The following is a 144,179-nucleotide window of genomic DNA, read 5'->3' on the forward strand; positions in this document are numbered from 1 at the left end:
TAACATCCACAATTCACACAATTACATAGTAGTTACTCTACAATAAAATATGCTAGAATATTAAAGTGGGGAGGTGTGCTGTATTTAAGTATTTTATGCTGTTAACTCTTTTACAAATAAATATATTATAAATATATCCCAAGACTCATTACTGAGGGTAAAAAGTAACATTTGGAGTTGCAGGAGAAGTCTGCTGTCCATTGTGCTGAATGTTGTCCCTGATGACCACACATGGCAAGAAGAACATTCTTCTGTTCTCTGAATGGATTAATTTTAATTGATTTCCTTCACAAATAAGACAACTAATACTTGTCAAATAATAAAAAATAAATCAAAGAATTGGATAAAGGTGACTATGTTAGTGATGCCCAGAAACTGATAATTTTCTAATTAATATGTGCATTTTTAAACATGTGCTTTTATTCTGAATTGGGTGTTAGAGTTTCTTGTTGGATTCCAACAACCAAGTGGAACAAGAAATTACTGAGGTAGGATATGTAATAAGACTGATTTGCAGACCATGCACCCTCCTAAATTTCAATATTCAATTCTGTTTCAGTTGTCCTAAAAGTAAAGTTCTTGGTTTTATTCCCGTATTTATCCAGGATGGAGGCAGAATTAATTACTGAAACAAATCTTCTTTGTATGAAAAAATGAATAAGAGAGACCAACAATGCAGACAGATTTGGGGAGAAAGAGAGGTCAGAAACGGACCTCAGTTCCTCCAATCGGGAGAGAGGATGTGTCCAGAGACTCCGCCCCTTTGCGGAAGTTCTGTCTGCAGCACTGTGTGATCTTTAAGTGCCATTACTATGACGCTCACATGAATTCTTTCATACAATTTAAACAGGGAAAACCTCCGAATAAGGGTGCTTTCTTCAAAAGTGAGGAATCTGGTTGCCAAAGAACAACAATATTTAGAGCATTCTACCAGTTGCCGTGGCAACTGTATTTATTAGGTTAGCCAGACCATGTTCGCAATTTTGATTGATAAATTGTTACAGATTTTATTATGTCCTTCTCTTATTGTCACACACTGCTATGGGAACAATAGTTTGAGTATAACCATTACCTAATCGTTCCTAGTGAATTATACATTGGAATTGCAGCTGCTCCTTTGTTGAAGTGGGAGAATGATTACCATAGTGCAAGACTGGATTGGTTTTGTCATATTACCGAAGTGAAAGATTGTTTTCGTCTGATGCATGAAAATTCATAATTATTATAATTAATTTATACTCTTATTGATATATACATTCTCTGACAGATAGTAATTTGATTTTGTTGTAAACACACTCACTGGCCACTTTATTAGGTACACCTTGCTAGTACCGGGTTGGACCCGATTTTGCCTTCAGAACTGTCTTCATTCTTCGTGGTATACTTTCTACAAGGTGCTGGAAACATTCCTCAGAGATTTTGGTCCACATGGACATGATGGCATCACGCAGCTGCTGCAGATTTGTCGGCTGCACATCCATGATGTGAATCTCCCGTTCCACCATATCCCAAAGGTGCTCTATTGGATTGAGATCTGGTGACTGTGGAGGCCATTGGAGTTCAGTGAACTCATTGTCATGTTCAAGAAACCAGTTTGAGGTGATGTGAGCTTTGTGACATGGTGCATTATCCTGCTGGAAGTAGCCATCAGAAGATGGGTACACTGTGGTCATGAAGGGATGGACATGGTCAGCAACAATACTCAGGTAGACTGTCGCTCAGTTGGTACAAAGGGGCCCAAAGTGTGCCAAGAAAATGTCCCCCACACCATTACACCACCAGCCTGAACCGTTGAGACTCCGCTCTTTTGTGGACATTCACTGGGAGGCCAAAATAATGAAGCTTTCGGCTGAAAAAGAGAAGGGTTTCCGCATCTTTTTCTGAGAATCTGTTATTCCTGGAATGTAGGACATTGCCCTCTCACTTACCTCTCACTTAAACCCCTGTAATGATTTACACACAGGTCGGGGAGCTCAGCATGCTTTCTTAAGTTAGTCGGTGTGTAGCAGTAATGCTGCAGAGGATGTATTCTCCTGTATTCAATGATACTCCTGTAAGTCAGTGATAATAAACCTGCTTATTCAGTAAGAGTTCAGGTAAAATTAAAGTTGCATCTAAATTCAGGCCTCAGATCTGAAGCACACAATAACTATAATATAATCTATCTGTACAGCGCTACAGAATTTAATGGCGCTATAAAAAATAAATAATAATAATAATTCACCTTAATCTAGCCTCTCTGTGCATTTCTGAAAAACGGGTGGAGCCACAGGGACAGCCTCTCTCCAAGTTCCGCCCAGAAGCTCACCGGGAGCACATGTCCACAGAGAAGAGGCCAATAAAGAAGTCACGATGAGCAGTGGACAAAAGAAGACAGAAGACAGCAGAACAAGAAGATGCAAGAGAAGCACGGTGCTGCGAGGCAAGGAGACAGGAGCACAGACACTGTTGGCGGAAAAGGTAAGGAGACGTTCAAAGAGAGCATGAGAGAGAAAGAATGAGAGTGTGTGAAGAGATTGTGTGGTTGAGAGCGTGGGAGAGAGTGAAAGAGGATTAGAGAGTGAATGAGGGAGAGACACTTCTTTTCCGAACCAAAAGAGCAAAAAGAAACAAAAAATAATTCAGAATCCTTTTTGGTCCATTTACACAAGTCTAATGCTTATTTTGAACGAAAAAAAGTGATACAATCCCACCATTGTACAGGGCACAGCGGCCTAACATTTATGTGCATACAAACATGCTGTATGTAAGTATTTTAAACACTAGAGGGCAGTAGAAATCAATACAAACTCATCCAACAGTAATCTAGTTAGTTTCTAAGTAGCAGTTTGTGAGGTCTTCAGATGCATTTAAAAAGTAGAAGTCAAATTAAAGTCAATTATACTAAAAGTTGCTTTAAATTCACTGCATTTGCCTAATACATGCAATAGTGTTAAATTCTGCTGAGAAGGGGAGTATAAAGGCCTTTGTGTCTGAAGAGCCTCCACTATACATGTATAAAATATCCCAGGGAAACTGGTGCCACACAATGATCAGTGTAATCCTTGAACCAATATTGTAACAGTTATAAAAGTAAATAAATGACTTTTTTGCTGTATTAATTGCAAGATGGAGCACCTTTTACAAAAAGAGAGTGACTTGTCCAAGGAAGTAAGTTTTAGTATCCATCTGATCCTGATGGCATAATAAAGCACTAGTAGATCATTAAAATTCTGGACACTTCAGGTATCCTATTGGTAAAGGGATACTGCTCAATTCTGCTTTAATCATTTAATATGGATCTATCAATATCTCCTTTTTCCATTTAATGTTTTGTTACACATTCACAACAATTTCACAACCTTCACCATTGACAACAGGAGCGAGGCAGTGGTATATGGTTGGAGGGCAATTGATCTGTCAGTTGAAAGGTTTCCATAAAGATGTGGGTCTTAAGGGAGTTATTGGAAAACTGGAGACAGGGGGAGAAACTAATCCTTTTTATTTTCTGGAAATAAATTGAATGTAAGGTCTGATTAAGAAGTAGGTGTCAAGGGTGACACTGGGGCAGCAGGCATGTGGAGTAGAGATGTTGACATTGAGGTTGGGAAGTAGTTCAGTTTTAGAGAGATTTGGATTGTAGGAATTTTGCAGATATCCAGATACAAAGAGAGGTGAGGGCACAATCAAAGAAGGAAGGGGGTGACACCAGGAGAGGAAGGAAGATCTGTGTGTCCTAAAGACTCTATTTTTATTAAAAGCATCTATTAAAGCACTAGCGGCATCTAGAACGCATGCCAGCAGCCCAGTCTGCTAGCACAAAAGTGAATACAAATAGGATTAATTATCACAAGCCTACAAAAAGCGGATTCACACATTGTACTTCAATTCTACTTTGTAGCAAGGGTGTAAAGAAAGTACTACATCCAGTGCAGAAACATACAAACGTAGAACTCGTCAGCAGATAGGAACCATTCAGCTCATCTGATATAAAATCCTTAAACCTTAGTGACAAACTGGGGCAGAGATGGCACAGGCAAGCTGCTTGGGGCAAAGATGGGTCATGCAAGCTGTTTGGTGATAAACACCACAGACACGTTGTTTGAGGGCAAATATGGCACAGACAAACTGTTTGAGGACAAAAATGGCACAAGCAAACTGCTGTCCTGTTTCTGTATTTACAGTTGCAGTTTAAGTGGAGCTTTATTTGGTACAATATCACTTGAGAACTAATTCCTAAAATATTATTTGTGATTGAATCCAATAATACCGTGCAGTGCAATCACTCGTAGCGATAAATTGTACACCCAACTTTAATGCCTATGGTATTTTCCTTTACAGTTACAGGGAAAATGTAAGCACAGTCAAGGATGCTCCAGTCTCCAATAAAAGTGAAAGGTTAACTATTAGTATAATGCACATTATTCAGAGCCGTTTTCCCATGCATAAGAATAAGCATACTCTTTGTATGGTGTTTTCCTAATAAGCAATTCCTTGTACTAAGTAGCCAGCTATTATCCTTATCGTGGAGAATGGGTCACAAAGCCCATGGGAACAAATGTCATTTTTTTGATGGCGATTCCTCCCACACTTTTTTTAAATTGTAGGTAACAAGTCAGATTTTATCAAAGCCATTGTATGAGGTTAAATAACAATAAATACATGAACTTAAATTCACTAAATCAGTTCCACCATTATATATATATATATAAATATATATATATATATATATATTATATTAAATTTTGAACACAAATAAGATAACGCAAGTACAATGTCTACATTTGTATTGCTGGGTTTATTTTTCTGTCATCTATAATATTCAAAGTTTATTCTTGCAGTAAATAACAAAAAAAATAAAATAAACAAGCATAAGAATATAAAAACGTTAGAAAAAACATATTGCTAATAAACATTTGTTTGATCTGATGACCCAACATGAATATTTAAGAACAAATTAACAGTAAAAAGTCTGCTTTATTATTATATTCTAGTTATATAGCAACTATTTATGTAGTGATTCTAATTGTGCATACAGACTGACACAAAACAATACATTTGGTAAAGAGGTCCCTGCCCGCAAGCTTACAATCCATTGGCAGGAAATACATATTAACTACTCTCAAAAAAGGTAATTAAATCAGCAAGCAAAAAATGTGTCAAGAATTTGTTTACTTCAACTGGAGACAACTGGAGTACCTGCTTTACTAACCTTTCATCATTTCCTCTTCTTAATACTCCCTGCAGATACTCCAAAATATTTGATACTATTCAGGTATACGCTTTATGATGTCACTTCACTTAAACATCTTTGCAATGGTATTTCTGTTACATTACATTACATTTATTTATAAAGCGCCGGCCGATTTCTATTGACTTAACCCCCAAAACCCAGCTATCTGTATAATAAAGTCAGCAATGAATGGAGTGGTATTCTATATGTGTAGCAGTTGCAGGGTTTGTGGGGCTCTGTATGTATATAACCACTTTCCCCGTATACATACCCCTTTCAGTTTCCATTATTACAGCCAGTCACCAGGCAACTGTGTCACCCCCCCCACTCAGGTCTAGTGCCATTTTATGCACTTTTAACCCTTCCTTCTTCACTCACCATGGCCCTTCTGAGATCCCCTATGGACCAGCAAGGGGACCCTCAAGGTCTGCATTGAGGGCTGCAAGCTGACGTTTGACCATTTATTGAATCAGATTGAGATGTTAAGATTTATCACTGCTACGCAAACCAGATCATTTAATGTATTTATTTATAGAAATGTTTATCACCGTGCGGATTCTTCTTATAACTTTCATTAGAAGCAGTTCTTCCAGAATTTTACACAAGTTCAGGTTTTGCGCATCATCAACAGGAGCTTTATGGATCACTCATAAAAGAACGTGTCTTTCCTCAACATTAAAACTTATGTAGCTTTTAGAAATCCGCTGATAAGCGCTGAATAATTTGTGCAATAAACACTCATTAAGGACGAAGGTAATGCGCACTTAATGTAGCTATCATTAAACAAACGATTTCCCACCAGGCCAAGCATTCATTAGGACACGCTGAAAAGTAAATACACTTAACACTTTACAAACCGATGATTTAAATAAAGGAAAGAAATGATTCGGAATGTTTCCTCTTCTTTTATTGATGGAGGATGGGTAGCTTTTTATTGTTTGTTGAATTATAGCTCCTGCGAAAAGAAGCCATTCCATACCTCCTGTCATTTCTAATAGACAAAGATTGGGTGCAGGGCTTTAGCAAGACCTTTTAATTGTGACCTCTAAATAGTTATTTATGTAAGTATTTACCTAAAAGGAAGGAATTTAGAAGCAGAATGTATTTTATTCTATAAACATGTATTCTGTTGCTGTGTGCGTCACTGGAACTCAGGGGTCGGCACCAACATTGCTCATGGTGGACTTACTGGGGTCTGTGGTGGACAATTTAATGATCACGACCCTTGCCATGGACGCTTTGTCTATCCCTGCGGTAGCTTTTAGGGCCGCGGAACACCGGGGTACACTGATACCCACCAAAGATTTTGAGGTCGTAGAAAAGATGGACAAGTTGGTGTAAAAAAGTAATGGGGCAAAAAGCGAGACACTTGGGAGTTATGATGTGACTTGACTGATCCCTCTCTTAAATTCACACTCCTCCCATCACATTAACTTAAATGCATATGATAGCTAAGACAACCCTTTAAATTCCCATTTCAATCAGCCAATCAGTGGCCAGAATCATCGAACCATCGAGGAGGAGGGCAGCTGCAGCTTCTACCTCGGGTAGGTTTTTAGTTTTTTTCCCGTACTTATGTTTTATTCTTTAATGGGGCTGTCATGGTCCCTGCAATGATGAAGAAGCAGCGTTTCGTTTCCTGCCTCCATACAAGCAGCAGCGCCATTTCTTCCCTGCATGCACATTGGGTCCTGTATGGCACTTGTCGGCGACTAATATAAATCAGACTAATAAGTCATCGCAATAGCAGGGATGGGGATAAGGCTCACAGAGGGAGGCTGTTGATTTCCTGCAAATAGAACCTATTTCTTGTTTGAATTCTTCTTTCAGTTGGAAGAAAGTTTATTATAAATGATTAGCGCAAAAAGAGCGATTAGTCGCAGAGAGAAATTCCGATTCTAAACATCACATTATAGAGAATAACCAAACAGGCATGTATGCTGATTATAAAATATTAACCCTATAATGCCCACACGCATGTGAAACATGATCAGGACATAACTATATTTATTTTTTAATTCTTGGTGGAATTATAATTCCGCTCTCGCTCTAAGTAAAGCCTTCTTCCTTCCAGGGGAGCTGTCACTCTACCAACGGCTACATTTTATTGTTCAGGAATAAACTCGGAAGGCTCTTGTCTATCAAACATGTCAAAGCGCCTGTCGAGACTTTAAAATATACAGTGGAGAGAATGCGATCTCCAATGAAAAGGCAGATTTGCAATGCAAAAATATCTGTTTAGAAGGAAGACAATGCACACTTGACCTTCATTAATGTGACCTCCTGGCCCTGAATGAAAATAGTTTGGCTTAATTAGCTCAGGTCCTGTAGCTCTCAAACCCACAGAAAAGAAATGTGCTGACAGTTATTCCTCCCCCTGCTCCAAAAAAAAAATATTTATCAAAAAATCTATGGGAATGATGAGCATTAAATCCATCCTGGCAGGACCCCTGCTTATAATCCGGCACCAGGTGGTCGCCCAGACATTAATACCTTCCTGGTATAAATTATTTATCGGCACCGTGATCTTGCGTTTAGTTTACTAATATGCATAATAAATCTATTTGGGTTTTTAGTAAATATCCATAACATCGCTGCATTTATGTGATGTACAGTTAGAATTGTGCATGAATTCTGCAGCATATTGGAGGAATGCTGCTGATCTGGAGGAATGAGATTGTGGGGTTTTTTTCTGGGAAAAATCCACTTCAAATTAGTCTGCATTTAAAAGTAAATTGTCAGCTCTGGGGGTTGTGTTGGGCTTCATTGTGTGGCGGCTCCCGGTGGGAGGCTGGTGACAATGGGAAGCAGTGAGTGGCAGGGAGCTGCTCTCATTAGTTGCCTTGTGACCCCAGGGGGGCTGGGAGTGACAGCGGGGGGGGAGGCGGGGGTCTCACAGGCTGCCAGACATGGACAGAGGGAGACCACCAGAGGCTGTCTGCGGTGAGTGAAAGCAGCACCGGAGCTCTGATAAACTCCAGGACTCGGCTGCCAGGGAAGTGTTTGCATCGCAGCTGCAGCCCGGACGCATCCAGAAGATCGGACTGCGGGCACCACGCGAGAAAATGACCCACTCCGTGCCATAACGCTCTTTATCCCTTTCGGAAGCGATCTCCCTGGGTGGCACCGGGACCCCCACAGTATGCTGCTGTTTGGAAGTAGAGAGGAGAGGCAGCTGGTCCCCGCTGTGTAGGTGCCGTCCGCCCGTGTGCCCCACACTCTGCCCGCCCGACACTTTTAGAGTCCCGATGGCCGGATCGGAGTCCGGGGCGTTCTGAGGACACCGGAGCCTCGCCAGGCGAACCGCGGTGACCGCCCCGTCCCCTGCCAGACGCGCTCAGGACTCTCGTTATGGGCTCGTTAGGCTGCTTCCTGATGTGGGGCTTTCTGACCTGGGGCGCAGCGTGGGCGCAGGGCGAGTACTGTCACGGCTGGCTGGACTCTGCGGGCAATTACCAGGCCGGCTTCCAGTGCCCGGAGGATTTTGACACCGTGGACGCTACGATCTGCTGCGGCTCCTGCTCCCTGCGCTATTGCTGCGCCGCGGCGGACGCTCGGCTGGACCAGGGCAGATGCACTAACGACCGGGAGCTGCGGGACCCCGGAGTCACAGCGCGTAAGTGCCGGCCAGCAGGGGGCAGCCTGGCCGCGGAGGTGCACTGAGCACCGGGCTCGGGTTAGGGGACAGTCGCTTCGTTATGTATTAAGGCTTTTTCGTATCGGTTTAACCGACAGGCAGCGACACAGCACATGCAGGCTTTTCCTTTTTGGGTCTGAAGTCTTCCCCCCAATCATTTGCTGGACAATCCAGAAAAAAGATGCAGTCAGTAAAGCTTTCAAAACCTCAGAGGTCTCTTATTCAGATGAAATCAATATATTGGGAGGTGTTAGCAGAGTCAGCCAAACTACAGAAGTGGCAGGTCATCGAGATTAGTATCTTCCAAGTTCAATGTTTCTAATACCAAACAGACACTCAGGTGGCAGTGCTGGTTGTAGATTATTAATATTATTATTATTATTATTATTTATTGTTTTATATAGTGCCATCACAAATGAAAAAAGGAATGAAACACCACATAACTTGTTGGCACTATCTAAAGAAATGATAATAATGATAATAATCATAATATAATAAATGAGAATATTGCTGTATTAGCCCAAGAGAAAAGTCAGTGCACCTGCTTTTTTTTTTTTTACAAATCAATATAACAATTTTTCTATCACAGGGATATTCAAAACACAAAAAAGGAAAAGGCACATAAGAGTGTTTAGTATCAAAACATTTTTTCCCCATCGATAATTTGGTAGCCAGAACTAGGGCCAATTAGTCAGATTTAAGTGGAAGACGTTACATTTTGTCTAATATCGCACATGGTGGATGTATGGATTATGACTCTTTATTTCCGTCTGCTGTATATAATATGTAGAAAGGCATCTGAATAGACTACACACAGAAGTGTAAAAATAAGAAAAGATTGAGATTGTGATTTTAATCATATTTGGTGAAAAATACACTCTTTAAGGGTTGTGTCCGGTGCAGCAAAATGTTTTTGGTAGATTGGTTTTGTGACAAAGGACCGAGTTTACTTTGAGACGTTGATAAAGCTGTTGCAGTGCTTCTGTTTCCCGTTATGGATTAGAATGGAAACAATTTATTAGAGTTTCAGTGTTTTTGTTGGTGGAACGTACTCATACATCTTTCCCAGGGGCTTCCGCACTGCGTCTGGCTACTATATTTTGTGCAAAGCCTTAACATCAAGTTCTCGATTTCAATCTGTCATCATTATTATAATCAATAAGGACAGGAACATGGAATATTAACATTTAGGACATGTCAAGATATCACAATGTGCATCGGAAGAGAGACACTTATTTAACCTGGAGAGAACTCTATTCTAGTATTTCTTAAATATACTATGAGAACCTATTAGCCAGTGTGCACCGTGAAACAGTTAATGTATCCTTTAATCCAATGGAAAAACATGATTTTCCAGGATGAAGGCCCAGGAAATTAAGAAATACGATATGTGATAATTTTCCAGTAATGTGCATGACTTAATATTACAGAGAAAAGCACTTAATTGGCTTCTAATTAAAATCTGGGACATGCTTATTGTGCGGATTCACCAGTCTATGACATACGCGGGCACAGACTGTTCTGATTTTCAGCAGGGTCATACCAGGGACAGGGTTGGAAGAATAACATGTAGAGCAAATAATTAATTGACTTTCATACACATTGTGATAACCTCACATGGAGTGAAATCACAGTTACCATAATTGTTGAAGACACCTGTCACAACATCGCAACTGATGGAACCAACAGAGCTTTGTCTGGATTAAACCTACATATCATTTCTCATTGGGTAAATCTAGTCAGAATCTAATAGACAATATTTCTCATTTTTTCATTTAATAAAAATAATAATTTGCAATATTGGGCGCAATTTATTATTATTTATTGATTTATATAACGCCATCATATTCTCCGGCACTGAAAATGGAATAGTGGGCAAATATCAAACAGTCCAGACTTCCATTGCAAATACTGCGTAATGTGTAGACACCACAGAGAAGACGATTAATTAGTCTACTGTATGTCCTCAAACATCTACAAACGTCAAAATATTTGGTCATACAGAATAAGAAAATTGGTCTGATCATCTAATTGGTACAATTATAATGAAGATCTTGACTCGGTCTTATCAAATAAATTCTAAATTCCATGCAATTGCAAAAAATGAGTTTCATATTCTGATTAAATTCCTTGGGCGCAGGTCACAACATGAATGGTACCTTTGAGCGATTAAGTCTATTTTTTTTTACAGAGCATGGCTTAGCGGGCTAAACCTCTTCATTTAAAGCTATAATAGTTTTCACACTGACCATATTAATAGTCAGCAAGTGGTGTAATAGTACACCCCGAACCGCCTTTGCAGCAATAAAATCCCAGCGGAGGGTGGATTTTGTATCCTGATTGAATTTTATTTTGATATTTACAGTAAAGGGGTCATTTAAGAGTCATTCTTTTTTGTGGGCTCCATGACAGAAGTGGTCCTTTTGTCAAAATTGAAAATATACTCCCCATCCTACTTTCTATCACAAATATTCTTTTTTTTTCTTTGGATGATTACATGCGAGGATCTTGAAGTGCTAAATGGGAATTTAGTTTTTTTTTTCATAGGTTTAATGTGTTTTTTTTTTATTATTCCAAGCAAATCCCACCAGCGCTAAGCTATAACATTATATATAGACAATCTCAGAATGGATCTTGGCTTCAACTAGCTCCTCTGTTCTTATCAGGAATTTGCCATGTAATGGAGAATAAAAATATACAAATAACTTGGATTATGTCCACAATCAACTAATACTAAAAGTGCACAGTTCAGTCAATCAAAAATGTGCGTTACTTTTAAAGAGACAACAACATTTAAATAACAAGCCTTAACTTTGAGAAACTTTCTAGTTTTGGTTCAGAAGTGCCATTACTGTGTGCTGGTAATTAACTAAGCCCACACAAAAAAGTAAAATTCATCTGACGCTTAAAAATATGGGTTTTATAATTGCATAATGTATTTTAGAATAGCTCTTTGTGTTATAAAAATGACTGTTGCTTTAAGAGGGCTCTGTTAAAATCAGTTTAAAGGATAACTATTCCCAGTGCGTGGCATTTCTTTACCCTATAACATCATTTTATAAAGAACACATGGAAAAAAACAAACTTCTCAGTTCAGGAATATGTGGGTTATTTGGCAGCTTCAACATTTTGCAACTAATTTTGTGATCCGATGGCAGAATTATTCCCCAGAATTCTTGACTTGTGTTTATTACTGGGATTTCATTAAGTGGTAGTTTTCATTTCAGTGGGTGGCTTTGCTTAAACCCCTCGCCTCTTATACAGAACCCAGATCAGCGCTGGAGATGTTTAAAATACGCCATTTTACACCTGTGATAATATAGCGCTCTGTACCGGCAGACTTTGTGCCACTATGAATTACGCTTCTACATTTAAGACAGACATCTGGTAAAAAGCAACACTGTGTGCTCATGGTGGACATACAGATAACTCAGCTATTTTGTAATAGTTATTAAGGGAATTTCAGGGAATTTAAACGTGCATAAAAATATCTTTAATCTAAGATGAGACCAAGAACCGATTAAGGTTTGAGTCTTTACATCAGCACAATGGGCAGATGGATGCGCTGAATGGATCTTACCTGCTGTCAAATTCTGCGTTTCTATTTTGCTACATTCTGCTTACTCGGTAAAAAAAGAACAGTCCTGTTACGCTAGTCCTTCCATACAGAATGATATAGAAATGGTAACATACTTCTGAAGATACACACGTTTTATATAGTTGTGCAAGTTTTTTTTTTCTCACAACGGACATTAAGTAAACACAACACCACAAAAAGTATAAATACCCACAGTATATAACATGAACACTTTGTAGCGGATCCTTTGCAAATCACATACAATCAGAATAATGTGTATTTTTAGGGAAGATAGGACTGAGTGTAATTTAGGTGGGTGAGTTTCTCCCTATACATTATCCATGTGTTTCCTCCGGTGCTTGTGGTGTACAGTGTTGATGTTTGAAGGCAGTGATACCTCATTATTTATTGTGTGAAAGTTCCCTTCCTGCTCAGAGGCTCACTCAGATTAGCAGCTTGCAATGATAAATTTGAGTCAAGAAGTCTACAATAAGCAGACAAATGGGAGCATTGAAGCCAGCGTGTTCTAAAGCCTGGGATCAGTTATATATTCTGAATACAGGGACAAACAGCAAGGAACTATTTAGTTCTTCTTCAGCTACACTTTTGGATGATGGAAATGGTAGTTAGGATCTGGTATCGTCATTTAAACACATTCACTTTATTTTATATCAGCCCTAGTGAGCCTTTTCAATGCGAAGGATTAAGATGGCCATGGATAATGCATAGTTAAATTGGGGAAACCCTTGAAAGAATGTCCCCTTATTAAATATGCATTATGTATGTTCTTCCTGCAGGAGAAGCTCTTTGGTTTATTCTTAACCCAAAGTTTAGTCTGTGCATTGAAATATTCATCTCACATGCAATAGTTTATGGAGTACAGCCAAACTTTGATTTTTATTTCTGTGTGAGATAATCACTTACATATTCCCTTAATCTCTCAACTGATCCAGGTTTAGACTTTCACCAGGACTGTCAAAAAGCATCATGTTAATCAACAGCGAGCTGGATTTATTACTTGGAAGCGGGTACAATTTTAAGAAAATTGATCGAGGCTAAGGGCAGTTTTTGCTTCTAGAAAAGATAAAAATGTAACACTTAATGGTCAGCAGTCTTGTAAAGGGGAACTGAAAATGAATTATGTGGATATTTGTTTCATATCTGTGTAGCGTAATGAAAATAAGAATATTGTACATGCTGCAGATTACAGTTGGCTAAAAATGTTTTCTCTCTCTTTTTGTCATGCAGAACCTGTGTATGTTCCATTTCTCATTGTCGGCTCCATATTTATCGCCTTTATCATTGTGGGATCCTTGGTGGCAGTCTATTGTTGCACATGTTTGAGACCCAAGCAGACATCTCAGCAGTCCATGAGGTTCATGTTGCGCAGCTACCCACCAGAGACTCTGCCTATGATCCTTACCAGCAGTAATGTAAGAACGCCTTCCAGACAGTCTAGTACTGCAACTAGCTCCACCTCGACTGGAGGTTCTGTGCATAGACTGTCCTCCTCCAGGGGAGATCCAGGCTCTCTGGTGCCATCCCCACCACCACCCTACTCATCTGCACATTCAATCCACTTAAATCCATCTACTACGTTCCTGGTGTCCACCCAGTATTTCTCATACCCGATTCAAGCCGATGCGGTCACCAATAAGAGTTGTCCAGATTTCAGACACAGTTAACACAGAGCTAACAAGATTAAGGAAACCAGTGACTCCTTCATTTTTAACTATTGTCAAGATTTATATTGAGGACAAAAGACTACACAAGAGTATTTCAAGGCAATACAAGGTGTGAGAATGACTGCATTGAAAATGTATTCTGCAACGTAAAATTGTTTAAATGCTCTAATACACAATATGGAGTAACAAGGACTGGTCCATGGATATTATAACATGTATTTCCTGGTTAAGAATATCTAATACTGTAAATGGTATAGACATTTCTGGTGCATGACTCATCAAATCAGAGAGTTTAGGTGGCCATTTCTGTAGATCTAGGGGCCCAGTGGAACTTTACAGCTGATTATGGGTGGTGGGGTGTCCAGGTAGCAGGGTTTCTTAGTTACCCCCAGCTTAGTAGGTTGGGGTGCAGCACGAGAAGCCCTGTAGTGGTTGATGGACTCCCTTGACCCCTAGTTAGGAACTGCATCCTCAGATGGCATCTGGGGATCTTGGGCTTGCAGGTTAGCACTAGTTGGGCAGCTGGCATCTCCTGCATTACCTTGGTCAGTCCTGTCACTTGTCTGAAATCAATGTCAAAAGAACTGGAAAGGCCAAACATCATGCAAGGAGAAAACACACCAAGTGAGTGACAGAACAATGGCCACCAACTCCTCCAACACTGAATACAATGATCTGGCACTCAAGTAATGTCACAACCGTGCTTATTAGCCTTTTACATGACAAGAGGTTTGCAAGGGTAACATTCTATATCACAAGTGCTTATAAAATATGGGTTTAGTGAATATGATGTAATGTAACCTAATATAGTGTGTAATACACAACAGTAAGTTGACTTGTTAAAAAAGATGACATCACACAAGAAAACAGTATAATTTGATTTTCAGGGTGCCTTTGAGGTTCAAATTGGATCAAACAGTATTACAGACTGACAATCTTAATTATGTAAGTAACTAAAACAGTTCAATATAAAACAAACATCCATTTTATGGTGCAGATATTATATTCCTTTTAACAGCTGTGTTTTCGCTACATATTACCATTGGATATTGTTAAATCACCTTTAAGCCACAATAGATGTCTCTAACTAAATTTTACATTGTACCGCACATATCTTGTAAAATATTTACCCAATTGTAAAATCTGATTGATATGTTATGTGGGGCCACATAATTCTCCAACTTGTGTTTCTGTAAGGGACATAAAGTTCAGGTTCACTCAACCTAAGTCCTCATTTAAGTTTATGTGGACTATTCTCCACATAGGTGGTTCAATCTCCCAAGTTCTAATTTACTCCAAAGGGGCACTCAAAATCGACTATAAAACCAATCAGCATCAAGGAAGAAGGTATGAATATCTTATTATCAGAAGAATACAGAGCCGGACACGTGTAACGCATCTCGCACATAAGTGCTTAATCATAAGCTAAGTTGTCCGATCCAGGAAACACGTTTAAGTTTCAGACTATTAATTAATTAGAGTATGTATGCACTCAACGATTAAAGTACATAAATATATCACTGAAAGCACAACTATGTAATTAAATATAAAATAAAGTTAATTATATTGTGCTATAAATATTAGCAAAGCTATAATCAAATGAGGGAAATAAAAAAAATATCTTGTAGATAAACTAAATCATGTAAATGTGAACAAAAATAAAAAAAAAATAAAAATAATAAATTTAATAAATTCAACCCCTTTTAAAGATTAAATATACATGTAATTAAAGAGGCAAACAATGTGGAAACTGAATATTTATATCACAGTATCATTCACTTTATACAGAATTTTCACATTATAACTATTTCATTACACATTTGTCTTTTTATTGATATATTTTGTACACATTATTTATACTATTTTATTTGCACACATTCCTTTTTTTTACACTTCCTAATATCAGATAACATAGCTTATGATTAAGCACATATGTGCGAAATGCGTTAAGCTCGTCCGGCTCGCTGTCCTTTTGTATTTAATAAAAGCGTTTTATACCTTCTTCATTGGTGCTGACTTGTTTTATAGTCCACATAGAGCAGCTTGTCTCTTTGGAGTGTGTGCCTTTCTGGCGGGGAGTGGATTTCTCACCTGATTTGGATAAGCCTGCGGTTTGTAACTCAAACAGCATGGCTGATACAGCACCAACTAAGCTAGCAGTGTTGTCCCTTATTTTCATGTGAGGTTGGCAGTCCTTACTCACCTACTTAGGGGATAGAGCCACGTCCCATTACCTAGTTACACCTCATTAGCCACACAGAAACAGAACAAGAAAGATCATTTGCTTAACTTCACGTATTACTTGATATCCAGCATGAAACACTGCAAAACTAAGGAAATTATTGTTATGTGCACGATCATGTACTTATGAGTACCAAGACCCTAAGCACAAACAACCTAGTTGCCGCTGACTTACGGCATTGAATGTCATTATGAAATTAAAGGTACTGAACTTCCATTCAACCTCATAGTTTCCTCATTAAAGTATTTTAATTTTTATTGTAAATGGACTGCTCTTCATTTTATATAAATCATTGGCAGAATGGTTTTAATTCAGCCACATAAGAGGGTTTCTGTACACGAACTGCCTTTTTAAGGTCATGCCACAACATCTCGATTGGATTTAAGTCAGGACTTTGGGCCACTCCAAAATCTTCAATTTGTTTCTTTTGAGCCATTCAGAGGTGAACTTGCTTGTGAGCTTCAGATCATTGACCTGCTGCATAACCCAACCGCGCTGGAGCTTTAGGTCAAGAACGGACAGCTAGACGTTCTCCTTTAAGATTTTCTGAGAGAAGAATTTGTGGTTCCATCAATAATGGAGAATCATCAAGGTCCTGAAGCAGCAAAGCAGCCCCAGACCAACGCACTACCACCACCATGTTTGTGCTTATTGTGGAATGCTGTGTTAGCTTTACACCAGATATAATGGGACCTATAAATTAGGAAGGATAGCCATTTAGCTATTTATACAACGTTATCGTTGTATCATGTGCTGCTTTTTGAGACCTTTTAGTTTACGTCACTTTGCAAAACAGATTAGATTATATTGATGTTTAAATTCAGCAGGGTTGGGAGAAAATTGAACCCAATTATCAATTAAATTTGGTTAATTTAGTAACTAAATTACCTTTTCACATAGGGCTAGATAGGGTTTGATAACTTTTTTTTCTTTCTATACGTGAAATAATCATTTAAAAACCATTGTGTTTACTCAGGTTATCTTTGTCTAATATTAAAATTAGTTCGATGATCTGAAACATTAAGCGTGACAAATATGCTAAAATAGAAAAAATCAGGAAGGGCCAAATACTTCTTACAACTGTGATGGTCTCTGCCTTAGCTAATGGGGTTAATTCACTAAACAGAAAGTTACAGGTGTGACGAGGCTAGTTGAAAGAAGCCAGTAGAAAAAGCACAGATTAAGGTGTGAAGTAGGAGGGGGCAGCTCTTCTTCCCATCATAATGCGTGGGGAAATCAGTGAGAAGACGCGTCATGTGATCGTTTGAACTCCCACGTTTCCAGGCATAAATGATGGTGGGTACATTGAAGAACAATTTGATTAAGACTGCACAGAATACTTACTTTTTTGCAATACTTACAGTTTTGCTCATCTGATTCCTCAACCACTTCCAAAGGGTTTTGACTGGAGGTAAACATGGATTGAGAAGAACAACTCTGCCTACTTGATCTCCAGTCTGCAGTAACCTTGGTGTTGAAGGAGCCTGCTGAGTTCCACAGGGTCTGAATAACTAGTAATAAACGCTCAAGAAGACAAGCCCCGTATTACCAAGTGTGATTTATGGGTTTTCTTTTTCTGGTCAATCAACAAAATACCCGGTAACAAGATATTTACAAGGATGTGATATGATATTTAAATACTGTATATACACACCTGTTGCAAATAATTGTTACAGAACTTACATGCATGCATGTTATTACTAGCGTGAAGCAAGAAACTTGTTGGATACACTGATTTATCTACTTGTAAGATTATGTAAAGAAAATGTAATTAAAAATATATATCTATTGATATTGCTAAGATTTTGTAATGTAGTATTAATGTTTTAATAAAAATGATGAAACATTCTTGGGAGAGGTTAACTGTGTCTAGTAAACATCTAGTAAAAGGACTATCACTTTTTCCACCAAATTCCATCCAGCAGGGTTTATTCAGTAACAAATACTGTTACAATTTCAACGCACTGACTTCACGATGCATCATGAAGGGACAACTCCCTGAGCCGACCTACATCATTTATATTTCAAGTTCTTCTCACTGGAGAAATTAACTAGGTTGGCCCTACATCATGCATAATCAGATTGGAAAGATAATACTGCAACCTCATGCTTTGTTGGATGAACCCAATTCTATTGATTGATCTCCACCAATGATCTCCACCAATGAATCTAGCCCCTTATTTCTGCTTTTGGGCCTCAAGCATTAAACGCTTTACTATATACAGTTATTCGAAAAGTGTCCCTTAAAGTAAAATTAGGTCACTATAAACCGTGAACTGATGGTGGGCTTTAAAGGTATAGATAGAATCACGTTTGAAATGATAAGGGTTGGAGCGCAGTTTCACTCTTCTCTGCCCTACAATACTACAGTAGTTACTCTACATTACTCCAAGAAGCAATAACGACCTTGAAACAAACCCCTTAGGTATTTTATATAACGTGTGTACGCATTGTAATTATGGGGCAAAGTTCTATATGGGGTACGGTAACCATGGACCGCCAAAGGAATGTCCCTAATCACATTTTTTCACCAGAAATGCAAATATACATTCCCTAAATATAACATTAGAAGCAGAGATCCTGATGCATTTGAATGTACCAAAACAAGTAAAAACAATACATATTGGATGTGGAACAAAAGACGAATTCAAAATTTTTAAACTAAAACTTTTATTCATTTTAAACTGAGACAAAACATTGAAAAAGTACAATGTAAAACATGCACATTCACAGAATCTAAAACAAGACAAAAAACACTGCATTAAACCATGTTAAAGATCCAAAAACATTAAATAAAAAAAATACAGTGCAGTGGACTTTATTACAGACTTCAGGAACATAGATTAGTAAAACCAAAACCTGAGGGCTTGGATACCACAGACACATTCGGGAAATTCTCCACTCATGCAGCATCACAATTCCTAGTAACAGCAGCAACACGTCAGTGGCTTAAGGATATTGAGGCATCCCACTACTGACTACACATATGGATGTCTGTGTAATATATATATATATTATATATATAATAAAATGATACATATGCTCTCGTATGGCTTTCAGTGTGACAAGAACACACTGTCTATTAACTAACAATAACAAACAATACTCAAGAAGAACAAGGAAACATCTAGTATCCTCAAATTCTGTGCAAAGACAAATAAAGTAAGACAGGTGGAACAGAACACCATAGCCCTTATCTATAAAGCAAAAATCCTAGGGCAGTTCTAAGTATGGAATAATCTCCACTGAAACCAAAGGAATGTTACCGATGACTGATCCGCTTCGACCCACTCAGCCGCATTCATTTTCCTTTATAAATAAGGCCTGATGTACAAAAAAAAGTTTCAAACCTTTTTACTATTGAACCTGACGTTTCCAAAAGCATACAGTAGTAATAAAAGCATAGTGCAAGCTTGTAAATCAAGAGAGGGATGGGGATTTCATATATCAAATGTGAAATATTAACTCATGCAGACTAAACAAGTACGTTCACTGGAACCACAATTGCTTTCACGTAACCACAAATTCGAAACAACTTTAATTTAAAATAAAAAAAAAATCTTTGCATCAAGATCTGAATGGGAAGTTACAATGCTCAAAGTAAAAAGCCAACTTTCTTTGATTTGTTATACTACATTCTGGGTATTTTTCTGCAGAGGTTTCAGTAATATACAATATAGAAAAATAAGAAAATAAGAAAACAAATGGCAAAACATTCCACGAAAATGTTCAATAGATCTGTGGAAATGTTTATGATTACATTTACTATAGACAGTTAATGTTTAACCTTTAATCTCTTAAAATGTATTTTGGTTAAGTTTAAAGCTATATTTTATATATATATTTTGTATAAAACATGTACAATGTTTGTATCAGACTAATTCACGAATTTTTGCTTTAAACGTCTTTAAAGTACATGATGGTAGAAATTTGCAAAAAATGTATTAAAACTACATTAAAAAGCACATGAACTGTGTATTCACATCCTTACAGGCATTTAATAGATCACATTTTGCGTTGTCTGTATTTTCTAGAACTCAATTATCCTCATAACTTTTATATGCTTGTAGTACACAGCGATTCAAAAATCACTTTTCTCTCTCTCCAAAAAAATGGCATGAAATGCTACCCAGGAAGCAATGCTTACACAAGGTACCCTTTTTGTGTAAATTGTCTGTTTTGTGTAAAACTATAGTATATAGGGGATTGTTGCCATAAGAAATATTTGTTCAGACAACAAACCATATTAGTCAAAGTGTACAATGACATCTATAGTTAGGGTCTGACTGAATTAGAAATTGTTAAATATCACACTTCATGGTGGACCCTTTTTTTTTTTTATATCTGGACAAAATTCATTAAAATTAAAAAAAAAAAAAAAAAAAAAACCCCAAAAACAGAGAAGTGTTTTTGTAATTTCTATGCAGGCACTTAATGGAATTCTGTATTATATCAGTATAAGCTACATTGTGATTTATTTTTAATTACAGACTCTAAATAGATTCTACAACTGGATAGAACTTTATATAGATTTACTATAGTTACTAACAATAACAAATGGAGGACACTTTAATTATAAAAAAGTCTGGTTTCAGTTTTTTTTTTCCAACAGGTTGAAATGCAGAGAGGGAATTTAGTGTAACTAATTAAATATGAACATGTGAAGTCCATTGAATGAGTTGAAAAGTAAAATTATTTTACACATTTTGGGAAAAGCAATTTAGATAATGTGGAATGTTCAACCTATTGATAAAGTATGTAGCATTTAATTCTAGTTTGAAAAAATTATTTCTGGGAAAAAATAAATTATTGCAAACCAACGAAAAGCTTAAGAACTATCCATAAAAAACAAAACAAAAAAAACTTCTAAAAAAAAAAAAAATACAAAAAAACCCCAACTTTAAAATTGCCTTAGAAATCTAGTTGCTTGTTTAAATTCATTTTTTTTTAATAAATAGTAAATTGGCAAAACTTTAATACAATGTTAAGGTATGAACACAAAAACAGTTTAGCTGCAAAAAGAAATTTTTGTGTAAAAAAAATAAATAAAAATTGACGTTTGTGAAATCCACCTTTTAGACTGCATTCACATTTTTTTTTTAAATACAGGGAAGGTAAAAGGGGAAGTATTAGTAAGGCTGAAGGTGTACAACAGACAATAAGAGCAAGTGCCATTAAGGCAAGCAGACAAGGCGTCACATATCGCAGTGTACTCCCTTCCGATTTTTTTCTTCTACATTTTGTGAGCATAGAAGTAAGTGATATGGGAAAACACCTTCTTCGTTGGCAAACATTTTTATTCAAATAATTGGATACTTTATCCCCTTGGTGGCGAGGCAAGCTAATCCTAATATGAATGAGATATTTTGGCAGATCTTCTTACCTTACCTTTCAGCACTCTGTTTGGGCAGCACATCACGAGCATTATTTACAGTGGTAAAGGTTTAAGAGTCTCCCTGTTGCGACGAATCTTCGCTCTCATTAGTAATACTGCACTAGTTATTGTTAAAAACTAGCGGCAAAAGTATGTTTGAAGTGTATCGTCACGACTGAAATCTACACATTTGCCTCAGTTGCACAAACTGTCGTCTTTTAAGCATTTTTTGTATTATTAAAAGGATGTTTTGACCACAGACTTTTTATTTTTTTTAAAGCTCTATGGAGGAGCTCTGAGAAGACAGCGTTTTATCTCACACACGTCTTGTGGTTTAGTACTGAAGCATATCGCACAGTCGAACCCACATCAGCTTCGTTTTACCATTCTTCTGGTTTTTGCTTCGTGGTGTCATAAGCTCTGATCACTTCAGACTGTGAGACTATTCCGTTTTCATCTTGAGAGAAGGCATATCCATCTATAGAACAAAATGACATTTGGTAAGCATGTGGTCAAGAATTTTAAGTACACCGATATTTAATAAAACAGCAGCGATAAAACAAAAAGTTACAAGACAGCATGGTAAAAAAAAGAAGGTATGGTAATACTGAAAGCACTTAATTAAAATACATACTTTTACCTCCACACTTATTCTGTACTGTAGTATATATGTAAACTTTTTAAAACATTAAAAAAAAAAGCTGTGGAGAACCCCTGCATAGGGAAAAAATATGCACTAACATAAATAAAAATGAAGGACTAACTTACGTAGCAGATTTTGCTGTACGGATTCTGAGCGGTACATGCTCGTGGTGTTTTTCTTAAAGACGTTTTTCAGTAATTGAGCTCTCTCGGTTAAGCTGTGTGAGGGGAAAAAGGGCATTTTATACACACATTTGCATGGGTTCAAATACACTTTGAATAAAGTGGAATGTACACATTTTCAGATTCATTACATGAGACTGAAGACAATTCTGACAATTTTTCTACTAGGTCACAGTTTACAAGTAGTGGAAGTAGAGCAGCTTTCCAGCAGAAGTGTTAGGAGTTAATATAGTGAGTGGATTTAAAAACCCACGGGATGGACAAGACCAGGGACCAGCATTGGTAAGGTTTGAGGATTTAGCGCAGGTAGAAAATGATGCATCCAAATATTCAACCAAATAATCCATCAGTCGGTGATAAAGACAGCACTGCACATTGTAGAAGCTTTTTGTAGCAGAGATGTGCCGTGCTGCTAAACATTTTATCGCCTACTGTTGGATTATTTTGTTGAATAAAGGAAAGTGCGAGTGCCAGAGCCATTTGTTTATTTGACGGTACGGAGCAGACACCAGCTTCCCACTGAGGGGATAGTCTTTTACTTTACAACCCAATGAATCAAATATACTCAAAGGTTTATATGGCAAACCATATAATGGAGGATTCATTTGCACAACTAGGTATATACAATCTGGTCCTGTTGGAAAGTATAGTTATAACTATGGAAACAGATTCTGAATCCCTGCAACGAATTTTCATGAATAAAACCGAGAAATTTAAATGCATCAATTCCTTTATCCCACAAATTACATTTAAAGCCCAAAAAGTATTGCAAAAGTATTACAATCAGAATTCAAGGTTAGTTGACTCAATAATACTACTAAATAATACTACCAACTATACCGCTGGAGGTCCTAAATAGTATAAAAAAAACCCTGGTGAAGGGAGCATAAACCCTAGAAAAACAAATAATAAAAAACTGGAGAAATGCTCTCAAAAGATCTAAAACATAACTTTATTGATACATTGAACACCCCAAATAATGAAGATTATGCAAATAAATGTAATAGTGAATGGAAAAAAAAACACAAAAATTGAAAGAAAGAATGACAGGTGATAAACAATATAAAAAAAACTTAAACTAGTGACTCAAATAAATAAATAGAGATTGGGATTCCTACATTCTAATTAGCATATCATGGTGGAAACCTATAAGCCAATAGCAAATAACTCAAGTTTGTTACTTATTTAAGTCACTCGTTTGCGGTGGAGACCTTTTTTGTTAAGTTTTTTTATTTTGTTTTTCGATTTGTGTTCAGCAACCTGTCTATTTTTTCATTCACTATTCCGCTATTTTGGGTGTTTCATAACTTTAACTGATAGATGTTCTAGATCAGTTGAGAGCATTTTCTCCAGTTTTTCAAATACCTATAACACTACTGCTACTACTAATACTAAATTATTACACTGCAAATCTTTAGCCAATATTTAAAAGATTGAAGCAGAACTATACCTTTTTCCATGAACAACAGCACCTGGATCCTGAGACTTTGCTTCGAGGTCCTGAACTTCATCAACTAAAGTCTTGAAACTGGTTCTTTTCACACTTAAATATATGCAAATAAAAAAAATGACAGATAATGAATACTTAGAATAAACAATGTATGTGTACGCATAGTTCATTTTTCAATTCTAAGAACTGCGTTTTCCCAAAACTGCAATATCTCACGCTAAATAAAAATCAACATAATAAAGAAATAAAAATGTTCATACTCACGTTTTATAAAAAACATCAAGAAGTAAGGATGCTATAGGGATGAAGATGAGACCCATCCAGAAAAATCCAGATTGGAACATCATATCTGCCTGTAAGAGATTTATCATGCAGAGTTAAAATGCTTTTTATTCTCTTCATATACATATTGCTTAATTTCCATATATGAAAAGAACGCTCAGATTACAGCGACACTTTCTTCTTTATACTTATGTGGTCAATATCATGAACGGTGCATGCCGACAATGTGTGAAAACACCTGTCACACTGCTGGAGCTAAAGGCTTTGCAAAACTCTATGGAACACCATATATCTACATCAAAAACTAAAATAAACACGTGCAGTCATGCAGAAATTGCTCATATGCTCCAATAATAACAGAAAAATGCATTTACACGTTTAAGCAAAAGCTTGTTTTTAACCGCTTGAATGTTTAAAACACTTGATTAGCATCTACTGACTTCTGTATAACCTGGTTATTGAATAAAGCACATAAAATGGACAAACAATATCATTACAATTATTATTTAGAATAACTGCCAAGCAATAAACCATCGCAAGACAACACAAGATTCAAAATGCTTCTTCTGTTCCTCAATGTTTACCAACGAGGTCACCACCGACTCCATAACTCCGACAGCTAATTTACAAGGAGACTACTATGGAAACGATATAAACAATGCTAGAAATATTTAGGAATGCCTTTGAAGGAAATATTTATTGATCAAAATAAAGAGTTTCTCTAACTGTAGCTACACCGCGTTTCAAGCGTTTGCCAGCATAATGGAGAAGCGGCTATAATGTAGGCCTTAGGATGTTAATGCTGACCATTGTAATGCTAACTATGAATAATGGGGTTCCTATTCAGTTCACCCAGCCTTTGGCTTAGCAAATGAACATCAACTAAGAGGGAGGTGTGAAGTTTTTCTCCGCGTCATATCTGAAAGCCTGTCAGATTTTGTTTTTCTTCAATTGCTGAGTTAATCCAAACCTAAAAGATTTAAAGCTGACATTCGCATTAAAGACAGAAGGCTTCTTTGTATATTTTGGATCAAGAAAGGGGAAAAGTAAAATCCCACAGAAGCATTTCCTTCCTTTTTTGTTCCAAAAAAAAAGGCTACCCCTCAACTCTGTAGAAACCATTTTTGTTTCTAACTTTTCACATTTCTCCACACACAAGCTGGTCAGCTGGGAAATGACAAACCAATCCCTCAGACAATGGCAGAAACAGGGGCAGCCTGTTCTAAGGATGGGCTCCGTCTGACTAGGACTGCCGTTTACAAACTGCTCCTAATGCGTGAGATTTGCAGCCAATGCCAAGATTCCTCTTTCTTATGAAACCAAATGGAATCTGCCACAAAAGTGGCTCTCGTGGGAATTCATAAGGGCTCAGAAATTAGGCTTGAAAAGCCCAGAATAATGAAGGGCTAGCAGCCTCGAGGTACAAAGAAAGAATAGCGCGTACTACATGGAGTTAGATACTGTGTTCATTAAATAGAACGTGGCGCCAGTGACGAAGGTTATGCTGAGGCAGCCGACGTTCGGTACCATAACTGCAACATAGAGGTCAACGCCAGGCAAAACGGACCCTTAATTAAGATCCAACTGTTTTAGGCTGAACCGGTACATAAGGTGGAACATTTTTTCTACCGTGTCATATTCAGGTAACAGTCGTAGTGATTTCAGATGTTTAAACTTGCTTATGATTATGCTACGCTCCAACTTAGTATTAAGGCGATTACGCCATGAATCTCTGAACTCCATCACTGTGAACTCACAATCACGACCCAGAGTGATGGTTGTTGGGTATAACAAATCACATAATCACCCATCACATATTTACTAACTAGATGCAGCGCGGGTGGGCTCGGCGCTTCAAATCCACCCGATCTCATGGCAGCGTGAATCATGTCAAACTCGACAGTAGAATATGAGCTGTACTGTGTGCAGCTTTGGTCAGAGGAACATGATGCCATCGAGTGTATAGTGAGTTCAAACGCAAAGTCACCAACAAAAAACCCGTAAGATTCACAGGTGTTTTTTCAACATTTATAACACATTAATACACAAAACCAACCAAATGAAAGTTTCTGTTACAAGTAGAACCCATTAGACATCTCGGGGAAAGAGTTTAAACCACACTACATTCTGGTATGAAAACTTCTGAAAAGAAAAAAAAAAAAAAAAGAAAAACAGGGAATTATATTTATATAATAAATCTGATTTATATGTTTGCTGGCATTGCTGTAACATAACGCATATCAAACAAAATTAAAAGAAATTCTATTTTTCAATTTGCTGTTTTTCCGGTGGATTTTATTTCAAACTAAAAATGAGCTGTATTCCACTGTTTTCCAGAGAGGGTATGCTGCTGGGACAGAGGCAGAGATGCACAGTACAGGATAAAAGAACACACAATATTACTTTAACAGAAACCTTTCAGGTTTGGTAGTCAACAGAAAAGCAACCTATGCATCTCACCCCATGCCTCCTACGTTGCTCTGTAAGCTTTTTGTTCTATTCTACACATCGGAGGACGCTTAATAGCTTTCCAAGATGCAGGTGTAGTGGTGGCTCGAAAGAGCTCATTCCCAACTCACACAGAAAGCGCTATGTGCTCGTCACCGGTGCTTTTCTCTGCGTTAATCACGATGACATCACATCTAGTTATAAGCTGTACAAGCTTATACAGGGTATAAATCCTCTGGAGGGTTCTACCGATTAAGGCATAAATATACATGTTTATAAAGTCAAGCTGAGTGGAAGCTATAAAAATTATAGTTCCACACACAGTGCGATATGTGGAGCGATTAAAGAGAAACTGCGGGTCAAGTACCAGCTGGTTCTATATAAGGGGCAGACTAATCACGGCTGTCAATCATTTGGTAAACTACGGCTCCCCAGAAAACACCATACTGCTTTGTAAAAGTATTTTGTATGTTTTACAGAAATCAGTTACACCTAATTCAGGACAATAATCTTACACATGGCCTGCAGCATGGATATGGCACAGCAAAGTACTAAGCACATAATACTAGACTTGTGCATCCCGATTCGTACAAATTTCATTTTTAACCCCTTAAGGACCGGGCTCATTTTTCGTTTTCTACCCTGTGGGACCGAGGCTGTTTTGACACTTTTGTGGTGCTTGTGTTCAGGTGTAATTTTCTCCTCACCCATTTAGTGTACCCACATAAGTTATATATTGTTTTGTTTTTTTCAGGACAAGATGGGCTTTCTTCAGATACCATTATTTTGATCGTATCATCTTATTTACTATAAAAAAAATAAAAAAAACATGGTGAAAAATTGAAAAAAAAGACATTTTATGACTTTTATTTGAAAAATCTTTTACTCACCTAAAAAAGCAAGTAAAAAAACTAGCTAAATAGATTCTACTACTTGTCCTGAGTTTAGAGATACCCAATGTTTTTTTGCTGTTTTTTGTACGTTATAGGGCAATAAGTACAAGCAGCGTTTTATGATTTCCAAATCTTTTTTAACAAATCTGGTCAGTCTGCCTACATCTCCTCTTTGGAACATCTTTGAAGCCGGTTAACTCAATTTAACCCATTCAAACCATATATTTTTGAAAACTAGACACCCCAGGGTATTCCAAATGCTGTTATTTTAACCCTTTCCATGCACCAATTATACAACTACACTTTGTCAAACTTTGTAATAGTAATTTTTTTTATTTTTTTTTCCACACAAATTGTACTTTGGTTATAGATATACAGGTTCTGGTATATGTGACTGTCAAACAACCCCCCAATATGTGTTCAGCAACATCTCCTGAGTACAGCGATACCCCACATGCATGGGTTTGTCAGATTGTTTGGCTGGTAAAAGGCTACTTTTGGGGCATGCGTAATTCAGGTGGTCATTTGGTCATTCTGCCTCCATCTCCTCTTTGGAATATCTTTGAAGCCGGTTAACTCAATTTAACCCATTCAAACCATATATTTTGGAAAACTAGACACCCCAGGGTATTCCGAATGCTGTTATTTTAACCCTTTCCATGCACCAATTATAGAACTACACTTTGTCAAACTTTGTAATAGTAATTTTTTTCACACAAATTGTACTTTAGTTATAGATATACAGGTCCTGGTATATGTCACTGTCAAACAACCCCCCAATATGTGTTCAGGAACATCTCCTGAGTGCAGTGATACCCGACATGCATGGGTTTGTCGGGTTGTTTCAGATTTAAAATGCCACATTTGGGAAGTGCGCTTTTTTTCTCCATTTTGGTCAGTCTGTACCTATGCCCTATCTGTGAGCTAGGCCACTCCAATTTACCCCATCAGCCATTTTTTTTATATATTAGACACCCCTTGGGTATTTGAAGTGCTTTTATTTTAACTCTTTGAGATTTTTGAGAAATGTTAGCACTTGCTCAAAATAAACTTTATTTTTTTATTTTTTTTATTTTTTTAATACTTTTTTTATATTTTTTTTTTTACACATTTTGCTGGTACTGGATGGTTCATCTAGTGACATCACTGCATAATTATTTTTAAATGTTAGCACATTTTTTTTTTTTTTTCCATTTTTTTTTTTTATTTTTTTTTGAATATTTTACTGATCACATAGTGATTAGAAAGCTGGGCTCCATTGACTTGCATGGTTGAATGCAGTACCTGTATTCAACCAGCAAGTGGAGCCAGTTCTCTAGAGGGTCTGGAGACCATCTAGCAAACTTTTTCTTGTTTGTTTTTTTTACAGAGCGGCGGCCATCTTACTTGATGGCGAAGATCACCGGCAGCTGCGGCTGTGACCGCTCTCCGGAGCGGTCACAGCCCACCTAAAGGTAAGTGTTTGGTGTCGCTGGATGCCTCCTGATGGAGGCATTCCAGCGACACCATTTAAGTTTAGGAGGCGATCGTTGATCGCCTCCTAAACGCTTTTAAAACGGGCGTCCGCCGCCATACAATGTATGGCGGCTGTTGACGCCCCGGGGAGGGGCCAGACATGGCCCCCGATGCCGATCTCGGCCTTGCTGAATGCCTCGACATCGAGGCATTGCAGCAAGGCCGTTTAAGCGAAGAAAGTGATCCTTGATCACTTTCTAAGCTTATTTAACTTTTTGACGGTTCAGGACCGTCAAAGGTCATTTAGTGACCTTCTTGTCATGACGGTCCTGAACCGGCAAAGGTCGCGAAGGGGTTAACTAAATGTGTCAAGTTTTGTGCATTTCTATGAATCTCCGATAACTAAAAGTGTCTTCAACGAAACAAACGAAAACAAACAAAACCTCCAAAGTATCTTTAAGGCTCGTTCATCTGTTTGGCCTTTTTTGGCACCATAACAATTAGTTTTAGCTCTCTTTCAGGATGGGAAAGGACTGCATGTGAAGGGTTAATAATAAACTGATAGGTAGAAGTAGGTTATTGAATCAGCTTCACGGGTAAACTAGACACCAACAAATCCACAACTGCCCCAGCAAAGGGTGTGAGGCCGCAGCCTTCTGTAAGAGTGAGACTACTTCCCAGAGACAGGTGGGGCAAAGACACCCACAGCACCAGCATACCCTAGAAGACGGGCATTCAAGGGGCAAGCAGCAAATAAACTGACATGATTGTATCATTGTAGCTTATCGTTGTCAGAAGTGCAAATTTTTCCATGATTGAGGGAGAGCCCTTTAGGCAGCTGATAGAGGCCCACTACTTCCCACTACTGCCTCCCGTCGCACCACCTTCAGCAGCACCGTAGTGCTCTCCCTTTGCTGGTCTCGTGTCTCATTGTTAGGAGGAATGGTCCAAAGATGCGCCCCAAGTGCACAGCATGCCTTTCTTTCACTGACGGCTGCCCAAATATTTGGAAGGCAGTACTATTGCAAGCTGGTGTAGGCACACGGGTGACATCCGAGGGCAGGGCAGCAGGGTTACAGATCCTTTCTACTCCACGCTGAGGTTATGGATGAGCAGCACACTTCAGCTCACATTTTGGCAGCTCTTAGGAACTGACCAACTGCATTCACCATGTTTACTGCCACATCAAAGATGAGTACTATATGGGCTTGTGTTGCACGGCACATACAGCATCTGGCGGTAACAGCAGCTATTCCAACTGTGGGGCAGAGTAGGCTGTCAAAACTAATCGCAAAGTGCCGTAAAATTGCCAGGCACTTTCACCATAGCATAAAGCCAAGCCAGCAGCGGAGGGAGAAGTAGGAGAAGGTGTGTCTAGTCCAGTACATCTACGTTACAATGTAGTCACCCACTGGAACTCTACTGGGGACATGATGGAACAGATCCCTACAGCAACATCTTCATACGTGTCCAATCCCTTGCACCCATGCAGAGCAGCGCTAAATACACCGAAGAAGAAGCCATTTGGACGGAGGCTCTAGATTATTTGATGGGTACCACTCAAGTTCCCCAAAGATTAGTGCTTCTAAAATGGTTAAAGCCTACCTTGAACTACCACTATCACCTACTACTGACCCCCTACATTATTGGGACCAAAAAGTGGTTATCTATCCAGTCTTTCCTTAGAGACCCAACCGCTGCTTTCATGTCCAACCACCAGTGTCCAAAGTAGGTTACCCAGCACTTAATATTGCTTAATATTGCATATTGCATATTTTTTTTTTAAATCTAATATTGTGGAAATTTAGTCCTGTACAATCTGGATGTGTCTCTGTCCTGTCTCTGTGCCTGTCCTATGCCCTGTCTCTGCAGCTCAACCGCCTTCATTACTCTGGGGGAAAACAAAATTTGTCTGAGCACTAAAGGAAATCTTCATCCAAATAGATTTTGCTGTGACACATTTCATGGTAAAAATCCTTATTCATTATTATTGTATTTACATTTTCATGCAATGTGTTTCATGTAATTGGAATAAAGGTTGTTACCATTTGAACAAATCAAAAGAATGAAATTGTGGTCTCATTGAACTACTGATCAGAGTTACAAAATATGGATATTTAAAACATGGGAAATACAATCCTGCAAATATGAACATCTGTACGTTTATATATTCTATTATCTAAGCATGTTTACCCTGCAAATCTCTATTATGTTTCAAAAGTGTATGAAATACATAGACATTGTTTCACTTCATTTGCCTGTGTTTTATTGATCCCTAAAGATACAGCATGAAACAGATGGAGCCCTTTCAAAGCTTTCCATTATATGATGGCAAGCCTCATTTACTACAGTTGGTTCACAGATATTGAGCTCCTCATATAAATAACATCTTGAAACATTTTATTTCATTACTTGCTGCATAATTTATATTGCCGATATGCCATAATGAAATCATTCAATCTACAGCTAAGGTTGGCTTACTAGGGTCAGATCGCAAAATATGTGTTCCCATCACTCGAGTAAGCACACCCACTGACAGAACTATGGCCCAAAATGAAAAAAGACATCCATTAAAAAGGACCTCACACAAATCACATCCCAAATATACTCAAAGGTGCAATCAGGACCTCTTCAAATGAGTTCAAGTGGATTAGTGGCTGAGTGATTGTGTGCCGATTACTCAATATAAAATGTACTAGTGCATGTTTCCATTAAGGCTGCAGTAAGATTTTATGCTAATAAAATAGTTAATTTCTCTTTAGGGAAAGACAGACCTTTAGACACTTCCTAGCAGAATAATAAGACTAAAAGAGGTAAGAGTAATATTTAAATCCTACAGAGCAGGCACTAATAACCATTTCCCTATGTCCATCCGACACAAAACGTTTAGGCTCAACTTACAAATATATGATAGGGAAGAATTCAAACTAATTTTGGAATCATTTTAGAATGGGGAAGGACAGGTAGGGTTGGTTTAGTAACCATCATCTCCATAATAAGACAGACTTGGGTAACTGAGTGAGTAACGCAGAATGCCATTGTACTGTTTTCCAACAGAAGAGCTCAGTAACACTTTTAAAAAGTAAATTTTCTTCAAAGTAAAATACACTGTTAGATATAATTGATAACCAGTGTCACGCCCTAGAGGCAATTTTACTGCCATTTTACCCTTATGCCCTTGAGCTAATTTTACTGACATCAAACAGAGAATTACCATTTAGACTAAAAAAACCCCCAAACATTACATACCATAGATTGTTACAAGTGTCGGGTAATGTAAACGATACATAACCAGTAGCCGGCGACATTGTTGTTTACAGTAGTATGGATACGGTGTGGATTTGGCCCCTCGCAAAGTGATTTTCCTTTCATTTTGAAACAAAGGCAATTTCCGGAATATTTAAGTTTTGCAATAAGCATAAACAAAAGTCAGGGTCAGACTTTAGGTAAGGTTAAAATATATTTGTCCCGACCTGTATATATTTGTCCCGGGACAAACTTATGTCAGTTTTTCTGGAGCTACAGCTGAAAAGTCAGTCAAGGTGAAAATTCTTCATACTCTCACTCAGGGTCACTCGGGATCCTCATCTAAAACAGTTTATACCCCAAATGTTGTTTACAAAGACATTTCTGATATGTAAGAATTATCATCCCATCCATTGTGTCTGCATTACCCCTGACTTTAATATCTAGTATCTTCTAGACGCTAGGCTTATTGAATGTGGAGCAGGAGTAATAACACAACACGATCTCTCCATCATAGCTGTTGCAGTGGGCTAGAAGGGCATAGGGGCTATAAATCAAAAATACACACCACGTGTGTACTCTCGAGTAATTACGGTGATGGTTGCCACAGGCACCTATCCTCAAATCAGTGTTACACACAAAACATCCCAAGACGCCTAACTGGATATTATATAATCAAATGAACTTTTATACCGGGCTAACATTTGGATACCTACGGCATAGGGGTGAAGGGGCAAGTCATATAACTGCTTTTTTTGTTATAGTAGTCTATAAAAATCAATGTGACTTAAAAAGATGGTTTTTTTGTAGTGTAACGTCACTGTTTTACTTTTTTTTTTTTTTTTTTTTTACATCAAATATATTTAAATTTCCTATTAAATAGCATTGTGTTTCTAGAAGAAAAAAGAAAAGGTAATATTACCATTTATCACTGAGAATTAAAAGTTCTACTCAAAACGTCGTGGGTTAATTATAGCTTTAATTCTGCCTGAAGCTAAGCCTGTGACCAGTACAAAGCATGTGGGGCACTGGGAGCCAGCGAGTGCAGGAAGAGGAAGTTAAGGCATCTGCCATCTTGCAATTTATGAAAGAAAAACAGGGGCTAGTAAAGAAATAGTAAATCATGTTGGAACCACATTGTCGAGGAGAGATGGTGATTAAATCATGTGTCACAAACACGTCTGGAGTACATTCAACATAATCACATTACCACAGAGGGCAAATTCACTACACCAAGGGGTTCTCAAGGTTAGACTACTATAGCCAACATTCACCATGCCTCTGGCACTCAAACGGTTAAACAGAAAACACAATACTGCTTTTGGTCCAGAATATGAAACCTCAAGCTCTGCAGATGTGATTTACAGTAATCTGAATATATACTGAATGTCGCACAAAACTGTCACTTTAATGAAATGTGACTTGGAATAATAAATATGAACGCTGCTAACAATATTTAACTGTTTTACGATTGTGAAAATACTACAGGAAGCAGCGGGAACCATTTCTGCACTTAGTCTGGCTCAATGACAGGCAAGATGACTTTTATAGCTCGGAGAACAAACAGTTATTTATTCCAGGTGGGGAGACATTATGTCATCTGTGCTGGATCCGAGTGTATAATATCAAGCGCAAAGATGTTAAGTCTACATATATCACCAGCACGAAACTGCTAAGCTAGAAACATGAATGGGGAGTTGTTACAAAAGTGTTAAATCGGAGACAGATATTTGACTAGTTCTGGGTATACTGAAAAGGTGTCTAATTTCATCGGGAGAATAGTTGATATACTTTTATCTTAATTACAAATGGCTATGTCATGGTCTGTCCTTCAGCAACTAATTAACTATTATTTCAATACCGAAACAAATATTTATACTCTTCACGTGTCCTTTACATAGGGCTGTTTCTCAGCTGCTCACGCCAGGTCGACAACCACTTTCCTTTGGAGGCAACCTGGTTCATTTTCTGGGACTATATGGTAAGGGCTGCATAAGTAAATGAATTTCTTTCACCCAGCTGCAATTGAATGCGTGATCCTCAGAACGGAACATAAATGAGCATCCTTATAAAAATGTTTTCCTACTACTAAAAATAAAAAATCTAATGAAACATACAAATGACTTTGGGTATGACGTTCTCCATGGAGTATGTGTGTGGTATGTTATTCAATACGTATTGAAGTAATGTATTTTAGCAAAGAAAAATTGCAGGTAGATAAGTTTAGCACTTTGGGTCACACTTGGCTGCTACAGAAAGCAAATAGACACTACAGGAAAGAGCGACGCTGTATGATACACACTGTGAAACAAAGAAAGCAGAAGACACGTAACGCACAGTGACCAGGGCATAAAAAGGAACCTGGATAGAAATCCTAGCAAAGGAGGATAGATTAGGACACTTTTGCCTTGATTTTTACATGTTACTTTCCCAGGGTCGGGTGTCCAGAGCAATCCATTTTCTGAAGAGGGGTATAGCTAGCTATAGTTATATTTTTTAAAGGGGTAAAAATATGCAGAGTAGGCAGTGGGTGGGCAGCAAGTGAGCGTGACCAAATACCACTCCGCTGCCGGAGATTACAGATAGACTCTGGTTGGGTTTCCTAGTATACTAATGGTGAATCTGGGACGTTTTGGGGTTTTACACAAAACACACGGCATTTTACTGGAAGGAGACTGAAAATCTAGAAGCACAAATGTTATCCTAACGTAACATAAAAAATAAAAAACACCATACCTCTCCAGACATATCGGGTGCTATAGGAAACACAGGCCACAAGGAAGAGTAGACACCAAAGAAGACAATCCACAGCATAATGCTTCCCCAGATAGCAATATGGCTGAACTGTTGACAAAAATATAAAAATAAGAAACTTTAATGGTTAAATTTATTACAAAACAATAAAAAGTTCGTGTTTACTATTACTTGGGCATCTCTTACAGAACAGTATAGTTTCTTGTGTAAAATAAAACAATTGAAAACGAATAAATATTTTAAATCAGCTATCCTCATCCAAATATACCCAAACTATGCTGTGTTTTGAGGACCTAAATTGCTTTAATAAAATAGAGGATCCATTTTCTGTATTATTAATGACCGCTTAAATCATCTTAAAATGTTTTTACAAACAGCTGAAAATGTCTGGAGACTCCCAAGGTCATTTATTTAATTTTTTTTTGGTTGAACTTGCCCCTTATCAGTTCTCACAAAGGCCATGGATTCTCAGTTAGTTCTCTGAAACATTTCAAAACATTTTACGTTTTGATAAGTAACACAGATACAAAATCTTACCTACACATGGGGTTTAAACTTGTCTCCAAAATATTAATAGCCATGATGAAGAGCATTGGCTCCTCTGAGAAGACTTTTTTCCCTTTTATTTATACGAAATTATGAGATGAACTAAAAAAGCAAACGCTTGTCATTCACTATATCCCACCTATGTGTATCTCCTCATCCAGATACAAGATAGAGTTTACTGTGGTACTAAACGTGATTTTTACCAGCCCACTCACTTACTCCACTTTTCGGGACAAGTGATATGGAATCCAGCTACATCCCCATGGATTAGCCAAAAACATGGGAAATAGCTGACCTCTTGTCACCTAATTAGCACCATGTACCTAGACACAACATTCACGAGCGTGGCTATGATGAATGCATTACAAATTGCATTGTTTGGGTAAGTGGACAATGAGAAATTCTACAGCCCCACTAAGGAGAGGAAATGTTTAGAAATGATTATGTTAAAAGCATTCTGAGTGGGACAGGTGAACACATAAGTTAGATAAAACTGAAACTAAACAGCGAGTACGAAAAGAAAAAAAACACGTACCCATAATTTTAGAAAGACCATAACCGTGAAACCAAGCTGTGGTATTTATCTTAATCTCTCATAGATGGGTTTAAGCACCCTAAATGATGGGGCATTTTTGCTATTTTGACTATATGTTTATTTAACCCCAATTCCCCTAATATTTTGTTTAGTGCACCCACACAAATAATATCTTGTTTTTTTTTTGTTTTTTTTAAGGACAACTAAAGAATATTCACATTTTTCAGCACTAAAAGATAGAAATACAGGTAAAAAATGAACAATGATTTAGGATTTTTTTTTCTTTTTCCTCACTTTTTTTTTTTTAATAAAAAAATAATTTGGTTTAATTATTCAAGAGACCTCAGGAATCTTATAACAAGATGTCAGAAAATGAATTTCATCTCTACCTATTGAAATAGACTTTCTTTTTAAAAATTCTGTTCTGATTTATGTTAAAACAAAAATCTTTTGTAAACGTACCAAGGATGGAAGGAAGGAACTCCCAAATACAAGGATTGAATTGAAATCAAATCCACTAAAGGTCTAATAAGTGACGATGAGCGGAGAATCATTTCTTCTAAGAAAGAGGTTTAACTCACCATTGTCCAGTGTGAAGTTTCTAGCCCAGCTTTCAAACATACAGTAATAACTACAAACTGGAAAAAAGAAACATCATTGTTATCGGCACATAAGGATTACAAGCACTCAATTGTGAAACCAAAGAAAAAAAAAATCTGATTTAAAACTGTAAAAAGCAACCTATTTAAAATCATAGTAATCCATAGCCTCCTCAGTGCTGCTCTGGGGTGTAAAACGGACACTTTAGACTGAAAGATCTTAAAGCGTGAAAGATAAAAGTTATATGTTCCTCTTGTTTCTATTCAATTAAAACAATATTGAGGTAACTTGCAGATACACTAATGAAACCTGTTGAACCAAAAAGCAGGTGTGTGAATGATATGTTGTGAAGTTAGCCTATGGGAACCTTTCCTTCCATCTGTATACAAGTCTACAAAGCAGTCAAAGTGCTAAATTACAGACATTATACAAGAATATTAAGGAGAAAGCTGCTGTGTTCTGTGTATTCCTGTCTGAGAACACATGCAACTTGCTGTACAATATACTGAATAATATGAAACTGCACATACTGGTGATGGCTATTGAAATTTAGTAGCCCCGGGGATTTGTCCAGCCGTGCTTGAAGGTGTTTCACAGATTTTTCGCCCAACTTCCTCAGATTTTTATATTATTATGTACTACTATGGTGCCTCATCTTAAATAAGCTTGTTCCTTTTTTACAACACACTGTTTTGCTATATTTTCTTGTTGTCCTAGCTTGTAAGCTTGTTTGAGCCAGACACCCTTCAACCTGTTGTTCGGTAAATCAAATTTACTAATATTTAACAACAAAATCTACATTCGTATGTGTGTGTGTTTGTGTAATATTATAGACACACACACACACAGACACACACACACACACACTACCGTTCAGAAGTTTGGGTTTTACATAAAAAAAACAAAGAATTTGTAGCTGTGCTAACAAATTGCATTTTTTTTCTAATGATCAATTAGCCTTTTAAACTCAAACATGTATTAGCAAACACAATGTGCCATTGGAACACAGGAGTGATGGCTGCTAATAAAGGGCCTCCGCATGTCAATGAAGATATCCCTTTTAAAATCAGCCGTTCCCAGCTAAAATAGTCATTTTAAATATTAACAATACATTTTGTAATTGTATTGACAGGTTCTTGAGTGTTTGGAAGGTATAGAACAAAACAAACAATCACATTTGTGTTATTCCAAATAACCCAAATTAAAATTCTTACAGTGTAAACAATGTTTCCCAATAAAAGATAATCTGACGTCTTTCCGTTTCCAAAGACAGTATCTAAAAAAGAAAACAGAATACAATGTAGCACTTAAATGTGTGTGTGTGTCACATAGCAACATACACAATGTGGAAACAAACAATATAAAAAATGGCTTTCTGGCAACCTAACTCTTCAAATGTAATGAGCCAAATGTCTGACCTGATCTGTAGTCAGCACACATTGAACTTTTTAGGGCCTAATTAAATCTTAAATTGGGGTATTTGTAAGATTGAAAGTTCTTAATCAAGTTCTTTGAAACAAGCATAACAACAACGAGACCCCCCTGGCACCAGAACTGACTGCAGCAGTTGGACTATTGACATTTCTGAATGAGGCAAGTTCAAATCAAATCTTCATTTGATTTTGTTATTATTTGAAATCCAATGCATCTCAGGGGCCTAAAGTGACTTCTTCCTCTACTGATATGTTCTAAGCGAGGAAGCTACAAAGAAAAAGAAAATAAAGTTCCAAATGTTCTCATTCACTCCAACTTTAGAGAAAGTGTGTCGGGAGAATAAAGACAAATACTGTACTATGCAGATCATATTTAAAAACCACGCCGGGTCAATTCATCAACTCAAAACCTAAATGGTTTTGCATATGTGAAGCGCAAACAAGGATTTGAATATGGTCATTTTTGAGTGGAAATGTTTATAAGGCATTTCCGCAGTGCTATTCTTCTCATCCGGCAAACCACATGTGCATTTGGTAGAAAAGTCAAAGCCGCGTTTCATATAAACCTAAATCGTGCTGCATGATTAAGAATAGATACAAGGTAGCCCCGTCTCCTTCAATTTAGTTTTACCAAAAGGAGGAGAATGCTTACCATGCTGCAGGGCTTTTAACGGAAACCAAAACAGGATGACACTGTGAAAAAGGCCATTCAGGCAATGAACCCAAAAAACCTGGGAGAATAGAGAGACAGAAGAAATTAGTTTGATAGGAGCGAGGTCAGCGAACCGTGGCACATCTTTATCTGTGCTCAAGCAGCGGAACTGTACGAAGAGCGGCATGCAGCAGCGCTGCAGCCAGACAAAAGGACTATGACGGCCGAGAGGAAAACAGACGGCCTGATTCATAGTACAAAACCCCCCCAAAACACAGAAATGTAAAATACCAAAAACACCACAGAGTACTGAATTCCATATTCGGCGATATCATTTCATTTGGTTAACTCCTTACTGCCCAAATGGCTCCCACCACACACTTACTGCCTCATTGCCTTCGGACTGGATGTGACAGAAAGCACAGGTGGGGGCATGATAAATGAGCTAAGCTCTTCCATTTTCCCGGCCCCTACTTGTCACATACTAATCTTATAACCCTGTGGGGCCCTTTTAACCTTTCACCCTCCTTACCATAATAAGCCTCTCAAATACCGCACACTGGAAACGAAATGCAAATATTCCCCAACCTATTCCAATCGGTATTAATATAAAATATAAATAATGATCTTGAAAAGGATTGCTGAATATGAAACTTCGAGACTTAATCCAGAAAAAACAGTTCTAATATCGCAGAGTGGTTTGCTGTATATTTGATTAATTGCATCATTTCCCATTTGTCAGGTCGCCTGCCTCAAATCACATGCACATTAACGGCCTTTTCTTTTTATTTAACCAAGTATTTCTCTCTGGAAACGGCTCTGGAATAAAGGCCAAGATAAGCAATGGAATCCTCTAATTTTGTCAGCGTTAAACCAGAGAGGAATGTTTGTATTCTTTTATTGCCAGTCGATTGTCATTCGGGAGGTAATTAGCTTTAGCACAATAAAAAGCTACTCAGATGTAGAAAAATAAGTTTTGTTCCTACAAAATGATTTAAAAAGAAACAAGATGTTTTTGGTAAAAAAAAAAAAATAAAAAAAAAACAAAACAAAAAACTATTAACTACATTATGTATAATTAATTCCTCAATTTCCTTCCAGGTAGGTGTCAGCGCTGACACCCACCGGTCCAACTGAGGACGGTTTCAAGACCCTGCTGGGCTCTCTCATTGCACCCCATGCTGGCTAATTGTACGTATTATGATAAGCAATGCAGGGCTACAGAGCCCTGCTTGATGATAGCACAGTGATCCAGCACAGTCAGATCAGGAGATGAAGAAAAATAGAAGTTTCTCCCCCTTCCAAAAAAAATGAAAAAAAAAAAAAATTAGGGCACAAAACAAAATAATTATTGGGAGCCCAGGGACATCAAAAACATCAAGGATCTTAAACCATACTGCACTGGGACCAATGCAAAACCAAAAAAAAAAAAAAATTATATTTTTAAAACGTGCCCCCCTTAGGCCCATTAGTAAACAATTATTACAAAAAGGTATCCCCACAGCCCGTAAATCAATCGCATTAAAAATGTAATATAGGGCAATATGTAAAGAAAAAAATATATTCAAAAAATTCGATTTTTTATGTTAGAATATTTTTTTTAATCTATTATGACAAATATGGAAAAGGGGAATCATGGTTTAAGATTAAGAAGTGGCATACAATAAGAATTTTTTTTTTTTTTTTTTTTAGTTCTTTTTTTATAGTTGCTTCTGCATTCACAGAATACCGGCACAAAGCCGTTTAACCGATAATAGATTGTTATTTAGTGTGACTCTCGCCATTTTAAGGGATGTGTATTTCAGCTGGAATAAATGTTATATGAAACTTTTTACCGGAGTAAATTAAGTTTACTATTCTAATTCTAGTACAACAGCCAGATGTTACCTTTGTATTGAAGTCGAGGGCTTTCTGTGATGTCTTGTATAACTCTGGATACTTCAACATGTTCTCTTTCCGACAAGAACGCTCAAATATTCCAAGAGTTAAAGGAGGAAGAGCCGTAAACATCTTAAAATGCAAAATTTGAAAGAAAACAAAAGTTATTATTCTGTTTGCATATCTATACCACCTGATTTCTCTTTACTCAATATTTTAGCACTAAGAATTAAGATTACAAAAAATAACCTTATATAACACTTCATTCTGAAACTTGTGTCATATAGTTTATGCAACACAGTGGCAAAAAGTAATTGCCCCTTAAAATAAAACCTGATTATTGCACTTCTGGCAGCACTAACTGGAGTCCAATGTTTCCCACAGTTATTGATCAGTCTCAGAGCACTGTGGAGTAATTCAGACCCACGATTCCACGTACAATCACTTGAAGTTAACTATATATAATTATATATACTCACTACTGACCCATTGGGTCACTAAGGCTCTGGTACCGGATGGTGGAGCACTAGAGCCTGGTTGTGTAACCCTTTCCAGACTGAGATGTTCTAGTGTGTGTATATTATATCTTGTGTCTGTGGAACCTTTCATGGTGACAAGTTTGGCCTGATGGCAAGCCAGATTAGCATTGTGCACCCGACCCGTAAAATCCCTTTTCGAGGGACTATAGCTTTCTCCTACCCAAAGACTACATATTTGACCTAGCACATCGAATAAATAAAGCAAGTCCCCTTGTGGTGTTTGCTCTCACACTCACTCTCTACATTGCAACAACACACAAAATGAACTGATCGAAATCAATGTAAAAATAAATGAACAATTTAAATTTAAATGTTTATATGTGCAGAAAAAAATATACTTGCCACATTGTAAAGGCCAATACACCATCTTTCAAAGAGTATTTGTCCAGAGAAACCATTCATAAATGCAAACCAGATCTGAAAATGAAACACAAATACCTTATAGCTACCGAATAAAAATGGCCCCTCTGCTACTCCTTTTGTTGCCAGAAGTGAAATTCACATTGGTATAAAGTGTGTTGCTCACCACTGTAATCATCACCACAATTTATTCTACATTAAATGTACAATTTATTCTAATTAACAATGACACTTTGACTTGTAATTCAAGTTACAGGTTAAAGTGACTCTGAAAAATAACCATGGTATTATATTTGAGGTCATCTTCCAATCAGACCTCAAATAGAGGTCTGACTACAAGACTAAGATCCAGATCCCCCCTCAGCGCTGCAGGAGACCTGGATCCTCGTCTCCGGCAGAGGTCTGTGTGATGCGCGCAGACAACCTCAGTTGGTGCTGGCACTTCCTCTGGGGCTTCTATGATGGAGCGCCGGCGTCACATGACCTTCCGGTGCTCCTCCATAGAAACCCCGGCGGAAGTGCCGGCAGCAGCAACGGAGGTTGTTTGCCCACATCGCACAGACCTCCACCGACTGGCACCACTACACCAAGGAATCTGAAGCACGGGGGACAAGTCTAGGGAAGCACTGGTAAGTCGGGGGAGGGTAGGAGTGGCACATAGGGGGTTAAAAAGAATATCAGGGAGGAAGAGTGGAATATAGGGGTATAAGGCATTTCTGGGGGGGGAAGAGGCATATAAGGCATATCTGGGGGGCAGATGTGCATAACTGGGTGAAGGTTGGCAAATAAAAAGGAAATAAAAACAAAAAAAAAATTTTGGAATCAGTTTTTATTTCATATGAAAAAATAGTTTACATGTGAGTTAATATTTACTAGTAAAACTTTTTTATAGGGTAGTGTTATATTCAGGCCTTTTCTTTTTTTCCTAAATTAATATTAAAATTTTGGGGGTCATTTTATAATCAGGCAAATATGGTAATATCAATTCTCAATGACCATACGGCTGTAGTAATACTTTTTTTTTTTAAACCATAAAATTCTGTAGTTTCAGTGTATGAAGTGTGCAAGCTGGTCAAGATTACCCAGAACTGAAAGAAAAAGAAACCCTCCCCACACCAAGAAACCAAAAGTGCATGACATGTAGTACAAATGAATTTTAGGGACAACGTAGCAGGTTTTGTCCCACTGAATGCTTCATTTAACCATATTACAGAAGCATGAATTCCTACAAATTCACCATTTATCAATATGTACTCAAGCTGCCTTCCAAAAGAGCAGCCCCCTAAGGACAAAACCGCTCTTTCACTTCTAGGAGAAAAACAAAACCGATTGGCTACAAATGGAGGAAAGAAAAGAAAAACGGCATTCCTTCTAATTTGCAGATCACAAACAATGTGTTGTTATTCATGCAAATGGACTTTTTTTTAGTATAAACTGGCAGCATGAGAAAGGTTACTGGGAGAGGTTAGGGCAGTATTACTAAACAATCACTTTTCAGGGTTTTCTCATAAAACTGAATCACACAGAAAGGCAATCATTTTATATGCAGTTTTCAAAAGCATAGTTTTTCGTATCTAACTACAGTTTTATTTTACCCTTACATTTGAATTAGTTTTAAAACAATAGTTACGCAAATTTAAATCGTATTTTTTATTTATTTATTTTTTAGTAGGACATTGGGACTGGACTAACACTCCGAACTCGGCTCCAAGAGGAAAACATACGGCAAAGTCCACTCCTTATTGACAGGGTTCTGACAGCAGCTTTTTGCTTCATGAATAACGCAGAGAAAAATAAAGTAACCCCCATTTTTTTACCATCACTTGCTGTAGCACTAGTCCAGGAACCGGAAGCATTAACACGCAGAGAGCTGAACAGCTCGGGTTAATAGTTGCACTAAGGTTACTGTGTATAATAATAATAATAATAATAATAATAATATCAATTATTGCCATTGAGACCATTTTAGGAGACTGGAATGTATGTGCATAGTAAGCGGCTTCGATGATTTTAATGCAGCAACATACAATGGCATAGTATTGGTAAATAATATACAATAAAGAATGGCTATACTGTCCCTTTAAATGAATGTCCCAGAGAGCCTCGCAAAAAATACAACGCGTAAAGAAGTACCCTGATATGCATTCTATAATAATGAAAAAGTAAATACATTCCGTGCGTTAATTCGAAGCTTCCGCATGGAACAAAGGTGGGGAGGGACAAATGCATACAAAGGAATTAGGCATTTGCAAGGGGGGGGCAAACCATGATGATTTAAAAACAAGCTCTCACCTATCATATACACTAAAGTGATGGAAATATTTAAGAAATAAGTGTTACTGTGAAAGAGACTCAAATCACTACATTAAATAGTATTCCCGCCATTCTATCACTTGGTTATATTTCTACGTTGCATTAGGAAAGGAACTATATAACTCTGTTGGTTCAAACATGCACCCCCAATTTATGAAATAAGTCAACTAAATAAAAGAAAGTTATTATTTTCTTTATTACCGTATTTGCTCGATTATAAGACGACCCCCCAAAATCAAAATATTAATTTAGGAAAAAAACAAAAAGCCTGAATATAAGACTACCCTATAGGAAAAAAGTTTTACTAGTAAATATTAATTCATGTAAACTAATTTTCATATTTAATAAAAGCTATGATTGAGAAAAATATATTTTTTATTTCCTTTTATTTACCAACCTGCCCCCCCCAGTTATGCAAGTCTGCCCCCAGGCTTGCCACTCTGCCCCCAGAAATGCCTTATACCCCCCTATTTGCCACTCTGCCCCATGATGTGCCTCTTAACCCTCTATATGCCACTCTGCCTCCAGAAATGTCTTATACCCTGCTATATGCCACTGTGCCCCATGATATGCCTTTTAACTCCCTATATGCCCCTCTGCCCCATGATATGCCTTATACCCCTATATGCCACTCGCTCAAACCCCCCACCCCCTTACCTGAACTTCAGATCTCCCACTCGCAGACTTCTGCAGGGGCCCGGCTGTGCGAGCAACTTCTCTGGCCCCGCCCCCAGAGGAAGGAGGGGGGAGGTAGAGTTATGCGAGGAGTGTGCTAGCTTCCTGTTCTCCTGCTGCTAATAGCAGAGACGCTGCTCGCAATCAAAGCCCGGTAAGCAGCAAGGCCGAAGCAGAATGAGGTCTGATTAGAAGACGACCTCGATTATAAGACGAGGGGTATTTTTCAGAGCATTTGCTCTGGAAAAAATCTTGTCTTATAATCGAGCAAATACGGTATATAGTGCAGAAACAATGCCTTAAGAGTGATTTCATGAGAAAAAATAAATAAATAAATAAATAAAAAAAAATCAACAAATGTTTCTGGATATAAATTTTATTTCTTGCTGTATAGCAGATCTATACAGATACTTTCTAAAATGCATTCATTTGGGACCTAATAACCTTGGAGGAGATTAATAAACAGAAAAGTGTTTCATGTATTTGTCCTATTCATTTTAGGTAGATGTCTGATATTAGCTATTTACATTAACTTATTTTTTTATTTTTTTCTATTTTTTTATATAGTCTTTTTTTATATATATATATAAGAATCATTAATGTAAGCCAAGCAACAGAACACTGGTTACTATGTAGATATTATTTAGATTGTAAGATTGTGAGCAGGGCTCTCTCCACCTAATGTATCGGTCTGTCTTAGTCTGTCAATTCTCGTCTTGTCATACCCCTTGAATATATGTATTGTATTAAGAGCTTCGTAAATTGTTGCCGCTATATAAATAAAAGATAATAATAATAAGTAGTCTGGAAGACCCACAATAGAGCTGGGTGCAGTTTGTGGTGGTTAGTTAAGAATGTAATGAATTTACTACTATTCTACAGGCAGTTTGTTTTTCCACTGGACTGAGTTTTATTAAAGTTCAGATTTCTAAATATTTAACAAATTATACTTTTGGCTGTCAATTGTAAACTACTTTTCAGTGTCTCTTTGGAACATTAAAGAAAACAGATTTAACGATTCCAAGACATTTTGATAATTTCCCGGGTAGGCAACTTGTGCCAAGTAAAACACGTTCTGCAGATGTTAAAAGCACCATGGGTGTGATTGAAAAGGCAGAAAGCCCATCTACGGCAACTGCTAGTTTTGAACCGCTCCTTTAAAACCTGTGGTGGTCAAGCGTGGCAGTAAGGTCCAGGCAATTACTGGCTATTACCGGCTGCTGGTAAATATGAGACTAAAGGGGGTGTACAGTCTCTAATTTCAAACTATAGCCATGTGAAACAAATAATCCAACAAGTCTATTTGCGGAGAATATAGCTGGAAACGGTGTGATTACGGAGGAGCAACCGCAGTGTTTCTGTACAGTAATCAAAGACACAACTCATTCAAGAAGTCGATGTGGAAAGGGTTGTGCTCAGCCAGTGATTTATTACCACATGTATGTATATATTTATAATCAGTTCAGATTATTTAAGAACGTCAAATATTGGAGAAGTCAACAAGATATTTTTAATGTAGTAAAAATAATAATAATAATAATAAAATATATATATATATATTATACATACATATACACAAATGTACATACCACGTACATTTAGTATTCCCATTGAAGTATTACTGCTGAATACGTTGTAATAAAAAATACAAAATACATTCTATGAACACTTACCTCAATGATATACAGCACAATGTTCTTATAGAAACAATACAAGATACACTTTGCCACTCTGTTATAATTCCACGCACCATGGACAAGTAGTAGGTTTTTCAAGTACTTAAACTATATTGGGGGAAAAAAAACACAATTATCACAAATGTGAATGACGATCACTGGTACCGAATGGTGAATATTCCGTCTGAAAACGGACACACACCTACCTGTGCAATAGAGTAATCTGAAGAATTTGCTGCTTGCAGCCCTTCATTTCCACTTATACCAACACCAACGTGTGCAGTTTGAATCATGCTGACATCATTTGCCCCATCGCCAATAGCCAGGGTGATGACTTTAACTTGCTTTTTCACCATATCTACAACTTCAGATTTCTGGAGCGGCGAGACCCTTCATTTAAGAATGAACAAAAAAAGGATCAGTTATACCAATTTAACCAGAGCGCGGCATCGGTAGAAAACCAACGGTCACGTCTTAGAATAAAAAGGTGCACATATTATTCTGTATGGCTTTTATAAACTTATTTGAGTGCTACGGAGAAAGGAGGAGAGATGGTGTGAGGTTGTATTAGTGATTGGGTAATTTCTAGCTGAAAATATTGTATGCTTCTCTGAAGTGGGTTTTGAGAGTGTTCTTGAATATTGAGAGGGATGGGGAAAGCGAGTTCCAGAGGAATGGGACAGTTGTGTTAATGGAGAAATAGAATTCAGGTACTGAATGGAGAGGGTAGGAGGGAAGATGGGAAGCTCAGTTTTAGATATATTAAGTTTCAAGTAGCCTTGTGTCATCCAGGAAGATATAGCATGTAATACAGGACATCAGAGAAGGAGAAAGATCAGTGAAGGACAGGTAGATTTGATTAAATATAAATATTAAATAAAATGAGTTGATTAGTTTCCCAAGAGATGAAACGTAGAGAGAGAAAAGCAGTGCGCCAAGGACTGATGCTTGGGGGGCACCAAGAGAAAGTGGAAGAGTTGAAGATGTCTTGCCAGAGCAGGTGACAGAGAAAGAACAATTAGATAGATGGAGATCCACGAGAAAGCTGTATCGCGTATACCTATAAAGAAAGCAAATAAAAAAAAAAATAACAAAAAAGTGGTGATCGACAGTCTCATAAGCAATGAGGTCAATGGCACAGGTTGTTAGGTGACGGAAGAATGAATCGTGGCTAGTTCTTTTGTAGGGGGAAAAGCAGTTTGTATATGAAGGTGGATGGTGTAGATGGCTGTTGCACAAAAGAGAAGAACCATTTGATAGTTTTAATCTTGTCTTTGAAGTCGGTGGCAAGGGCTTGGGCAACGATAGAGGTTGGTGGTGTGGGGAGAAAGAGAAGGAAGTTAAAAGGTGGAAAAAAGGTGTTGTGAGTTGGAAGGATGGGAGTGTCACATCGGCCATCACTGGCTCCAAGGAGGCTCAGGAGTAGGCAGATAGGGTTCGGTACTGAGTGTCGTAGGCAAAGCACAGCCAGATCCAGATACCTGTACTGGTAAACTGCAGGCTGAAGTCAAGACGTGTGGACACAGGATGGCAGGGGATAACGCAGAATGAATGTTCAGACACAGCTGGGTTCAGTACACAGAGCAGGTAGTCATACACGCAAGGTACAGGTAGGGCAATACAGAACCAGAATCACTAGACAGAAGACTAGTCAGGCAAATCCAACAGGCAGTCGCTTGTCTGCCGTCAATGGGTCCCAGCCACCTGACAGGGAAGCTATAAGAGTGGAGAGTTGTAGAGCCCAGTATAAATTTGTAGCAAATTAAATTTTTGCTGGATTTAAAGGAAGCATTTTTAGTATGCCACGGTTGGCATCTACATTGCTGGGGGTAGCGTACGGTAACAAGGGCAATGCTTTTAAGAGATGAGCAAAGTGCGCTAAAGAGAGGCTGCTGTGCACGGACAGAATAGGGTTAACATGGAAGGTATGAGAGTGTAGGGTGAGGCTGAGAGTAGGTAAGGGTATTTACCTGGCAGTGGCCTATGAATATGACGTGAGCACTGCAATGTTGTGTTAGGGGTTAATATTTCAGAAAAGGTAAGGTCAGAGAGGGAATGTGAGAGGGAGCATGATTTGGAGAAAACATAATAAAAAAATAAGCAATTCTGCAACCTTGCAAACACATTTAACAGTATCAATATACAATCGAATAAAACAGATTTGATTTAATTTGCATTCAACAATATTCTAAAGATAATGAAAATACAATTCTTATCTGTGAACGCTATTTATAGAAACAGACACCCGAGTGTCAGGTCCGGTTTCAGTTCAAAACAGAGTGTGTGTGACGTATAACTAAAATCTTAACAAATGCGTTTGAAATGGCATATACTCAAAAAAGATGGAAATATATAGTATACACTTGGTACTAAAATTTGGAGCTTTGACCACCTATTGATGCCTTAAATAAAATAAATATCCTACAATTTAACTAGGACAAAATACCAGAAACACAACAGGATAAAACCTCCTAGGATGAACAGATTAATATGTTATTAAAGTCTTGCAAGAAAACACAGCTACAATCCATAAGACACGGGGAGATGCTTTAAGATTTATAAGCATGTTTTTTTTAATCCTCTGAGACTGGAAGGGTAATTCGGACAGTGGCATCTTGGTCTTTTACCATAAAAAAATCACCCAGGCAAAAGCAGTGGTAGGTGTGAGGTATGGCAAACACAGAACCGCAGGCACCTGTTCAATATTTTTATTTTAGGTGCTAATACCCATTTAAAAAGAATTACAGTTCGAATATTTGGTACATGACACATGATAAACTTGGAAAAAGATCAGAAAAGAAGGAACAAAAATAAATATTAAAAAGGCAGATATTTTACAAATTTTTAATCATACAGATTACATTTTCTATAAAAAAAGATTAAACACACACGGTGCCAAGAACATATTTTGTATATTTTCAGCTGTGATTTCAAGGCAAGGATTAGAATGTACAGACTTTGCAACTATGATAGCTAAGGGTGCATGCAAAATATTTTCTGTTTGTAAATAGCTATAATAAAACTCTAGCCCATCGTGTTTTTTTTTCCTTTTTAACAGAATGAAAGAAACCTTAACCAGCCAGCAACCAATTACAATCTGTTTATATGATATTTACTGCGTCATTTATTGTGTAGGGATTAGAAAATAGCAGAAATTGTTCACTGTATTAACATAAAAGGATGCAAGCTAATATTTGCTAGTATCTTTCATTTGGAGTTTGATGTTATATAGCTGTATATAACAGGGAGGGAAAACTGTATAGCAGAGCATAGAGCTGTCTGCCTGCGATCTAAAGGGGCTTACAAACGGGGAACGAATTTCCTTACTTGATGTCTGCAAGGTAGACAGTTACCATGAGTGTGAGAGGTGAGATAAAAACTCTTAGTACACAACACTCGCTTTCCCTGCACTTCCAACCAGAGATGCATTTACCTTCTGCGCTGCCCTGTGAATTCTGGAGGTGAAAATTAATGTGGGATTACATTTCTAAAATGTGCTGGTTATCAAATGTTGCTGGTAACTGTGTATCACATGTACATATATTGTAAACCAAATGAGTCTGGAAATAGTTGTACTGGCAGCATGTAATGAAAAAATGGAAAAACAGAATGAAGAGCTCAAATACACTCTGTATTACTCAATAATCATCATAAAACGAGGGGAAAAATAAAAGTAACATAGAAGTTATCGCTGATTATCATAGCTGCTAATTGTGACATACACTCACTGGCCACTTTATTAGGTACACCTTGCTAGCACCGGGTTGGACCCTCTTTTGTCTTCAGAAGTGCCTCATTCTTCGTGGTATACTTTCTACAAGGTGCTGGAAACATTCCTCAGAGATTTTGGTCCATATGGACATGATGGCATCACGCAGTTGCTGCAGATTTGTCGGCTACACATCCATGAAGTGAATCTCCCGTTCCACCATATCCCAAAGGTGCTCTATTGGATTGAGATCTGGTGACTGTGGAGGCCATTGGAGTTCAGTGAACTCATTGTCATGCTCAAGAAACCAGTTTGAGATGATATGAGCTTGGTGCATGGTGCATTATCCTGCTGGAAGTAGCCATCAGAAGATGGGTACACTGTGGTCAAAGGGATGGACATGGTCAGCAACAATACTCAGGTAGGCTGCCGTGTTTAAACAATGCTCAGATGGTACTAAGGGGCCCAAAGTGTGCCAAGAAAATGTCCCCACACCATTATACCAACACCAGCCTGAACCGTTGATACAAGGCAGGATGGATCCATGCTTTCATGTTGTTTAAGCGAAATTCGGACCCTGCCATCTGAACGTCGCAGCTGGAATCGAGACTCATCAGACCAGGCAACGTTCTTCCAGTCTTCCTTGCCACTTGCCACTGAGCCTGTGTGAATTGTAGCCTCAGTTTCCTGTTCTCAGCTGACAGGAGTGGCACCCGGTATGGTTTTCTGCTGCTGTAGGCCATCTGCTTCAAGGTTCGACATGTTGTGTGTTCAGAGATGGTATTCTGCATACCTTGGCTGTAATGAGTGGTTATTTGAGTTACTGTTGCCGTTCTGTCATCTCGAACCAGTCTACCATTTCTCCTCCGACATCAACAAGGTATTTTCATCCACACAACTGCCGCTCACAGGATATTTTTTCTTTTTCGAACCATTCTCTGTAAACCCTGGAGATGGTTGTGCGTGAAAACCCCAGTTTCTAAAACACTCAGACCAGCCCGTCTGGCACCAACAACCATGCCACGTTCAAAGTCACTTCTTCCCCATTCTGATGCTTGGTTTGAACTTCAGTAAGTCGTCTTGACCACGTCTACATGCCTAAGTGCATTGAGTTGCTGACAGGTGATTGGCTGATGAACAGGTGTACCTAATAAAGTGGCCAGTGAGTATATAAATACATAAATGCGCTTTCAGAAGTCTGCTTTGTATTTTAATCTTAAAGTGGCCATGTAACATGTAAAAACTTACAGAGATGAAACAAATCTAAGCTATTGAACTGTGGCTATCATTTGTTACTCAGATATAACTAGGGTATTTTTTCTCTATGAACAAAGCTCCTAATTAGAAAAAACCCTAATCTTCGTATTTCAAATACAGGAAAACAGCAGAATCTTACAGTTACATGCAAACAATGTACATGAAATGCATTTTAGTGCTCTATAGTTACCTGCAACAGATGACTGCTTTACACGACAAGGCCAGGTCTAGGAAGTACTGCCGAACTCCAAACGTCAAGGCGTACTTTAGGGATTTGCCATCAATAATGAGAGCAAAGTCATTTTCCTTTCTCAAAGAGTCTCCAAGATTACTGCAGTGATGGCTTAAAACTTCTCGTGTACTCTGTCAAAGAAAGAGGTACACAATTCAGTACTTCGCTGCAAAAATATTACTATATACGCAAAATTAACTGGAAACATGCAGGAATATTGTGACAGAAAAGCAAAAACAGAATCCTGGTCAATAATCATAAATATATTACCTGACTTCATATTAAGCTGCCCAGAGTTCTAAAACAACCTAGTTGTAAAGTGAATTTTATATATTTTTACACTAATAAGTGGTATTTTATTAAAAATGGAAAAATATTGCCATGTGGTTTCTATGTTGGTTCCACAAAAGGTTGAAGTGTGCTCAAAATTCAATAAATGTGACATACTGAGGAAATACATTTGCCAAAACCACATTTTATTAAAACTTGTGAGCATTCTAGGTTTTTTTTCTTCCAACAGCAGAACAAAGCGGTTCAGGACTTGAGCTCGGATTCGGTTTGGTGTCCTGTGGCCCCGCTTACCCTATCTCTACGCTAGGTAAACTGGCATGAAGTGATATCTCAGCCTTGGAAGACGACGTAGCTATAGGATATGCCAGGGTAAGGGCACGAGGGATTAGAGGCATGAAGGATTAATGGCATGAGGGATCGTCATACTTCCTCACACTAGACTTTCCACAAGCAGCCATGTTGAAGTGCGTTTGTTAAAATGATGTTGCCCCTGTGAAACCCTCAAAGCTAAGTTAATAGCCATTATTTAAATCCTGTGAAGTAAGGACTAAATACAGCTATAAAATACAGAAACAAGGATGCGTACATGTATTCACAGAGGATAGACCTTTTTCAGGGCACACCATTTTTTGTAGTACAAAAAGTAGTACTTACATCAAGGGAGCCTTCATTTATAACAATCAGTCCCATATTTTTGGTCAACAATTTACATGAATGTCCTGTTAAAAAGAAACATTTGCAATCAAACCCTGCTGTAATGGGGTAGAAGTTGGTTAGAAGGACGGATAATTTAAAGCGTAGGTTCATGGCAGGCTAGCCTACCTTTGGGAAATTACGAAGGGAATGGTGAGATCACCATAGATAAGGAAATCGGAAAACCACAACATGGTAAAAATGTCTTAACAGAAAGAAAAATAACAGACTGCCAACCTGACATGTCTGCCAGCAAACTCATAAAGCAAAATGGTGGAACTGGCAAGTGAAGAACAGTATGGCATAATTGGCATCATGGAAACGTGGTTAAAATAGTTATTACATTTTAAACTGTTATACGCTTTTTAGGAAGTAAATATAAAGTTAAGGCCAAGTATTAAAGAAATAATATATGCTAATACTGGTAATATTATAAAAGCGTTATGGGTAGAAATCTGCACAGATGAGAAAAGGATCTGGCGATATCAATGTAGGGTTTTGTCAAATTGAGTGAGGGAGCATTTGGGGAACAGTGACCATAACCTGGCGACAACTGAAATGAATTGACCAAAGTAGAGGTTCCATCAAAACACTGAATTTTAAGAAGGCCAACTTCAACAGGTTAAGGGCATCACTGGAGTTAATTGACTGGAATGGATTGTTTGCAGGAAGCAACACAGAATATCTTCAAAGTAACATTAATGAAACAAGCTTATAAGCATGTCCCTTTGGGGAAAAATACAAGAGATGAATGAACTAGACGTTCTTTGCCTACAAGGAGATTTGGTCAAATCGGAGGACTGGGCAACCAAGCGGCAGATAAGATTTCATGGTGTCACATACAAAGTCATACACTTTGGGAAAAGAAATGGGTAAAATACCTTTAATGGGGTTGTGTTAGGGAAATCTTTGCATTAAAACTGATACACAGTAAACATTTTTAATGTCAGCTGCTGCTGGGGCCAGTGAGATATTGACTCACAGGTGGAAAATATAATGCTGTCTCTGTATAAGTCAAGGTAATAAGAGCCCACCAAGAATATGCAGTGCAAGTCCTGGCACCTGTTCTTAAAAACGTTTTACGTTTGGAGACAATACCAGACACTTTATAACTGGTTTATTAATAGGACTGTGCAAAGAACAAGAGATCACCCATTCAGAAGTGAAGAAATTAAGTTTCACTTACGGCAGTGAGAAGGGTTCTTTAAGGGTTTTTTTTTTTTAAAGGGTTGTTCTGAACGAATGGCAAGGTCGAACGTAATGGACTTGTATCTTTTTCAACGTAAATTACAATGTAATGTACATATTCTATTTGTGTGTATATATATATATATATATATATATATATATATATATATATATATACACACACATATATATATATTTACATTACATACCACAATAACGAATTTGAGTATACCGTATACTATAATTGTCTGTAAATACACAACTTAATTATCAGCAGCAGAACACTAGCCTAAAATGAACGACTGCGAACTAATACCGCCACCTGCTGGACAACCTGCTGGACAACTTTCTAATTATTAAACTAATAGAATTGACAAAATGTTATTTAATTAACACCAATAACATCTTTACATTTTATTTAAAAGGTATGACTATTGTATAAAGGACTGGTGCTGTAGTTTAGCAAAATAGTTGGGCACTTTAGGGCATCATCTATAGTTTTATGTATTATTACAGTTTTGTGTCAGCCGTTGGCACATTCTTTTTATAGGATTTCCGTTTAAACTGATATTTAAAAGTAGTTTTGTTCCAGAGATTGTAAAATAGCACAAATCTGCTTAAATAATAAAAGTAGTTTTGTTCATCAGAAGTTAACATACATATTTCTGCAAAACTGCATTAAGAAATAGGAAAGCCTCGTTTTAAAGCAATTTCAAAACACACAGCGCAAGACTTGATAAGGTTACTACTGTACCAATATTTATAGCAGTTTCTTGTTTATCGCCTGTTAAAATCCAAATCCGGATGTCAGCCTTCATCAGGGTTTCGATGGTTTCTGGCACGTTGTCTTGTAGTCTGTCTTCAATGGCAGTGGCTCCAAGCAAATGGAGGTTCTGGAAATTATAAAAATCAACAAGACTTTTGTTTATTCACATTTTATTGGTTTTCATAACAGAAGGAAAAAAAAAAGTTGGTGGGGAATCGGGAAACCTAAATCCACTCCAACTCAAACCCAACCCCATCACAGACACAGAAGGCTTTTTAGCCCCAGCAAAGTAAGTGAACCCTCACTTCTCATCAACCCATTGCCCTAGTCAGCGACCAACAGCATTTCACCATACCCTAAGCTATCATTGCAAAAGCCAGGAAAGAAAACGGAACTCCCAGCCAGGACAACCTAAGTGTTCATTTACTTGGAGTGACTGCCTGTGGCAGAGTTCAGTTTGTTGAATCTGTTCAACCCTTCGCACCAACTCCCTGAGTGAGAGTGCACATTATTGGAAACGCTTAATTAATGTTAAAGTAAATTAAATAACTTTTTATGATGAGAAACCATGCAAAATCAATTTCAACCAATGGGCTACGATATATGTCCAATACAGCCCCATCAACAAGAACTGATATTAAATATATTTTTTAGGCCAGGAAAGTTAACAGGTGGAAATGATGCATCTCTGGAGCCGCAGCGGAACACCCTCTCTGCTGTCCAGGCTTAGCGCCAGTTGTTGCTGCCGATTACTGGCAAGGAAGCGCTCCCATTGAAATTCTTGCGTGAGCCAATGCTGGAGCGGGAGATCAGTGAGTGTGAGTGGATGCAGCAGAGAGCACCTTCTGCAATGTGAATAGCTAGAGTGTGGAAGACAAGGAGGTTTTACCTGCTTTTCATCTCTCCTGTTTCTGCTTGTTTGTGAACCTCAGGAACATTCCACATTTTCATCAACCCCCCGTCATTTATCTACACCCCATATCCTCTTACACACCCTTCGTGCACTATCCACCTCTAAAAATCATTTTTAAATACACTTTTTTTAATCCATAGCACAATGATTATCATTAGCAGTTTCATTTATCCAGTGAGACTTTTCAAAAAGCATAAATTGCCCAATATCACATGCCTGATCCATTCAGGTTAATCTTCCTTCTCACAAACAACTCAAAGCACCAAATCCAGAGACCCATGCATGAAGGTGAAAAACAAGACGAAAAACAAAACAAATAAAAAACACAAACCCACCAACCATTTCTATGGACACACTTTGATGCATGTTGCAGTTTGTGATTCCATCTTTTTATGCTCTGTGATTAAGCATTTTATTACGCTCTCACTACACAACTCTCATAATGAATAAGTGGAAGTTTGAGCAGCCAGTATCAGCATCATTTCTGAGTGCAATAAAAGCCAGGAGAGGAATGCATGAATCATCTTAATGACAGCAGCACGGGGAATGGATGCTGATTATATGGTTTTTCATGAAAAGATGTAAATAAAAGCTCAGCTGAAAAAGATGGAAAGGGTGGAATTTTTCTGTTTGAAATTTATACATGACGGTTAACGCCCAACAATATTCCCATCACTGCAAACATACTGTTTTATATAAAATATAAACTGTCACCCTAACGTGGCCGAACCAAATTAAGTTATGAAAACTTATTACTTTGGTTCTTTGGAAGATTTCTTCAAAAGATTCTGTTTCACTTAAAACAAGCCAATTACACTTCCTAGTATTCCAAGTCATAAAGAGCATTAGAATTACCAGAGTAGGTGGAACAGCACCTTTAAAAGAACAATTTTACTTCAAGAAAAACGTTACAGGTGGCAAAAGGTTTTAAGACCAGCATGATATTCTGAAATCATTACAAAGGTTACCATGAAAATACATCTTAAATCAAGAGGAACAAACAAAAGTGCTTTACTTATAGGGTATCAGAAAAAGAAAAGCTCCAACATACATGTGTTGGCAACAAGAGCTTGCCTGCCTTGTAATAGCCTTTAATTAGTGCCAGGATGCCAAAACTTCCTTTGCCTTGCTGTATTTGATGCTCTTGATACTGTAAAGGCCAAGCCAACGCTAGCCCAGCCAAACTAAATGTATGTTTTACATTAAATATTTGCAGCCCTCAAAGCCTTTCTTCCAAACGACATCTGAAACACACTGCATGGTCAACAATAAAAGCGTCAATGAATGTGGAAGCTGCACACAGAACATGACTTAAGATTTGAGGAAAGTGAAGAGTAACCCATTCTTTACATTATTTTACATATATTCTTACACTCAAACATAAGAGTGGCAATTCAAGGCTTAGTCCTCAAGCGACATCCAGCATTACTATAATAAAAATATCACTCAAAAAAAATGTTTATCACAAAATATCAACTGAAAGACTTTGTACTATATGAGAAAAGCTTGTTTTATTAAACACTTCTCTGTGTTCATAAAGACTGGACAGGAGCGAAGGCACAGTATGTGGCACAGGCAGCGGGAGCATTCATCTGGTTTCCATGGCAATTGTATTGTATTTTGAAACCTTATACGCTTATATACCAAATTGCTGGAGGATATCAGTGGGTTTAGTAGTAATGTGCCACTGATTCACCTCCATGCTAAGCAGTATAGCGATGTTAGCATTGGATAGGACTCGTCAACATTGGGCTACTTTGACACAGTGCAGGAGTAAGCAATATACAGCCATATAATATAAAGGGACCCCCAATATTTATACTTGAAGTCTGGGGGGCGGATCCCTCACACATTGCTTCTCCATTTTGGCTTTATTTTTGTTGAATAAATCATAGAAAAAGCACAGAATTCAAAGAGGGTGTACTTTCTTTTTCACATGACTGTACAGCCTGTCGTTCAGCCATACAACTGTATGTTTTGAAAAACAAAAAAATGCACAGCAGACATGATGCAATGGCTGAAAACTTTAATAAATATGCAAGCAAAGCCATGTACTTTTAAGAATGGCACCATCTGCTTAAGCTCCACTAAATACCTCTCGTTTTACTGCCATTCTGAGGAATGCTAGAGTTACATGTTCAGAGCACCTTTTTAATTAAAACTATTCTATGTGTGAAATTAATACCTCGTCTCCTTTACAGACTTAATGAAAAGAATGAAATCAGACAGAAAGGAAAAAAAGAATAAGGGACAGGTGTAATCACACTAGAAATCAAAGGGTGAGGCCACCGGCTTTCTCTCGTTGGGACCAAGGACATAAGACACTTAGACCAAGCCTTGAACTGAAATTATGCAATAAATGCAAGCACCTTAATACATTTTAGAGAACATAAGAATTCCAATTGTAGATAATTTACACAACTAATAGACTCTGGGCTGAACTAGATCCATCCAAAGGATGAACATCTGACTTAAACATGTTTTATTCATGCTGCACAGAACATTACTCAGCTTGCTGTATCAAAGGACCTTTTCATCGCAGGATGGAGAACACCAGGGTTCTGGTAGCATACAGATTCTGATTCAAAAAAGCAACTCATCTGGAATAGCGCTTGATCCTATGCAACCTTTTTTGCATGAAGAAGGGGTGAAAGGCATATGGAAAAATAGGATGGGAATCTAAGGTATTAGCAGTGAGCTAATATCAGCCTATTCATTGCCATGATTGTTCCAAGGTGCCCTAGGCATTGTATCTAGCCCATGTGTACTCTGTAAAAAGTAAAACACTTTCTTACATTAGTATCGCACCCAGATCTACATTTATCAAGGAAAAAACGACCAAGTTGTTCCTTAAATCTGGAGCAATGGTCTCTCTGCCCAGAACTTCTTCACTTTGGAGACTAAAAGTTCTTTCCTCTCTACAACCTCTCCTATTATTTTTTTATAAATATGGCACTTGGGCATTGACGAGAGATAATCCCATCTCAGATAAACATACATGTTGATCAAAGACAGCTATTATCCACCATTTAAACCACCAATTGTTCCTTTAACGTCTAAGTTAATGCAGTAGCATTCCCAGCGTTGCCCTGAATGCTAGTGTTTTAACATCATGCACATTTGCCCTCTCTGTATGCATATAACTATCAAACCATAAAAACCAGCAGGTTGTGTGCTGGGAGCAAATCTCAGCAGGATATATTGCATATTATTCATGGGCAATTTACAAAAACCACAGCATTTCCAGGCACAGACAAAAGCCAACATTGTGCTATTTGGAATTTCACACCATTTGTTGGCCCTCCCTGCTATTTTAAAGAAAAATATGAATTCTTGTTCCAGGCCTAGCAATTTTTTTTTCTGTAGTGATACTATTGTCTTCACTGACTCGCTGTGAGTAGGGGCCGGCAACGTGTCCGCGTGTGTATTCTGACAGTCTAATACCGTTTGGGTCTAAAGTGTATAGAATGATCTATATTTTAAGACAGGGAGCATATTTAGTTTATAATTATTTTTATTTTTTATTTAACTGTCCTGTAACGGTGAAAGTCTGTTATAAGCCATGTCCATGCCTATTCCTGGCTGTTATGACATATACAATAGACAATGATAAACTAAGGCAATGCCCTTAACTTTTTAAACTTAATTACCCAACACATTCAAAAGTTAGTTCTGCATTTCCCATACATTTTATTGTTTTACAAGGGGCATCCATGTTCTTTTTTTCTGGAAAGAGCGAGACAAGCTGTTTTTGTTATTTTTATTCCCTGTGTCTTTAAACAGAATATCAAAGAATTACCCACTCTTTAGGTTACATATAAGTATATGATGTATCATATGTGCCTATTAACTTACTTTCTCTATAAGTTCATAGCACTCCTCTAGTTTCAGAGCTCTGTTCTGTACCGCGGTAGAAGCTCGGTGGTAAACATCCAGCCACTCTTCGTACGCACTATCTGGAATTGCAGCCACAGCAAAGCACAGGGTCCTTAAACCTACAAAAATTCATTAAAATGGTTAGAAACGGGGTCAAGTCTTGTTTCGTTCACTGCTTTCGTAAATGAAAGCAGTGGCATTTACGACATTTACGATGGCATGCCCTGGTTGAAACAATTGTAAGTGTGCTCTTTTGGTTTATCTTACACAGCTCTAATATCAATTAGCGGAGCAAGATAGGAAAAAAATTAAATACAGTTTTATAGTCTTGATGCCAACAAGGAATTGCTGTGGAAAAAATATGAAATATACTTTAAGAAATGTATTCACGAGAAGATAAAAAAAAATGCTCCATATATATTCTAAAACATGATAACCTACGTGCCTTAAAAGAACTTAAAAGAGCGTGCAAGATGCGGTCCACTCTCCCTCTTCCATGCTTTTATGTGTAACAGTGGACCCCGGTGGCATATTGGGTTTTAGGATATACATGGAGCGTTTATTCCTTTCTTGGGAATGCATTCCTTGATGTTTATTCATGAAACTTGGGTACAGTACTCCTTGCATTTCTTTTTCTCAAATAACTTTTATCAACACAATTTCTGTGAGTTTTTGCATTGGTGTCTTTTATGATGGTGTTAAGACACTTATTCTATAGTTTGTCTTTTGTTTTTATTGTATCCACTATTAGAGGGGTGATAAGTAATAGGATCATATTTTTCATTTTAGATAATCTGACCTTTCCTGATGAGGGGGCGTTTTAGGTTAGTAGAATGTGTATATTTTAAGGGTTTTTTTCTTAGATATTCTAGGTGCACGTAGTTTATGTACAGGGGCTAAATACAGATGTTTCCATATCAATCTATATTCAAAGTTCACTTCACTACACTGTTATTAGATTTGGATTTGCATTAGGGATTCGTTTTAGGGGAAACTTGCAATGTGTCTGGAAAGTAATACTTTTATCCCTTTTATTCAATCTGTAAGACTTTTATTTAGCAGTCGCTCACCTTCTGTTGCAAACTGCTCCAAATGTTTCAGAGTAATTTCTTTGTACTTTGATGTTTCAGCCAAGCGATCGTAAATGACCGTGTCCTACATGACAAAAACAAACATTAAAACATTCTAAAATTAAGGAGAACTTACTTTGCGTAGACAATCGATTACAGAGTTAAATCAATCTAAGAAGTTAATTTCGTGAGAAATAGAAAGAAATCAGGAAAAGTTTTCAGACACTAGAGTAAATCGTATTAACAAAATGGACAATAATTCCCCCAACGCAAAGAGTTGTTGAAATGTTTATTATATACATGTGTGTGGATAGAGAAATACTCTATTAGTACTTGAGGTAATTCTTTGCTTTTTTACATGCAGGTGCTGTTTTTTTCATAAAGCAGGTTCAAATGATACTTAGGTGTCAAAAATGTATATGTCTATCACAACGTGTACAATCCATATAGAAGAAAAAAAAAATGATATCTTATTTTGGAAGAAAAAATCCATTTTACTCTCAGGGCCTCACCGCAGAGAATAGTTTAACATCACCTTTGATTTAATTAGTGACCAACTGGTGCTAGTGTACTATAGAGCTGCTACCTCTAAACTATTACATGGAGGTCTTGGTTTATTTAGGTAAAATCCTTAAGAAGATGTTTGACATAGTAGTATAGGCTTTTTTGTGTTCGTCTTTATCTGTGAGTTAAGAAACAAGATGTACAGGATTATGAGGGTAATAGCAGGTCTTGCCCAATTCAAAAGAATTAGAGAGTGGCCTCTGAATGTGGTTTAGCGAGACAGCTTTAGAGAGTTAAATTCCTCTAGTGTTGAGGAAGCCCCGGAAAATACATGACACAGAGATAGCAGGAAAATACATACACTATGAACAGACACGGAACGTGGAACACTGAGTTGCATTGCATTATACGTTACTTACAGCTCCTTTGCAGTACAATCTCAGTTTCCCAGATGAATTACGAACGATCACAGACATACGTTTTCGGTTACTGCAACAAAAGAATTATGTAACAGAAGGTTTCCTAACAGTTCAAATTGATAGCGTAGGCCACATTATGGGTGATTTAGCCAATGAGTTTTTCATACTAAAATGTCTGATCTTCCACAGTAGACATTTTATAAAAGTCTAACAAGCATATAAAGAACATACAGAAGACATACTCCTCAGCGAAGGTTTTTTTTTAAAAAATACGGCTCCTACCTCGTAAATTCCAGCACATTCAGCAACTCAAAACGTTCTTCTTGACCAAGCTGAAAGAAAACATGAATAAAATAATGTAATCATTTGGTAATGACAGAAGCCAAAACATTTAAACAAATAATTGGATTATTAAATCCTAGCATGGCAGATGTGTGGCATATTACCTATGCTAGAACGCGATAACATGGGATAAGAAGAACAGGTTAGAGGTCATCAGGGAAAGCTACATATATTTAATTTACGGGTTTTGTTTTAAATATTAAAATATGGAAAAGCTGTATTTTCCAGCAATGTTTTCAAAGTTGCCACAATATAAGGCCTGGGATGAGGTCACCCCCGCACATTAATGTGATTAACTAAACATTATCGCGCATTTGTATGATAAAAAGAGAGTAATAAATACAATACCTTAAATGTTTCTAGAATACCATAAGACACATAACCCAGTCTATGAATATAAGTTATCCCAACATTTGAGGTACCGGGAAACAAAATTAATCTGGCAAATAATTGGGCCTCCTGATAATTTTGTAGTTATTGCCCTTCTTATATGCACTGAAGCTATCCAGCTTGTACTGCCATTTATCTTACAGAAACCTCTGAGTACACTGAATATTTTGTTTTAGGCGTATTGAAGGCTTGCTGTTTTAATGGAAATCATATTTACATGTTTTATTATACAAAATAAAATATGTAACAGTTACTGTAAGTATAAAGAATATTACACCCACACGTTCTACTATCTATAATTAAAACTAAGTAGCAAATGGTTCATTGGAGACTGGCGCCCCCCTGAGGACGCATAATAAAGTGAATATTGCATTTACTGCGTCACTGGAAGTTGGCATTATACTGAACTTCTGCGTATGAAAAGAGTATTTATGTGCATTTTTGTTTTAGGGGGTTCTCTAAGACATATTTGGTGCCATGTGAGTTGTCAGATAACTAGAGCTGAAACAACGAATCGATAAAATCGATAATAATCGATAACGGAAATCATCGATAACGATTTCCGTTATCGATTAATCGAGTGATCAATTCGTTGTTGGAGCACTCGGCTCCTTTTACTTACCTCCGCGAGCGTTCCCCGCTTCTGCTACACGCTCTGCAGTCTCCGCCTTCTTTTAGCTACGTGACGGATGTGACGCGTTCCGGAGGTAAGTATTCTTCATGTCTATGTGCACGGATCGCACAGAGCGAATCGCTCTGTGCGAATGGAGCCACTCGCACAGAGCGGTTCGCTCTGTGCGAGTGGCTCCACTCGCACAGAGCGGTTCGCTCTGTGCGAGTGGCTCCATTCGCACAGAGCGGTTCGCTCTGTGCGAGTGGCTCCATTCGCACAGAGCGGTTCGCACTGTGCGAGTGGCTCCATTCGCACAGAGCGGTTCGCTCTGTGCGAGTGGCTCCATTCGCACAGAGCGGTTCGTGAGTGTGGGTGCAGGGCAGAGTGGGGGTGGGGGTGCAGGGCAGAGTGGGGGTGGGGGGTGCAGGGCAGGAGACTGGGTGCAGGGCAGAGTGGGGGTGGGGATGCAGGGTGTGAGTGTGGGTGCAGAGCAGAGTGGGAGACTGGGTGCAGGGCAGAGTGGGGGTGGGGATGCAGGGCAGGGTGTGAGTGTGGGTGCAGGGCAGAGTGGGTGCAGGGCAGAGTGTGAGTGTGGGGGCAGGGCAGAATGTGGGGGCAGGGCTGGGTGCAGGGCAGAGTTAGAGACTGGGTGCAGGGGCACAGTGCAAAGTGCTGGGTGCAAAGTGCCAGTGCTGGGTGCAAAGTGCCAGGGCTGGGTGCAAAGTGCTGGGTGCAAAGTGCCAGGGCTGGGTGCAAAGTGCAAAGTGCTGGTGCAAAGTGCTGAATGCTGGGTGCAAAGTGCTGGATGCAAAGTGCCAGGGCTGGGGCAAAGTGCTGGGTGCAAAGTGCTGGGTGCAAAGTGCCAGGGCTGGGTGCAAAGTGCTGGGTGCAAAGTGCTGGGTGCAAAGTGCTGGGTGCAAAGTGCTGGGTGCAAAGTGCAAAGTGCTGGGGCAAAGTTTCTTGAACAGTAATAGTCCACCTCTTTTCAGAATGTTTGGGGTTATTTTGTTTCATAAATATTGTGTTTGGGTTCTTGTACTTTGAAAATATTGTTTTTTATTACATCATAACAAAATAAGAATGTTAATGTAAATTTTAAGTTGTTTTTTAACATCCAGTTCATTAAATTCTTTTAAATAAACGAAAAATTTGCATATTGTTTTTTTATCCGATTAATCGATTAATCGAAAAAATAATCGGCCGATTAATCGATTATTAAAATAATCGTTAGTTGCAGCCCTACAGATAACTAATACATGGGTGTCCGTGGACACAAAATAAGAGTAAGTCTTTCCAGCAGTGAACTTTCATCCCTTGCTTACATTTTTAATTCACAACCAGATGTACATTTTATACAAGTACAGACTTCTAACGCTGCTTTATACAAGTACAGACTTCTAACGCTGCTTATTTACCACAAATTTATTCATTAAAGCATTTTTCAATCTCACAACATAATTATCCTACGGCAGCTGAGCCCCGCTTGCAGGAGGAACATGTTTGCCTTTTATATTGTATTCTGATGTTCCTTCATTGAAAGATTACAACTGGTCAGGAACTTGATAAATGAAAAACAATCAAGAATATTGGAGATTAGGGAGAAGAACCAGATACCAGTAAAAACATACATTAATGGCCAATTATTATACAAAGACCTCTACTAATATTGGCACCCTTAGTAAATATAAGCAAGGGCAGCTGAGAAAAATTGTCTTTATTGTTTAACCCTTTGATCTTTTCCTGAAAACAAAATACACAGAATACTCTGTGTGATGGATATCAAACAATTGGAAACACAAGGTGTATCCTTTTTTAAAAAAAAAAAAATGTTAAATATATGTGAGGTACATTTATTGGCACCACCATGAATTCATATAAAAAAAAGTATATTTGAAGTATATTTTCATTGATATATCACATTTTTAAGTACACCTATGTGACCAGAAACATGAATTGTCATTGAAACACAGGGGTATAAATATTAGGCAACACATCAACCAAATTCCCTTCATTCATCACAATGGGTACGACCGAGGAATATAATGGCGATGTGCGGCAAAAGGTTGAGCTTCACAAAAAGGGAAGGGGCTATAAGAAAATGGCAAAAGCATTGAAAATGCCCATTTCCACCATCAGGGCAATAAATAATTTCAGTCAACTGGTAATGTTATGAATCAACCTGGAAGACGACGTGTGTCTATATTGTCTAAACGCACTGTGAAGAGGATGGTTTGACTGGCCCAAAAATCTCCAAGGATCACAGCTGGAGAATTGCAGAAGTGAGTTGCGTCCTACCACGGCCATCCCAGTGCCCTGACTTTCATAGAAAACTGGTGGGGTGAACTGAAGAGGAGAGATTCGGTCTCAGATTCATTGTCATGTTTTCTCCAACCTCATCATTATAGGAGAAGACCAAGAGCTGTTATCTTGACAAAGGACGGTAGCACAACGTTTTGACTAAAAGGGTGCCAATAATTGTGCCACTGTGTTTGGAATTTTTTGATATCCATGAGAGCAGAGTATTTTTGTGACAAAAAGATCAAAGGGTTAAACAATAGACACTTTTTCACATCCTTCTTTGCTCATATTTACCAAGGGTGCACTACATGAAAAGCCTATAAACTAATTTGCTATTCAATGTTTGCCATTCCCTGAAACATATCACACCACATAGATAATTTAAAGATTGTCAGAAGTATACTTACAGATTCTATTATAACGGAATCAGGCGTCCTGCCTGTAAACACGAAACGCAGATCCTTCGCTGCCCTTACAAGAGCTCCTTCATCTGTAAACATAAGCCAAGTAAAATGCTGGATATTATTTCACAACTCTACTCATTAACTAATTCAGCTTCCTACTTTGGAAACATGGAGTCTACAGTTAATGTTGATATCTTTTATTGGGCTAACATAGAAAAAGATTTACATTTGCAAATTTAGGACCTCAGCGGTCTCTCATACTGCTGAAGTCCGAAACATTTACGTAGATGTAAATCTGTTAACAAAATAAGATATCAACTACAACAGACTCCATGGACTAAATCAGAAATCTTGTTTTCTTATTCTGGGAACACAAAACTTTTGAACAACATATATTAAAGGTAGTTTGGCAGAGCTAAATGTCTTTTTCTTAACTTTAAATAGTTAAATAAATAAGAATTTCCAGGTCGATTCATGAAACTGCAGTTACTCCTAACAAGATATAACCGTACGGTGTTTCAGCCGCACGGGGAGCCTAGCGCTCAAAAAACGACTCAAGAATTCAAAGATTTTAATTTTCCACATTAATAAATTTTGTACTATATATCCACTGTAAAAAGTAACCTTCTGGTTCAGCGCATAACACATGTGATTTGTTTGCATTTTTTGCCTATTATTATGCACTCACTATATTTTATCCGCACAAGCCCTTTTATAATGATTTAACGTCCTCATTGTACAATTTATACTTCAATTATTAGCACCTAAATGATCACTTGCTCTTGATGTGTTAGATTCGGAGTAAGTGAAACCCACAAAGTGTCTTGGGCTAGGGCTGATGAATTAAAATATTTTCCAATAAAGGGTTGCTTTTTAGTCCAGTATTTGTATTGCAATACCCCTGTCTATAGGTTCCTTTTCATTAACCAAAACTGCATTTCTATTATCTAGGCCACGGAACGCTGATATATCTAACAATAAATTTGGTCTGCTATTTCTAAAGGCTGACAATACTGCCACATTTGTTTTCCTTGGGGAACAAACTTTATTGATTGAGCTTTGTTAAATCCACTCGCTAAAAAAAGGAAAAATCAATGATAACAGGCAATTAACAGATTCTTCTCCATGAATGAATCCTGCCAAACCAAGTATTATTTTACAAAATATAGACTCTTCTAAGCAATGAGAGAAGGGACATTCTGATGTAAAAGGCATGGCAATAGGAAAAAAGTATATATGTACATGATTCATAAATCTAAAAAGGTAACGTTTGCACAGATAAAGCGGTTAACATTCTACACTACTGCCAAATCTCGCCCCAGTCTCAGTTGGTCCCTTAAAAATGCACAATTTACCCCCGAGGTTTGCAATTTTTTCATAAAGATTTAGAAAGCCCAAAGTATCTCTACTACATCCTTTTATAGGTTGCATTGAAATGTATACTGTAACACAACCTATAGCCAGTGGCGTAACTACAGGTGTCGCAACTGCAATGGTGCTTATTCCTCTAGGGGGCTTGGACGACCCCTGAGACGAATTACTCTCACCTGACCATAACGGTAAAAAAAATGTTCTAAAAGGGCTCTTCCGACCTGGACCAGGCTGGAAGGGACCTTTCTAAACAATGTGGACCAGACGCTGCAGGAGAGGTAATGAGGTGCAAGCCGGAGAGGTATGTCTGTGTATATGCGTGTGTGAGCATGAATGTCTGTGTATACGTGTGTGTAAGTTGTGTGCGATGGAGGGTGTGTATTAGAATGAGTGTGTGTGTGTGTGTGTGTGTGTGTGTGAGCAGTGAGTATGTGTTAGCAAGCGTAAATTAGTGTAAGTGTGTTTACATATGTGTGCCAGTGTGTACGTTGGAGGGGCAAAGGTGGCACTCACAAGCAGCTTGGGGCCAAAGGTAGCACAGGTGATGTTGGGGGCCCTGAAGCAATTTCTGTACCAGGGCCCTGTGGTTTCTAGTTACACCCCTGCTTATAGCTCTGTTCCTTACTTTTACATGCATGGGATAGACATGAAGCTATTCTAGATCTGAGACGAAACCAAGGAATGATTAGGGGAAAAACAGACAGACTAGATGGAACGAATGTTTCTTATCTGTTGGTAAATTCTATGTCTATACGCATAAGACCCAATAAAAAGCCCATGGAAATACTTTGAAATAGCTGGAGTTATAGTGAATATAAAACAATATACAGCAACATATTTATTGAAGGAAAAACATGTGCGTTGTAATTTTTCATGACGATAATCCGTTCATAAAATATCATGTTCCGGGTGCCGTTTATTCTTACAACCACCATAAAAACTCTGCCAGGCACAACCGGTTAATGGAGGATTAAGCCTAAGGTACCAGTTTCCCCAACACTGCCGCCGGCCTAGTTAGGTCTGTCAACAGGGAAAGGCTTCAGCGACACACACGTACTTTCACTTTTCTGGCTAATTAGAAGATTTTAATCTAGAAGAAACAGCAGTGTAATTGATGAACCGAACACAGGGCGACTAATATACTCATTGTATATTCATTGTATAGTCACTTCCTAAATCAATAGATGGCAATCATTACTTTTGTAGTTAGGAAACAAGTTCCTTACCAGGAGAGGATGCCTGATAAACGATCTGATCTTCGACACGTTCAGGCACGGCAGTGTGACATATCGCCATCATCGTGAGAAACTCGCATATCACCGGTGCGGTGGGCTAAAACAATAAAGAAAATTGTATCAGAAACACTTTTGTGCATTAAAGAGTGTGTGCATACAGCTAATTGGCCATCTAACATGAAAAGGGATAAATGGATTTAGTATACTGTATATATTTTACATAGCTCATTGTTTTAGTAAGTGCTAAGCATTAATTGCAAAACGTTTTGTCTCTTGGAGCCCAACCAAACCATACACCTGTCGAACAAAAGGATATGCAATGTCTGATGACGTTCTTGGCACAGCTGTATATATAGAGGATATGGGATTGCCAGTACATTATTAGAAGTGCAATATTATATATACAGCTTGCAATCTACCAGGGCTTATGTTACACTTTATTATTGCTAAATTAACAAACAATGACTGAGAAAACCAAAACAGGTTCATTGGTGCTATTTGCCAACAGGTGAACACAACGCAGATAATCAATACACTGAATTCCACGGAGTCTTTCATGGATTCTTAAGTCTGTGTGGGAGCCAGAAGCACTAGACGGAACAGAAGAACCGTATCCATCTACACGCAGTCTCTGTGCTGGGTTGTGGCGCCAAAAATCCATCATGATTTCAGACAGCATGTGAAATGATGGATTCCAGCATCAGCGCCAACCTGCGATAATCATAACCAACTGCGTCTTTCTAAAAGATTGGGCTGACAGTACTGCCCTTGAAATGTGCAGCCGGACGCATACCGGTACCTATGGCTTTCTAAATGCCTTTACACACTGGCTACCTAATAATACCAAAGTAGCCAGGATTCTGGTGGAGCCACGGCTACATTAATGGTTGAGCTGATCCCTGATATTTCCTTCTGGTTTTCAAAACTTTGCTGCATTTGATAACTGGAAGATCTTGGCAGGTGGTTTCTCACCATCTTTGCTTTTTTGGGTGGAAACATCTGCATAAAAGTTCTGCATAAAGAAACTCCAAATATTTGGTATATATAGTGTTGAAATAACAGCATCATTTTATCTTTCAAACAATAAATGCATTATATTCATGCCTGCACACTTTTTATATTTAACAATATACGTTTCCTTAAAGTCAAACAAACCCACAAACATAACTATAATATAAACTCAGATTTTAGCACAAAGTAAATTCTCTTTTTACCAAAGACAAAATTAGAATTAGAAAGGGACACTACTATGATTTCCCCACAATTCTTGTTAAATTATACCGAAGAAGTAGATGAACAGAGAAATAAACACATTTATGTATAGCACACCATGTAAAGCGGTACATAATCCAAATTTACATAACAAAATTAGAAGCTAGAAATATTAAGAGGACTTCTTTTACACGTCACATTTTAGGATAGGTTAGGAAGGCTGCCATTCTTAACAATCGTTAACAGGCCTTCTCATGTCAGCTTTAATCACTTTACCATGTCACCGGTACCGTACCTTATTGATTAAGTGGTATATCTAATTATGTGTTGTATTCCTCAGATGCCATGAACAGTCCTGCGAGCCAAGCCTATGGCCCGAGGCCTGCTTTATAACATTTAATTATACCGTTCCCGCAAACATCAGATGTCCCTGGGTGCTCAATTTAATTTGTATTAGGCAGGCATTCTTTACCGAACGTCTGGCGTACACCTGTACCATGCGTACTAAAATTATATACTAATAAACACAGCTTAGAGGGCCTGGCTTTCAGACATCAGGTTAAACTCTTAACACCACATTAAAAATACATCATGTCACCGTTTGAAATACAAGCCACATTGGCCATTTAAAAAATACAAGTAAAAGAGTACTTATCCTAGTGTTGCATCACATAATCCCACAGTACTAGAGCTTATATAGACTAAATCATAGATTTAACATGTAAGGCTAAGTAACTAATTGAAGGGTTTGGGACGGAGCGCTACTTACATGATTGTTTTCAAGATTTTCTAGCAAAGATTGATCATGGAAACCTCTGCTCTCTTCCTTTTGCACATCGTGCCTAAAGGAGTAAGGAAAAACACTTTGGGAACCAAGTTGGTACATTAGGGGAAAAAAACCTTCACTCAAGTCAAGGCATTACTGCGACCATATCAACTGGCAAATGTAAATATGGTCTTTTGCTGTAGAATAAGAAAAATAAATAGTTTAGTACAGCTTTCACGTTCTGTATTTTGAATTGAGCGGCAGATCAATGTTCCGGCACAGATGTCTGAGGCCAGCCAGATGGATGTGAACTGCAAGGGCCATCACGCCACAGCTGTCAGAGCTGTCCACAAAGACATTACATTTTACCTGAGCAACACGGACATTTCGAAGATGTATAATGAAATGGGAAACTTGGACAGCGCTATACCAGGAAATCTACAGACCGGCTTTACTGCATGTAATTGATTTCCTTTGTTTCTGCTATTCCTGTGCTTATTTGTCTATGAGATTGCCACAGATAAGAGTCATGATGATTCCCCTGACATGACTTGAGACGAGCTCCTTTACTACACACCCATTACTATTGATGAGAATCTAAACTTCTGCCATAAAGAATCTAACAGCACAAAAGCAAAGACAGTAGCATCTAACATAAAACACAGTTATATATGGCTGCATTAACACATACGATAAGATAACTTTTAAGTGCAAATTAGTATCACGTAAACATTTTTGCAAAAAACACAGCTTCCTCAGCTATAGATTCCTTTGCCATTTTTGCAGAAAAAGAATTGACAAACACAATGAGAAAAGCTGTGTTCTTATGCAAAGGGAATTTCTTTCAAAATGATAGTTTATCTCTAGATTGTAAGCTCCTTTGAGCAGGGCCCTCCTCAACTGTTGTCTCTATAAGTCAAATTGTTATGTTACATACTACTTGTTATGTCCTTTCTACCCATTGTACAGCGCTACGGAATTTGATTATATAAAACAATAAATAATAATATATGAATAAAATGCTTATTGTATATCCAGAGTCATGTGTTCTATTGGTGGCTACAATAATCATATTGTATCAAACCATAATAACTGATTAACCATATTATATCTTTAAATGTGGCGTCTAGACGCTGTGTAAGGTAAAGCGCAATGACAGCTGGATCTTCGGCTTTTAGTCTACAGACTAGAGGCCATGACTGATGGAGCTCTAAGTAAACAAAAAAGATGGGAGGCCGCAGCCTTGAGAAGAAGGAAATGAACAGCAAGTGAAATTAAAGCCAAAAAGTGAAAGAACCTGCAGCTTACCAATCGTCTTCCGAGGACATATAGTCTTCCGGCTCTGGGCAATGGCTGCACAGGAAGCAAGAGGACAGGCAGAGACGCAGATGTGTGAAAAACAAGACCCTGACACATAAAAAGGAACAAAACATACTCCTACTCCAACAGGGTTCACTGCCTAACGGAAAAACATTTGTTCTATCTGTACTCAGTGTGCCTGCTTCTCCTCACACAATTAGCCTCCATACCACGTGTAAAACAACTTGGCTAAACTGTGACTTATGTGATATTTAACCTAGAAGTAGGAGAAAACGTTATAAGCTTTAGTACCCGATACACATCGTGGTAACTGAAAATTACACTTAAAAAGGTGTGCACATTTTTTGGACAAGATGTTCTTGTTTCTAATTCATCGTCTTCACGCATATCGCCAAGGAACATAGGGGAACAATTATTGTTTGTGATATTGATTCAGTGGTATTGATTCTCAAAAGACTATTATTTTAGGGATAACCTACACTCAATTTAACAAATTAACACATCAAGAACGAACGCTGCTAGATAGCATTCAGCATGCGCTTAGGGGAACTGTACATTAATGCACAAAGAGCATTTAATGTAGAAGGTGCAAGCGTATTCCAATTTTGTTTTGTTCCTGCTTGCTCGGAGCAAGGTGGGGTAACTATGGTGACCATACAGGTCCCTTCCGTCCTACATTTTTCAATACAGAAGCACTTACCCATAAGCGTTCCCTGCTATCGTGCACTTCTTAAATTGCATTATATTGCAAGTCAAGGTCCCAGTTTTGTCCGAAAATATGTATTTTACCTATAAAGAAAAAAAGTTCCTAAATACAATTTAAAAACTTGAAATGCCATCAGTATCATGTGGGGGTATATGGTCTTTTCCTTTGACTTTTATACAAGGGTATTTTGTATGCATAACAAAAAAAAAAAAAAAAAAAAACACTTTTCACAGTGAAAATCAGGAGATAAAAGGGTATCATATAGGGTTTGAGGGTCTCTTATTAGATCACGTTCTCACATGACACTTAGGCTCGGCCCAGTGAACAGCAGACAGTAAAATGAGACCCGCTGATCTCAGCATCATAGGAAATAACCAATGAGATGGACAAACAAAATACATAAACCCCTTTTTAATTTACGTTTATATATATATATATATATAATATTTTTACATTTGTAGTACATAAGATCAGACCTTATTATTTCTTATTATTAGGTGTATTAGGAAGCTTGACTTACCTGTCCTAGCTCCTCATTAAGGTTTGATGTACGGGCCATAGCTGGCGTGTTAGTTGGTTCATAGTGCATGTCTATGTCCTGAACAAAGTACAGAAAAAATGTGTCAAAGCTACATTTTTATTGAATAATCTGACGTTTTAGTATTTATTCCACTAATAACCCATTTAAGAGGAACTCTTACATTCTAAATATATCAGCGCTACGGAATTTGATGGCACTATATAAAACCATAAATAATAATATATCCTTAATCCTAATAATCTGCCTAAAGAGAAAAAAGATTCTATTGTTATGCACACAGAAAACATTCTACAGACAAACGGATTTCAATGAAATCTGCTCTTGGAGGATCAGTGGAAATGATCTTTGTGAATATCACAGCTGGGAAAATATAGCTTTTCATATCCAGCTAGGATGAATTGTGCTTCTATCTGACACATGATCCTTTAAACACAGCAAAAATATAAGGATATGTATTTGTTCAAATGCTCACCCAGTTAATGAAATACGCCTGGATAAATTTCACCACTTCCAGCGTAACCAGCAAACTGATTGGTATGAGGTTGTTGAAGAGAATGATAAATGTTAAAAAATTCAGCCCAAAGTTGCTAGCTCCAGCATCTGTTCAGCAACGACAAACAAAACGAGCATATTATATACAGGGAAGAACTGTGTGTGTGACAGATGTAAGTCTGTTCTCTTTGCGAAGCACAGTTACAAGTAGATTGTAAACTCGCGGGCACGACCCTCTTTACCTGGCGCTATATAAAGTATAATAAAAATAAAATAGAAGATTTTCCCACGGTGATTTAGCAGTTACTATATTCCCATATATTGCTTTTTTCCTCCCTGTTCAGTCAACCTACTGCTGGCAACACAGTCACACCGAATCCACAAATCCGGAATTCATGCTAAGAATGTTCTTGGTTTTGTTAAAAAGGCTTTCAGTCAAAGCGTTTGTAGATATCTTTGCTACAAAATATTCCTACAATGCCATTAAAAACATGACAGCTACATGCGCCCCTTTTTGTCCTTTAAGTTAAATCCTTTAAAAACAACATAGAAATGTTTAAGGATTGTATGGAAACAGCATTATTGGCTGCTTCTCTGTCAAACATTTGCAGAGATTTTTAAAAAGCACTGTTCCTTTTTAATATATACAGAAAGTATTACGCTTACAGTTTAAATTGAGATACCAGTCTTTCTGACTATGCCTCGAATTCCAAATCGAAGAGCCGATGGAGCAGACTAAGGAGATCGTTATAAGTGTACCAAACAAAAGTAGAATCTGCATGTTGGTTATACGCTCTACATTGGACAGCTTGAGAGGAGGTTTTGTTGAATTCTAAAAAAATAAATAAAATAAAATTATATATAATCAGATAGCATATAACCGTTAGCATCTATAAAAAGGAAGGCATGATTGACAACCGTTTTTTATATTTATAACAGCATCTTGCTATTAAATATATGCTTTGGACAGTCAGCTAGATAACTGAAACCTCAGACTTCTCTGACGTACATTGCATTTAAGAAACATTTTTCAATTGGTATAACAAGCTCTACCAAAGGAGAGCTGGTACAAAGGGGTTAGGTACAGTCTAGCGGCTCCTGGACCCATCCCCACAGTAACTAACATATGCCCAAGCATGCACATTTACACGTACACACATACACTTAAACATACTTACTCCATCACACTTTATACATCACACCCTTACGTTCCCTGGAGCGCTTCCTTACAGCTCCTCACACATTGAGTTAGGTGACCCCACCGTATTTCCATCTTTATGAGTGGGCCAGTTCACGTCAGAATTTTAGACTGGTTCCCCCCTAAACACTATATGCGACATACACAGTGCAGTACACAGTTTGCTACCAAAGTATGTCTCACAACTCAAAAAAATAAACATTAAAGCACTCAAAAATCCACATTTGACAAACGTAATACAAGCTCTTCTGATAAATTACTTACAGAATAAAAGTACATTTTTAGATGGCAAGTGCATACTATTTTTAAGTTGTGCAATATTTTCCAACATCACATATTCCATATTCATGAGGATTTAATGAAACCTATGGTACAAGTCTATGAAGTATTAAAGAAAATATAACAAACTCTGTATGCTCATCAAATTACAAATATTCAAATAAAACATTTCTCAAAAATGAAAGTCATATAACTAGTATACCTGCATGAGCTTTGTATCATGTCCAGTGTATACAACTATTCCATGAACCCACTGAGTGTTCCTTAGCTGAGCCCCTCTTAAGAGAATTTGGTCAGGGCCTAGGGGCACAGTTCTGTAAAACAAAAAATAATACATATATAAACTGAATTTTACTTACATATACATTATATATATATATAGAAATTTGGCATTTGGAGTGCAATTGTTAATTTTGGACTTTATATATATAGTCCAAAATTCCAATTGCACTCCAAAAGTCCAAAATTAACAATTGCACTCCAAATGCCAAATTTCTGCCCGGTGCCAAATAACTGCAGCAGTAAATAATATAAAGTCCAAAAATAATTACCGGCACTCCAGGGACTTTGCAAATGACCACACAAACAACTTCGGTTTTTATGTCAACGTTATGTCTGTAATAAACAAGACTGAAACGTTGACTTAAAAACCGAAGTTGTTTGTGTGGTCATTTGCAAAGTCCCTGGAGTGCCGGTAATTATTTTTGGACTTTATATATATATATATATATATATATATATATATATATATATATATATATATATATATATATATATATATATATATATATATATATATATAATCAAAAACGATACAAAGCACTCACAAAGATTAAAGTTATCTATTACAGTAACCAATATCATTAGTGGCCAACATTTTAGTCCCCTCCCCCCAAAGTTTTGTCAAGGTGCTTGAAATGATTCAAATACCAGTATTTGAAATACCCTGGGGTATGTGATGGGGTACATTGAATTGGCCGGCATTTGTCCCAAATGTCACAGGCGCAGGATGACCAAAATATATAAAAAATTGGTTTTGAAATAGCAATAATGCTACTTGTACCCATTGCCCCATGACTTGCAAAAAGACAATTGAATATTTCTAAACTCAGGACAAATATTATAATCTATTTATGAGATATTCCCATTAGCTTTTGTAGAGGCTGTGTAGTAGTAGGTTCAGTATCAGAAATAGAATCACCTGAGGTGTAGTCAAAAGTGGAAATTAACAGAGCCTTACATCGGTGAGATGCATGTGAAAAATTGTGAGGTTGTTGCCCACATAGCCAAACGGTAAACACGATGTCGTGTGTAATCCGGACTAACATTGTCAAGATTCTGACGTTTATAATTTATCAACTCTATAATCAATTATTATAGTTTGAAATGTATTCAGACAATTTAAGGAGCTTATAACTGGGTTTTGGGCACTTAAGACAATTGCATGAGAGTCTTCAAGCTTATTAGTTGTAATTTTAACTTCTATGAATTCTCTGCAATCCTCTTCAATGACAAGTAACCTAAAACGGCAATCCATTTACCACAGCCCTAATATACATTTATATATATTAACTTCAAAAATGCATACTTTTGTGTTGAAATTGTTTTGGATTCTAATTCCAAGGTACTGTAATATAGTTTGCAAAGAATGCAAAAGAAAATAATTCAGCTAGCATCCTAATCACTGCAAAAGTGCTTCCATATCCTTTAGTGAAGCGAAAAACTATTTATCTTTTTAACTGTCCTTAGCGCTAAGATTTTCTTAAAAGGTGAGAAACCTGTGCATCCCCAAAAACAGTTCCCTGTCGTTTCTCATGCATGTCATTAAAATAGTTTAGACAGAAGGCACAGCTAATCTGCAAGGGGAATCCAGAAAAGCAGACAGCAAGAACGTGAAAGCTTAAGAAATTACTGAGGCCAGGGGACAGACGTGTGCGTGGTTAAAATATGTTAAAAAAAAAAACAAACAAAAAAACAGACACAGTAAGTATGGGGAACATTTTCGACATAAAAAGGATACATTGCTTGCAGAATATAATCTGCTGTGTTTTCTCTACAACAGCTGTGAACCCAATATATATTTTAGTTTTTGTCTACTATGCAAACTAAGTAGTATTTCAGCCAACAGAGCTTCTTCTAAATTGAATAAAAGCTGCAAAAAGGCACAATGGTGCTTTATCACCGATTTAAAAAAGCATCACTGCAATACCATTGTTATTACCTGGACTAAAAATTGACTCCTAAGCAAGTTAGAATACAACGTTGATTCAGAAAAGCGGATACATTTACGTAAGCTAAACTAGTGCCGGCTTGCAGCACAGAGATACAAAACGCTCTTTGCTTACCAAAATAAAGATGTGATGCCGGGTGATATTTTCTAAATAAAGCACGGAATTACTGCCATCAGTGATATGGTTAAGATCTTACTGTGCGAGAGCGTGTTTTTTTTTTTCCCATTCTCCCCAGATGATGTCAATACATTATTTATAGATGTTGGATATGCGATCATCCAGAACTAGGCCATTTTCCTTTAAAAAGGAATCTGGCCTTTTGAAAATGAAACCAAACTAATCCCTTCATTAAATTTGAAAACGGACAGTCATGCTGTCTAGGTGGCTACCCAACTGTTTAGCGTAGACTAGAGATGCGTAATGCTAGCCATTTGATAGCCGCATTGCATCACTACATGCATGTAGACGATCTTACGTGAAGGTACTCATTTTGGAAAATGAAAGAAGAATAGGTTTGTGCGGCAGGAGTTACGTGGATCATTTAAAAGATAGAATACTTGGTCAAGACAATGTTATTCGTCACTTACCTTCTAGTTCAACAAGCAGCTACTAGTCTGGAATATAGATATAAATCCAGAAAATATTTGACGCTATAAGATCTGGCTAGCACATGTAGATTCCGGCATAAACATGAAATGTGCTCCTTTGAATTATTTTATGTACATACTTCTGTTACTTGACAGAAGAAGGTAATTCTGTAAACATAATAAACTGCCATCCCTTGGGTTGTACGGTTTGAAATTACCGTATTTGCTCGATTATAAGACGACCCTGATTATAAGACGACCCCCCAAAATCTGAATATTAACTTAGGAAAAAAAGAAAAAGCCTGAATATAAGACGACCCTAAAGGAAAAAAGTTTTACCAGTAAATGTTAATTCATGTAAACTATTTTTTTTAATAAAAGCTATGATTGAGAAAAATATATTTTTTTTGTTTTTATTTCTTTTATATTTTCTATTGTATTTTCCAACCTGTCCCCCAGTTACGCACATCTGCCCCCAGGCTTGCCACACCAATATGGCACTGTGGCCCATGATATGCCTTTTAACCCTCTATATGCCACTGTGCCCCATGGTATGCCTTTTGACCCCCTATGTGCCACTCTGCCTCCAGAAATGCCTTATACCCCTATATCCCATTTTGGCATTTAGGGGGTTAAAATGCATATTATGGGGCAGAGTGGCATATAGGGAGGTATAAGGCATTCCAGGAGGCAGAGTGGCATTAAGGGAGTTAAAAGGCATTATATAGAGCACTCTGCCTCCAGAAATGCCTTATACCCCTATATGCCACTCTGGCATTTAGGGGGTTAAAAGGCATATTATGGGGCAGAGTGGCATATAGGGAGGTATAAGGCATTTCAGGAGGCAGAGTGCACTATTAAATGCCCCCTTAACGCCACTCTGCCTCCTGAAATGCCTTATACCTCCCTATATGCCACTCTGCCCCATAATATGCCTTTTAACCCCCTAAGTGCCAGAGTGGCATATAGGGGTGTAAGGCATTCCAGAAATGCCCTACACACACACACACACACACACACACACACACACTTACTTACCGGTGCTTCCAATTTCCTGGTGTATTGCCGGGGCAGCGGGTTGACGTCTCATTCCGCGGCAGCCGGAAGGAGGTGGAGTTGGCAGCGGGGGTTTGTATGCGTCCGTCGCAAATACCTTCCCCGGCTGTCAGAGATCAGGAACTCTGGAACAATGATCTCTGACAGTCGGGGAAGGTATTTGCGACGGACGCATGCAAACCCCCGCTGCCAACTTCACCTCCGGAAGCACCGGTAAGTGTGTGTGTGTGTGGGGGGGGGCGACGACAGGAGGATCCAGGTCCCCTGCAGCGGTGCGGGGGATCTGGATCTTAGTCTCCTAATCAGACCTCTATTTGAGGTCTGATTAGAAGACGACCCCGATTATAAGACGAGGGGTATTTTTCAGAGCATTTGCTCTGAAAAAAACCTCGTCTTATAATCGAGCAAATACGGTACTCTCAACTAAAGTATTAAATTGTAAAATGTTATTTCACAAATTATAACCTAGGAGAGAGTAATTCGGAGCTATGAGATTTTTTTTTATAATTATAAATTTATACACATTTCTGCAGCACTCGAAGCAAACAAAGCAGCAGATATCCGGAAAAAAAAAATTAGTTTTGCACAAGGAACAAACCCGTGGCCATCCAGTCGGATGTTTCCGTTGAAATCATATAGATGTCGGTTAGGGCTTTCACATTCAATCTTGCCAGACAGGCTTATTAGTGTTTCTATATCCTTCATCTCTGATGTTTGAGACATACCCTGAAATGAAGTGACACAAAATAATATTATTAGCTAATGCAAAAGCAGTGAAACCATGAAACTGAATGAAAAGTGGTGAAGTCTCAGTGGCATACAAAGTGGACTTCTGATTATACATTATATATATATATATATATATACACACATACATATATATATATATATATATATATATATATATATATATATATATATATATATATATATATATGTGTGTGTGTGTTATTTTAATGCATACATACCATTACAAATGAATTGGAATAAGTGCTCTTTAAAGTCAGTTAATGGGTGCACGACAATGGTAATGAAATAATGCCTACTGGAAGAAGATATTCCTATGACAAAGGGTGGCAGAGGACAGAGGAGTTTACCTGTCGGATTTTAAGGTTTGTTTCACCATCAAGGTTTGAGGTTTCTATATAGCACATGGCTTGCGGCTCACTGCGAGAGAAAGACATACAAAATATAAGCATTGCTTTTAAAAATGAGACATAGTGCACCATTTCTCATTAAGCCATAACAAACGCCCATTAAGCATTTAGAAAACGTTTTAAATGATGTGACATGTATGAACTATATTAAAAATTAAAATAGACAGTAGCTAAGATTTCTAGGCAGACAAGTTTGGTGTATTTAGATTTGCTGGCACTGGGAATTCTTGCTTCCCAAGCACTTAAAAGGGGGTGGATACACTTAAAAAAGTAATAATTTTCTTTTTAAAATGAATCTCGGGGGGGAGGTTAATTATATCTGCTGTGTGCCATTTACTACTGTGCACCATGGCAGTGGAGGGGGACTGGCTGTAATACTTTGCCACATTATAGTAGCAATGTTATAAAAAATAAATAAAAAAATAAAAATAAAACTCACTGACCATTTCAGTGCCAATAGTGTAGGGAAAAGCTACTTCAGCGGTTAAAACACTTAACAGCGCATTGACCTCACTAGTGCCAGCATGCTATTATTAAGTTATGTTCTGCGATAGAAAGCATTCAGATTAGGCGTGTTTTCTGATACCTACATGCGTTCCAAAGCAAAGGCTGCCATGCCAAGAAAGCAACAAGCGCATCTACAATGCTATGAAAATACCTTTATTTTTATCATACTAGTTAGCAACAGAAAATGAAAAAGGAAGTGCAAAGAAACATTTTTCGAAACAGATAAACAACACATAGAAAAAGAAGTTGTGCTTGTTCAGAACTAGTCATATAAGCTGCGTTGAGATATGTGACATGCAGACACGTGCAGCTAAAAAGTGCAAACAAAAGGAAAACATTTCTAGTAACATGCTAAAAATTAAAAAGTGCAAGAGATCCTCCATAATACATATTGCAACTTCCAATTAAATACAGTGCAGTTAAGTGCCTTGCTGGAAATATTTCATTTTAAATAAAATAAAGAATTTAATATTTGTATTATTACTGTATGCTGACTCATACTTATTTTTGGATAATAGAAGGGGCCAACGCGGCCCGCAGTGCTAGACTGGACTACACAACCAAGGCATACAAAGGTAGAATGAGACAGACCGAATACATATTAGAATTATCCAGCATTGGGGGAATATTCTATAAAGGATAACTGCAAGAAATACATGTAGAGAGGATCCCACTTGCACATTTACTGCACCGTCAGTTTTCTGACCTGGACGACAGACTGATGAGATCTGCTGGGATATGCTCCCCATTGGTCACTTTCACTATTTCCCCTACAGCCACCTATGTATCCCAACATGGATATGATCAGAACAGAAAAGAACGTATAACGGAAAGGAAACAGAAAAGGACAGACAGAAATGGAAATATTAAGAAAATAAATACTTGGTTTATTAATTTTACAAATTGACATTTTCAAGATCCACTTCGAATTAGGTCAACACTGTTTGGCGTATAAGATTTGTTAGAATTTTTTTCTGCCGTCAACTCCCATAATGATCAGTGAAGCAGCTGGAATAACAGGGGTTAATGCCCACAAACCCTGTATGAATTTATATTGCGAGCAATGTGGTGCAGCTTTGACAGAAAGGCGAGCAGAACAAAAAAAATCCATTTTAATTTAATGATGCTTCATGAATCACAAGTCTGTTTTTAGACGATGTGATAAGAAAAGCAGTAGGTGACAGTCTCTGGTTTTTAAGGTGCAAATTAAACAAGTAAAAATGTGAAAAGAATACCCTTTATATATATATTTTTTGTGTTTCTGAAATGTTAAAAAGCACTATTCATATAAGACCTGATCACAAAATAGATCTTGAAAATAGACATTATAACATTGATGGATTAATTTAAAACTTCCAAGGAAATAACGATACACTGTCTTACATTTCATTAAAACTAACTCGATAACACACTGGAAGCTGGAATTCTCACAGTACAAGTAAAAGAATCTACGCGTTTACTCTTTCGGAAATATATATATATTTGCTTCATCCTTATTTCCTTGGAACCACTGAAAGTCAAGGCAGGGTAGAGAAACCCGACTCTACAGTGTTGGCAACAGCAGGTGTCTCTACCTTGATGAGAGGAGTATAGTGTCAGCAGGTATATAGTCTGTGCCATTTATTTTAACTATATCTCCAACCTCTATCTGAAAGAAAACTGGGAACTGGTTAATAGTCTGCAAACACAAATATGCACATTTAAACCAATACTGAAAACCAAAACATGAACCAGGATCCGGTAGAAACCGCGGCATCTCGGATTGGATTCTAGGTCAGGGCTGTGTATGTTCAACAAGAAATCCAACGCCTGAACTTATTTGTATTTTTTTTTTCAACCCAGACTTCTAAAACATTCCTATTTACTTATAAGCACTTAAAATACATCCGATGAATTCCCCCCCATGCATTTGGGAAAAAGGGCACAATGAGGATGTAAAGGGGCCACACAGCTGACATGTGCATTAAAAGGTGCATATGATGGCTGGAATGTCCCTTTAAACTGCGAGGGCCTATTAAATAAATTAAACAATCACACATCCTGGATCCTACTTTTGTTTTGTACTCAATACAAGCATGGCAGACATTTTTCAATCCCTCCATTATTAAAACACACAGCATCTGATCATCAAATTCACCATTCTTGTTATAAATTGTTTCACTGCTTTTTGCAAAACAAATGGACGAAAAATCACTATCACTGGCCCCACGCTTGTCATGCTTACACATAAGAGCATAGAGCTCTATTCATTAAACCCCACGGTAGGCTGTGGATGATTGTTGGTCAGCGCTGGCTGACTGAGCATCCTGGGGCTGTAGTTTCTCTGCGGTTTTTGAGTTATCCATCAGCTATCCCCACTATGGCCATCGGTTATATTCTAGCAGTATGACTCGGTGTATCTGCGATATAGGTATTTAAATGATTTGCTTTCGGAATATATAACTCCCATTATTTATACCGTGACTCACTATGTGAAAGAGAGCCATAAACTATGTTGAATAAACAACAGTTTTTACTGTGGATTTTTATAGTCATGGTTCATTAGTGAAGCTCACAAGGGTTAAAATGGGCCAACAAATGTAAAGCTGTATATAGCAGCCGAATAAGAGGCTTGATGAAGGTCAATTATTTCCATCCAGTGATTTCAGGAGAACACATTAAAGATTTAGAACTTGCTGCCATTAACATAACTGCATTACGATCACTTTTCCAGTTTTTGCAGAGTATCTCTTGGCACTTCCATTACAGTAAACGAACACCTCAGCGTTCAAACACTGCAGACACGTCTCCCCTCAGCCTTCACTTCCTACTGACTTTAATGGTTAATTTTTCACAATGTAATAATACAGATATTACGTTTTACAATGTGTAAGACGTCCATAATTATGTCACTTAATAATAATAAAGTTACTGTCAGTGTCCAATACACCATAGCCTGTAAAATCCCTACTAGACGTGTGTCAAATAGATCGCTACAGCTTATATACAGCCAACAAGATATTCCCATATTTCAGACACATCACAGGTTTTTCCCCAAAAGACAACAATCGCTGACCTTCGGAGCCAGCTTTACCCGGTTACATTTTTATACTTCAAAATGTTTTTCATTGAAATATATGCATAAGCACTTCCGTTGGAGGTTATAGCACCTTCTCTCTTTGGCTCCGAGTTCCTGAATAAAGAGATACATCGGGTGATGTACAGAATGCTGGTCCAAGTCTCATTCCAGATCCTCGCTTGGCATTGATATCGGCCATGTATCCAGTAACATTATGTGTGCTCTAAGCATTATGCGCTGTATTTTCACCTCACATAGGGTGCTGTGGAGAGGCAGGTGATTTTTCTGTGCTTTTGGCCAAAATACTAGCGCCACATTATCAGTCTCCTTAATAGTTTATCCCCTCCTATCAGAATGCCTCCGTGTAGTACTGTCTGCTGGATTCTCACCAACACATACAAGTCACATATCAATATGTGTACACACGTGTTTAGCCAGAACAGACACAGTAAACATGGAAGCTGAGGTACTACAGGGATTAGGTTCCGCATCTATCTGTATTACGCGTGGAACCATTTGCTAGGCGTCTACAAGCCCTGATGTAAAATATGTGGCAAATTCCATTATCTACTCTTATGTATAATAACTGCGTTGCAGATTTTGATGAATGATGGCAAACTTACTGAACGACAGAACAAGGGTGTATCAATCAATCAACCAGCAATGAGTGAAGATGATTGAGGATGCTGACTTGTAAAAGCTTGCATTAAGTAAAGTTTCTCTATGAAACCTTTAGCAAATTGTTACTTTACACCCTGTAGTTTAGATTTGTCGAAGGGAATGGAAAATATTCTTTTACATCATCATACTTGTGTACAACTCATCTCACACAGATGAAATGCCACACATAACCGATATCTAGAAACAGAGTTTGATGGTAGATAAGCATTTTTTTTTATTTTGGTACTTAAGGGGTTAAATGCTAAGAGGAAACCAATTAATTATGTGAATAGATGAGGTGCAATCATCATTACAGTAATGCATGTATCTAGAAATGCTATATGCATCTGTGCAGTAGCATATATAGCAGATATCACAGTAACCTTGGGATTGGACAAGCATTAAAACAATTAACCGGTATTCAATAGCCATCAAAAACATAATGAAAACATACCTTTTCCCAGTGTACAATTTCCCAAGCACCATTCCGCAGCACTGAAAGAGGCAAAGAAGTTTTGCTATGAAACACTGAAAGAATTGCAAGTCCCTTCCCATTCACTTTGTTCACTAATACTAATAATTCATTTGATGCCGATATCTCCTCGTTTCCCATGATCTCTCGTGAACATTACTTTGGAATCCTCCTCAGAGTAGGAAGTTGTAATATACTTCGTGTGCACTAGACTGGCAGCTTTGGAGAAAGCCTCTGGAGCTGCAGATTGTTTACAGCCATGCTATTGCGCCATAAAGTCATAATCACAAGGCGAGGCAGAAATTCTGAGAGGGATGCAGCAGAACGATTGTAGCTTTCACAGCACAACAGATATCTTCCATATAAAATACGAGAACTATAAAATATGCATATGGGTGTGAGACGTGGGGTGGAGGAAAGTGGCTACTCTTCTTTAACTCAGACTCATCGCCCTACCAGAGCTGTAGGATGTCTATCATGAGCTTGTTATCAGACACTTTCGTGCCATGAGATAAGTGCCCCTCATTATGGGTTTGGAATATATATCCTGACAAAAAGGGTGGCCACATATTAAGAATCAGACTATTAAAATAGCAAATATAATACACTATAATATCTACTGGTCTGGATGCAGAAAATGGTATTAATATAGTAAATATTCTAAAAATGGAAAAGTAAAGATTCCAGCGTAAAAGATAATCCAGTTTCCATCTTCATTCTCATCTTAAACAGATATATACTTATAACATGATGGTTTGATGTGTGGGCATGTAATAAATATACAAACACAGTTAAACCAGAGTTCAAAAACATATACAGCCTCCCAAACCTCCTTGCCGAGACCATACTGAGCGGTGCCAGAAGGAATGACATACAGCTTGGGCATTCTGCTTTCATTAAGGTATGATTACAGCCCCGCCAGCTCTCGTCACGCCCCACCGGGTACATAGTGTCTTTGCAAAGCATGTCACTTCGGCTGGAAGCCGGCACATTCCCCTGCTACGGACGCTTTGTAAAATATCCCCACCGCATTGACTCTGCAGCACCGAATACATACAAGGTGGTCGGCAATAAACCAAAGACATCACAAACTTATCATACCTTGGGTTTTTTTCTTGTTCACAGAATTGTCAGCTTTATGCCGTTTCTGAATTGAAGAAGAGACATAAAGATTAAAGGCGTACCGGCTTTAAATCCTAAACTGTACATAACTACTATAATCATGGATATGCCAAGCTGGGAAAAAAAACCAAATTAATCACATCACTGTCAAAAAATAGTCCTGTAAGTGAAGCTGTTCTGTTTTATACGACGTGCTTTGTCCTATATAGCTAGGACAAGGCGCTATATAAAACAATAAATAATAAATTATTGGGGGTTTATCTCACAGAAAAATAAATTTGGATCATTCCTCTATTACTTGCATTCAATAAATGCAAGTAATATTATGGGAGATGTAGTCCTGAAGCAGCTGGAGGGCCGCAGGTTGGACGCCCCTGATATATATATTTCCATAGCGGATCTAATAACGTATGATGGATTTTACAAGGGTTTAACAATAAAAGTCTAAATTTGCTGGATATTTCATTGTTAGATCATCATGTGGTCCATATGTACGCTATATATATATTAGGGCTGAAACAACTAATCGATAAAATCGATAATAATCGATAATGAAAATCGTTGTCAACGAATTTCATCATCGATTAATCAGATCGATTTTTATCGATTATAAAAAGAGGTTTTTTTCAGAGCAAATGCTCTGAAAAACTCCTCTCCTTATATAATCCGACCTCAAAACAGAGATCGGATTATAACACCGGAATCCAGATCCCCCGCAACGCTGCAGGAGACCTGGATTCCCCTCACTGTCGGCCGGTCTCTCACTTCCGTCTCTCTCCCCCTCCCATCTGCCTCCTCCCCCCTCCCATACATCACTCTGCCTCTCTACCCGGCACGTTACTGACAGGCACTTTCCCTGCAGCTTCATAGAAGCCTCAGTGTAAGTGAAGGTGAGTAACGGAGTCTGTCTGTGCGATGCAGACCCCCACCGGCTGACAGAGAATCATCCTCTCTGATAGCCGGTGAGGGTCTGCATCGCACAGACAGCCTCCGTTACTGCCCTTCACTTACACCGTGGCTTCTATGAAGCTGCAATGAAAGTGCCTTCAGTAACGGAGCCGGGTAGAGAGGCAGAGCGGTGTATGGGAGGGGGGAGGAGTCAGAGGGGTGTATGGGAGCCACCCTCCAATACACCACTCTGGCTCCTCCCCCTCTCATACGCCACTCTGCCTCTCTACCCGGCTCCCTGGTGTATTGTCAGAAACGGAGGTTCACAGGAGGCAGAGTGGAGTATGGGAGGGGGGAGGAGGCAAAGTGATGTATGGGAGGAGGCAGAGTGGAGTATGGGAGGAGCCAGAGTGGAGTATGGGAGGAGGCAGAGTGGAGTATGGGAGGGAGAGGAGCCACAGTGATGTATGGGAGGGGAGGAGGCAGAGTGGTATATGGGAGGGGGAGGAGGCAAAGTGATGTATGGGAGGGGAGGAGCCAAAGTGATGTATGGGCAGGGGAGGAGGCAGAGTGGTGTATGGGAGGGGGGAGGAGGCAGAGTGGAGTATGAGAGGGGGAGGTGTTTGGGAGGGCGAGGAGCCAGAGTGGTGTATGGGAGGGGAGGAGCCAGAGTGGTGTATGGGAGGGGGAGGAGCCAGAGTGGTGTATGGGTGAGTTATAGTGGTGTATGGGGGGTATTATGAATTTTTAGGGCATATAGGGGGTATAAGGCATATGGATATTAGGCATATCAGGTGGGCATAAACATATCTGGGGGTAAAAGGTATATCAAGGGGCTCAGTGGCATATAGGGGGTATAAGACATCGATATTAGGCATATCAGGGGGGCATAAAACAAATCTGGGGGTAAAAGGTATATCAGGGGGCTCAGTTGCATATCACTGGCATATAAGGAGTATAAGGCATATCAGGGGGCACAGCGGCATATCAGGGGGCACAGTGGAATCTGGCATATAAGAGGTATAAGGCATATATGGGGGCAGAGTGGCAAGCTGGGGGTCAGATGTGCATAACTGGGGGCAGTTTGGTAAATAAAAAATTTAAACAAGGCTTTTTTCTCAGTTTTTATTAAATATGAAAAATAGTTAACATATGAATTAATATTTACTAATAACTTTGTATTAAAACCTAGTTTGAGAAGCACTGTGTTTGGGTTCTTGTAGCTTTTATTATCATGTCAGTAAAATAAGAAGGTGAATAGAGAGAGGCCATTGCAATAAAGAGATGAAAGTGTAAATTGTACGTTTTTTATTGCAATTTTTCTTCAATTTAAAACAATGTATTTTTTTATCCGATTAATCGACAAAATAATCGGCCAACTAATCGATTATTAAAATAATCGTTAGTTGCAGCCCTAATATATATATATATATTGTATTCACCTTTACATTAATTGCAAGTACCTATTATAAACCCATAACAAGAATATTACATTATAAGAAAGGGATATATCTATAGATATCTATTTATCTATATCGAGAGATAGACATATTTAAGATTTAAGATTTTTTTCGGGAAGCACTAATCTGAATGCGGGTATGTTGTATATTACTACGCTGTTCGATTATATTTGCTCCTGGAACACACTGAAATACCAACTACAGAGTGGACAGATCCCTTTATTTATTCTTGGCCTATAATTGGGCAATTCAACGTTATGGCTCTACCCCATTAAAAAATGTAGCAAGCACCATGTAAGGGATTTTAGCTTGATTTATTTGCCAATGACCTGCTTGCCAAGCCCACAGTTCAAAAGAGAACAAAACATCTAATAAACCTTTCCCTTTTAATGAAAGTTTGACAAGGTATAAAGATTCCCAATGACTGAGGCTGGCCAGTATACTTACAACATCTTCTATAATTTCTTTCACAGCAGCTACAGCCAAAATAAACAAGAGTGGAACCAGAGTTGTATAGCGCCCTGTTGGTGACACATCTGGAATTTGCTGTAAATAAATCAATAAATAATTAAGACAACAAATTAAGACTAATGCTGTTGAAAGCACATTTAACGAAGAATATTGAGTACGGCTGGGCAATGCACTTAGGTTTAACCATTTACAAACCACTGAAAGCGTCAAGATGCTTCAGGAATAAATACTTTTGAGCAGATGTCACAATGTGGCTTTAGGAAGAAACCCCACAAGCATTGAAATGGCCACATTTACAAAGTCTCTGCTGGTCGAGATATTGGCCTAAGGCAAAACATCTTCAGTCCAGTTTAAGCTTAGAAGACATTTAAAAAAGGCTTCACATTACACGCAGCATTAAGTCTCAATGAATTAGGACACAAAAAGCACATCAACGATCCATTGTTATGTATTACATCCAAAGCGCCGCCCCAAACAATTCCCATTTTGCACACAGCACGGTTTTAAGAGAACCTTTTACCAAACTATAGTTTTTTCCCCCAATTAATAAAACTAGTCTGTGTTTAAGAGAATGGGGTGTGCAATGAATTTGCATGGACCCATCAGTACACATTTCACAGAGTTTTATCCTTTCCTGATTAGATAAAAGTTTCCAATCTTATGTTTCTTTGCACGTTATACTCATTCCGCAGCAGCTGTTGTGTTGATCATCAATAATTTTGTTGTGTGTATACACGGATACTGCTGGTAATTTCATTACTGGCGATGGAAGAGATATTCTTGCACCTTGAAGAAATTAAGTAACTGTGTGCATTCATACACACACACACATTTGCATTGCTGCACCACTTTGTACAGTACCACAGTTAAAACTCAAGCTGTGTATGTTTAACCGTTAATCTTACACTTACACACTCTAACACCATAAAGTAACAGACGCACATTAGGCTCTTATGCTCAGAAACACTAATAGCTTACAATAACAGATACACTACACTCATGTACACACAGGCTAACACCATACACTAATATACACACACTATATGCTGACATACACACTCGTGCCAATGTCATACTGTAACATACACAACTCCACAGTCAACATACAATCACATACACACACTGGCTAACACTATATAAAAATTCACACTAACACTATACACAAAATCTGGCGCTACAACACAGTAGACATACACACTCTGGCACTATACATTTACAAATATAGACACTGACTGTAACACTGCTGAATATTTTCCTAAGTTATTGGAGTTAGAAAATAAGACTTCTCCTGGCTGCCTTTAACAAAAGGAAGTACAGTTGAGTACATTTTCAAACTACTGTATGTGCCGTAACGCTTCCATTACAGCCAATGGGTGAAACGTCAGCCTACAGCATGTATGTTAGCTGGTTGCTGCGATTGGCTTCCACTACTCCAATTGACAAAATTTGCTTTCCCTTAGGAAGTTAGGGGGGGGATGAAAAAAAAGAGTAATTTTACTTACCGTAAATTCTTTTTTCCTTAGTATAGTGTCAGTACCACGGGGTGCCGCTCTTCCTAGGGACAAGGACCTAGAAACGAAGAGGTTAAGATCCCCTTAACCCCTCCTACTCCACCTATAATAGCCCCGGCCGCCCCAATACCTCCAGTAAATACCAAGAACACAAGATAGCTTGCAAAAATTGATTTTTAATACAAAACGATAAGGGAGGGAAAGCTGTACTGACACTATACTAAGGAAAAAAGAATTTACGGTAAGTAAAATTACTCTTTTTCCTGTCATATAGTGTCAGTACCACGGGGATATAGCAAGATACCCCCTCTGGGTGGGAATACAGTCACGAGGTAACCACCTGGAGCACCTTACGCCCGAAATCAGCATCAGAGGAGGAGAAGATGTCTAGCCGGTAATGCTTGACAAACGTGTGAAAGGAAGACCAAGTGGCTGCCTTGCATATTTCTTCCGGGGATGCAGAAGACCTCTCAGCCCAGGATGTAGCCATAGCTCTGGTGGAGTGAGCAGTAACGCGAGATGAAAGAACCTGACCGCTGAGATTGTAGGTCAAGCGAATAGTGTCGGAAAGCCATCGGGATATCGTGCGCTTGGAGGCCGCCTGGCCTGTACATTGACCAAAATAATTGACAAACAATTGATCCGTAGAGCGGAAAGAAGTAGAGCGATCAATATAAATCCGTAGAGCTCTGCGGACGTCTAGAGTGTGCCAGAGCGTTTCTTCCGGAGTAGCAGGTGACGGGAAGAAGGAGGGCAAAATCAACGGTTGATTGACATTAACTTCAGATATGACCTTAGGCAAAAAAGAAGGCTTGACATACAAAACGACTTTATCTTGGTGAAAAATCGTAAATTCTGGAGCCGCGGAGAGAGCCTGAAGCTCACTGACCCTCCTTGCCGAAGTAATGGCCACCAAAAATGCCGTCTTGAGAGATAAAAACTTGCGAGACACGTCTTCTAAAGGTTCGAACGGTTCGGAGCAGAGTGCCTGAAGGACCAAGGTCAAATCCCAGGAAGGAAAATGTGCACGTCTGGGTGGTCGTTGAATTGTGACCGCCTTGAAGAAACGCCTGATGAGGACTTGTGAAGCCAATTCACACAGGAGAAAATGTCTCAAGGCTGAAACATGTCCTTTAAGGGTTGAGACAGTGAGACCCGCCGAAAAACCTTCCTGCAAAAAGTCCAGAATGGAACTCGTAGAAGGAGAGGAAAAATCCAAACCTTATGTAAGACACCAGTGGAGAAATTTCTTCCATACTCGAAGATAAATAACGGACGTAGATCTGCGTACTGAACTCAGGAGAACCTCTGTCATAGAATCGGAAATGCCTCTGCTCTGGAGGATCATCCTTGCAGAAGCCAGGCCGTCAATTTGAATCGCAGAAGAACATCCCTGGAGAGGTTGTCGTTTTCCAGAAGACGGGAGGAGACTGGCAGTTCCCATACTGAAATCGCCATACTGAGCAGCTCCGAAAACCAACTTCGATTTGGCCAATAAGGGAGAACGGCTAACACTCTGGCTTTGTCTACTCGAATTTTGAGGAGGATCCGAGGAATCATCGCTACTGGAGGAAACACATAAGCCATCTTGAAAGACCAAATCACCGACATTCCGTCTAGTAGGGGAGGATTGTTCTGCTTGTAAAGGGAGGCGAAAATTGGCAATTTGCTGTTTTGCCTGGTCGCCATAAGGTCGATATCTGGCAGGCCGAATCTCTGAACCAGGAGAGAGAAGATGCTCTTGTCCAGAGACCAGTTTGCTTGGGAGCACTGAGATCTGCTGAGATCGTCCGCCAGGCCGTTGTCCACTCCTCTGATGTGCGTTGCCGCTAAATCCTCTAGATTCCTTTGGGCCCAGAGCATGAGCTCGTCTGACAGGGCCTGGAGCTTGGGAATGCGGGTGCCACCCTGCCTGTTTATATATGAGACTGTGGTGGCATTGTCGGACTGAATTCGTACAGCTTTTCCCCGCAATCTTGGACCGAATGTCTTGAGCGCCAGGAATACAGCTTTCAGTTCCCGGAAATTTGAAGATTGAGCCTGATCGGTCAAGGACCAGCTGCCCTGACAGCAGAGGCTGTTCCAATGAGCTCCCCAGCCTACCTTGGAGGCATCCGTGGTGAGAGTGACCCATTGACGTGGCAAAAAAGATCGCCCCCGGGCGAGGCGCCCCTTTGCTTTCCACCAATTCAATCGGAGTAAGACGTGTTCGGATACCCTGAAGTTGATGTCCAGATCCTCCAGACTCCTGGACCACTGTTGAAGGATGTCCCACTGAAGGGGTCTCAATTGTGCCTTGGACCAGCTTACCGCTGGAATACAGGCCGAAAGGCTGCCCAGAATACTCATAGCCGACCTGAAGGAAAGGGTTGGATTCAGTTGTAAAAAGGAAACCTGATTCCTTACTCTTCTTATCTTTGAACGTGGGAGATGCAGCCTCAACGAGACGGAATCCACTATGAGCCCTAGAAATTGGATCTTCGTGGATGGGGTAAGGTTGGACTTCTTGTGGTTTATGATCCAACCATGTTGTTCCAAGCATCGGGTCGTAAACCTGAGATGTGACAGGAGTTCTTGAGAGGAACCTGCTTTTAGAAGCCAATCGTCCAGACAAGGGACAACTGTGATTCCCTCCTTTCGCAAAGCTGCTGCAACCGGGGTTAAAAGTTTTGTAAAAATCCGAGGAGCTGACGATAGGCCAAAAGGGAGAGAAGTGAACTGAAAGTGACGAAGCCTTGAGCCGACTCTTATGGCAAACCGGAGATATTTTCTTGAGGCTGTAGCGATTGGCACATGGAGATAGGCATCTTTTAGGTCTAACGTAACCATAAAGTCCCCTTGCCTTAAAAGGTGGGTAACAGTGAGAATGGATTCCATTCTGAAGTGACGGTAAGGAATGCAGGCGTTGACCCTCTTTAAATCCAGAATTGGACGGAAGGACCCATCCGGTTTTGAGACCAGGAAGAGACGAGAATAGACTCCCTGAAACTCCTGATTCTTTGGAACAGGCTCTATGACACCTTTTTTGAGAAGGGTAAGGCTTTCGGCAAACAGTGCTGAATTCTTCACCTGAGAAGGGTAGCACGAAATCAGGAAAAGGGGACGTGGGAGTTTGAAAAATTTTATCCTGTACCCGTCCGCAATGATCCTGAGGACCCAGGAGCTGTTGGTGGTTTGTGTCCATCTTGGCAGAAACCATTGCAAACGACCTCCAACACCGTCAGAACTTCCTGCCCTCGGGTTTCTTAGGATGTTCCTGAAACTTCCTCTCGTGTTGTTTACGAAAAGTTTGAGTCTTGAACACCGGTTGAAAAGGCCTGGAAGGTCTATACTGGAAACGTCTGTTCCATCTGTTCTTCCTATCCTGAGGAAGTGCATTTTTAGTATCAGACATATGTCTGATCAGCTCCTCCAAGGGAGACCCGAATAGCTTGGTTCTTTCGAACGGTAAATCACACAAGGGGTAGACTTTGAGGCCGTATCTGCTGCCCAAGAGCGAAGCCATAAGGCTCTTCTTGCCACGGAAGACAAACCCATATTTCGGGCCGACAGTTTAAGGCTCTCTTCTGCAGCTTCCACCAGGAAACTATTAGCCAGCTTCAGGTTCTTAAATAACTTAGACAAACCGTCATCCATAGCGTCCGACAGACTGCTTTCTAAGGACTGCAACCAGATACCTTGGGCTTTAGCCACAGATGCGCTAGATAACGCCACTTTAGTCTGGAATCCTGATGACTGGAATACTCGCCTACATGACGTCTCTGCCCTCTTATCCATAGGGTCTTTGAGACCAGCGACTTCACTAATGGGAATGGTAGTACGTTTAGAAAGTTGAGCTATCTGGACGTCTACCGAAGGGACATCTTCCCATTTCTCATCACCCTGAAGGTGAAAAAGCTGCTTAAAGTGCTTCGAGATGAAAGCTCTTTTGCCTGGATTATGCCACTCCCTATACATGAGGTTTTGCATATTAGGTAGCATAGGTAACCCTTTAGGGTGCTTAGACCGGTCTGTATCTTGAAACAGCCGTGAAACCTCTTTAACAAATTTGCGCAGTTCCTGTGGAGGAAAGCTGGACTCATCCTCTGACTCTTCACTGGAGGAAGACGAGTATGATGAAGTAGAGGCCTCTCCAGAGGACCAATCAGACTGAGGGGAAGCCGATTCCCTTTTACGTTTGTGGGATTTAGCCTTAACGGGCTCCACCGGTTTAACTGCTGCAGCTTTAAACGTTTCAAACGTTTGCGCCAGGTTGTCCTGGAACCAGCCTAAAAAAGACTGCATGTCTTTATGTTTTTCTTTTGCCAAACTCTCAGCGGAGCAGGCATTGCAAAATTTCTTTTTTGAACCATCAGGCAAAGGACAGGCACATTCAGTGCACGATAAATGTTTGGTTTTAACCACAGCCTTTTTTGGAGCAGGTGTAACACATTTCTCCTTATCTGGTGAAACCGGACCAGACATCTAACATAAAAGAGAGAGGAGAAAAAAAAAAAAAAAAAAAAATTTTTTGAAAAAATATACAGGGCAGAAGATTTGAAGGGTTAAGATTAAATCAAATCCTACCTTACAACTCCTCAATCCGTGTGGGGGGGCTGGTGACACGGAAAAACCAGTGCTGACAAGCTCCTCTGCTGTCAGACTGGGTAGCACAGGTTTAAATATGGGAAAACAATTAAGTTTTCGCGCCCTGAACCAGAGAACTGCTTCACGCATGCTCAGTAGCGTGATCAGTACTCTTGGTGGAACGCAGCGCCCTCTGGCGTGCGTTCCACCGCTGTGCGCATGCTCCAAATACTTGCCGGCATAAAACTCCGGCGGCAATGCAGTTCCGTAACGTCCGCCGATGCGGACGGTACACCTCGCTCTGCTCACCACCCGGGGAGCAATCGGAGGAATCCCCCTGGACACAACCCGTGTGCCCCACCAGAAAAAGAAGAAAAAAGGTCCGTCCCTGACAAGGGACAAGGAAGAACTGGAGGTATTGGGGCGGCCGGGGCTATTATAGGTGGAGTAGGAGGGGTTAAGGGGATCTTAACCTCTTCGTTTCTAGGTCCTTGTCCCTAGGAAGAGCGGCACCCCGTGGTACTGACACTATATGACAGGAAAAAGATATATGCATAGACCAATTTACAGGTACACTACATGACCGAAAGTATGTTGACACCTGAGCACCATACCTACATGAGCTTGTTGGACATCCCTTCCATTCATGGTCATTACTCTTTACTGGACCTGGCCTACCCTAAACCCTGAAAACAGACATTATCCCTCCTTCACTAAACTTTACAGCACACATTGTTTTCAGAGGCAGTTTGGAAATTTGTAGTGACCGATACAACGACAGGCGATTGTTTACTGCAGTATGCGCTTCAGCACACCGGGCCCCCGCTCTGTGAGTGGTCTACTGCTTTGTGGTTGGGTTGTGGTTACTCCTGGTCAATAATAGCACTTATTGGGGGGAAATCTAGCAGGGCAAGAATTTCATGAACTGGCTCGTGACAAAGGTAGCATCCTATGCCGCTTGTAAAGTCGATGAGTTCTTCAGTACGTCCCATTCTACTGCCAACAAGTTCAGTACGAGTTCTACTGCCAACGTCCATCTATGGAGATGGCAGATTATGTGCTTGATTTTAAAAATTATACTGTACCATTAGCAAGCTTAATGTGAAACTTCATGTAACCACAAATCATACGCAATGCAAGCCTGCATATTTAAACACTTGTGTTCGTCTAAGAGCTGACAATGCAATTACTTGTCAAGATCTCAGTACCACCCTCCAACTGTAAAAAAAAAACATCTGCATCATCCGACACCATCACATAATCACACTCACTTACAACCCAGGCTTTACATTTAGCTAGATTAACTCAAACAGACATTTGGATTATATTAAACAAATTAACTGATAACACTAGCCAAATAGACATAATGATGGACACATTTTTGTAGACAGTCCTGCGAGCTATAAGTAAATGTCTTTGGAGACACCTGGTTTCAAAATAAGGGCCTATTACATTTTTATGAAGCTGACATTTCTATTATCACACATCGTTTCACATATGATTGACATTACTGTTGTCAGTCGAACGACTAGATCTAGGTTCTAGATGCACTTAAGCAGGATAACATAGTAACTGAAACCTCACATTACTGCTCTCAGGTCCTACAGTCCATCAAGCTTGGGTAATAAATTAAAGGAGTATTTTTACTCGGATAACCATTACAGGTACCTATCTTTAGTTGCCACATATACCATTTATAATGGATTTCATTAAATTCAGACAACAGTATTAGTAATTATTATTGCATACAAGTATATGTACAGGGGAAGGGGGAGGTTGCCTAGAAAAGATTTAGGACTTCTTGGCAATATGTACTTTGTTACAATTGATGCCCTCAAATCATTAGTAACCCTGTAACCCTCCATACTATGTAAACTTTGTGGGGAAACCAATCTCCTACTGGCCCCTGTATTCCATTGAATATCATGTATTCCTTTGCTAGAAAAGAACAAAGTAAATACAGTCCCAAGAAAAACTAAGTGACCCCTTTGGAATTACCAGCAATAATGTATAAACTGTCTTATTATATGATATTCATCTAAGTTACAATAATGAACATAATCTGCTTTAAAGAACGCAGGAAAGTACGTGAACATTAGACTCATGACTTCAACAAAAGCTAATAGGAGTCAGGAGTTAGCAAACCTAGAGTCCACTCAATGAAAGATTATCATTCTGTGTGTGTTATTAGTTTAAGCACATTGTTTATCTATCAGATCACATTTTTTGAACTATTTAAACCAGGTTATTCCAAAGGGTTTATTCATTCTTGCCATTGTAACTGTGTTAGCGGTCATGTGATACAGAGATCAAGGACAATGAGGTTCTTATATATGCATTTGAGTAAGCAACATTAAAATAAACTCCCTATGGCTAATATACTATCTGATATGCTTCTAACATCCTATATCACGCATTATAGGTACTGCTTGTTTTTTTATGCGGTTACATTTTTTTACGGAAATAACGTGACAAGTCAGTTTCAAAGCAATCTGAAGTCAAAAATTATTTTGGTGTGTGCTACTGTATGAAATATTTAAGTTCCACCCTTGCCATGCTTGGTGGAATACTCCCCAAAATACATATACCCCACCACTTTGTTATTGCCTAATTAGACTGGTAGACCAATCAAGAGCAATATAAAAGGACAGGTTGCAGCAGGATTCAAACCCAAAACGTGGCTCTCAGAAAAGTATACAAAAGCAGAATACACAACAGGGCTGCCGGACGGTCACAACAAGCAAAAAAACGAAACAAAAAAACCTACAGCTTTACTGAATATTATACCTATGTACACAAGTTAACAAAATAAGCTTCCCAATCAGTCCTATAAATTCAGCAGCAGAGTTAGTATTATGTATGCTATCAGGTTATGCTCACCTGAAGCAGTGCAATGAACAGGAAAAATGAGTTAGCAGCTCGTCTGAACTGAGAATAGAGGAACCTTGGCAGGAACGTGATGGCATTGTACTTTGCAGTGCTGGAAAGAAGGACAAAAAGATTTAAATATGTAGTCCGATTCATCCTCTGCACATTGTTAGCGGTTGAGCAGAGGTTAATTCATGGTCATGGTGTCACCCACTTGCATTTTGCTAACATCATAAGTGTAAAGGCACACAATCATAATAAAACAATGAATAATGCATAAATGAATACAGGAGTAAAAAACTAGCGAGACTACAGATTTCGCTAGCTGGTTTTAAGGACAATGTTTTTAATTCTATACACCCAGACTCGCATTGCCTTCTACCTGCAAGTAATTCTTCATTCTGAAAGGATCCAAGTTTGCTAATGATTTTAAATAGCTTAAAAATACACTTAATTGTGCAATATTTTGTTCCATGGAACACAGCAAGAGCCAAACTGGGTCCATTATATACACCCCATCATGTCTCCGGAAAGCCCACTTACGTAAATTCGTTTTTTAAAACCCAACAGTGCATAACGTTTCCAGTTTCCCATTCTATGGTGCTTACCTGACATGGTTGTTGCAAAACTTTGTCAGCTGCGGTTGATTAATAAAAATTGTTCTTATTTCTTCTTGGTCAGCTAGAGACGTCTTCTCAGAAACATCATCAGTTTTTTCATATCCTACAAAGAAAAATGATAACAAAACATGGGATACACAGGTTAGACAGAAAGAGAGTGTATCCTTAAGGACAGAGCAGTTATCTCACTGTTTGGGAGAACAAAGTGATCTCTAATTGCTTTCTAAACCCCTTTAACCAAGCATGTGAATTGTCATTAAGAGGATACATTTTGTGATATTCCTGGTAATATTCCTGGTATTCGCTTCACAAAAAAAAAACCTAGTTTATATTTTTATTTTATGTAGGAGGTCCAACGTCAGAAGAATTTATGCAACAAAATCTGTTACACCGACATATAAACAACACTTATTTGAAATGCTATACCAACAGTGCACTCAGTGTGTTTCTCCTGAAAGAAAAGCACGAGCTGCACGATAGACAGTTCATGCAGAAAACCGGAATCCTTAATCTCACCTAAAACTCACCTGTGTACTTAATCACTCCCCGTGTCCCAGCAAGAACATTACACATCTCTTCTTAAATACTCTTCCGTTAGAGATAACAATGGATATCGTTTGAATAGCATTTGAGCTGATTAAGGGTAAAACACAATGTTTTATGATACGTCTGTATCGCGTCATTGGATTTAGCCATCTACCTGCCAGCTTTCACTTATTTCCATAAAGAAGCTGCTGTTAAATCTACTCAGAACTTGGTCTTGTCTTTCAGGATAGCCATATGAATATCCATGCATGTCTATTATCTAAATTCCTTCACTACAATAGCCTCTACCAAACGCTCAGTAAACACGGTTGATGTATTTATTGATACATACATACACACACGCACACTTTCCTGTGCTTTATGACAATGTTTTCTGGGATAAATAAAGCCAAACTGTTTCACAAACCCTGTCTCTGCTAACTTTTGTCAGAAGCTCTATGCCTCTGTTGCTCACAAGCTGTCACTTCTTTTCCGCATTAAGGCTGGGTTTAATAACGAAAGCAGCGACACTTTGCTATGCCACTAGCTAGACAGGCTAGACTGGTATGTCACGAGACGCACAGGGGAAGGGGAACGGAAAGGACATAAGTTTAGTACTGATAAGAGAGGTCAACATAGTTTGCCCTACATGCCTCTGTGGTGAAACAGCCCTCTTAACCCCCAAAAAATAACGAGGTGTCCTTCATTTACTGTACCCACGCAAATAGTTTTTTTTTTTTTTTAAAAAAAAGAACAAGAAGGGGTTCCTTTAGGTACATTTTTTTGATCATATCATCAAAAACTTACAAAAAATAACAAACGTAAAAAAAATTAAAAAAAAAAAAAAAAAAAAGACTGCTAAAAAGGTTCTAATATTTGTCCTGCGTTTGGAAATACCCAAAAGCTTTTTGCTTTTTTACAAGTTATAGGGCAATATGTACAAGTGGCGTGTTGCTATTTCAAAACCATTTTTTTATTAATCTGGTCATACTAAACCCACATCCATTTTGGGACATCTTTAAGCCGGCCAAATCAATTTACCCTCATCAAACCATATATGTTTGGAAACTAGACACCCCAGGGTGTTTCGAATGCTGATATTTTAACCCTTTACATGCACTAATTTTACCACCAGCTCTTGCCAAAGTTGGTAGTCGTAATTTTTGGTGTTTCCCCCCCCCCCCACATACATTGTATTTCCGGTATGAATTTACAGCTCCTGGTATACGTTACTGCAAAACACCACCCCAATATGTGTTCAACATATTGAGTACAACATCTCTTGAATACAGTGATACCACCCATGCGAATGTTGTTCATGTTCGGAGGCTAAAAAGGTCACATTTGGAAGGTGTACATTTTTTTGGAATTTTGACATCTGGTCAGCATGCACCATGTCCTATATGGGGCATCTTTGAAGTCGGCCAATTCAATTAACCCCATCAAACCATATATTTCTGAAACCTAGACAACCCAAGGTATTTCAAATGCTTGTATTCTAACTCTTTCCATACTGTAATTTTTGGGAAGATACAGCACCAATTTTAGGACTTGCTTAATAAAACAACTGGATGGTTCCCCTCACAGTGACATGACTAGAGAATTATTTTTACTTGTTACTAAAGAGACCTTACTGATAGAAAGGTGTCAGAACACACAGAGCATCGCAGTTTGTTGCATATGGGGTCGCATATCCACAGACCAGTTAGGGTGCCGATGCTGACCCCTGTCCAGGCGTCACCTCACAACTTACAGGACTTAAAAGATCTGCTGCTAACGTCTTGGTGCCAGATACTACAGCAGGTCTGGTGGAGTCTATGCCTCGACGGGTCAGGGCTGTTTTGGCAGCAAAAGGGGGACCTAAACAATACTAGGCAGGTTGTCATGTTATGGTGATAACACATAGATATATACACATATACATACATATATATATTATATACATATATATATACACATACATACATACATACATACATATATATACACACACAAGCTCTCTTTTAGCCAGTGGCCACTGCTATATCTTTTTTTTTTTTCCCTCGGGTCAGCAGCGGCAATTGTTTGTGCGGGGTGGAGCTTTTCTGGATAGCCCCACTCATGAGGCTACCAGGAAAGTTGTGCTGACGTCGATAGCAGCGAAAACGCAGCAACTGCAGTCATTTTAAAGAAGCCCGTACATGTACAGACATTGTCACAAACGCATCGCACTTGGTGCCTGTACATGAATGGGCTATGTTGCAAAAGGGTTAATAAACATGAATCCACGGTGATGAATGCCTTACGCAGGAGTGTTAAACTTTTTAACATTCCACTTTATCACGTTTAACCCCTTAATGACAAAGCCCGTACATGTACGGGCTCAAAATGCATTGTTTTCAATGGGTTTAGAGACCGCCCATTGTCCTTAAGGGGATAATGAAGAGTTAACCTCAATGTGTACCTCATGCAAGGAGTGCCGAGTTATAATGCATAGTTAAATCAGTGAGATAACATTCTACACCTTTCTCCACTACTTCATGCCAACTTTTGCAGGAAAAGCAAAAGTTTTGTACCTATAGCAGGGCTCGACAAATCCCAGGCGCCAGGTTGCCATGGCGACTGATAATTTTGTCCTGGCGGCCGAAAATAATCCCCGCAGGGGCCGCACTGCTTAGCTGTGCGTTGCTCTTAATATGCAAGTAGCGTCTCTTGTGCTGGAGTGGCCACAGGAAGCAGGAAACCAGAGGAGTCACATGACTGCTCTGTTCCTCCTCCCAGTGGGCGGGACAAGAGACGTTCGTGCAGAGAGACAGAGATAGAAGCAGCAGGGCCCCTATGGAAGTCTGCGTGTGAGAGATCTGCAGTGCAGGTAAGGGGGTGAAGGAGGGTGCATGAGTGAGTATATGAATGAGTGTGTGTGATAGCATGGTTGTATAAGTGGGGGGAGGAGCATGGCACATGGGGCTCTAAGTGATGTGCAGCATCAATACACAAGGGGGGGGGGCAGCAAGCCAGGTTTCAGCATGTACTCCTATTATGCCAAGTCAGCCAGTACATGCTGGAACCTGGGCAGGACTGTGATTGGTGTTAACAATCAATAATTCGAGATTGAGTGCTGGGGCAAAGTGTGAGACTGAGTGTTGGGGCAAAGTGTGAGACTGAGTGCTGGGGCAAAGTGTGGGTGCAAAGTGTGAGTGTTTGGGCAAAGTCTGGGTGCAGGGCAAAGTGTGGGTGCAGGGCAAAGTGCTGGGGCAAAGTGTGAGACTGAGTGCTGGGGCAAAGTGTGGGTGCAGGGCAAAGTGCTGGGGCAAAGTGTGAGACTGGGTGCTGGGGCAAAGTGTGGGTGCTGGGGCAAAGTTTGAGACTCAGTGCTGGGCAAAGTGTGGGTGTAGGGCAAAGTGCTAGAGCAAAGTGTGGGTGCTGGGGCAAAGTGTGGGTGCTGGGGCAAAAAAAGTCCTGGCTCCTAACTTTTTTAGCTGGCTCCTAGATTTATAACAAATTTGTCAAGCCCTGACCTATAGGACGTACTACTAGTTCCTCTAAACAGTGGCCTAGATGTAATAGCGCATTCTATAGAAAATAGCCCATGTTCTTTGTAAGACTTTTTAATAGTTTTTTGAAAATATAATTTTGGAAACTAACAGGTATGCCACAAAATATCTGGCTATAGTACCAACCAAAACTTATCCTACTATAAAAGCTCTGGCACCCCACTGACCTTACGGATATCAAAAAACATTTGAGCACTAACCCTATTGATGGGGATTATTTATAAAAAAAAAATAAAAACATTCCATCTTACTAGAGCAAATATCCAGTTTTAGTAAACCCCTTTTCCCACAGATATCACGAACAGTAACACACAAGCATTTATGGGGGGGGGGGGCGCGCAACTCATTTTACAGCAAAATTTGGGCATTTATACATATTTGTTTTTATACATGTTGAGCTAGTTTTAAAAATATTGTATCAAAAGAAAACACTCCCTTTCCCAGAAATAAACTGCATATAATTAGTGAGGGTGCATGAAACAAATCCCTCAGTCACCAAGGGGATACAATGTATAGTGGATAATTTAAAATGTTCAACTGCCCTGGAAGCCTCAAGAAAGGTTTCAATGACAAAATGAAATAATTTACACCACAAACCCATAACTGAGAAGATGCCCCCGCATAATGCTGACACAGCAGTATTAACAATCATAAGGATTGTGAACTCTAATAAGACAGCTTGTGTTTGGCATTCATCAACATAAGGCGAGCGCAAAGATTTTCCAACAAAGACACCGCTTTATGGTAGCAGCTGATTTAAATATTTTTACACTTCAGATCGGAAACATTGTAAGCCAGAGATCTTCTCCGTTACATTAAGCATCATAAAGTGATAAGCAGCCGAGCGCATCCAAAAGATGCAGGGAAAGTTCTGCCAGCCAGCGCCTTCTTATTCCTCCTCTGTATTACAATATTTGTCTGTGCGTTTGACATTTATTTCCACAACTCCATAACACGGTCGTCTTGCTTATTATCTTTCCGTGCAATGAAAGGGAATGCTGAGAGGCTCTGGCATTAGATTTGCAGCAAATGCTGGAACGGCGTAAGAGACGGCACAATACATTACAGCGCCTGACAGAGGAGATGGTCCTAGCAGTCACATGAACAGCATCTCCCTCAGCGGGCAGGCGCTTTCATCCCTTCAATGAAAAGCAAATTATTATTTTAACATCAACAAAGCCAACAGGAACCTCATTCCTCTGCCATTCCAAACACAGCGGAGACAGTTACATGTAATACGAATATTAGGTGTCCAGCTAATGCCATCATTTTTCAATGCATTGTTTAGTTTATTCTGATTTATTTAATTAGCTCTATTATAGCATTTCCCCCAAAGGGGCAGTTTATGGAATCCCATGCAGATTATTCCTCGTGTTTCATGATCTCCGGCGTAAAGTGTGTAATTTAATCCAGCCCAAAAAGGACATTATAAACGGGGCTATGTCTGCATTTAGATAAAGTAAAACTCTTGCACCAGGGATTAGAAGAACCAGGAGGATGTAAGCAAGGTTACTATCATAAATACCGACAGTAAAGCAATGATAATCAGAGTGTTCAAACATTACTGATAAGCTAAACAATAGTAAAAAGTAACTGTCCATCTACATCTTATCTCTGACCTTTAACCCCATGACCCTTATACAACATCATCACAGCTTCTAAGCTAAAACCAGATTTGCCCACCCAATACAAAACAGATACTCACACTTTTGATTACAACAACTGAAGTAACCAAATCATAAAATAATAATAATAATAATAATTAGCATAATTAAAAAACACAGATCCACAGCATTAGTTCGGCCAGATATCAGCATTCCCAGATGTGTGCCAGAGATACACGTAAGACATTTGTCACTAAAACACTCTTGGCATTTTAAAATTGCCAGCAATGTCATCAATTATCATATTAAACTAGAAGTTTTGTTTGTTTTTTTGCCTGGATTTCTACTCATTTGCTTTATTGTAGAAAGGTGAGCCCATTATGTTACTTTTGTGTATATTTAAAGGAGTTCATTTGTTTACTCTAATAAGCTTTGATCCTGTAAGCACACAGCCTGTCTTTACATTTGAAGCCAATTCATTGTAGTCAGGAGGAAAGCAAACAGCCATTAACTGTATAGTGACGGACATCCATGCGGCTCGCTGCCCAAAGAGTAGTTGCGTCTGGGTAATAAGGACACGTGCGTTCAGAGTTTGGTGTGTCCTTACAAATGTATACAGCACCCTATGCATTACGTACACATATACACAAATAACACCAAAGGAATTTGTCAGTCTGGATACGTGCCAACAATATATGTAACCATTAATCAAATAAAATCAGGGGGGGACACACACCAATTTATAGTATAAACACATATCTCATGTGAATTTACCTTACAGTTTAGCACAAGTAACACTTTAAACAAACCTGCCTTTCCAAACTATTATACTCCCTCAAAAACCACACATATTTATATATATTTACACGTGTGTGTATATTACATTATAACAGTATGAGATAACGTTACATTAAACAAAACACCATGCAGCAGTTGTAAATATTGAGGTGCGATAGCGGCAGGGGGGGTTGGGATTTGATGAGCACAATAAACATACATACAATACGTACAAACTCTATGCCCAATACTACGGGGCTCGCTAAATGTCTTACATTATTTAGGTTGACCCCCAAAGTGCTTCTGCTGCAGGAAGACCTTGTCCGGCCCTAAATAATATATAGACGCTTCGCCTTTTATTAACCACTTCAGGCCTGGACATTTTTATGACCCTAAGGACCAAATTGTTTTGTCATTTTTAACATATGTTTGTTAAACCTTGATTCCCCTTTTCATAGTCAATGAACGCACATAAATTATACAGAGGTAGTTTTGTTCTGGGAAGTAGGGCCTTCTTGTAAAACCATAGAAATACATAAAACATAATTAGATAAAAACTAAAATAGAAAAATCTCATTTTGGCAATCTTTCTTGAATTTTTGGAATTTTACATGAATATACTGTAGGTGACACAATCTGAACAACTAAAATAACAGAAAAAGGACACATTTGGTAGAAAGAAGCATTTGACTAAAGATGTCGGTATTCTTAATTGGTGATTATGCATAAAAATAGAAGAAAGGAAGGAAAATAGGATTCAATAAACATTTGTGTTTCTTATGTACCATTTTGGTGCTTCACTCAGACCAGAATGAATGGCTTAGTACCACTACTAGATCATTCTAGTATCCATTCATTTCTACACACATTTGGGTAAAAGTTAGTAGCCTGGCACACAAATGTGGGAGCCAGGATGAGGTAACACCTGTAGAGTTCCACATAAAATGTCAAAAAAAAAAGTTAAAAGAAAAAAAATAAGCAGGAGTCATAGCTCTCTACTGGTATTTACCAAGACCCGTGTGACAGTCTACTGCCAGGGTTACCTACAGAGGGTCATACTGTGAATAAGGATAACCACATAGAAAAAGATATTAGAGCAACTCAACAGAGAACAAACTGTGGTTTAATACCCTGCCTTATAGTGCATCCCTGCATCCGAGTGTCAAATTGTAGCTCAGTTGCGGCATTACAGAGGAAAATTCTCTATTAACATATCAGTCTCATCCTGCACATAGATTCTAGAACCGGAATGCGAGGTAAATTTCCTCTACACGAGGGAATCAACAACATCAGACGCAGGTTTTCTATCTTTATGGGCAGTTGGTATCGCTTTAGGAGCAAGTGTAAAAGTGTAGACGTGGATCTCCTCACTAACTTTAGCCTAGAGGGATACCAACTGCACTCAATTGAGGATGCCCATAAAGGCCAAACATTTTGTCAGGGGGTTGTTGGTTACCTCATGCAGAGGAAGATTGCCTTGGATTTTGGTCTTGGACTGCCCTTGTGGTCAGGATCAGACTGATGGACATGGAGCTTTTTCCTCTATAATGGCAAAACTGAGCTAAAACATGAGAAGCTTCATTTACTTCCTACTGTTTTATAGATTTGATATTTCAGAGAGAAGATTTATGTTCTCTTTCTCTGATAAGCTTAGCAAGTACACTGCAGAGACTCTTTAGGCCAACAAACTTCACAGATAATCTGATATAGAAAGGACTAAAACTGGGTGAATATTTTAAATCAGGAACTTTAATCTATTGTGACTGTACAGTAATTGGTTTAAACGTAACAGGACCAATGAAGACAGCTGTACTTTTCATTCAGGAATCTCAAGGCAGATGACTTTACTAATGATATTTATAGAACAGAAGATTCATTACCTTCTTTCCCTTTACTATTGCTGCATCACGTTAAATACATACCGTGTATTTAATTTGGAGCAACCACATGTCCATGCCTGATTTACCCCTTCTGGGTTAAGTCTACCTCCCTGATATGCATCAATATTCCTAATTCCATAGCAGATCTGTCCGTATAATGTGTAAAAGTTATACAAGGAGAGGAGCTCACAACCTAAAAAGCATAACATTCAGATTCCCAGGTTGCTGCTAGAATAATAATGACCAATAAGTACATCTATCTAAGGCACAAATATCGGAGATTCCGTCACACTGTTTGGCCACTATGTCAAAGTACCCCAAGTATGGCGAGTCCTATCCAATTTTTCACAACTATCCTGCATTCCAAGGAGCAGTCAGTGGGACTCATTTTAACCCAAATAAGCAACTTTAAGCCTTAATGGGGCACCTGTGTGGCAAGAGAACCTGGTCAGAACCTGCAAATATACGTAACGTTTTGCTGCATTTTCTTGTTGAGACCTCTTAATCCTGTCTGTATTCACTGCTAAACCTGCCCAACTCTGATATCACAGAAGGAACATTAACTTTAAGGTCTTCCAGAAGGTAGCTATGAAGATTTTAAGAGGCTCCCTAGGAGGAACAGCACTTAGGTACATGCCTTCCATCACAACACACTTTAGTGCACCATAAATGTTTTTGGATGCAAATACAATTAGTGATTCCTCAGAATCCTTTCTATGCATACGCACCGTTTTCCAAGATTTTTGGCTTGGTTACGAGTGTGCATGTGAGTATATTCATCGCCAACCAGTTCCAGCTCTAGCTGTTTTTAGATATCCAGGGGTCCTAAGAAGACCCCCCACACACACATGGATGTGGAAGAAACCCCACTGTGTCTAGCAGCCAAAACGTGCAAATCTTGGAGAGAGGAGGGAATGGAGGTCTGGAGCTGCAGTGTCTTCAGAAGGCGAGGTTTTTTTTTGTTATGTTAAGAATGTAGTTAAAGTACTTTTTACATACTTTACTGTCCATTCATAGCTTTCAGAGCATGCATAGTAGGTTGTCCCTCCCTTCCATAATAATGTTCACAATCCTTAAATATAGAGTCCATGGACATGTCACTATTGGCCAAAGGGTTCTAGTATCTTGGGGAACTGGTGCAAACTCCAAAAAACTCCTGATTCCTTGATTGCACTAGGAGACACAATTATGTTGGCATTGTTGCATTGAGAAATTGACTAAAATTAATGGGAGTAGCAGCAGCAGCCAATCACGTGTATGCTCAGATAGTTTACCTGCACCGGGCTGTGGCTACTCCGAGTGAATTCAGCGTCATTCACTTTAATGGGAGTGCTGCCAATCTCAGCTGCCCCCTTCACTTTAATGGGAGTGCTGCCAATCTCAGCTGCCCCCTTCACTTTAATAGGAGTGCTGCCAATCTCAGCTGCCCCCTTCACTTTAATGGGAGTGCTGCCAATCTCAGCTGCCCCCTTCACTTTAATAGGAGTGCTGCCAATCCCCGCTGCCCCCTTCACTTTAATGGGAGTGCTGCCAATCTCAGCTGCCCCCTTCACTTTAATAGGAGTGCTGCCAATCTCAGCTGCCCCCTTCACTTTAATGGGAGTGCTGCCAATCTCAGCTGCCCCCTTCACTTTAATAGGAGTGCTGCCAATCCCCGCTGCCCCCTTCACTTTAATGGGAGTGCTGCCAATCTCAGCTGCCCCCTTCACTTTAATAGGAGTGCTGCCAATCTCAGCTGCCCCCTTCACTTTAATGGGAGTGCTGCCAATCTCAGCTGCCCCCTTCACTTTAATGGGAGTGCTGCCAATCTCAGCTGCCCTTCACTTCAGTGCTACGGCATACGCAGGAAACTCACATACACTTCCTGCTTTCAGTACGAGCAGCCGGAGAGGAGGAAATGTTTCCTGACATTGTTTTCTGTGTTCACCTTTCTAATTTGTGCAAACAGATAAGAATTATTTAAAACTACTTTATTTTTATAGCACACTGTACTAGATAAAGCTTTTGTGATAATACTGATTGTGTAATACCCTCAGTCAGGGAGTCAGCAAAAGAATACGTTTTTTAATCTGAGATTTTAGCACTCGGAGAATGTGGCTATAAACACACCAATAAAACACACACACACAGAGAGTCACTTATAAAGTTAGGGCACCTCGTAAAACTGACATTACAATTAAATTTTTAATTATTTTTTAGGCACAAGATCCAAGGGTGTTTTAACACGGGCTTTCCACGTGTGGTACAGTTCCTGCCCACTCAGCACAAACTGGTAAGAGGGGATCAGTACATTACTCTCATTGTGACAATAATGGTAATTAAAAGCAAAAATGGTATCTACTAGCATATGGATGGCAAAGGCAACTTTTGACACAAACCTGCACTTAAATCAATAAAGAATTCAGATAAGTGTTCTGACTCTACCAGCTGTGTGCATTGTATTGGTAAAGCAATTACTGTGCATGACTGTGTGCCACCACCACCACATGCAATGGTGTATTCTCTGGCTTTCATACAAGCCATATTTGTCATTAAAGGGATACTGCAGCTATCATACACCCTGTAATGCATATGATTGTTGCATGGCCCCTTTAACATTTTAGTGGTGTGTTTTGTAAATACATGTCATCATTTTGCACAACATTGCAAGAGGAGACTATTCAGACCCCTGTGTGCATCAGCGATGAGCGCTCCTATTGATTTCAACGGGAACATCTTCCTGTCACTGATTGGCTGCTTAAAAGTAGCCAATCGGTAGCTAGAATCAGACAACAGAGGAGGATGGAAGCTGCAGCTTCTTCTTTACTCCACCTAATTTCTATGCCCTACTCAACACACACTTCAGGTGTTCTAAAATCCCCTACATCGACCAAGATTTGTCCCCATCATCCCTAGGAAGCTGCCTAATATTACAATTACTACATTATTAAATAGGCACTGATGATATTGACGCACTGGATATTCTGTAGCCTATATGGAACAACAAACCAGGGATAGTGACTTTGCAACTCCGTCACCTTAATGTTATGCAAGTGTTATTAGAAGCTTTTCGTAAGAGGCGTTAGTGGTCACCTCGCAGTATTAACGAAGGCTATGTGTATCTGAGAGGTGGGGTAGAAACATGTAAATACTTTATGGGATTTAAAGTGCAGGAAGCAAGTGTATTTCAAACGTTAGAATAAGAGGCCACCGTCTAAAACTGGAGGGTAAGATGCTTATGTCATGTATGTTAGTTTTACTTTAAGAAGTGGTTGGTAGACAAATGGAACAGCCTCCCATCAGAAGTGGTAGAGGCTAAGATAGCAAGGAAATTTAAACATGCATGGGATAGTTATAAAGCTAACCTAACTAACAACAGAACAAGGACTGATTAAGTCTCTACATCAGGAAAATGCTCTTAATCAGTCATCAAATGTATGTATGAATGGGTCTTAATGACCCCTCCTCATAGGATTGTAGGCTATAGAGGGAATGCCTGAAACGACTGCACTGAAGAGAGCGTATCTGACTCCATCTGAAATTGTGCTGTGTGGATTAGATCACCGCTTTGCAGCAATACAATGGTGCAGCACCAGCCTTGCCACAGCAACGTAGCAGGAAAGCAAAATGCATTCCCTTAACAAACAATAACAACACCTAGAATGTAAAACAAGTATTTCCAGTAACATTTAGCAGCTATGCTGGGAATTTACCTATGGAGTGGTTCAATGAACATATGCACGCTCAGGCTGCAATTTACTAAATAGGTTTTGGGTAACCTTTTATATAGCTCACCTACTGTTCCCCCTAATGGAGAATCTGGCTCCCAGCCTGCGCCAACATCCCAATGCCAATCGCCAATCGCAAGAGGGATCAGGGTACCCCCAAAGTGCCCAGAGCTGGACGCTTCGTCCTCTCACTCCCAAGACAAAAATTAGTGATAGAATTCAGGTTGATGTTTTTTTAGTAGGAAGTTATGGATTCTGATGTCCCACTAGAGCACACAACAGTAACAGGGCAAAAAAAGACAAGGCATTGCTTTAACAGTTTCTGTACAAAAAAAAATTGCAGGAAATTAGGAACCTAAAAAAATCTTTTTTTTTTTTTTTTTTTTAAGAAAGGAAGCTGTAGTTTCTGTTTTTTTATATATCAGGATGCAGTTTAAGAAAAATAATAAAACAAACAGACGCAATCGCACACCCAAAACCACATCTAGCAACAAATAAGCTTTAAATAAGAAAAGGCAAACTAAATGAACTGTTCATTTAACAAACCAATATGCAGGCACTTAAAGGGTTAAACAACACACATGACCAACAACTGGTCACTTAACTATCAAATCTTTTCACCGGTGAACAATAAACCTTTTTGGTGTCTCCCGTTCTTAAACAACAACTTAATTGCCAAATACATCTGGAATGAAATTCAATACACAAATAGCTGGTTACAAAAGGATAGTCCTTGTAAGCCGTCTATGGGGCAAGGTCCGGTTTTCATAATGTATTTATATCTACCGTGCCAGAAAACTGCTGACCACTGTACGTTTTTTATGACCGCACTTATTGCAGAGACACTGTAAACGGTAGAGCCATATGAACATCTATATGCACTATATACATAAATACGTATTTACGTATATACATACAATACTGTTTAGGGAAAATGCATGCAAGTCCTAAACCGCACAGCAAACTTACCTCCTGCTCTGGAGCGGATGTCTGCCACCGTAGTCTGTACAGTCGACATGCCGAGGCTTCGGGATCACAAGTTGTTCTTCATGTAATACTCAATGCTGATATGTCTAAAAATATATTGAAAAACAATAAGTGAAAATGAATAAAAATATACAGCGAATGAAGCTAAACAAAGATGATGAAGCTGGCTCAATTTGGAAACATAGATCAATGCGATGAAATTGATAAATGATGATGAATAATGTTCCATTCACCTAAAAGAAGAGAAGATGCATTGCAGACTTCAATTGAGAACAAAACGAATGAAAAATAAGGGTGACGAGAGGCGAGGATTGGGATGGAAATAGCCACCGAGGTAAACATTTGTCCTAGTGCACAAAACAAAATAATTACCAAGTGCTGATTACATGGGAGGAGATTGATAGTCACAGGGTGGATGCAGATACAGAAATAAATACGTGAATGAGGTAATGGTGCTGCCAGAGCTGGTGTTGAAATGCAACAGCATTCGGCTTTAAAAAAGGACAGGATCAATCGCCTAAATCTATACCTAAAAAAAGGAAATGCAACCACTTGTAGGAGGAAAGCAGCGCTCTGAATTTAGAATGACATCAAAGCAGTGAATGGAGGAGAGGAGTAGCAGGGGATGTGAATGGATTAACAGAGCTCTAAATCAATGGAGGCAGGCGAAGCGTGACACAGAGTGGGGGTCACTGGGTGGCCAGAGGATAGGACTGAGGATGATTAGGAAAGGAGGAGGCACTGGCTCTCTGTATATTTATAACCAGCTGATGGGGATGGTCGTAGGGGGGGTCATGTAAACGGGAGGAGTAAAGCTCAACTGTCAGGATGCAAATGGATTTATTAGGGAGAAATGAAAATTAGATATGGAAGAACTATGCAGAGCGATGTGTAATTATGGGAGTGAATGAGCACAAGTGACCCCATTCAGATACAAATATCACTGCCCTTGTAATGAAATGGCCGTACCAGCGGTCTGAACGTGGCTTCCCTTGGCTGGCACCTCAGTATTCCCCGCTTATGTACCGAGCGCTGCCCATCAGCCGACGGGAGGCAGCATCGACACCAATCACGTTGCACCCGAACGGAGTTGCGAGGAACAACTGAAGCACAGCTAACCCAGCCCGCCAGCTCCCTGCTCAGAGCGGAGCGAACCAACTTACACGAAGGGAGGAACGCAGAGCCATCTATTGCATTAACAAAACTATTTCTAGGTCTCAGCTACAGCAGCAGCATTAAGTTTTAAACAAACGTATTTACACAGAAGGGCAAATTAATCGCAGCATTTGAAGTAGGAACCTGTTACTAGAAATGCAACACCCCCCAATAAAGTGTGCGCTTGGAACTGGCCATCTTTGGAATCCTGTCAGCAATAGCCGGACTAACTGGCTGTGCGGTTTCGTGTATCTGTGGTCGTCTTAACCGTTGTTTAAAGCTCTAAACGGGTTTTCTTAACAACAGGCAACCCGAACTCCTCGTTTTCAGGTCTCGGTGCAGCCACGGAGATTACGTTAAAGAAGCGCACACATCAGCTGTCACTCCAACTGTTGGTGCTGCTTAATTTTAGTGCATGTATTGGGCAAAGCTGTACAGAGATAAGGCTTTCCCGGCAACTTTCTCAACTGGTACTGCTTGCCCTCTTACTCCTTCTGACCCTTCTATTCGGGAGGGAGAGGCGGTGCTCTGGAAGTTGTAGGAATAAGGAGGTAATTCCGATACTCGGGCTTACCTCTTCATCTCCTTAATTTCTAACAGTGGGCGGGGCCACGTAGCGTCACTGCGTGGTCCCGCGGAAGTAGTGCGGCAGTCCGCCGGGAGAGCTGCTTCAGAGAGGAGCTGAGCCTTCACGGAGTATGGTTTTTCCACGCCCCCCCCCCGGTGTTTTTGTCTGGGTGTGTTAGTGAAAGTGCGCCTGGGTACATGGATATAGCATGGGCACCTGATACCCAGACCAGCGCTCATGGTGCTTGGGTGCAGTGCACTTCTCGCACCTGCCTTGGTGCATGGCCCATGGTGCAGCCTACCATGAAATCTGTGTGTGTGGATATTTTAGTGTCTGAACATGTCTTTAACTATGTTAGTGTATGTTTTTGTGTATTTTAGTGAAAGTGTGTGTCTAGGTATGTTAGTGTGTGTGGGTATGTTTAGTGTATGAAGATATGTATTTGGGTATATTAGTGTCTGGTTGTGTTAGTTTAATTGTCTGGGTGTGTGTTTTTGTTGAATTTCTGGATGTGTGGGAGTGCCTCTCCCTAGGTCAGGCTCTGAGCTTGAATGGAAATATAAAGTAAAAGAAAAAGGAAACCTTTTTAGTTGCACATACGATGAAGAAGAAAGTAATGTTTGGGGACTATAAACAGATTCAGAATTCAGAAGATTAGAGCAAATATATAGCTAAGCTTAAGGAGACAACTTATGAGTGTGATATGCAAAAGTTCGCAAATGTGAACCGCTTCTCACAGGTTTCAGTATAATGAAATTCATTTATAAATGCTACACATAGCTTGTACTCTTTACTTTCCTAATCAGTTATATTGTTTTGGAGAGTTTTAGTTGAAAGGTTTACTTCACGGACGTTTCAGTCAGTACTGCCTAACCAGTTCCATGTCCTTAGGTTATTTGCCTTCTCTACATGATTTTAAAGGCCGTCTGACCCAATTAACGAAAACCAGCAAGCAATAGGAAACAAAAATCTTCACGGGGTGAGAACATGAAGAAAGATGCACCTACTGTATGGTTTACATACATGCAACCTATGATTTGTGAAATAAAAATAACCAAATCCTAGAGATGGCATATATAAGGCTTGTCCATACATTGCACACTTTAAGGCCAGTATACACTAAATGAATTAGTAATTGAATATAAGAACACATTTTCTTTTTTGTCTGTCAAATATTAGTATGCTGCCTAGAATCTAGTTTATAATATTTGCAGATGCAGCTGCTGCTCTATAGCCATCACAAATAAATGTTTTTCTTATTCTACTTTGACTTCAGTGCAGTATTTTGGCAAAGTCTTGAGCTTCTGTGAAGCTGGCCTTGCACAGTGGAACACCTAATGGATAAACCAAAGTATACTGTTTCTTGAGGATTAAGTTGCTATTTTGAGATCTCTCTGATGTGTTTGACTGTTAAGAGCCCATACAAATCATCCCTATGTTTACCAATGCGATAAAGGCAATGGTCTATTGCTCCTATTCATTGTGCAGTGAATTGTATAAGAGGCATTTATCATATGTAGCTGTAGGATGTAAATGCCTCAAAATAATTTTGAATATAACTTACCAATAAATGCACACCAAATCATGGCATTTTTTACTTGTGTCTTCCTGAGCCACAGTCCCTTGTGAACCACATTCCCTCTAATTCTTCCAGTATACTTATTCCACTTTTAAATGTACTTTCACTGCCATTTTTTATGGTAGTTAAACTGCGGTCATCATACCTTCAAATTAAATGGATGTATATAAATATACCAGGATTAGATCCTGCAGATAGCTGGTGTAAATGGAGCTGCCTTGGTTGCTTGACCCCAGGTAAAACCAACTAATTTGTTGTTATGAGGTTAAAGGGTTGGATCTCAATTGTTTATGGTCTCACTACAGGACTGGAGCGGTAATCATGTTCTTACTATGTATGTTGGTTGAAATAATGGTCGAATTCTCCTCAGAAAGAGTTTTCCTTTATTTAGATCATGCGCATAATCGAGACAAGGCACACAACACACAAAAGTCGAAGCGTTGTCTGATTACATGTTTGGATTACATGGTTTATATAACCTCTTATCTACTTCTAATAGCATGCATCATTCTGATTGGTTACTTTTCAAGCAGGTTACGCCTCTTTAAGCTGCATAATTAAGAATGGCCTATACTTGACCCTTTGCACATTTTTTTTGTTTTTATTTCCTTTTATTTGCCAGCCTGCCCCCAGTTATGCACATTTGCCCCAGATATGCCTTATATGCCACTCTGCCCCCCAGAAATACCTTATACCCCTATATGCCACTCTGCCTCCCTATTAAGCCTCTCTACCCCAGATATGCCATGTATTCCCCTATTAGCCTCTCTGTCTCCCAGATATGCCTTATACACCCAGATATGCCACTTTGCCTCTCTGACATGCATTCTAATCCCCTATTTGCCACTCCCCCCCAGGTATGCCTTATACCTCTTTATGCCACTCTGCCTCCCTGATTTGCCTTTTAACCCCCTATATGCCACTCTGCCTCCAGAAAACCATTGAACCCATGCCTTAGCCCTCCCCCCATGCATCCCTTTACTTGTGACCCATGTTCAGACTCCCTGGTGTCTAGTGGGGCAGCCGGTAGAGGTCTGTGCAATGCAGACCTCCGCTGATGATGGCCAGGGCTTCTGCCCTCTATGGCTGAGTGCTGACATCACGTGACCTTCCGGTGCTCCACCATGGAAGTGCCGGCAGCAGCAGAGGTTGTCTGTGCGCATCCCGCAAACGTTCACAAGACCAAGGACCGATTCAATTCTGAGTCTTTACGTGTAAAAAAAATGGGCAGACAAGATGGGCCGAATGGTTCTTTTCTGCTGTCAAATTCTATGTTTGTATGTAGTTATTACATATTCTAGGGAAAGTGTAAACTGGGTATGAAGACGTATAGCTATTGGCTGCTCTACCTGCCTCCACAATCAAAATGAATGTGCCTCGGAGATGTACTAATTCTTTTCCAGGATTTCAACTGCATATCACACATACACAGTTTACTTTTTAAAATTGGTTATTAAACTTGTGTACATAGACCAAAAACGATTTAATAATTTTTACTTTTGTTTCTTATTCTTTGCTTCTTTATTTTTTTATTTTATGTTTTATTTTTTGTTAAAAATTGTATGCATCAGAATGCGCAAGTCTGATTATTTAGCCATTCAGAAACAACATAATAGGTAATATACTAAAATAAAAAAGTACACAAAAGTACTCCAGTACACGGCACTCATTGAGAATAAAAGGTCATCAATAATACCGTATTGGCCCGAATATAGGCCGCAATTTTTTTTAAGGTGGGGGTGCGGCCGAATATAGGCCGCAATAAGTCTTTAAAGTGGGGGTGCGGCCTATATTCGGGGTCTAGCGCCCGACGCCCGGGACATGCAGTCCCGGGCGCCGGGCAGGCAGCGGGGTTAGGATACAGATCCCCCGCAGCGGTGCAGGGGACCTGCATCCTACTCTCTGATACGCTCAGGCAGCCTCCCCTGCCGGCACTTTCCACGGGGGGAGTACCGGCACGGGAGGTTGTCTAAGCGCATCGCACGGACGTTCACCGGCAGCGGCGATGCGCCGTTGCCGGTGAACGTCCGCACGATGCATTTTAACCCCCCCGACTTACCAGGGCAGACTCCCGGGTGTCTTGCAGGGCCGGCGGAAGAAATCTACGCAATACGCGTATACAACTTCCAGTGCCGGCACTTCCGCTGAGTGCCGGCACCGGGAGTTGTATACACGATGTGCATAGATGTCCCCCTCCGGCCCCGTAAGACACCCGGGAGTCTGCTCTGGTAAGTCGGGGGGGGGGGACAGAGTGGCAGCATATCTCGGGGAGGGGGGGAGGACAGAGTGGCAGCATATCTCGGGGGGGGAGAGGACAGAGTGGCAGCATATCTCGGGGGGGAGGACAGAGTGGCAGCATATCTCGGGGGGGTAGAGGACAGAGTGGCAGCATATCTCGGGGGGGTAGAGGACAGAGTGGCAGCATATCTCCGGGGGGGGGGGAGGACAGAGTGGCAGCATGTTTTTTGGTGCTTTTTTAAAGAAAAAAACTTTTTCATTAAAAAAGCACCAAACTTTTAGGGTGCGGCCTATATACGGGGGCGGCCTATATCTGAGCCAATACGGTAATTAAATAACAATCTTTATTACAAGAAAAGAGAGACCCAAATTGTCCAATATCACACTACAAATAAAACACATTAAAAGCTGCATGTAATAAACACACACAACATATAACATTACACGTAAGTGAACACACTCGAAATACCCAACTAGGAATGGAACTAGTTAAAGTGTTTGCATCAAGATAGCAGCATAGGACTTTATATAAAACAAGCATACTTTGGTCATGGCATCCAGTTAATGAACCCTCAAAATTAGCAGGGGTTTTCCAGCTAGAGTCCACAAATCCCAGGCAAGATGTACCACCACTACTGGGAGCAAATAGCAATTGAAAAGCATTACCACATAACTCATATGTTTTTTTGCATCCACACAAATTAAATATTGTTTCTTCAAGGACAGAAAAAGCTTTCTTTTGATACCATTTTTATGTGTATAGTCTGACATTTAGTATGAATAATACATGAAAATAATGAAAAATTTGAAAAAAGTTTACTTAGTTTTTGTTTTATTATTTACTTCACATTGCGCTCATTGAAAGCTTGACGGAAGTCTCACATGATCGCTATCGACTTCCGACACTAAGAGTGTAAATGGTGGTTCTCAAAGACTGCATCAGGTGTGAGGCCGTTAGACTTTTGTCTAATTTTTCAATCAGGAGTGCTCACTATTGATGAATAGTTCCATGCATAATAGAAGTCTCACGTGATTGTGCAAGACTTCCAGCACTGGTGGGGTTGATGGTGGTTGTCTTGCACCAGGAACTGCCATTCATGATGATCCAGCCAATTGCTGGGTACCTTTTTTTTTTATATCTTTGTTTTACTTTTTCCCCATCCACTTTACTGAGGCTACTGGTTGGTCTCTGACTATCATCACTCAGTTTACACAAATCCATTCCTAATGGAAGTCTAGTATGATTTCTCTATTGAGCCAGACCTCAAGCATTGTAAGGGTTAATAGTGGTTCTCGAGGACTGCCTCAGTTCGAGGCACACACCGCTACTTTCTTTATGACTTTTTAATGCGTTTATCATAGGTTTTTTTTATTTATCATAAATATTTTAAGGGGTTGACTCTTGGAATAATGGGGAGAGCCGTTACTTGCCCTTATTGCTCTCTCTCAACCCCTTAATGACCAATGACGTGCCTGACACATCATAGCATTAAATAAGCTTAGAAAGCGATTAAGTAAACCACATGCTACACCAAGTGCAAAACATAAGATTGTACATTAAAACACACATGTAAGCAAACATGTATCATTTAACCATTTGTTTACGTGTGTGTCTTAACTCCTTCATGTCTGGTGACGAACCAGGTACCGGCGATTGCCAGAGCTGAAAGTTTCTTCGGTCTCCACATGAGTGTGGAGATTAGCCCCAAACCTCCCCTGCTGCCCGATCGCTCTATTAAGAGCAACTGTTCAGTGTTAACCACAATTGCGGTGTTGCAGGGCATAATATTTGTCGCCACAAACTTGTAGGGAATAAATATCAGTCAAATGGAGCATCAGCATTGAATGAGTTAAAACAATTAAATAAATAGATACTATGTCAATTGCTGTGAGTTCAGAATTAATTAAAAGTGGGCTGATGATCAGATCACTCCTGGCCAATAGGAGGGATCTGATCATTATGGCAACCCCTGGATGAAGAAAGAGAGGGGTCATCTGAGGTAATAAAAAACCTTAGGTCTTTGTGCTTTCAGGGAATATATAGTTTTATGGGATTAAATTGATATTTTTGTCCTTTACTGTGTCTCAAATGAGACATGGGCCCAGTAAAGTGATCTGTCAAAAATCCAAGTTTGAAAACGTAAATGCAATGTTCCAGTTTTGACTCCACAATGTTTGAGAACCATTACTTATCCATGCATGTGGGGTATTGCTGTACTCAGGGGGTGTTACTGAACACAAACTTCGACAAAGCCTGGTGGTAGAACAAGTGCATGTAAAGAGTTAAATTCAGGACAAAAAATAGAATCTATCTTGCAGATGTTTTTATTTGCTTTTGTAAATAAATATTTTTCAAATAAAAGTGAGGACTTTTTTTCATTTTACACTATATATAGGAAATTAGATGATATGATCAAACAATGGTATCTGTAGAAAGCCCTTCTTGCTTTGAAGAATAAAACTCCAATATATAACTTGTGTGGATACACTAAATGGGAGAGAAGAAACTAGAGCTAAACACGAGCACCGTAAAAGTGTTAAAATAGCCTTGATCATATGAAACAGCCTCATCCTTAAGGGGTTAAGGCATATACTACAATTTGTAGAAGGGTGGTCTCTTTTGTTGAGACCTTTCACCTAAGCTTATGGTGTATAAGTTTGTATAGACATTCTCTTGAGAAAGGTAATGGGCTTTCATATTGTAGAGTCCTTAGTATTTTTACCTAGATTTGGAAAAAGTTAATTGGCTATTGGTTCTAGACTTAAAAGCCTAATGAATGAATACTTTAAGTCTGAGAAGTTTCTGTTATGGCATTGACAGGCAGTCGTTCATCTACTTGAATCGCTTGCTAAGCTTTGGCAAGCTAAAGAAAATAATTATGTTAATGGCTTTGTTAGCAAAAACCTATAAATGTACATGAGAGCCAAGTGGTGATGTGATTCCCTTTAAGGAATAAAGCCTTATTTATCTGAATAATATAATTTAAGAACAATAAACCAATATAAATAGTATTTGGTAGAATAATTGATTTGAGCTCTGGAGACAAGTTAGTATGAAAATGTTTATGATCTTTGTTTAGAAGTGGGATGCCGATACTGCATTTTGTGTTTGTGACTGAAAAACAGAAACTAACCTTTGGCTCTAAAATTATATTAATTAGAGAAAAATAGTCTTAAGACTACAGGCAGAATTTTCATTGGAGAAATTAAACTATGTACAATAAATTTGCTGATATCACATTTGTTTAAACAGTGGGTATAGCATGTTGGATACTGGTGTTAATATGTGCAATGTGACAACGGTTTGAGCCTGCATTATACACACACCGGTCAGAGGAGTGAACTGTTTTATCTTAATTCCTGTAACCGGCAGCATACTATGAATTGAATAAAGACCAGAATGGAATAACAACCTTTCCTAACTTTTTGACTTGTGACCAGTGACTTTAACCAGTGTATTTAATGCATGTGATGATCAACATAAACAATGGGAAACGATCAGGGCAGTCAGCAAATATGGCCTTTATGGCATTTGTTAAGCTTTTAAATACTCCTTTAATACTATTGCTTAAAAAATCCATAACCCTAGGCAACAAAATAAAATGTGATTAGTCTCCAGAAACATAACTTCGCTTACGGGTAGGGTGGATCCTAGCTCTGTTTAATGTATCCATGCTTTTATCCATTTTGGAGCAACAAATGATGTTTGGCTAGCTGCCCTGGCCGGCATAGACTTTGCAATCAATAAGAAGACAGAATATATCAACGTTTCCATGCCTACCTCATACAGTGTCACTGCTACACAATATATATACTCATATTAAAGCCATATCCCATTATCTGAACCATAACCTTTACAGCTCTGAGCTCTCCACTAAATTTAGTGCATTATTCATAATAAACCATCAACACTTGGAAACATTCCATATTTTGTGCAGATTTTTTTCTTTAACTCTTCACTTATTTCAGACATACTCCATATCTTCTCCGCCTCCTACGTAAATGAGATATAAGATTCGTATAACTCTCGCAAAGGGTAACAGCGCATTATGACTAGTAATAATTAATATATATATGTGTGAGTTGTTCTAACACAGCCAGGAATGTGGCCAGGTTTTGCTAATCAATGTTGATGAATCATCGTGGCTACTAACATTGTTTTTTTTTCAGATTTGTGATATATATATATATATATATATATATATAAAGTATATGTTTATGATACTACCAAGTATGCATTAATAATTAAATTTTTTGTAAATATAGGGATCACTGTGGTTAGGTGAAAAAAGATGTTGAGGCTAGACATTATTACAATGAATTGCCTTTGTCATGTTAGACAAGCTAGTATTATTTAATGTCTTCATTTTAACACATAATAAAATGTAACAAATACACAGCCAAAAATATCTTAAAAGACTACATTTGCAAAAAAACACCCTTATTCTAAAACTATGCCAAAAATCTAATCAAAATGAATTGGCACACTTTCATATAATTAGATATTAAAATGTTTGTTTATATTTGATCATATTTCTACGTATTATAAACCCTTTATAAGCATGTACACACTGCAAAAATTCTCAGGGTCTGTGCAAGTAGTGGGTCTTTCTGGATAATGCCCCACTGCCTCTAGCTCTTACACCCATAAATCTTAAAGCGGACCCAGAGCAGATAAGAGGAGAGGGGCAATAGCTTGCCAAGACGTGGGGAGGTTAAACAGGAAAAGGGAGTTAAGAATGTCAGGTCATATCTCTAGATACATGGGCTCTGGGGAAGATATATGAATGGTGGTAAAAGCTTTGTATTTCTCTTTCTTGGATTTGACTTCAGCAGAAAGCTTCCCACATGCCAAAACACCAACTTTACCAAAACCATGCCTAAAGGGACTGCCTAGTACATGTCCTGGAAAGTTAAAGAAAGTTTGATTGGGTCAGCTACAAGTAAATAAGGTTAAAAATCATGTTTCTTATTAGGGTAACTTCAGGAAAAGAAAAAAAAAGCAATTTCTGTATGCTGTAGGTCACTTATGACTCCAATAGTAGCAACCAATCTCTGGTCTGGGAATAGGGTTATTAAGAAGATGTGCTTGAAGTATTTGGAGCGGATGGATTTCTCAAGTTTTTATTCAATTACTTATAACTGGACCTAAAAGCCCAAGACGTTTAGTGCCAACAGATCCATAAATAACACTTGCTAACATTCAATATTATATGTGTCATTTATTTTACTTTCATTTCCAGTGTATGGCTGCCAAATAGCATAAAACAGGAAAGCATTGAGAAGTTGGATATGCCTGCATTAACCCCTTCAATGGAGAACTATTATGCTTCCAGAGACACTTAACATTTTGAAGTATGTTATCTTAAGAAAAAACATACAGAAGAATGTGAAAAGACTTTTTGTTTCATCCGTGTGCTTCTTAGTCAAGAAACGAAGTGGAAAGTGAGTAAATATTTCATCAGAAAAGGACATTGTTTCATACTATGGTAATGGGCATTTTGTTTAATAGTGTACAATACACTTTTCACATATCAAATATGACATATCGTTCGTTTTATAATGTATAAACAATGTGCCAGAGGCTGTTGTAACCTTAGACTTTGGCCTGTTATAGATGCATTTGATAAGAGCTCTAAAATGTATTTAGTGTAGTTGTTATATAATCTTATTTATTTAGAAAATGTTTCACAAGACTTTTTATACTCAAGTTGAAAACCTTAAAAATGCTGAAATATTACCATGTCAGTTTAGATGAAATGCTAAAAAAAAAAGATATTCTTTTTTTAGGGTTATTATACCTTAAAAAAATATCTCTTCAATTTGAGAAACTATGCTATCTACGTCTGGCTCATTTATGCTATGGAGGACTGTGCCTGGGCTGCACGACCATTTTTGGCATGCGGTACTCAGCGCTGCATGTTGTTAGAGGGCTAAGTGCCTGGATATGGCATCAACAGCAGTAATGTCAATGGCCCCATTTAAATATTTCACTGCTTAAGGCCAATGTTGCTGTATTTTGCATCCTGTCTTGTGCCATCCTTAAATGTGTAGTCTATATGTCCCTGCTATATACTTAGTCATGAAGCATTGTTTTTAGGACTGCTTTCTGAAAATGAGATAATTACATATAGCAGTTCTTGGTATTATATTTGTCTCATGTTTGTAACTGTCCTATCAATCACCAAAGCATTCTGAGACATGATACTGAATATAATATAACCATCTTTTTCACTGGCTTGTGATCAATTTATTTGTAAGTATTAAATAAGGAAAATTAACATACATATCGGCCCAAGAGAAGATAGAGCCGCCAACATAAAAAATGGGACCTTAGAGGTCCATTCTTTGAGTGAATGTTGTCTTTCATGAATCCCATATCCAAAACAGATATATTCCTAGTAATATCTAATGCCTACAATTGGTTTAATCATTTCACAAAAACACATTTCCTTAGAAAAGCTATGCAGTACTTTTGCCTTTGAAGTACACTTAATGAATTATTAAGGAATGCATATGTTAAACTGACCAGCTTATAGTTATTAAGACCAAGACACTTTGGACAATGTTATGCCTCCAACTTTGTTGGAACAGTTTGGGGAAGGTGCCTTTCTGTTCTAGCATCACTGTGCTCCAGTGCACAATGTAAGGTCCATAAAGACGTAGTTGGATGAGTTTGGTGTGGAAGAACTTGACTGATCGCACAGACCCCTGACCTCAACCCCATCGAACACTTTTGGTATGAACTGGCACGGAGATTGAGCCAAGACTTCTCGTCCAATATTAGTTCCTGACCTCACAAATGCTCTACTTGATAAGTGGGCGAAGATTCACACTTTACAGTCTTGTGGAAAACCTTCGTTGAAGAGTGGAAGCTTTCATACCTACAAAGGGGGGAAACAACTACATATTGATGTCTATATATTTAGAATGTATTTAAAAGTCCCTGTTTGTCTAATGGTCAGCTGTCCCAATAATTTTGTCCATATTCCTTCAGTGCTAACAGTGTTCTTAGTGCTTTAACAGTATAATAAAAGGGGACATACAATAAATGCATTCTTATTATAGGTATAGTAGTCGACATCAATTTGATCAATAGGTATGAATACATTGGGAAAGGTGGTCCAGCCTCATACTGCTTACAGACCAAATACTAGTAGGGACTATTGTCAATGGACATATGATAAAATTCGGCTGATATAGTAATTGCAGTTTACAGGAGCTGTGATATCAAGTCAAGATTTGTAAATTTCTGTAGTGGTAGAATAAAAATGCTATTTATTTAGTTTTCTTTTAAAATCATGGAGAGTCAAAGCTTGAATAATGTCCTGTGGTTGGGAGTACCAGTGATATGGAAACATGAGGGAAGAAGACCTGTAGTCAAGTTGAAGCAGCAACTATTAAATAAGCTAAGAAACACCTGTTACGGATGGGGAGTAGAGGGTGTGTAGGTATACAGCTGGATTTTAGAGATTAACCCCTTCCATACTAAGGTTTTCTAGTACCCTACCTATTGTAAATTTTTTGGGGAGTTGTTTTAATCGAATAAGGGTGTACATAGTGGGTTCTCTTGAAAAAGTGTTTCTGGTTATCAGTATGTCTTTGTTGTGGTTGACTTCTCCACCAGGTATTCCAAGACTTTTTCTTTGAAAACGGTGTTGGGTTAACTCAGAAAGGGGCTGGATTTAGTGTGGATGTTGGGTGGACAAAATCTTCAACAAGCTTAGTTGTTACAAGAATGGCAGTATAACAATGAGGCCCTTAAGATAATTTCAGTATGATATAGAGGAAGTAGGGGACATAAACTATGAGGTATATCAGCTAGGTAGAAGATAGGAAAAACAGATATATCATGTGAACCTGTTTAAACCCTGAAAATCACAGGAAACCTTGTTAATCTCCCCAGATGAGAAAGAGTTAGAGTTGGAACAACTAGTGTTTAGCCCCAGTACATACACTAGTGCATATTGGGGAGAACCTCTCTAATGATATGTTGAGTTCAAAGATGTGTTCTCTGTACTTCTGAAAAGGACAGATTTGATCGCTCATCATATCGAAGCACCATCAGTAGAAAGGATTAAACAAAAGCCTTATTGCTCTCCTGAAAAGATGAGAGAGGTGGTAAAGTCTAAACTGGTAAGAATGTCCCAACTGGGCGTAATTGAGGAGTCCACAAGTTATTGGTGTAGTAAAATTGTTCTGGTGCCTAAACCAGATGGTCCAAGTAGGATATGCATGGATATATTAAAAAAGTCAATTCACTCAAGAGAGAAAACAGCCTTCTCTACTGCATTTGGGTTTTTCCATTTCTTACCCTTTCATTTTGGGCTGCACATTCCAGAGGTTGGTGGACTTTGGCCCCATACAGGCTACGCGGCTGTGCGCTACAACCATTGTGTAAATTTACAAGATCTTATACTACAATGTCCACTAGGCAGGGTTGTCCTTTCTTGATGTATTCATATGTATTGTGTCCCAATCAATCTATAGACTGTTACTTATTATTTTACCTTAGTTTTTGGTTTACCATAAGTAAATCTATTAGCATTCAAATAAATCTAAACATATATACATGAACATGTGACCAAAAGTAGGTGGACCTTTGAGCATCTGTATGAGCTTGTTGGACATCCCATTCTGTAACCATGGGCATTAATGTGGAGTTACTCCCCCTGCAGCTATAGGAGCCTCCACTCTTCTGGGAATTTCACTTGGATTTGGAGTGCGTGTCTGCAGGAATTTGTGCTCATTCAGCCACAAGAGCATTTGAGGCACTGATATTAGACCCGCAGGTGATAAAAAGGGTTAAGGTCTGGGCTGTGTGCAGGCCACTCTTAAAACTTATGTCTTTATGGATCTTGCTTTGTGCACACGGGCACAGTCATGCTGGAACAGGAAAGGGCCTTCCCCAAACCAGTGCTACAAAATTGGAAGCCTACAAATGTCTTTATATGATGTAGCATTAACATTACCCTAAAAAACAGCCCCAGACCTTTATCCCTCCCCCACCAAAATTTACGATGTGTGCAGCTACTTGGCCCTAGACACTTCCACTTATCAATTATAGCTTAAAGTAGACTAGGGCAGATTTACCAGGGGAAACATTTAATGAAACATTTGCCTATGAAGATGGCTGCCTATGTTCTTGATTTTTACACCCGTTAGCAATAGGTGTGGCTGCAACAACTAAGATCAATTGTTAGTAGGGATGTCCATCTCTGTTGGTCATATAGTCTACATATATAAATTAAATGTCATGCATATATTATTATTGTACTTTATTTATAAAGCGCCGACAGATTCTGCAGCACTGTACAAAGATGAAAATGTTACAGATAACGACAAGTACAATACAGCAATTGACATACAGATACAAGAGGAATGAAGGGCCCTGTTCCCGCAGGATCTTATATGTATTTATGTTTCGACAGGTGTCACCAGGTTAACGGAAGAGTCATGTCTGAAAGAAGATGGGGTAGATTTTGAACAAGAAATTCATAATCTGGTACAACTAGGTTTATTTTTGTTATTCTTGGAGACTCTAATCAGTAATAAATTGGATATAAAACTTGGTGTGTATTTTTTATTATTGAGTGGCAACTCAAGACTTTTACTTAATCTGTTTAATGAATGCTAACTTGTAATAAACATCATCAATACATGTATGAAGGTAATGGGTACTGTGTTCTGACTCCCTCCCAAGCACAACATAACCCTGAAACCCAATAAGCACACAGCACATGTAATTTGGATTAAAGCAGTCCACAGATTTTATTTAAAACACAATAATTAAACTGTGTTAGCCTTAAATCAAATTATAACATTCCATAAAATATCTGTGAACACATAAATAGCCAATAAACAAAGCAACAAATAAACAAATGCATAAACACAGTACCAGAACCTGACTAGTTCTTCCCACCCACTCACCAACTATCTGGTCAACAGCACAGGTACTCACCCCCCCCTCGTCAAACAACACTGACTGTTACCTTCTGCTGCCCCTACCAATGCCATCTACCCGCTGTGCATAAGCTCTTTGGGCACGTCCAATATCATTGACCATACCACATCAGAGGTCAGTGGGGGATGGAACCTTCCTTAACACCAGCGTCCAACACAGTAGCCTACGAGCAAGGACACACTACCGGCCACAACCTTGCTGTTTAACCCCTTAAATCAGGAGAGGCCCCCACATCCTAGCACCATGGCCTGGCCCACTGCCTCCTGCAATGCCAAGTTGAGAAAGTCCAAGCCAGCCTCGTTCAAATGTACCCCATCACTCCCGAAAAGGTCGGCTGCATCCTTCTGAAAAGCTGCTGCACAGACAAACCCTGAACCCCTGAAACGAACTTTGAAACCAACTTATTTAACTTTACCCTAGCTCTCTCCAGTGTCTGCTGGTTATTAGCCTGGAGCCAATGATTCTTAGAAATAACCTCTGACTAAACCATCCAGACCTCCAAAAACAGAACCAGCAACTGAGACAAATCCCTTGTCATATTATCCCTCAACACAGCTAAGCACCTGAGTTCCTGTGGGGAGTGTGTGCAGATTCCTAATTCTGGTGACATATTATCCCTCAACGACCTAACCGGACCTACCCCTCAGTCGCCCCCCCCCTTAGGTGAACCACCAAAAACGACCAAGGACCCAATAACCTGGACAGCTGCAATAGCTTGGGGAGGAGCTGCACCCAATGCATACCTCTCCTCCCAAGCAAAAGTACCTTGGGGGGGGGGACCTGGACCTCTCCCCATTCGGTCATACCACCACCCAATTTCTAGCCCAAAGTATAAGCAAATGGCCGATTGGGCACACCTGAGGGGGAACAGGACCTGAAAAACAAAATACATGTTAAGAAGGGGGGGTCAAGCTGGACAAATGACATAAAACACCTAGACTGCCACCACCCCGTACATCTCACTGATGCATCTGGCAGGCCCACTCTGGTCCCATCTGTCACTGTCTCAATCCAGAATGAATGTTGCTATAGGCCCCACTAGGAAGGCCCATCACCTCCAAGGACTTCCAGAACACCCCCATAAACTGAAAACGTGACAGGAACTGCCCATCCTGATGCAGCAATAGGGGATTCTTTGGGCGAAACCATGTAAAAATCCCTCAAATCTGCTATTGGGCAAATCACTAAGCCCTCTATGGAACCCAAGCTTACCCACACACCCTTACACAAAACATCTGTCTTAAACCGACGGATTAAACAGAGCCCACTCATCCGACACCTTACTGTAACGCCCCCATGTGGCTCTAGATACTGAACTATGAATCTACTGTGACACTCATCCAATCCAAGGCCCCATAACTCCAGCGGACATGGGGTCCCCTCCTGGTCAGCATAAGGTGCCATGGCTCGTAACGCTACCCATTGAAAATGAGAGAGAGCATCAGCCATTACATTATGAACACCAGGAATATGCACTGCCCTACATGTCACATTTAGATCCAAACATTGCAATACCAGACCATGGGGGGGGGTCCCTTCAAGTTATTGATAGTGCAAACCACCCCTAGATTATCACAGTTTAACATCATCCACCTGTCCTTTAAAAACCCACCCCACAACTCAACTGCCGCCATAACCAGGAATAATTCAAGAAAAGCAAGGTTCCTTGTAAGCCCAGCTTCCTTCCACAACTCTGGCCATCTCTGTCCAGGATGACCCCATACACCGGCAGCATCCCTGTGTAGAAGCAACTGGGCATTAGATACCTTTGGGACCTGCCAATATGACCTCTCATTGTTGGTAACCAGGAATGACTTTGCCCGCTGAATAAAGCGGCCTTAATTGGAACAATGGGCACAGTATAGCCAAAAAGAAGATTGCCGTTTAATGTTATTAGTGTGTGTTTTCTTCATGTTTCAAATATTTCTCAAACAGATGAAATTGAAACAATTTTTGGGGGAAAATATATATTGTTCTATATGTAACAAAAATATGATATTTTCTCAAGTAAATTTTCTAGTGACCCACATCAATATGTTTATTTGTCAGTGGATCATTTTTATTCCCTCTGGTAAACTAAGTAACCAGGACTCTGCCGGAAGTATTTTGTTCAGGACCGAATTGAAGCAGTGATCTCATAACGACATGACCGTAATTACTTTGTGGATTGTGGTAAATTCATTAAAGAGCAAAATATTGAACAAGCAGTGGGAAGAATAACAGAGATTCTTGTGATCTAATACACTTTGGAGTACATTTCCTGTTATCATTCTACTAACCACATCATTTTATAAATATTAAGCCTTGCTTAACCATTTCTGTACTAAGGGGTTTTTTCACCCTTTAGCTTTTTTCACATTTTATCATATGTTTGTTCAACCACGATTCCCTTTTTTTAATTTCTAGTGCATCAGCGGAAACTGTATATTATTTCAAGGAAACATACAATTTTCTTTTGATACTACTTTTAAGTGCACAGTCCGTTATTAAGTATAATTAATATATTTACAAAATATGAAACTGTTTGGAAAAAAAACATGCTGCTCTTCTAGCAAACACAATGCCTCATCTTAAAAGGGCAGTGACAGTTGATCTGAAGAACTGTTCAAAATATAAACTATTTTAACCATACCTGGTGGTGGCTGTCTGCCTATGGTGTGGTGAGCAGTGCTCTTGCCATTCTCTGTTTGCATTGTTTCCCAGATACACAGATGAGCCATAATATTATGAACACCTGTCACTAACGGCGGGTCAGGCTGTGGATCCACGCTGCAGTACAAGGAATGGCGCCCCCAAGGGGTGATGAAGAGCTATGCAGATTCCTGGAAGAAGTATCAGCAACCAGGGGTCCTCAATAATGCAGGAACAAACAGATGATATCAAGGAGCAGGCAATCGGATAGTCGGGGTCACGAGCAAAGGTCAGGGCAGGCGGCAAACAACGGGTAGTCAGGTACAAGCTGAGTTCAGGTAAGGGCAGGCGTATCACAGGCAAGGGATACTTGCAGACTGAGGGTTTAAATATCCCTCTTGCTCCTGGATCCTCCTACCCCCTAAATTAGGGGGAGGAGGAAAAAAGATAAATACCCCTTTAAGACGCGGCATGAATATTCATGAGGCTGCGTCTCGGCTCCCCTGCTCGAGGGAGCCCGGGAACCGCCGGCAAGGTAACAACACCTGTGTTGGTCCAACTTGTGCTACTAAACCAGACCTGACCCATCGAGGCATGAACTCCACTAGACCTCTGTAGGTGTGCTGCAATATTTGGCAGCAAAACATTAGCAGCAGATCCTTTAAGTCCTGTAAGTTGCGAGGTGGGGCCTCCATGCATGCATCCCGGTCCCGTGTGTTCACCAGGTAAGCACCCAGCCATCTAAGTATTGTAAAAGAAAGCATGACTCATCAAACCAAGCCACCATCTTTCATTGCTCCGTGGTCCAGTTTGTATGCTCACATGCCCATTGTATGCGCTTTCGGCAGAAGACAGGGGTCTGCATGGGCACCCTGAATGGTCTGAGGCTAAACAGCTCCATATGCAATAAACTGTGATGCACAGTGTGTTCTGACTCCTTTCTATCAGAATCAGCAATTTGAGGTATGGTAGCTCATCTTTTGGGTTTGACCACATGGGCTAGCCTTCGCCCCTCACATGCATCAATCAGCCTTGGCCGTCAATGACCCTGTCGTTAGTTCACAGTTTTTTCTTCTTTGGACCACTTTTGCTAGATACCACTGCAGACCAGAAACACCCCACAGGAGCTGCAGTTTTGAAGATGCGCTGACCCAGTTGTCTAGCCATCACAATTTGGCCCTTGTCAAAGTTTTATTCTGCAATCCACACATTTATTATTGGTGGTTGGTCAAGCTGGCTCCCATAAGACTAAATAACTCATTCAACAATCCTTCTGGTGGCCTTCCATTTGGCAGGATGTTGATTTTTTTATGTGAAAGCCTGCATTACTTGTGAGAAAATTAACTAAGCACAACTAAACTCCATGGACTATTAAATCCACTTCCCATTCTCTCTGCTGTCAGTCCATCTAGCTATAGCTTTTATGTGTTGACTTGCCTCCTCTCAAGGTGATCATGTCATCATTTGCTGTTTCTTCAACAAGCATCACTTCACTATCCCTTTGTAGGAAGATTGTGAGGCTACATGGAATTCTCTAACACGTTGTCTCTTATAGGAGGACACAATTCATAGAAATAGACTTTAACGCAGATTAGAACTAGTTTGGCCCATCCAGTCTGCAAGTTTTCCCTTATATAAAGACTCAGACCTTGGTGTAAAAACCCTGGGTCTCATGGGCAAAGGTTGAGGTTCCTAGGCAGGACCATCCTCTTTTACTCATGTATTAGGGCAAACATACTATTCTGTTAGTTTGAATTATTGATTGCCTAAAACAAGTGGTTATTGTATTGAACACAAGTTTTGTATTTGACAAGTAGTTGCAGGAAGTACTAAGTTTGCCAAGGACAGCATTATCATTCCTACAAATGATACCCCATTAGCCCCTTAGAGTCCTTAGCTGATTAAGAAATGAAAAGAATAGCCCAGGGTGTGAAAAAGACCAACTGCTTCATTTTTTATTAAAACAAACTTGCTGAAAGCATTCCTATATTCTCATCATCTGTGCACATGTAATCAGCGCCACACTTTAGATGGAATAGCTTCACATCTTTGTTTCTCAACTGGGAATGTTAAAAGGTACAGCAGTTGCCTGAAGGGATATTTTTAGCTAACTGCTCTACACTTTAAGCATACTGAAAAAGTAGAAGCATTTTCATGTATATTTTTATAATTTATTGAAGCTTTGTGTTCTAAAAACTTACTTTGCTGCTTTACAAAGCCATTTAATTAGTCTCTTTTTTATGTTTGCACATATACAGACCGTAAAACAGATTGTTTTAAAAAATATCACTTCATCCGAGTATTTTTTCACTGTTTATGGGTGGCTGTGACTAGAGTAGTCAATATCTGGCAGTTACCACTTTGGTGTAGACCTTTAATTATTTCTTATGTGAATGTCTCCAGGGCCAGCCCTTGGTGTAATATGATGGCTCTATCATCATAGAGCTAGGATTGTACGCTGAGCTTATTAAGTCAATTGACACATTACCTAGGTGGATCAGCTAGGGAATGTAAAAACTTACATTGGCCACCTCCAATGGGTAAGCTTGTGTGTGCCCGGTAAGGCAGAGTAGCATTTCTCTCAATGAATCCACCACATGAAAGTGATGGAAAGTCTCACTTCTTGCTAAACTGCTAAACTGATCTTCAGGCACTGGGCAATTTGTGAATAAAGCGCTATCTGGGACATATCAATTATGTATTACCCTGTATTGTAACTGAAAACGTAATGGTAGAAAACAAAGTTTGATTAAAGTGCTTCTCTTTGGCAGAATTACAATAGAAAGCATATTGTTGCAAACAAGCTTCATGGTAAATGCAATTTGAATACTGAGAAATGACAACCATGTAAAATATGACGTAGCGTAATAATTATAATTATACTAATTTTTATACTAAGTATAAAAACAGACTTCACAGGTGTTGCTTTCTACAAATAAAATATAAATTTATTAAATGTGGCTTTAAAAATTAACAAACAAATACACCGTCTATTAAAACATTAAATATGCATAATTCAGTTAGTAACACTGTTATATACTAATCCACTGCAAATAGTTCCATTAAAATAGCAGAAGTGCATACTATCATATTTCAGTGAATGGTTACCACCCTGTGTGATGTTACGTGATCAGGGTTACCAGGGAGAGAGAGAGATACAGTATATCTCAGGGGGCTTCTTAAATAGTATTTTCCTACACCCACCCCTGAATACTCAGTCTTGCCCTAATGTCCAGGTGACCATTTGGTTCATAAGGAAAAGGGATGAGACAAGTTAGAGATATACTCTTTTTGTCTGGCTTAAACTGGTTTGTTTACCATGTGGTCTTCATTATATTATGATTGTCCATCCACCTTAGCCTTGGGGTGGAATTCCTGAACAAAAAATGCCAGGGCCCCTCCCACACACACTGGGGTCTGGTGCTAGTGGCCCGCGGGGTCATAGCAGTGTGTCTGGGGGGGAAATCTGCCAGGAACGAGAGGAACAATAACAGATAAGGGTGGAAACAGAAGTGGTGGGTCATCTCACAAGGGCCGGATCAATGTTATAGTGGTATAACAAAATAAACACAAACACAATTTTTTACTTCTTGAACCACACAGACAAACCTATATTTTGCTTAGTGTGAGTAATAATAAAATTCATGGATTGTTTATAAAATCGCAATGTTTTCTCTTTATCACTTGAATCACTTTAAGCCAGAGAGAGCCAGCATTGTAATAGTGGGTCACTTGCAATCTGCTTGTTATCTGCTCTCCCTGTAAGTAGTTGAATAAGGTTGAGTTTATGATCTTGATCTTGTTTGTAGAATACCCAGAATAAATGTCCCTGCTAACATACAGGCAATAGTCTGGTTCACATTTTGCTTCCTCTATTTTCATCAGTATTGTGTGTGGCTCCCTAAAATTGAATTCCTGGTTATCAAATCTACTAGACAAAGACCTTGAGCCCTTATCATACTGCCTGTACTAAATACAGCGGCCCATTGTCATACCTGAGAACTCTTCTATTTGTCCATGGCCATTACCCATGTCCACTAAATGCATATTTACCACCCCACTCCTAACCCATTTAATGTGATCCGGGGCTGGCCCTGCCCTCATCCATAACTCCCCCCACTCTTCACATGGCCAGCTAGCCCTAACCTTACTTGTGGCTAGTTCTGTCCCCCTGTGAAGCCACTCATTCAGAAGCGGGATAGCTCCAGGTAGCCTACTTTGTGAAGTTTCCAGCTTTGTTTATTACCCATCTGAACACTCTGATTAATGGAGATCTATAGAGGAAATTACAACTTAGCACTGTCATAAAGTTCACTGTGGTGTTTGAGCAGGGAAGCTCACCCAAAATATCTTATGACTGACTACAGTGGCGTCGCTACAGGGGGGCAAGGGGGGGCAATTGCCCCCCCTAGGTTAATCCTTGCCCCCCCTGTTGCCCCCCTGCCGAAAATGCGACTTTAAATCCCGTCTTTTTTTTTTAATTTATTTATTTTTTTAATGTGGAGGAGAGAAAGGGTGCGGCCCGCGTAAGATCGGCAGCCAGGGCAACCGATCTTACTTGGGCCGCACCTCGAGCCCTGCTACTTACCTGTGGGAGGGTCTTCTGTACTGCATAGAGGAAGCGGAAGCTAGCAGAGAACGCAGAGGGAGGCCGCGCCCCCTGCTGAAGTCTGTGAGTGGCATCGAGGAGCTGCAGTGCAGGTAAGGGGGTGGGGAGGGTGTTTGAATGAGTATGGGTGATTGAGGGAATGAATGAATGTGTGTGTGATAGCATGAATGTGTAAGTGCTGGAACCTAGGCATGATGAGACTGTGATTGCTGTTAGCAATCACACTCCTATCATGCCAAGTCAGCCAGTACATGCTGAAACCTAGCTAGCTGCCCCCCTTGTGTATTGATGCTGCCAGCAGTATGGGGTCTGCACGTCACTTACAGCCACCCTGTACCAGCATGTAGTGGCTGACTTGGCATGATAGGAGTGTGATTGCTAACAGCAATCACAGTCCCATCATGCCTAGGTTCCAGCATTTACTGGTTGGATGTGTAAGTGCTGGAACCTAGGCATGATGGGACTTTGATTGCTGTTAGCAATCACACTCCTATCATGCCAAGTCAGCCAGTACAAGCTGAAACCTAGCTAGCTGCCCCCTTGTGTATTGATGCTGCCAGCAGTATGGGGTCTGCACATCACATACAGCCACCCTGTACCAGCCTGTAGTGACTGACTTGGCATGATAGGAGTGTGATTGCTAACAGCAATCACAGTCCCATCATGCCTAGGTTCCAGCATTTACTGGTTGGATGTGTAAGTGCTGGAACCTAGGCATGATGGGACTTTGATTGCTGTTAGCAATCACACTCCTATCATGCCAAGTCAGCCAGTACAAGCTGAAACCTAGCTAGCTGCCCCCTTGTGTATTGATGCTGCCAGCAGTATGGGGTCTACACATCACTTACAGCCACCCTGTACCATCATGTACTGGCTGACCTGGCATGATAGGAGTGTGATTGCTAACAGCAATCACAGCAAGCACAGTCCCATCTTGCCTAGGTAACAGCATTTACTGGTTGCCTGGGTATGATAGGAGTGTGATTGCTGTGTGGGCAGTGTGGACGCAACCTGTGATCTATGCCTGTAATTTAGGGGGTTTTAAATATACCTTTTAATGACGTGTTTTTATGTGAATTCCAGTTGATCCATACCTGCAAAGCTGGGTTTTTGTGTTATTCTGTAGAGCCATATCTATATATTTCCATACATTATTTATGTATACCTGCAAATACAGTGTGTGTATGTCTTATTCAGCTGATTAATACCTGCAATGCTGTTTTCATGTATTTATTTGATCTATACCTGCAATTCTACGTTTCATATACTATTGTATACCTGCAAATACAGGATTTGTATGTCTGATTCTGTTTATTTGATATATACCTTCAGTGCTGAGATCCCAAGTGAATATCAGTTGATCTATACATGTAAAGCTTGGTTTGTGTGTTAATGTGTTGATCTATACCTGCTATCGGCAACTGGGGCTAATATTAATATATATATGGGCAGCAGGGGCATCAATACACAAGGGGCAAAAACACTAAGGGGGGTATAAACGACAATGCAGTGTGAAAAATCCATCCTGATGTAGACGTCTGTGACGTAGATTGTGTCCTGCTGTTTGTGTGTTTTTGGTTATCAGTGTAGCAGAGCCTGTCCTCGGGTGTGTGTGTTTAGGTGTTGGTGTGGCAGAGCCTGTCCTGGTGTGTGTTTGGGTGTTGGTGTGGCAGAGCCTGTCCTGGTGTGTGTGTTCAGTTGTCAGTGTGGCAGAGCCTGTCCTAGGGTGTGTGTTTGGGTGTCAGTGTGTCAGAGCCTGTCCTGGTGTGTGTGTGTTTGGATGTGGGTGTGGCAGAGCCTGTCCTGATGTGTGTGGGTGTCTGTGTGGCAGAGCCTGTCCTGGTGTGTGTGTGTGTGTTTGGTTGTCGGTGTGGCAGAGCCTGTCCTGATGTGTGTGTCTGGGTGTTGGTGTGACAGAGCCTGTGTTGGTGTGTGTGTTTGGTCATCTGTTTCCTGGCACTTAACTTACAGTAGGAATTATTTAATTTATATTTATCCAGAGATAAAATGCCCTCCTGAAGTTGTAGTGACTTCAGGGGACAAAGGCCCTGAAATCATTTAGTGGAAAAGTTATTTATTGTGTTATAATATTTACTTCAAGGATTAGTCGCACTCAATTGTGGCTTCAGGCTTCCCATGTTGAATGATCAAGTATTATTTTAGCCCAACAACAAAAGTATAATTCCATAGCACATTACTTTTGGAAATAATGAATGCCCCCCCAGTTTGACTGTGGTATCTTGTGTGCCCCCCCTATATATTGTTTCTAGAGTCGCCACTGACTGACTACTAGACTTATCCATTCAGATTCGAATTGAAAATTTACTGAATTGTGGCAAACTCAGCAATTCACACAAAGCCACAAAAATGAGGCCAGTTTTATTAAGCAAAAAAACGAGACTTTCTGTCCGAAGTTTGCAGGTCCTTTTGCTCACGCTCTCTGACTCACATTCTTGTTCACACTCTCTGTTTCCCTACCTGCCGACCGCCCCTGCTTCTTGTTGGTCTTCAGAGTTGGCTAATCTAATGTCAGGAAAACATGTCCTGACAACTGGCATTCAAAAAGTTAAATAGATCTGGCAACCCTGTTAATCACCCAGGTCTTAATGAAAGGGCTTTAAGATACAGATCCTTATTGGGCTTTTTTTTATTATTATAATTTTTTTTACATAATGCTATTTGTTATTCAGCAGTTAACTAATTACAATTCATGGCATCCTTTAGATATGACAAATAAAAGTTGCTCTATACAGTATTCCAGCAACTGAAAATTCTGTGAAGTGTTATATATATATATATATATATATATATATATATATATATATATATCTGACCTATAAATGTATAATATGAGCTAGTTGTGAACCAGAAGCTGCATGACTGAGTAAAGTGAAAACGGAGGTGTTGAATAACACTGATAGGTGGCAAGAGTGTTAATTAGACCAAGATAAAAGGAAGTGTTTAATTTATATACTGTGTACAAATAATATTTCTCCAATTGTTTGAAAAAAAATGTTTTGTAGTTTATTTTCCAGGTAGCACTGATATTTTTTTTTTAGCAGTTGGTTGGTACATGTGAGAATAAAACACATTCTGGTAAAAATGGTATACATTTATTCAGTATATATATATATATATATATACACACACTGTAGACAGCAGCTGCCCTTCATTGGTTGATGCCAGAGGAGGCCCCTGTCTGCGACTAATATAGTCCCTCTTACAGACTGCCTTGACTCCAAAGCTGCTGCGTACTGTTTATGCTGTATTAACCTCTGCTAGAACACCAGCAGAAAATGAAGAGGAAAGTGAACACGAAGAACGCACACAAATATTTGCCTGAAAGGAATATAAAGGTTTTTTCGTAAAGTCGAACACGAAGACTTGGCTGGTGCCCAAGTCTACTAGCTACCCTTGCTGGATCATTGTTTTCCTAGCACTCCCTTGTTGGTTCCTGGTTGCTTGAGATTATTTTATCTAGAGTCTGACTCTTGGCATGTCTTAATATCTGGTGAAATACAGTGAAGGAAAAAATTATTTGATCCCCTATTTGAACAGTGAGAGACAGAATAACAGCAAAAAAGCAAAAAATAAGATATACATTGATTTGCATTTTACTCACTGAAATAAGTATTTGACCCCTTTGAAAAACATGACGTATTTATTGGTGGCAAAACCCTTGTTGGCAATCACAGAGGTCAGACATTTCTTGTAGCTGGCCATCAGGTTTGCACACATCTCAGGAGGGATTTTGTCCCACTCCTCTTTGCAGATCCTCTCAAAGTCATTAAGGTTTCGAGGCTAGACATTGACTGGCTAGAGAAAAGTCCTAGGCCACTCCAGGACTTTAATGTGCTTCTTCTTCAGCCACTCCTTTGTTGCCTTGGCTGTATGTTTTGGGTCATTGTCATGCTGGAATACCCATCCACGAACCCATTTTCAATGTCCAAGATTTGATGGTACATGGCCCCATCAATCGTCCCTTTGATGCGGTGAAGTGGTCCTGTCCCCTTATCAGAAAAACACCCCCAAAGCACAATGTTTCCACCTCCTGGCCTGTACATGTGCTTTCTTGAGCAGGGGGGCCTTGCGGGCGCAGCAGGATTTCAGTCCTTCACGGCGTAGTGTGTTACCAATTGTTTTCTTGGTGACTATGGTTCCAGCTGTCGAGATCATTGACAAGATCCTCCCATGTAGTTCTGGGCTAATTCCTCACCGTTCTCATGATCATTGAAACTCCATGAGGTGAGATCTTGCATGGAGCCCCCGATCGAGGGAGATTGACATTATTTTGTGTTTCTTTCATTTGCGAATAATCGCACCAACTGTTGTCACCTTCTCACCAAGCTGCTTGGCAATGGTTTTGTAGCCCATTCCTGCCTTGTATAGGTCTACAATCTTGTCCCTGACATCATTGGACAGCTCTTTGGTTTTGGCCATGGTGGAGAGTTTGGAATCTGATTGATTGCTTCTGTGCACAGGTGTATTTTATACAGGTAACAAACCCTTTTTGAGTGCCCCTAATCTCAGCTCGTTACCTGTATAAAAGACACCTGGGAGACAGACGTTTTGCTGATTAATAGGGGATCAAATACTTATTTCACTGAGTAAAATACTAATCAATTTATAACTTATTTTTAAATGCGTTATTCTGGATTTCTTTATTGTTATTCTATGTCTCACTGTTCAAATAAACCTACCATTAAAATTATAGACTGGTCTTTGTCAGTGGGCAAATGTACAAAATCAGCAGGGGATCAAATAATTGTTTTCTTCACTGTACCTGGTTTGGGGGTTGACCTGATTCCTTGTGTACTTCCTCATTACCTTGTTTGGGTCTGGAATTATCTGGCTATTGATCCAGGGCTGTGTCTATGACTTTTGCCTAATCCCAATGTATTATGTTCTGGCCTGATTGTGTATAACCTGGGCTATCCCAACCCTGAATTTTGGACCAAGAAATCCTTTAACATAACCCTGACACGAAAACATGATGAAAGCAGGAATGCTATTTGCAAAATTAAAATAAAAAAGTTGTTCACAGAAACAAAAATATATTTAGTAATATTTGAATATTGTTAAGAATTCTTTAAAGCTGAATAAATGGGAAGAGGTATTTCACCCGTAGTCTTTCTGGGAGTTTCCCAGAGACTTACCAACATGTATGCGAATATTCCAGGAATTAAAATATGTATTTCATTGTTAAAAAGCACCATTTTCTGGAAGGACTCTGCCCTGATCACCCTGAACCATCCCATTTACACTATGGAGGGCTATACCTGGTCCACACTGCTCCTTCTGAGGTGGAGCCCTATGATATGATGTCATATCTCAGCAATCGGCAGAAAGGATGGCAGCTGTTGAGGTAGGTCGCAGGGCACTGCCCTCAGTAAGTGCAGGGTCCAATATAAAAGCATCACTGCTTATAAGTGCATCAAATACTATATATACATGCCATTAACATAATGATCTTGGCACTTATGATGATATGTGAGTTTTACTATTTGAATTGTCACAGTTTTTATTAATTATCCTTCAATCTTACACTCAGTTTCTCATAAAATAAATTAATTATGGTCCTGATTCCAATAATTTAAAGTTTGCAGTCTATCACTAGTGACTACTGTGCACCGCAGCTGTCAGTGTAGTTAAAAGGCTTGCTTCCTTTCTGACAATCAGTAAGTTGTTCAGTAAAAATATTCCTCTTAAAAGCTGCCACCTATTACACAATGTCAAAATAACACTGTCAAATGTAATGTAATATTTTCCATATAGGAAAACATTGCGTAATAAAAGATTAAAGAGAGATGCATAATTGTAATTCTATGGAATTAAAATTAACGGACTTAGAATTATCTTTCTTTGTAATCACATCCAGATGGCTGTGAATACATCTAATTAGTAAATCAGGAGACTCATGAATCATAATGTGGGGGGAGTTGTGTGGGTGAGCATATAGCTGCTAATCACCAGTGAATATTTCTTCTAAATGGACTGTCATAGAAGATACCAATACAACTTGAAATGACGCTTATGGAAAACTTCAGTTTTTACATTTTCCTTATTGATTTTGATCCAGGTTTTCAATTACAGTGAAAAATTAAATAAAACTATTTAAAAAAAATGTTTTTTTAAATAGTGATGACCACTCCACATTGATTTATTTTTATTGTAAAATAAATACTACAGCAGTATTAAAATAAAATAAATACTGCAGTAGTATGAACTAGCAATTTCCAAAAAGTGTTTATGGGTACAACATGACATTCTGAATTAACAGTCTAGGTGGGGAATTTAATAATTGTAGGATTGTCTCAGGCTAAAGAACCATGGCGGTTCTTGTAAAATGTTTAACAGTTCCCCGACGTTAACAGCTATGAAGAGATATACATGTGTCTGTCAGAGCGGCGGCTAAGAACCTTCTATTGATCATTTCCTGTGGCTTTAGTCCTCTTTGGATAAGGCTGTGTCCTGGAAACACTCCTTCTAACTATTTATTATTCTCAGAAGATAGATTGTCTGTTACCATGGTGACACGGGTCTGCAGCATTTTTATGACACACATTTTTAATTTATTTCTTTGCACCTTATATATTCCTTATGTTCACATATTTTGCTTTGTGTATCATTTAACAGGTATACGATATGACTTTAAAGGCCATAATACATCTAAAAAAAAATTTCCGCTTATTTTTCACACTTGCGAGTAGGCCAATGTTTCTTCACAATTTGTAGCTCGTATTGATTGTATTAGTATTAATACATTTTCTTAATAATAATTTGGTAAATTAATAATAATTATAGTAAAATATATCTTTGTGTTGTATTATTGTTTTACACTTAGTTGTGGCATGGTGATCTGTGTTTCACCACAGCATCTGGAAATTGTTCTATCAAATCTGAATTTTTCGACCCCCAAGAAATTATTTAAACCAAAGCAACAATTCAGTGCATACACAGCAAATACCATTTAAAAAACCTATGTAAGGCATTAAAATTGGTGATTCCTTCACATTGTATGGCCATATAGTGCTCTGCCTGCAAAGTACCCCAAATTCGGTGAGTCCTATCTAAATTTTCATGGCTATATTGCTTAGCAAGGAGCTGAATTGGTGGGACTGCTTTGCATTTTAACCTAAAAGAGACTCTCAAACAATTTAAAGCCTTCTCCTGTGTGGCAGGAGGGGCTGTTCATCCCTAACGATTGCTCAGAACCTGCAAATATGCACAGCAAAAAAAAAATAAAAATAAAAATAAGAGGAGCATGCAATCTAAAAATCATACATTTCAGGTTCCTGTTATTAATAATATTGTTGGATGTAAGGCAGGAGGACTGGGAAAGGTTAGCTAGAGGTAGGTAGGAGTAAAGGAGTTAGTATGTCAGTTAATAAGATCCCTAAAGAAGTCGGTATTTAGGGATATTTTGAAGAAATGAGGGCGGCAGGTTGTGACAGATAAGCCATGAAAGAGCATTCCATAGAATGGGGCAGCTCTTGAGAAACCTTGTAAGCATGCATAAGAACTAGAGCAGAAGACAGGCGAAGATCATTGTATGAGCAGAGAGGATACAAGTGTATTTGGAAATGAATGAAAGGGGAGAAGTGTTAGAACAGCCATGAGTAAAGAAGATAAGTCTAGCACTAGATAGAGTTACAGTAGTCAAGACGGAAGATACGAGTGCATGAACAAGGGCCTTAGTTAGATCTTGTGTTAGGAATGGACAAATAAGGGCAGTGCTTTTCATATGGAGACAGCAGGTTTTTGAGACAAAATGGATGTTTGTTGGTGAATGAAACATCAGAGTCAAGGGTGACACCAAGACATTATGTGGAAATGGGGGATGATTGGACCATTAACACTGAGAGGAACTGTGAAGGAATGTTGGCATTGGAGGGACGATAGTAAATTTGGCTTAGCAGAGATTGAGTTTTAGGAATTGTGCAGACATCCAGTTAGAAACAGAGGTATTAATTAGTTGCACAGTCTAAGAGGGAGTGGATAGGTGTCAGTGTCTTCTGCATACAAGTGGTACTTAAAGAATGAAATTACCGTATTTATCGGCGTATAACACGCACTTTTTTTTAACTAAAATATGAAGTTGAAACCCTACCTGCGTGTTATACGCCGATAAATCCTAGAGCTGCACAATCTTCCCCTGCACAGCTCTCTCTCGCGCCCTCTCTGATGCCGGGAGCCGGGTGATGACGTCACTCCGGCCCCGGCATCAGCACAAAAAGTAAAATGCTGGAAGATAAAGAGGACCCATACCAGATCTCCCAAACGGTAGGGAGTAATATATAAATTTAATGTGTGTGTGTGTCTGAGTGTGTGTGTGTCTGAGTGTGTTTGTGTGTCTCTGAGTGGGTGTGTGTGTCTCTGAGTATGTTTGTGTGTGTGTCTAAGTGTGTGTCTGGCTGCATGTGTGTCTGTGTGTGTCTGAGTGTGTGTGGTTTCCCAGATAGCAGTGATTCTCATGAAGTTTTTTTTGTGCTTTTTCTTTATTCTTTATTTCTTTTATTACATTATAATAAATGTTATAATGTTATAAACATTATTCCAACATTAAGTTCATAGCTTCCAAGTTTAAATTTATTTTTTCTTACTCAAATTTCCTTGTTAAAATGGGGGTGCGTGTTATACACCAGTGCGTGTTATACGCCGATAAATACGGTAGTTTGCCAAGTGAAGTAGTGTAAAGTAAGATCAAAAGTGGCCATAGAACTGTGCTTTGATATACCCCAGCTGAGAGTGGAAAGGGGAGAGTATCTGGAATGGAAGATGTAAAATGTGTGATCAGAAAGGTACAATATTCAGATAACAGCTTTTACATGAATAGTTTTCGAGTTATATCAAATAGCTTATATATCTATATATATGTATTCCTCATTGTTTAGGTGTGGTGCCTGCCTTAAATGTTGTTTGCTTAAGAAATAGAATAATATAATTAGACTGAAACATAGTAACACATCAAAGCAATGGTGTTCTGGGCAGGGAGTGGGTGGTCCACCCGGGTGCCACTCATCAGGGGGTCCCACACTAACACACAGGACCAGATTGGACCTGACCTTTGTGAACAATTTTGGACAGACCAGGGAGGCAGGAAGGTATCGGGGTCACATAACACAGTTGAATGCAAGGCTGCTCACAGTCAGAGGTTGAGGTAGAGGTAAGGAGGTGAGTGAAGGAAGGAGGGAGAGGGTAAGATGATGCCTGCATAACTGTATGCATGTTAGAATGAGAACATATAACTGTTTGTGTGTGAGCATGTAGGTATATGTGTTAACTTGAATGTGTATGTTTAAGTGTGTGGGGGCATTAATGTGTGTGGGCATTTATATGTATGTCTGTGAGAGCATGGATGTGCATGTGCAAGTGTTTGTGAGTGAGCATTAATATATATGGATGAGCATGTATGTGTGAGCATGGACGTGTATGTCTGTCTGAAAGGGAGTATTGTTAACATGAGTGTGTCAGGTGTAATTATGTGTTAGTAAGTATGTGCATGTGTGTTGGCATTAGTGTGTGAGTCTGTACAAAACTAAGAGTGTTTGTCAAAATGTGTGCCAGTGTTTATGTGAGTTACTGGGATGGGCAAGGGGCCTATGGGATTGCCAAATATATTGACTAATATACTTCAGGTACACCCCTGCATCAATAAAATATCTCTGGCCTACCAAACCATCTCACCTTCAACAGCACCCGTCTGGTCCGTCCACTTAGTGAGGTATCCTGGAGTATATTAAAGGCATGGTGCACCATTGAATGCAGTGAAGACATGAATGAAGTAGCGTCCAGTTTCGGTCCCCCCCACCTTCTAAATAAAACAAGAGACAATTCTTTATTTCAAAACTTTATTAATTGTCAACTATGGATTTTATTTGTCCGCGGTGCGGACCGCATATAACACAGCACCGCGACACTCAAACTTTATTAAATGTTTACAACATTAATAACTTTATAACCGTTTATTAGCCAAACATATTTTGGCCCAGTATATAAACATTTCACCGTCAAAATAACAACCACAATGGTAACCAATCATAACCATGAAGTAACCTGCTGGTATGGGCGTATCCACCTGTATCCCTGCTGGAACTGCCGGCGTCCCCCAGCGCGGCAGTCACACGACCATACGATTCACAGGGGCAGATGCCCCTGGAGTGTTCTGCACTTATACCTCTGTGCACCACAAGTAACCACACCTAGATGGTTAACTCCTGCACCGTACCAGCGTAAAAACCTGAGCCCCCGGCTAATGCAAAAATCAGGGAGGGATGGGCGGGAAAATATTTTTTAAAATGCTGACCCTATAGCATAAACCCCCCCTTTATATACCCCCTCAGGGAGGGCAATTACCCCCTCCCGTCTGGTCTTGCACGTGCCTGAAAGGCTTAACACTTTAGGTGCTAAAATTTTGCCTAGTCATGCCTTAACCCTTAACACTAGGCTTTCAACGGGGTACCTCGTCCGGCACTTCATTCATGGGGCCCCTCCGTCCAATTCTTTCCCTACGGGGCTGTTCTCAAACAAAATAGGTTGTGGCAATGGGCTCTGCTCTAAGTCAGAAAAAGGTAAATACTGGCCCTGCCCAAGTATTACAATAACCTACAACTGTCAGTATTGCTAATATTTTAATACAGGGGAAAACATCCTGTTTGGCTGGTGGTGGGCTGATAAGCCTATTAAACAGACATGAGATATTTTGTGCAACTTTCCTTGCTCAAAAGCCACACAGAGATGATTCTTTATGGCATTGCCAATAAAGAACTAGTTTAAAAATGAAATGTATGAATCTGATGCTAGTAATCAAAATTTG

At 39.2% G+C, this 144,179-nt stretch overlaps 2 protein-coding genes and 1 long non-coding RNA gene across 7 annotated transcripts; 1 reads left to right on the forward strand and 2 right to left on the reverse strand.

Moving 5' to 3' along the window:
• The first annotated feature begins 8,179 nt into the window (after positions 1 to 8,179).
• Positions 8,180 to 14,111, forward strand: SHISA3 (shisa family member 3). The gene is made up of 2 exons (XM_053455010.1): positions 8,180 to 8,828; positions 13,675 to 14,111. The coding sequence occupies exons 1-2, from the start codon at positions 8,564 to 8,566 to the stop codon at positions 14,109 to 14,111; spliced, it is 702 nt and encodes a 233-aa protein (XP_053310985.1). The 5' UTR covers positions 8,180 to 8,563.
• Positions 14,112 to 21,591: 7,480 nt separating this feature from the next.
• Positions 21,592 to 111,763, reverse strand: ATP8A1 (ATPase phospholipid transporting 8A1). 5 transcript variants are annotated; one of them, XM_053458412.1, is made up of 38 exons: positions 111,589 to 111,763; positions 110,602 to 110,705; positions 97,595 to 97,709; positions 96,999 to 97,098; positions 88,018 to 88,116; positions 85,202 to 85,247; positions 84,083 to 84,123; positions 80,617 to 80,690; positions 79,344 to 79,413; positions 78,845 to 78,972; positions 74,575 to 74,686; positions 73,562 to 73,727; positions 72,876 to 73,003; positions 72,383 to 72,460; positions 71,857 to 71,945; positions 71,145 to 71,189; positions 69,840 to 69,912; positions 67,850 to 67,955; positions 65,256 to 65,338; positions 61,488 to 61,537; positions 61,206 to 61,275; positions 60,283 to 60,367; positions 59,192 to 59,331; positions 54,412 to 54,550; positions 52,431 to 52,495; positions 51,444 to 51,616; positions 46,494 to 46,677; positions 46,285 to 46,395; positions 41,606 to 41,680; positions 40,734 to 40,856; positions 38,847 to 38,925; positions 37,976 to 38,037; positions 36,743 to 36,799; positions 35,063 to 35,170; positions 24,267 to 24,355; positions 24,003 to 24,095; positions 22,496 to 22,587; positions 21,592 to 22,205 (listed from the first exon to the last, which is right to left on the reverse strand). In XM_053458412.1, the coding sequence occupies exons 2-38, from the start codon at positions 110,648 to 110,650 to the stop codon at positions 22,108 to 22,110; spliced, it is 3,495 nt and encodes a 1,164-aa protein (XP_053314387.1). In that variant the 5' UTR covers positions 110,651 to 110,705; positions 111,589 to 111,763; the 3' UTR covers positions 21,592 to 22,107. The 5 variants fall into 5 exon arrangements, with proteins under 5 accessions (XP_053314387.1, XP_053314385.1, XP_053314388.1 ...); XM_053458410.1 differs by lacking the exon at positions 80,617 to 80,690 and adding an exon at positions 81,485 to 81,558 and having other exon boundaries at positions 111,589 to 111,762; XM_053458413.1 differs by lacking the exons at positions 80,617 to 80,690; positions 111,589 to 111,763 and adding exons at positions 81,485 to 81,558; positions 111,149 to 111,368.
• Positions 93,888 to 94,235, reverse strand: LOC128482107 (uncharacterized). Its single transcript, XR_008351006.1, has 2 exons — positions 94,119 to 94,235; positions 93,888 to 94,016 (listed from the first exon to the last, which is right to left on the reverse strand). It is a non-coding gene; the product is annotated as an uncharacterized LOC128482107 (long non-coding RNA).
• Positions 111,764 to 144,179: the final 32,416 nt, after the last annotated feature.

This window comes from Spea bombifrons, chromosome 1, assembly GCF_027358695.1.
Source record: "Spea bombifrons isolate aSpeBom1 chromosome 1, aSpeBom1.2.pri, whole genome shotgun sequence".
In the NCBI taxonomy this organism is placed as follows: Eukaryota; Metazoa; Chordata; class Amphibia; order Anura; family Pelobatidae; genus Spea; species Spea bombifrons.

Coding starts and splice junctions, on each gene's coding strand:
- SHISA3 (XM_053455010.1), top strand. CDS start 8,564: ATGGGCTCGTTAGGCTGCTTCCTGATGTGGGGCTTTCTGACCTGGGGC. Junction 8,829..13,674: donor GGACCCCGGAGTCACAGCGC/GTAAGTGCCGGC, acceptor TTTGTCATGCAG/AACCTGTGTATGTTCCATTT.
- ATP8A1 (XM_053458412.1), bottom strand. CDS start 110,650: ATGTCGACTGTACAGACTACGGTGGCAGACATCCGCTCCAGAGCAGGA. Junction 54,551..59,191: donor GCTATGAACTTATAGAGAAA/GTAAGTTAATAG, acceptor TATAATTTCCAG/AACCTCCATTTGCTTGGAGC. Junction 52,496..54,411: donor AGAAACTGCTATAAATATTG/GTACAGTAGTAA, acceptor TCTTTTTAACAG/GACATTCATGTAAATTGTTG.